This window comes from Neopelma chrysocephalum, unplaced genomic scaffold, assembly GCF_003984885.1.
Source record: "Neopelma chrysocephalum unplaced genomic scaffold, ASM398488v2 Primary Assembly neopelma1_63, whole genome shotgun sequence".
In the NCBI taxonomy this organism is placed as follows: Eukaryota; Metazoa; Chordata; class Aves; order Passeriformes; family Pipridae; genus Neopelma; species Neopelma chrysocephalum.
The window spans coordinates 5,403,676-5,508,774 of NW_020897720.1; the positions used below are offsets into that span (position 1 = coordinate 5,403,676).

At 45.6% G+C, this 105,099-nt stretch overlaps 1 protein-coding gene across 3 annotated transcripts; it reads right to left on the reverse strand.

Annotated features, from left to right (window-relative positions):
• Window positions 1–5,160: 5,160 nt before the first annotated feature.
• On the reverse strand, window positions 5,161–96,313 carry HTR4 (5-hydroxytryptamine receptor 4). Of its 3 annotated transcripts, none has more exons than XR_003534134.1 (8): window positions 96,102–96,313; window positions 69,551–69,632; window positions 54,265–54,390; window positions 53,072–53,272; window positions 44,136–44,289; window positions 42,091–42,659; window positions 9,929–10,112; window positions 7,808–7,909 (listed from the first exon to the last, which is right to left on the reverse strand). XR_003534134.1 is itself a non-coding variant. In XM_027682862.1 (8 exons), the coding sequence occupies exons 2-7, from the start codon at window positions 69,574–69,576 to the stop codon at window positions 26,215–26,217; spliced, it is 1,137 nt and encodes a 378-aa protein (XP_027538663.1). In that variant the 5' UTR covers window positions 69,577–69,632; window positions 96,102–96,313; the 3' UTR covers window positions 7,822–7,909; window positions 26,200–26,214. The 3 variants fall into 3 exon arrangements, 2 of the variants coding, with proteins under 2 accessions (XP_027538662.1, XP_027538663.1); XM_027682862.1 differs by lacking the exon at window positions 9,929–10,112 and adding an exon at window positions 26,200–26,275 and having other exon boundaries at window positions 7,822–7,909; XM_027682861.1 differs by lacking the exon at window positions 9,929–10,112 and having other exon boundaries at window positions 5,161–7,909.
• Window positions 96,314–105,099: the final 8,786 nt, after the last annotated feature.

Genomic DNA, 105,099 nt, shown 5'->3' on the forward strand with positions numbered 1-105,099 from the left:
GTGCCTGACCGCCCCCCAGCTCAGGGGACACGGGGACACGGCGGGGGGTACAGCTTCCAGGTTGTAAAGGGATTTGATCTTTTGTGTCTGAGCTTCCTGGTCTCTGCATTTTGTTTGTTTTGGGCAGTCTGTTCAATTGCCATGGCAAGGGAGGTTTTCCGTGGGCCTGCCCAGTTGTTAAACGTTTCTCAGGGAGCATCCCAGATGTCTTCTGTCTGTATGTGACAGGCTTCCCTCTTCACACTGCAGTCTGACCTGACTCCTCTCGTTTTTCTCTGGCAGGAGGACAGGATGCTGTCACTGCACATAAGGTGACTGAGAGATCCTGCTCTGCTCTTCTTTCTGCAGCACAGAAAACTCCAGCTGGGGCTTTTAGCTTTGCTGTGCTCCTGTGTGGCAGCTTTGGGCTGAACTATGAAATCCATTTAGAGCCCAGTTAACAAACAGTGATATTTGCATCTGGATATATAAGGAAGCTGTTTGCTGGAGTTCAAAGGCAGCTTTGCAAACATTTAATCTGATAGGTATGGAAAATGATAGAGGAAACTCTGATATGGCTGTATCACTTCTGTCTCCTGCTTCCTTGACATGCTTCACATTCATGTGCCTTCAGGGAAAGGATTAAATAGGAAGGATTATCTTCCCTAGCTTAGGTCTGACTCAACAACACATTTCCTGGGTAGGTTATATCTTTGTTGGATTTATGTGCCTCTAGTGCAGATGAACCAGTCAGAGAGGTGTCCTCTTAGAGTCAGTGAAGAGAAATGAGCACTTAGAGGGCCTAATTCAGCTGGGCAAAGGTAGGTATTGATTAGCTCTCCACTAATTGGGAAGTGAGTCTGAGGTGGCTTGTGCCACTGCAGGCAAGTGCTGGAACTGCTTTGCCCACGGCAAGGAGGGTTAACAGCTCCTCCTGACAGAGGATGCAGTGATCCCAGCTGGGAGATGCTCAAGTGCCTAAGAAATGTCATCTAAACAGAGAGTGCAGAAGGTAAATAGATAAGGGGAAAGTGAGCTTGGGAGGGTAGAGAGAAGCATGAAACATTGTGTTCAGAGGTGGGCACTATGCTGGTTCTTGCTTTTTTTCTCTGATTTAGGAGAAAGACAAAAATCACTGTTTGGGTCTTTTAAAGGATTTTGAAAGTGTGTTTTTCTTCAAGAAAAAACTATAAGGAGTTGATGGTAGAGACAGGAATGTTGCCTCTACCCTCACTCTGATCTCTGAGCTTTTCGGTGTGTTAGAAGCAACTACAAACTCCATACCTTGACCATGATTCCTGCTAGTTCAAGCAATTCAAATTTAATCCCTTGTCAGGGGGACGACAGGGAAATTGTATGGACACGTGTGCACTGCATGTGATAACAGGACAGCCAAAACTAGTGCCCATCAACTGGAGGGTTTCCATCAGCTCATTAACAGTCACTGGGTGCTGAGAGGAGATTAACTGTTGTTTTTTTTTCATTCAGGAAGATTTAATCTATATAAAAATTGAAAAAACTAAAAGCTTTTGTATATTTTTATTGAGTTCATATTAGTAGAAGAAAACAACAGATTTCTCGCCTTCTGTCACAGTAGTACTCAGAGAGGGCTCAGGAAATCAAATGTGGAGAAAAAGATGGGATCCTAAACTACGGAAGGATTTACAGCTGACAGTTACAGAATGAAAATGCTCTCCTTGGCTTCAGCATTTACAAAGATGGGTGAGGAAAACTCTTCAGAATGACTCAGAGTCTGCCGTGTGTGGGCTGCCTGCTCCAAGAAACCATCATTTGGCTGGAGCTGTTCTGTATTTTTCATCTGTGCTAAGAATTAAATGGACACGATTTGGACTCAATGGGTTGGTTCTGTTGCACACTATTAAGTCAGGCTGACGTCAATAAATGCCTTAAATATCTTTTGATTCTTCCTTATCTTTGCTGAGCAAAGACATTTTTGAGTGTATTCCATTCTGAAAGCCACAATCCTTTGCTGAGATGATCTTTAGGCTGAAGGTATTTGTTAGTAATACCTAAATTGGGAGGTATTTTGAATTGTGCAAAAACATTTAAGTACAATGAATACACTGTTACTGATTATTCACAGATCCCATTTAGGGACAGTGGGGGAATGTAGGGTAAAATAAAAACCATTTTGAAGTGTGCTGAAGTCAAAGGCAAGGTGAGTATAATTTAGCTCTCTCAGCTCTGACTCATGTTCAGGTTTTTTGTGGTTACCTAACACATTTCCAATATACATTCTTCCCCCAAGTGTCCTTTGTTATAACAGAGACTCATGGAGGACCAGAGTTTGCCAAAAGAGACTCTCTGCAGCAAGGGATTTGTACTACTCAACATCAAGGTGACTCTTAACAATGGTTTTCATGGCTCACATGAGTCCATTTGGATTGCACTGTTCCTGCAAACCAGACCAGCACCACAGTGCCCCCTCCAACCTGGGACTCCTCCAGGTAACGTGCCAGGCCAAGGTGGGGCTCCTGTGACTGCAAATAAATCGTAACTAGAAATTAAATAAGCTTAACAGGGCAGAACCTCTGTAAGCAAGAGCAGAGGGACAGTCAGGACCAGGGCAGTGACTGTCCCCCTGTGCTTGGCACTGGTGAGGCCACACCTCACGTACTGTGTCCAGTTCTGTGGCCCCTCACAGCAAGAGAAACACTGAGATGCTGGACCATGTCCAGAGAAGAGAAAGGAGCTGGGGAAGGGTCTGGAGCACCAGGAGTGGCTGAGGGAGCTGGGGGGGGCCCAGCCTAGAGAAAAGGAGGCTCAGGGGGGACTTTCTCACTCCCTACAACTCCCTGACAGGAGGGTGGAGCCAGGTGGGGGTCAGGCTCTGCTTCCAGGGAACAAGGGACAGGACAAGAGGAAATGGCCTCAAGCTGTGCCAGGGGAGGTTCAGGTTGGACACTGGGAGGAATTTCTTCACTGTCAGGGCTGTCCCGGGAGGTGGTGAGTCCCCATCCCTGGAGACGTTTAAGGAAAGACTGCGTGTGGCACTCAGTGCTCTGACAAGGTGGGGATCGGGCACAGGTTGGACTCGATGACCTTGGAGGTCTTTTACAACATTAATGATTCTGTGATTCCGAATAAGGGCTTCCCACACACCTCTACAACTGTCCCTCAGATCCAACACTGCCACTCCCTCAGTTCCCACTGTGAGCCCCTTCTCAGCTCTGCTCACACACTGCACTACAATGTACTGGGGTGTAATGTGGATGGAAGCTCTTGCCTTCATTTTTAAGCCACTGTGGAAAATGTTTTCACTTCTTCCTGTGTGTATACAGGCATCAGATCCTGCAATAGGAGCAGGTCACATTGTACATTTCTGCATTAAATTAAAAGGGGTTTGAGAATTTACTGAAAACATTTTGCTAATTGTTCTACTGAGATAGTTTCTACTTTTTTTCCATTGACCTCTCCAAGATTAAAAACTGAAGATATATTCAGTGTTGAAAAAACTGAAGGATAAATGTGGAAGGGACGTTTCCCCATAAGGATTCAGCTGTCTGCATGGTGTTTATGAGCATGACCTGCTGGTACTCTTGGGCTGCAGCCATATCTCCATACATCTCACTAAGCAACACAGCTGCTGCCTGCCTCAAGCACTGACATTTACAGAGCGTGTATCATCCAGTTATTGCTTCACATCCCTCCAGACAGTCTTAAACATCAGCTAATTAAATGTATGGCCTCTTCTGCACCCTTCCTGGGAGCTTCTGTTTGGTGAACGCTGCTTCCATTGGTCTTGTTTATTACAGCTCTGAATTTTACTTTGCAGCACGACTCTGTCTGTCTGAGTAAACTGAGTATTGGAAACATGGGAAGCTGGGCAGTAGGAAGAACGGCTCAGCTCATGGGGATATGCACCCTGACACTGCCCAGGGCCTACTGGCACACAGATTTAGCCTTAGGCTATGTTTTTAGTTTGCCTTTGGAAGGAGCCAGCCTGTCGCTCTGCTTCCCTCTTTCAGCACAAGTAACCTCAATGCATCTTTGAATTTCCTTGTCTGAGCCCATGCCCTGCTATCAAAAGTCATGCAAGATCCTAGAAGTGCTTCTGGAGCCTACAAAAATGCAGAAATATGGGAATTACAACTGTGTTGACAGATCTGCCTCCTGAAGATAGTTTAGCAAAGGCCCAGCCAATTTCTCATTAGCTCTCTGTTCTGCCAGCACATTACCTCTGGCGAGGAGAAGTGTCAGGAGTTGTAATCCAAGAAAACAGCTCCATCAGGCACCATCCTTAACGCTTCCAAGGCTTGCTGCGTTCCAAAACATGTAAAGTGTTCCCAGACCATAAAGTGGTGGTGTGATCACTCAGTGATGAGTACTAGCATATTTATGTGAAGAAATAAATACATGGTTATTAGAGTGAATCTGTGAAAGGTGGCAGGAAAGAGATGGAAAGGAAGGAAGAAAGAAGCTTCCTTTTTTAGTCAGATTCACTGGGAAACTCAGAGAAACGGAGCTGCACAAAATAATGTTTGACTCCCTGTTTGTAAATGCCTGTCTTGAGCGTGGTGCCCAGAGCAGTGAGAGCTCTCAGGGCAGAGGTGAGAGATCAGGTGGGCACAGCACAGGTAAGGGAGAGAGAGGGAGGGCTCAGAAACAATCAGTGGGGATAAAGAGCCAGTGCACGAGAACTTGGTGTTCTGGTAGATAACAATTCGGAATGGTTATTACAATCCAAGGACTCATCAGTATTTTCACAGAGTCATTAAGGTTAGAAAAGACCTCCAAGACCATCCAGTCCAACCTGACTGATCCCCAACTTGCCAACCAGACCACAGCACTGAGTGCCACATCCAGTCATTCCTTGAACACCTCTAGGGATGGGGACTCCACCACCTCCCTGGGCAGCCCATTCTAATGTGTGGGAGCCCTTTCAATGAAGAAATTCCTCCTGATGTCCAACCTGAACCTCCCCTGGCACAACTTTAGGCCGTTCCTCTAGTTGTGTTACTTGTTCACTGCAAGCAGAGCCTGACCCCTACCCGGCTCCACCCTCCTGTCAGGGAGTTCTAGAAAAAGCAAAGAAGAGCCGGATTCTCCCTCCCTGTTCTGGCTGTTAGAGTGTCTTGCAAGGCAAGAAAGTGTAACTTGGTCACATCATGTGTTTTGAGTGAAAACAGCCGAGAAATGAGCATGAGCTGGAGTTCACTGCAGTGCACACAGAAGATTTTTTATTTTTAGAAACAGCCAATGCATTACACATTACTCAGTACAGGCAAAGGCTCTGACACCACTAGCCAAGAGGGTCAATGGGAAGCTAAACTGAGAGGCTGAACGAGCAGCCACCTTTAGCAAAGAAAATTGAGTCTGGGTCCTTTCTGTGAGACAGCTCCTTTTCCAGAGAAATTCTACCATTATTGATGACAGACAACGTCATTTGCTGGGTTCACAGAAGTTTTGCTGAGATTATTGGCTTACTAAGCAGGAGCCGCCAGGTGGTTCATGACAGGTTTGTTGAGTCCAACAAACAGTTTGTCATAAATGACACAGGACATGGACATTTTGTGTTTGGTTTTTCATTCAAATACAGTGTTTGGAATTATTTCCCATCACAGCTGTTGACCATTTTGGCTAGTGAGCTACTACTCCCATTGAGAGAGCCCATTGATAGAATGTTGCCTGTGAGGAAATTGCCCTGTTGAGGAGTTAATTTTAAATTAAGAAGAGATATATTACTAATGCACATAAAAATATAGGAGAAAACAACACTTCAAGGACAACAGCAGAAACAAAAAACACCATTACTGTAGCATCCCCATGCTGCTGATTCCAGATCATTCCAAGAAATTTCACACCAATATTTTGATGCCTTTTAATGGGGACAGAGAAAAGCTTTTTTAGGATTTCTCTAAGAAATTTGACACTTGAGGTGAAACCAAGACAACCTGTTCTGCAGCCTCATGTACCCAAATCCCGACATAACCAAAGTGAGCAGTCCCACAGAGGGTGAGGATCATAGGACTCAAGCAGCCCTGGATGGATTTTTTTCCAAACTTTCAATAATGACCTTTCTTTTTTCACTCCCTGCTCTGTTTTGGTGTCAACAATAGAGTTGTTTTGGAAACAAAGCCCTGTAAAAACAGGTCATTGCCAAACAGGTCCTAATGATGAACCAGGAGCACTTTCCATGAAAACACCAACAGTTTGTCTCTTTCTGACTGCCAGCACTTCTCTACTTTGGTAAGTGTCTGGTCTTCTAATTAGGGCTATTTCTCCCCCGAGTCGTTTTGAAACCTAAAGGAAAATGCTGTGAGGTTTTGTCAGTGAGTTTTATGTGGAAGAAGTATTTAAAGAAGTCAGACACCATGGCAGGGAAGCCAGTTGTTCTTATCATGCACAATTTTTTTCCTACTGAGCAACATTTTTGTTTGTTCAAAGCAGGATTTGTCTGTTTATAGTAAATACCTGTCACATAGCAACAGAAATATTACTAAATAATAATACATATAATGTTAAGCTCCTGGGTCTAGAAGCTTTTAATGAAAAAAACACATGTTCCTGATAAAAAATAATAAATAATGTCACCTTTTCTATTTACATTAAAAATAGCTGTACATGATTACACAATATAACAAAGTACAAGTTTATTTTCTAGGCTCAGGGTGGCATCTCTGGGTTTGATCTTCATCTAAAAAGGATAGAGGCTCATAGTCTTGATCCTGCATATTTCCTACTGCATGAAGATCATTTTCCCAAAGTTGTGAAGTCTACAGCCTTGCTCACCCTTTCCATGCAAAGGTGGGAGCAGCTCACAAGGAACATGGCAACATCTACATGCAGGAAGCAGCTGAGGACTGAGATCTTTGCAAGCAGATGTGCATATGGTGATATTTGAAAATCTTGAAACTTCTTGCCTCAACTGGAAGGGAACCAAAACAAATACAAAAATAAAGGTGGAAAATGGAAGTAGAAGTCTCTCTTCCTAATGTAGCTAGAAAAGTTTATTAGATGGTGTAGTTTTCAAGATGGCACTTAGTGATCTATTACAGACTGACTGTCTCTTGGCCAACCTTTCCTCTGGGTCGGAATGCCTGAAGTTTGCTCAAGTGAGCACAGCACTGGCAGCTTGCCTGGGTTTGAGGGCCATATCCTGTCCACTGGCCTCCAAATGGCAGAGGATGGATATGGCTTTGGGCCCATGGGCTGGACTGGAGCAGTGCTGGCAGGGCCCCGTCAGAGGTGAGATGTCTCTGTAAGTCCCATTCCAGCTTGTCAGGCTTCCACCAATGAACGTGGCCAGGAAACACAATAAAAGCATTTACAAAGCTCTGCAGGGTTGAGTGAACCAGCAGCTCATGCTGACCCTTCACCAGTAGCTATAATCAAAGGGCAAATGTTCCCCCTTATTTTGCTGAAGAAAACATAGTGCTGTTTCTCCCCCGACCATCCAGTCACCACGGGCAGGATCTCGCACGGATAAAGCAGGGCTTTAGTCTCACATCCTGATAGGGCTTCAGCCAGACCTTGTCATCTCTAAGACTGCAGGACAGAGAGATGACTTGTACACAGAGGGCAGCTGGAAAGGAGCAGCAGAAGTCCCTTCACCGAGTGGTTTGTATTTGTTTTGTGTCCTTACGTTGACAGGAATCACTCCCTACTGGAATAAAGCTGTGGAATAGCCATGGTCCAGCCATCCCTGCAGGTACAGGAGTCCTGTACCTTCCATCCATCTCACAGCTGGACACCCATGTGAAGTCAGTGTAGGAGGCACCATGACAATGCAGATGAATGATTTTTCAACAAGTCCTGCTGAATCTTTTGGATATCTTAAAAGGTTCTTTCAGCTGGACCATTCCTCTGTTAGGACCATGACTAGAAACAGGACTCTTGGGATTCAGGGTCATTGTGGATGGGAAGCTTCTCATGTTCCTGATGATGCCCATTGCGTAAAACAGTGTACCTGGAAGTGGAGAGACACAGAAATTGGTTAGTGCCAATTAAAAGGACCTGCTTACCTGCTTACGTAAAATGAGTTCTTGAAAATCCCCAAGTACATCTTAAGACAGAGCATCTCCCAAATATGCAGATCCCACATAAAGCAAAGCAAATCCCTTCTTTGTTCCATGACAGGAAACAAAATCTTTGGTTTGAAACAGTCAAGGCGATCCCTGAAAACCAAGAACCTGCTGGGTTTCATGTGTCTAAGGTGAGCTGGATGAGAGGAATCCAGACTAAGGAACTGAAAAACACTGATCACCTGTGGATGGACTGAGCTGAAGGCACTTCAGTTAATGTCTTCAGTTCAAGCATTTAAGGAATCATTTGAGACTTGCTTGGGAAGGGAATGCTGCTTAAGATGAAACCAAGACCAACACTCCAGGGCATTTCCACTTACAAAAGACAGTCATCTCGGTCTAGGGCCAATTCTAGCATGTCTTATCAAACCAGTGCTGTTCAGGTGTCATGTCCTTTGGAGGTATCATGACCTTTATGATATTTCTCCAGGCTTTGGGCCAGATATGGAAAACCAGAATTGCGCTGTAAGAATTCCATGTTATCTCTTACTCTGTGCCTCATCTACCAGCCCATCTCCTGCTGCTCATCCCAATGTGGCTCTCTGAACAGGACTATTGATTGAATCTGCTGGTAACATGCAATTGTTTTCCCTAAATGGTGTGCAGTGCTTTGCAGGAATAAGCAGATCTGAGGTGATAGCAAAACTGTTGGCTAACTGGAGTAAAACTGATTTAGCACATCTTTCTTGAGTTTTACATCTAATCATTCTTGCTTTCAACCCCCCTGAAGGGTACAGAGCAAGCCAAGTATCTTCCCTTGGCAGTCTGTTTAAACTAAAGCTGAACTAAACCATCCTCTGAGTAGGTCTAGAAGGAAGAAGCTGCAAAAATAACTGTAAAAACATATTTTTCCCTCATTCAAATGCATATCAGGGAAATCAGGTCTCTGTTAAGACTTTTCTCCTGAATGTTTAGACATGTAGATATGTTATTTCTCTTAGTAACAAACAACCAAGACATACCTGAAACATCTGTATCACAATAAAGATAAAAAAGAAAAATGCCTAAGAAAATAGAGGAATATATCAGTTCTCTTCCTGTTAGCAGAGTGAAGTACTATCAGCCTTGGGGTTTGTTTGAATAATCACTAGAAACAGCCAGGAACTTTTTCTACATGTTCATAAACTGATACTGTGACGTCAGTTTACTTGGTGTTATTACTCAGGATGTATCTGTTTCTCAATTACTGAGCATTTTTGGGACTTAGGCTCCTAACTGAGGTGCCTGGAATGCCATTGAAATGTCTTAAGTAGATGATTTGAATATTCTACCAATTATGTATCCGTTAGTTCCAGGAGATCAGGCATGGCCTCAAAATGAAAGCCGGGGTATGAACTGTACTGCCTGTCTGTGTTTGCTCTGGTGATTATTCCTGCAGGAATTCACCCTTTAATGTACTAGATGCTGGTTTTCAACAAGGCCAGGCTTGGTTGCTTTATTGCAAGTCACTGTACGTGCAAATGTATCCACCGAACGTGCACCCTTAATACTCCAGTTTTAATAAGGATAATAAATTTATAAATCAACTTTAAATAAGGATAATAAATTTAAAAAATGTGCTCGTTCTCCCAACAAATTACAGACTTGATGCAAGAAACAAGAAAAGACATTTTGCATCTAACACTGAACAGACACTCCGATGAGATGACCATGAAGAATACAAGTCATAATGTAGTTTTAATTTGATATACCAAGTCAGACACGGGACACTGTGTGAGATGATCCACCAAGGAGATCTCTGGCATGGCAAAGTCTCTGCTACTAATGGGGATACAGAGGATGAGAGCCAGGAGACCCCCTGCTCCACCAACAGGGCAGACATAGCTCAGAGCAACTCAGGACTTGCTCAGCAGCGCAACAGAGACTGAAAGCTCACTTCATACAGGATATCCAAAGAGCCAAACCTTCCTTGTTCTTCTGCAGCAGTCAGAAAGTGGTGCAAGATCAGCAATAGCAGGTGATGCCGTTTGTTACAGAGATGCATTAAGCTAAAGAGAAGTCATTAAGGTGTCCCGGGATCTCGTGTGGCACAAAGTGTCTGTCTGAAGCCTCTGGCAGTTGTTAGCTCAACACTTCCAGCTGTTTACCCTGTGGGGAAAGAGGACTGGTAGGAGAGGAGGAAAGAGCATTCCTGCACAGGGTGGAAAAGCTGCTCTGCAGGGTGATGGCTTGCTCAGGTTCTGGCACATCATTTGTAAAAACATTACCAAACATCTCCAGGAATCTGTTAAAGGAGTCCTCTGCTGATGAGCTTTTGTGTTCCCCGGGTTGTTTTCTCATGCTGCAGTTTTCCCCTTCAAATGGAAGTTCAAAGCTACCTGCCAGTTGCAGAGCACCAACTTAGTGTTGGATAAAAGATGGGATTGTAACAGCCCTGCTTTTGTTCACACCCCCATGACTTAACTGATCTGCTCCCTGAAAATACAATTCATTTTTCAGGCATCACACTTATGGGGAGCAAGTTTCAGAGAAAAGGCACAGCTACACCTGAAACTCAGTGTTGCCTCGCTCCAGGAACACACACCTGATATGCCTCAGCTCCCACCCCATGGAGACACCAAGGGTTTATCTTACAATGCAAGGAGAAAACAGCACTTGAACCCTCCGTGTGTGGGCTGAATGTTTCAAGAGAAACAACGAGGTAGGTTTGAGTAATGAATACATCTGAGGAAGCCATAGTATGCGAGCAAGAAAAAAAAACATTAAAAGGTTTAAATGCATTAAATAAATTATCAGCAGCAAATTAGTTGCTCAGCTTTCCTGCCTCTAATGGGTTCCTTCAATGGGATTTCTACGTGCTGGCACATTAAACCACCAAGCTCAATTACAAATTGAGGCCCCTGCCCTCTGCATCTGACTCCTCCCAGAACTGGGGACAGTGTTCCAGTCATTTCCCCCAAGGCTTTACTCAGATCAGAACCACCACCCAGCAGTAAAGCCCAATAATGGAAAGGCATTGCCACCCCTAAAGAGACCTGCTGGAGACTATTCCCTACTCGCCAAATGGCACTTTGTGATGATGGCCAATTTGGAGATAATTGCTTCTGCATCTCCCACTGTTTCTGAAAGTCCAATGGACTCTTTAATTAACTGTTTGGATTAGCTCTCAGCACAGGAGGTTTTACAGCCCACGACCAGAACAGGGAGCTCCAGCATTATTCTGGGAACTCAGCAAAAGCCAAGGAGAAAACACCAAGAGGATGCAGTGGCTGCTTACTTTCATTCCCTGCAGAGCTATCTCTCACACCAACTTGGACAATTTACTAAGAAAGCAAAGCCAAAAAATTGCTGGTCTCTGGCTCCCTGAGCTGCAATGAAAACCACTCACCACTTTCCCAGACCCTGGAGTCTCCCAATGAACTTGTTATGTGGGAGAAGAGTCCGACCCCGCCCAGCTCCAACCTCCTTTGAGGGAGTTGTAGACAGTGAGATGATCTCACCATCACAAATAAAATGAGTGCCCACAACTACCCCAGCAGGGCAAAGCTTTCAGCTGCACTGAAGGAAGGTGATGGGAGGAAGCCACAGCCATCCCAAACCTGCTGTAGGTGCACAGCTGCCTTTGCTCTCTGTTTAATAATCCTTTCCCTGTACACCAGTTTACATTATTCATTGCTTCCTTTTTTGGACAGGCAGAAGGTTGTTCCTGTTGTCCTGACATTCACTGAAGACTGAGGTGAGGTTTTGCAGTTGGCCCTGGGCTGGGTTTTGTGCAGGGGAGGTACAAGAGCTGTTAACTCTGTGCTCCCCGGGACTTTTGGCACTAAACCCATTCCCCTTCTCATCAAAAAATGAAGGTCCCATTGTCATAGGTAGAGAAGAGATTTTGCAGACATGTTCAGACACTGAGAGGCCAAAGTTTCTACAGAGGTAGGGATGGGTGAGTGGATTTATGGTGCATATGTCTGTTACTGGTGCTGCCAGGGTATCTTGGGTCTCAGCTGGGTGCACAAATGGCTGCAAAGTCTGGAGAAGTTTAGACATGGACTGTGCAAGAAGCTGATAAGCACCAAGTTTCATTATGTTTGCAAATTTTTTTTTATAATTTTATATTATAAATGCAAATTAATTACTGCTAGAGTTTATAAATACCCCTGGTAATGCAAGAATAGAAGAGAAAATCCTTGTATCAAATTCTGTGCTGTTCTTAGTTGTTCACTTACATTGTTTGAAGCCTGTAATACACTTCATTACTGGCTGCAACAATGACCTTATGGATAAGCTGGACTGTGAGAGTCTCCTCCTGGCCCCATGCTCACACAGTTCAGGAAAATTACACCTAACTGAAATGAAACTGTGATCCTTGGACATCCCTGTCCTGGGATTTGGGGTTTGTTGTTGCCGATTCATTGGTGACACCTTACAGGACTGATGGAAGGAACCTGGGCATGGCAGAGTCAGGCAAGGAGCAGAATGTGGCATTCTTAAAAATCTAAACTAATAAGAAAAGAAATAATTCTGCAGGTTCGTGGCATTGAAACTTTTCCCAAGTTTGTGCCAGTTGCTATTTGCAACTCTTGTTATTTGCAGGAGCACCCAGTAAACACTTGTTGGGAATAGAAGAAGGTAAGATGTTATTTTGTAAGATATGATAAACTGTGAAGAAAGAGTCCCATTTTTAATAATGGGATTTACCATTATTATGCTCAACCACCTAATATGGTAGAACTTAGAGTTTGCACATAGGCAGAAGTTGGCTGGGGCCACGTTTTACATGGAACTGAGCTTCCAAACTGAATGAAGAATTTAAACTTTTCTTAGATTTGACATTGCATTGGTCCACAATTTATCTTTCCCTGCATCTTTCTTTCACAGCTGCAAAGCTCCTCAGTGGTTTCCCCTCTGGAATATATTCAGCACCACTATTGTGGCTCCACACTCAGTATCGTGTCCATTTCTCAAAGCTCCGTTTCTTTCTCTTAAAAGAGAAAGAACAAATAACTCTCTTTGATATCAAATTGGGATTAGGGTTAACAATCACTTGGCAGAGGAGAGCAGGTTATTTTAATGAACACATCACTCTGAAATAAGCCTTTCACCATCTGTTCAGTTCCATAATTACAAACGCAAACAACATAATTCATAAACGCACCATAAAAGAGAGGGGAAGAGAGAACAGCTTAAGATGACTGTTTGTTAGTTATCCCAGACAGTGATGCATCTGCTTACTTTATTCCTGTTTCAGCAGCAGGCAGAAAGGAGTCTTTTAATTCTGTATTTTATGGCAGTCAGTAACCCTGGTAAACTATTGCCTGTAGATGATGGAGGTGCTGCTCAGTGCAGGACAGTGTCTGGTTGGCATCATTATTTCCCCACGTCTATGATGGAACCATGCAGGACAGATCACACAGACTGAATCCCAGTGGTCCAGGAATAAAATGTGAGCATGTTTTTCAGAACTCAGGAAAGAGCCTGGAGTGGCTTCCAGGGATACAGGGACTCTGGGTAAAGATAACAGTCCTATTGTCTCCCTGAAAAGATACTTTTGACATTTTGGAAAACTGTGAAATCTTCGGAAACAGTCAGAAAATTGAGAAGAGTGTAAATATAAAATCCAGGAATCTCTGGAATTCACTCTTTTAATCTATGATATTTTTTTCATTTTGAAAGAAGAAAACAAAATTTTAAAACCTGAGATACACAAAATGTCAAAAGGAAATGTGAATAAAATACATTGTTCTATTTTCATTTTCTGTTGAAAAAAATGAATACACATAGGCCAAATCAAATGTAATTTCACAAAACATTTGCTTTTAATACAGCTGCATATTAAATTTTCATGAGAGGAGTGCAGAATTTTCCCTCTATCTCAATTACCAGGTTCATAGACTCCATAAAATTAAAAGCTTTCCAGTAACTCTGTAAAGTCTGGGCTGAATGAGTCATGATTCCAGCCACTAAACTTCTGCATTTGCCCATCAGTAGAAAATCATTATAGCAGGATAAGAAGAATAGCCCCTACCTACTCACCATCATTCCTGGGGCAAAATAGGCCAGAAATTAGGAACTCTTTTGGTTGAATGTGTATCAACATTGCTGAACAATATAAACCAATTTGATATGCCATGCTGCAAAATTAGCAACAGATCTAATCCTTTGAGGATGAAGAGCTCCTGTTGTTTGTTTGTGGGTTTCTCACTTATTCTGAGATGAGCAAGGTGCTTCCAAGATTTCTTAGCAATAAGGTTTAAACTCCTTGTGTACCTTCCTCGTGCTGCATTGAATTGACCTGCAACCCAGAGGTGACCAACAAGTCATAAAGAGAAGCAAATATCAGTGGACCTCTGCAGTCCTTGGAGAAAACATGGGTAAAATCCACAGAAATACCATCAAAATTCAATTTTCCCCATTGCAGCTGAATGGTAAAAATCGAGATCTTGGGAAAATATTTGGATTGCTAAATTATTTATATGGCTCTGACAGCAATGTTGATTTAAAGTCCTTTGTAGTCAAATCTAAATACAAATTTGTTTCTGTCTCATGACAAGTGTTTATTTTTTCCACTCTTGAGCAGCTATGCTGAATATCTTAATTATCTTTAAATCAAATAATGCTGTTCAGACCTTGTGAGCTGAAATTAAGCCCTCATCATTCTTTACTAAGTTTCAGTTCAAGGTTTTTAAAAACATCTGTCTCCAGCCTACATAATGCAGCCTCCCCTATATTTTGTAAGACTTCTACGTGCCTCCTCAGATTTAAAATTAGCAGCCAGTTCTCCAAGTAGGCAAAGCCCTTGAATGAGAGAAACATAACACTGGGATAAAAAAAAAAAAAAAAAAAAAAGACTTTCTTTGTCTCTGACAAGTCACAGGAAACACAGAAAGCATCTATCAATGTTTGTTTCTCTCCTTCCTTTTTCCATTGTTCGATCATCCCTGAAGGATGAAGCTCACCTGTTCTCCCACTCTTACAAACCAGCTCTGGCTGCCACTTGCTCTAATGACCTGCAGCTCCAGGACATGTTCCCAGATCATCCCAGTCACACATGGCCACGGCATTCCCACACAGATCCAGGGAAGTCCCTGGAGCTACACAAGGGATTACTGCAACAGTGCTTGGTGGGTATGTGACTGCACCGACACACCAGCACTGCTGCTTGAGGCTGATGTACAAAACTAATGTTCATCTTTTTTTCTGGCAAACCAAGACTGAAATCTTCTCCAGTTCCTTTGTTTTTGTATTTAAGTAGATGCAGATCTTTTTTAAGGAGCATGTTTAAATGTACAGGCAAATAATAACTTGAAATACGATTTTGAAATGAAATGTCAAAACACTTCAGCATCTCGTTTCCTTTTTGTTTTCTCCTGCTGAAAACATTTGCTGCATTTGACCCAATCAGTTTGTTTCCCTGGAATAGCAAGTGCTCATTTCCATCTTTCTTTTTTTAATTCCTTTTATTGCCAGGCTCTATTAATGAATTTCACAGATTATCCACTGTGGTCCTTTCCAACACCCTCACTTTGATTACTGAATTTGACCACTGTTTTTTCTTTTCCCAGTCTCCTTATGCTGCTTCTTGATCTGGATGATGTTTATAATTTTCCCTATTTCCCACTGCAGGATGTCCTGCTCAGCTTTAGCTAAAGGCTTTGGACTTCAGGTATTATGAACAAAAATATGACAACAACTGGTGATGAAAAACATCAGATCCACACAACAACCACACAACTGATCAGATCCACACAACTGATGGAATCAGTCCAGAGCTGCTAGCTTCTTCCATTATAGATTTCCTTGTTAATGTTGTAAAAGTTGGTGTTTCCACATGAGAAAAAGCAACTTGGGCACTGAAGGACAGAAATTAAGCTAACTTTAAAATCAGTTAAGGAGCTATTTGTTTTCAGTGAGCAAAATCCATTTGCTAATTATAAACACCAGGGTAAACAAATAAGCACATGAGAGAGGCCATTCAGTGTCACATTGTGGAAAATGAGCACTTTCCCCATTTTCTCACATTAACTCTCTATTTCCATTTCTCTCTCGTTAATGTTAAGCTTGGCACTACATTATATGCTCTAATTAGCTACAGATTTTGGCCTACAGTTCATTTTTTGCACCATAATTAATGCAACATTCATAAGAGGCTCAAATCTGATAATTAGGAGAGCACTTGGAAGAGCTCAGACACATTAGAAATACACAGCAGCACATTAAGAGCAGTTCATAACTACCCACAGATGGGATGGCTCATAATAAGCTTCTGGTTTTAAGTAAGGTGTTTCAATTACTGAAATACAAGCAGGATCAATTAATAATATTCAAATGGAAGATAATGATTTTTTTTTAAATGGAGGCCTCACCACTGGTATAATAAGACCTTTCATCTGCTAGGAAAAAACCCACAACCCATTTGTCAAGGCTGTGGAATGAAATAGTGAAAAAACCACTTGGGGCTGTTTCCTTATGCAGTATTCATATCTTAAGGCACCTAAGGGGAAAAGCTGAAAAATATATTTTCTGGTAATGTAGTAATGGCACAAAAACTAAATAATAAAACCCCCAATTAAATAACAGTTAATTTAATCACAGTGAAAGCAAATAACAAAAAAAAACCAGACCAAAATTAATGATAAAGATTCTTGTTGGTGCCTTTAACATCTCAACTAGTACCAGTTGTAGGTTAAGTTGTAGTAAGTCTTACAAACTTAAGGTAAAGTTTATTTGGCTGCCTTTCCTTAGCTCTCCATCGTGCTCCCAGGGAAGGACAGCTCAGAGAGCATGCATCATGTTGTGTTGAATGGAAGTTTCCTCTCCTCTTTCCTTCTGACTCCAGGTTTTTCAATTAATATTTCTATGATATGCATTAAGTAGCATATTCCTGACTTTAGACTGTTTCTCTCTGACAACCCACTGGGTATGAATTCATAAAACTTTACATGTAATATTATGAAAAATATTAACATGGCAAAATCTTAACTAGTCATATTTTGCAAGCATTCTATTAAGAATAAAAGTCATACCCCAGATGGGGACATGGGAAGTGGGTGCTTAATTTGAGTAAAATCTCCATATTCTCCTCCGGACAGCCCTGGTTGGATCGATGCACACCAGGTTTCCTCGGTGCACTGAGGGCAGCAGACCCTCCATGCTCCCCATCCTACTCTGCTCCCCCATACTGACCCCACTTGCAAACATTAATTCCCTTCATCACTTTCATAGACAGTTTCTTCTCATTTTTAGCTTGGTTAAACCAAGCCAAGCCAGTAAGTACATATTGCTGGCTGGCTGTGTGTTCATTCCCCCGTTCTTCAGGAAGGATGATGCTTCCTTTGCTCATCCACCTTCCCTGCCAAGAGCTATTTCACAGTCAGGATGGATCATCTTAAGGAGTGTACTGGGGAGGACAGGAGGTGCCTTTGACAGCTTCTTCATTTTGATGTGATTCAGAGGTTGCTAAGTCCCCATTTTCTGTCAGCTCTGTCCCCAAACATCCTGTCATCGTAGCCTCTTATCTGACTTCAGCCTTTCCAGTCTCAACAGGAGTTGTTCCTGGACATCTGCTTGTGAGGATCTTGTATAAGAGATGCCAATTACTGCTCCCCTCTAGGCTCAGGGACCCTGTGAACTTCTGTGTGCAACAAGGACAGGAAAACATTTTCTCATCAGAGCATCCTAATCAGCAGAACTTCATCTCTCCTGAAGATGTCCAAAAGAAAAATGTCAAGCTCAGTCTGAACATTTTAATACACCATGTCCAAAGATGCTTCTCCAAGTGTCAGCAGAGGCAAAAATCTGAGGATTTGCATAGCTGCAAACAGCTTATATTTTTGGGGGGAGGATGAGGGAAACCCAGAAATGAGGGATCATAATGAAGCAGATATTTATTCTCTGGTGGGATTCATAGAGTAAAAACAGCCCTCAGCAATTCTTTTTGAGATTGTTCCTCAGAGAAATGCCTTGTAGATTGGAACATGACACTTTAGAGCTGAATTGATCGATGTATTGATTTTGATCACAGAAGGAGGTAACTAGTGCAATCAAAATATCTGGCAATCACCTGGGAGAAATGCACACAATAATCACTGATCAAGTCATATTCCTTCCCCTGCTGACACAATTAAGTTTGCAGTTTCCTTGCAGAAATACAAGGTGAGGAAATTAAGTTTCAGGTGAAACCAGTCATTTATTCTACTTGACATAAAATGAAATGCTGCCAGAAAACAATCAAAAATATTTTATGAATATTGAGTCTTTGGGTTGACTCAGCCAAGTTTGAGTCCTTTAAGCATATGTGAAGCTCTGGAGTTTGTTGGAAGGGGACTGTGGAATACATATTTTCACTGGCATTCAAGTCACATATCATAGCTACACCTGCAAGTGACAGAGAACAACCCCAACAGTGGGCAACTAAATCTGAATGCTGGCAAGACAGATCATAAATATACTTGTCATTTGTGCTGTGGCAACAGTCACTGTATGATTTAAATATCACAATTCAGAATCAAGAGAGCAATATGCTGAGATGGGACAAATAAGCACAAAGTCACCAAATCTTGTGCCAAATTCTGTTCTATAAGATCAACTTTATCAAGGTCTCACTCCTAAGCACAGGTACAACCACTCTCACAGCACAAGCAGTTCAGAAAGCCCATGAACCCAGCATGTGCCTGGAAAGAAGAGGGGCTGTCCCAGCAAGCCTCAGGATCCACAGATAAAACTTCTCCCTACATGAGAATTGTTATTAGAATTTCTTTAGAGTTTACCTAGCACAAGAAATATCGGTATTTGATTTAAACAAAGAATATTTAAAATGTAAAACTGAAAACAGACATAAAGAAAGCAAAACCCCAGGTGTGTTTTTTTTCCTTTTATGCTGGTTTAGGTCCCTCAGCCTTCGTCAACAAGGTTGTCTCGGTCAGGTTTGCTTTACAGGGCGGGACCTGGCCCATGTCCTTGCAGCATTTTCCCTGACAACATTTGCTCACCTGGCGGAGCTCTGCCCGTCTGTAACTAATGGCATCTCAGAGCCTCTGGCTGCCCAAGGGATTCCCAGGCTGAAGGAGGATGTTTAAAGAGAAACATGCTGCTCTGACAGTCAAACACAGCCATGAAAACATGCTGGGCATATCCAGGTAAGGACTTCAACTTTTTTTTCCGAGATCAGGCGGTGCCTTTTTGTTCTGTTTGCAGTTGAGAATATCTGCATGTGCTGCCTGGGAGGTCGATTCCTTCAGGCAGAGCTGTTTTCCTGTGCCAGGCTGATCACAGAAGTAGCTTCTTTTCCCTCTCACATGATGAATCTCTCACTGGTAGCCCCAGGCCTTCAACCTGTGGACCCAATGCCCACAGCACCACAGTCCTACACTGTGCAGTAACTCAGATACACCACTGAACCCAGCACGCTGTGTCTCTTTGTGTTTGTACCTGTGTGTGTAAAACCCTTATTTGTATATACCTGCTGTTAACATGAGGCTATTTCTGCTATTTTGTGCTTATTTCTAGTCCTTCTGCAGATATGAATATCTTTCAGGGCCACAACAACTGGCAGACCCTCCCTGTCCATTGTTTTATATATTACCTTCAAATCTGAAGTGCAGAAGCAAACAAATAAGTTCAAACTTTTGAAGGTTGTGCCATCCCCTTTCCTCAGTTGCCCCTGGGCCTCTCTATTTTCTGCTTCAGAGGAGACAATATAGTCCATAAATCTCCACCTCAGCCTCTGCTTTGGTAAATAAATGCTGCTCAAATTTATGTTTGTTCCTTCTTGAGGAAAAGAAAAGCAATGATACATGTAGCAAATGGAACAGAAAATTGCTTTTCAGCCATCAAGTTTCAAATGTAACTGACTTAAGTTTTGGCTCTACTGCAACAATCACGGGTCCATCCTCTTACAAAATCAACCCAATTTGTACCTACAATCCTGTGTGTTAGTTGAGGCAACCTAAGATGCACTTTGCCCAATGATTTAGCAAATGGCTTCAAACTGAGGGTAGGTTTAGATTGGATATTAGGAAGAAATTCTTTCCTGTGAGGGTGGTGAGGCCCTGGCACAGGTTGCCCAGAGAAGCTGTGGCTGCCACATCCCTGGAAGTGTTCAATGCCAGGTTGGGTGGGGCCTGGAGCAACCTGGTCTAGTAGAAGGTGTCCTTGCCCATGGCAAGGGCATAGAACTGGCTGAGTTTTAAGGTCCCTTCCAACCCAAACCATCCTATGATTCTATGACTCAAATTAAGAACATACTAACCTAGCTGTTGTCTCAGAGAGGGCTTGTAAGGGAAATCTTGTGTATATTTTGGTGTGATATTGAGCCTCCAGCCATGCAGGTATGAACTCCTCCCTGTTTCACAGACATGCCTGTGTTTGGCCAGGAGAATGGGTGTGTTCCAGGGGCTAAACCCAACCTCTTTAAACAAACTTGCTTGGGGAGGCTGCCATTGCAGTGCTTCTGAAAAACAAAGTATGTGCTTTCATGAATCCAGCACGTCACAGCCACTTTGCCAAGCCAGTTTTGAATTGCTCAGTTTCATCTTCTCCAGCTGTAAATCATGTTGCTTAATTAATCTTAATTAAGTGTTGTGGGCATCTCTCGAGCTCAGTTATCTCTTTATTTAATTACAGTAACATACCATATAATGTTCTCTGTTTGATAGGATGTTTTGCACAATAGTTTAATCCAGAAGCTGAAAGAATTAATTAGTTCTTAGAATATGTCTCCGAACCGGTGGCCAAGTAAATGGAATATTTGTCACAAATGCCTGGACTGGTTAGTCATCAGAATCTGTTACTGATATTGCACACATAGACTCAGAAACACGTTTCCTGGTGCTGGGTTTTCAGACCTCTGTGGCCTCTTCTGAAGTAGAAATCAGACTAATGTTGAGTATCTGGCATTTGTCAGCTGAGGGGCTCAGCCACAGCCCAGCAGAGTTTACAGCTCTGCTGTGGTTCCATAAGCATTTACCCCCTCTGACCTGGCCCCTCTCTGCATCCCCAGCCATGGCCTGTGATCTGAGCCAGCCCTCCAAAGGGACTCACACTCCAGGAAAATGGGCACACCAGCAGGACCACTGCTCCTGGAAAAGCATCTCCATGTTTGTGAGGGCTCCCTGGGAAACAGGGCACTCCCTCCCCTAACACGTGCCTGTGTATCTTCACATGTCCATACTGGTTTCTTTGCCCAACAAAGCCCAGAGCTGCTGCCCTCCTGCTCTTCTCTGCCAAAAAAAGAAGCTGAGATGGCAAAAAATGGGACATTGCAGCAAAACTCTTGCAGCAAGGACAGAGGAGAGCAAAGGCAGGGGCTGCCCCGAGCCTCCTGTGGCCCCCAAGCTCCCAGGGCAGCACAGCCCTGATGCTCCTTGAGCTCTGCTCTGCTTGTCAACTTGACTTGTGGTGACTTGTGTCGTCATGATCTTCTCTCTTTGCTGCAAATGGCTGTTGTTCCTTCAGCAATACAAACAGAGGGCAGCACAGTGAGGTACACAACCCCTGAGATCGACTGTTTAAGATGAACACTTTCCACTCACCCACCCAGACAAACACACTCAGTCAAAGCCACTTCATTTTAAGTACAATACTTGCTAAAGGCAAACATATAGAGCCTGACTGGTTTGCTCTCAAAATTCCCATGAACTTTCTGCTTCTTCTTGGACCAATCAGGGAGGTTTAGATGGATCAGCAATCTCTCCACGTGCAGGACACTTGGGATTTGTGAGTTAGGAGGCTGATGAGAGCATGATGATCCTTGGAGACTCAAACATAAGTACTGTGGGGGAATTGCTCCAGAGAAGCATGCAACTTTCATTCATACTTCAGGAATTGGCTTCATCCCAATGGAGGGAAAATCCAGCTGGCCCAAAGCCCTCACAAGCATAAATGCTGGTTGTCCAGTACATATGGCAGTACCATTCAAAGAGCTATGACAATGATACTGTTTATAGCTCTGGAAATGGCGCTGCCATCTGCACCATGGTGCAGTGGCTCATCCCAGGATGTGGCTCTGCAGGGCCTGTCCCTGCCCTGCGTCTCCAAGTGTCCTGCTAAAACACGGCACAACTCCAGGGTCATTGGCTGGAATAAATGAGGATGGAGGCACGACTTCGGTTGGGAAATCCCTGCCATCCTAAGGAAGAGCACCCTTGGAGGTCCCATGGAAGTTGTCTGGAGGAGAAGCCTTCAGAGGTGCTGGCTCCACAGTTTTCTGCTTCTGGCAGTTGGGGAAGCATCAGCCCAGCACGATGTTCCCTGCAGGGGCCAAGGAAGCTGCTGCAGTGGTGCAAGTGGAATCCAGTGACATGAGCACACACACACACTCATGTGCCGGTTTCCTCTTTTACCCAGGAGAAAAAGGGAGGTCTTCCTCTCTTTCCTGATTTCCATGGCATGTTTACTTTCCTTCCCTTTGGATTCAAGCTGAGCTGTTGCACTGCCCTCCCCTCCAGGGTCAGCTTGGATACACTGCACAGCACTGAAGTTCATTTCTCTTGGAGAAAAGCACATGGCATTCGCAGGGGAGGACGTGCTGCACCTACCGAGCAAAATGCCAGACATTCACTTCCCAGTCAATCCTGGTGGGAGGCTTACAAGGAATGTCTGATCATTCCTATTGCCCTTTCCAGCTGGAAACCTGTTCTAGGCTCAGTATTTCCAGTTGTTCTTTGAGACCGTTCTTCAAAACTGCTTTGGAAAATTGTGCAGCCCCTCATTTCTGTTGCTGAAACATCTTTCCAAGACAACTATTGTATGACTACAGCCATAACTCCCACCAGAGATTATCCTCATCACACTAATGCATCGTTAACATAGGAAGAAAGACAAAAAGGAGCTTTTCCTTCTCCTTGGCAGTGACGTCCTGCAGTCTCCAAGGATGATTGTGGGAAAAGGTTTGAGTTACAAGTTGAAAATACTTTTTCTGATGCCTGGAGTGTTTGAATCAGCTGTGTTCCTATGACAGGCACTGACAGCTTTCCTCTCAGCACTTTTAAGCCTTAAAAAAACCTCAGCATGATCTCAAATAACTTTCCTGCAGCCACACTGAGTATCTCATCAATAACAACTGTGACAAAATCAACTGAGGGACAGAAACAAGGACAAAGAGAGAAGCAGAAGAACAACAGTTTTATCACCCCAATTCTGTCTCTAGATCATGTAAAAGTCTTACCAGACCAGACTAGTTTTTGTAACTTTTTAGCATAGATATAGTGGAAAATCAAGATGTTCCTCCCTGTGATTAGCAGAACAAGGAGAACAGTGTTATGTTCAAGGGTTAGTGGGTCACAGGATTTGGCAGCACCTCAGCTTGGACTGTTCCAGGCAGAGGTAATAATTTTACTGAAAAGTAGAGATAGCAGCACACAGAGATGGAGACTGCAGATCACATCTGCTTCCTCTCTTCAGCTGGGCTTTTTGGAAAAACTGCAACCAAGATGGATTACAATAAAGTGGTGGACATAGGGATATTGTAGGGATAACAATATGTGGGCATATGATGGGAAATGACACTGGAGAAATTGCCAGAGGGATGAAAGCAGACAGAAACACTCACATGAGGACATTTCACAAACACCTGACACAAAGGACTGAAGGAATAACAGGCATGTTAGACACCTCCAGCTGCAATTTAGACCTTTGTGCTCAGAGGGCTCAGTGAAGCCTCTCAGACCCCAGAAGAGCTATGAACCTGCCTCATGCAAAATCCTCAGGAGCCTCCTAACCTGGGTCTGAGTGAGTCTGAGCTGTGCAGCCCCATCCCATCAGCTCACACAGGCTGGCACTGGTGACAGCAGCTTAGTGAGCAGAAACAGATCTAGAATTCTCAGCCATGAACGAGCCCAGGGGCCTTCCAGAAGGTGACAGGACATGGTGAAAGGGTCTGAATATTGCTGAAAACCAGAGCTGCTGTTCACAGCTCCTGAGATGTAGGAACCAAGTCCATCTGGAATGGTGTGAGGTGATACTGGGAAACTGCTCTCCCTGCCCCGGACACTGCAAAGGGCCAGAAGATCTCTCCTTTGAGGAGCTCTGCTTCATGGCTACTCTTGTACATGCAAATGTATCCAAGGTACAATCCAAACAGCTCTGAAACACCCCAGAGTCTCCTAATCCTTCAAGTTTCAGTGGCGGCCAGGAAGCATCAGATGCTTGAAGTTACTGTGGGTTTTCTTCTCTCCTAGTAATGTGCTCTCCAAGAAGTGCTCAGTGTTCCCTTCCTGTTTAGCAGGGATACCCTGGCTGTGCCTGAGGTCCCTACTAGTGTTTGCCTACCTCAAATTAGCAGCTTATGCAACTCCCACTGGCTGCTTTCAAAAAGACATTTTGGTAACCCCTTGTTGCTGAGAAATGTCCTTTATGCCCCATCCCTGGAAGTATTTAAGCCCAGGTTGGATGGAGCTCTGGTCTAGTGGAAGGTGTCCCTGCCCACGGCAGGGGGATGGAATGAGATGAGCTTTAAGCTTCCAGCTCAAACCAGTCTGAGGTTTGCAAAACTGCAAAAGCAGGTTGAGTGCTGATACAGGTAGCAGATTGCAACCTGATCACAGCTCTGACTCCACGTCTGCTCCATCCTACCCAGGGAACCTGGCTATGGAACATTACAGATGGAGGAAACAGAAACTGCGTTCTCCGCTTTGAACTCTGCTGTCTTACAGCAACTGTTGAAATCTGCTGCCTCTCTTCAAAATCTGAGTGTCCTAATGAGGAATAAACAAAAGCACTGAAGGGAAAAAGGAGAGGAAACCCCCTGCCTGTCACAAATCTGTTGGGATAATTGGAGGGTTTGTGGGTATTGTGCAATCTCCCCGGGGTCTGTGGCTTTGTCAGCTGGATGCCAAGGACACAGTTTGGGGCACAGGTGAAGGGATTGGTACATTGAGATGCTGGAGCTGTTGTGAGGGTGTGAAATGGAAGGGCCAGATGCTTTCTGTGTGTCTCCCCATGGAAGATGCAAAAGGCTGGTCATATCAGCCCCTGTGACTTGTCATCCCAGTTTCAAGACAGGGAGACTGTCACTGTGAGCACCAGGATTTTCTCGGTGCTGGAATGAGCACTGCTCCTTTTCCCTGCCCTCTTTCCAGAAACATCTTGAGCAGGAAGCCAATTTCACACATATTCCGTTTTTCTTTTTAATGTTGGGGCTGCATGTCTGCAAGTGCCTGGCCCCTGGAGCATTCCCATGATGCTTGTCCCATGGTGGCAGGAACCCAGCTGGAGCTCTGCACACCACCTGAGGGAAGAGGAAGCCTCAGAGCTGTCATAAAGCTTAACTGACTAAAGACAGGTATTGGAATTTTCCACATCCCTATGCAAACCTCTCATGGCTGTATCTAAACTCTAAGAATAGCAGAGGGTGGTTGAGACAAAACAGAGGGTGGTTGGGCACTGAACAGGCTCCCCAGGGCAGTGGGCACGGCCCCAAGGCTGCCAGAGCTCAAGGAATGTTTGGACAATGCTCTCAGGGACATGGTGGGATTGCTGGGGTGTCCTGTGCAGGACTAAGAGTTGGATTGAATGATCCTTGTAGGTCCCTTCCAACTCAGAATATTCTGTGATTCTGTGAATTACTTAAAGTCCTATATGCTCTATGCATGGATCAGACTTGGTCCAGTCAAGGGCCACAGAGAGCTCTCCTATCCTGAGCACAGTCTGTGACATAAGGAGGAGGTTGTGCTGCTCTAATGTGAAATTAATCCCAGCTTGTTATTGTCATAGAATCACACACTGGTTTGGGTTGGAAGGACCTTATATCTCATTTCGTTCCACCCCCTGCCCCGGGCAGGGACACCTTCCACTATCCCAGGTTGCTCCAAGCCCCATCCAACCTGGCCTTGGACACTTCCAGGGATGGGGCAGCCACAGCTTCTCTGGGCAACCTGTGCCAGGGCCTCACCACCCTCACAGTGAAGACTTTTTTTCTGATATCTAATCTAAACCTACTCTCTCTATCTTGTTTTACTCTGTGTGGTGCCCACTGATGGGACCCTGCAGTGCTGTACCATTGTCCTTGGAGTGAGAACAACCATCCTAGAACAACCATCCCTAAAAAGCAGCATCCCTGCTGTCCACAGCATCCTGCAGCCAGGAGCCCACTTTCCATGTCCTGAGGTGAAACATCCCCATTCAGCTGGGGCTTCTGCCTCTACCCCACAAATCTTCAGCTATACATCAAATGAGGCTTCAAATTACGTTGCAGTAAATAGCGAACAGACACAGAGCTGCAGTAATAAAAGAAAGGACTTACAGAGCATGTTCATGGTTAGACAGGAGCTGGTCTGCTGCAGAAGAGCAGGAGGAGCTTGGAGACAGAGGAACAGCCACTTTTAGTGCAGAAAGGAGGAAAGACAGACACAGTGAGGTAGTTAAGGGGGGGAAGGGAAAAAACACAGAGATGGTTAATTGGAAAATGCTTTCCCCCTAGCCCAACATCAAACACTGAGCAGTTGTATTCCAATAGTGTCAGAGCTCCATCCCCAAAACTCCCACTAAAGAGGAAACCTGATTTCTAGAGGAGTGGTGGTAACTGTGTTAGAACTGTATGAGGCATCAGGTGCAGTCCTTTCATACCCTTTTGGGAATCATTCTGCTTTTCAAGAATATCCTTTTCCTGTCTCACTGATATGGTTTTAGGCAGGAATGCTCTGTTAAGCCTATTTTCCAAAACCTCTTCAGGATTGCTCTAGGAAGGGATTTGGTACCTAGATATTGCCTTCCTCCTGCTAATTTAATGAGTACCAACAAGCCCCTTTAGTCCGATTGAGAATCTTCTTTTGAGGAAGACACCTGTACCTCTTGAAGAAAAGTCCAGGGAGTAGCAACGGGGCCACCTAATTTCCAAATGTGATAACTGATATGTCACTGCTAAGAAATCTGATTTACAGAGGCAATGCAGAGCTGCTGTAGATCCCTGGCTGGTGATCTTTGAGCCTTTTGACAGCTCTAGTGTGCTGGAAATGTTGGTTTGGGTTTTTAAGAACAGAATGGGGAGCAATAGTTGAGCTCCCTGACTTTGTCAGACTGCAGTGCAGGAGTACAGCAGTTCCTATTTAATCTTTAGTAAAGTTGGAACTGTACCTGGCTGCAAGCCAACACCTGGTATGAGCTTTAAAAATATATCACTGTTGGCTGTGAACAAGGTGCTACTGGTCTCTCATCAACCCTCTGAAGTGTAACAGACAATTGCCAGTGCCTCTTAATGCACTGACCAGCCATAACCCCCTTCCTTGTCCTGATTTTTTTCCTGACCAGCCAACAAGAGCCTGATACTGTAAATGAAAAAGAAAATTTTCCGATGTGGAGGCCGTTTTTTCTCTGCTAAAAGCCACTGAATTGGCTGTGGAGACTGCAGAACTGGTGTGACATAGCATCGTGACAGTGACAACATAATTAACAGCTGAAAATTGGCCTGCTTGGGCATGAAAGCTTTGCAAGGCTAATTTAACCACATGGGCTGTCTCTGAGCTCGTGTGATCTGTATCATAGCTGGACAAAAACTTTGGCAACAACAATTGAGAATTTGGATTGGTGAAGAAATTAAGTTTCAGGCATCTAAAAATTCATCTGAGTTAGACATCTTTCCATATGTCATGAGAATATAAATTAGAACTGTCCTTTGATGTGCCTGATATTTCTGAGTGATATTCCATAGACCAGCCTCTGTCCAACCACCTCTTTGCTGCTTCCCAATACATGCATATATGGATTTTGTGGATCATGAGAATCTAATTGCCTCCAAAATTCTCAGCACTGCAGGTGCTGCAGGTCTGCACTGGAAGCCAAGGGGAGAAGCACTGCTGAAAAATCAAAGCCCTTCTGTTGAGTCTGGGGTGCTCTGACAAGTATATGTGTAAAACTCGTGTGTGTGTGTCTGTGTGTGCCCTCTGACTGCAAACAAGATGTGCCCATAAGGTAGGACAGAGGAGCAGGTAACTCCAGGAGAGCCTAGAAGCCTGTGCTGTTCAACCATTAATTATCTGACAATAAGAAGCCCAAGGTGAGCATACACAATTTTACAGCCAAACCTTCCCAGGCAAACCCATGTGAACCCATGCACAGGGGTAGGAGGCTTTTAAGGAAATTAGTTTAGCCTACAGCTTATTTTAAAGGATGTTTATGGGCTTGTTTTAAAATTTATCAAGGACAAAGATTCTTTCAAAAACAGAAAAAGAAATGGTGTGTCACTGAAGTGCATCATTTCCCTGAGTTCTTTGAGATTTATTTTATGAACTACTCTCTTGCATCCTATTTTTATAGAATCACAGAATATCCTGAGCTGGAAGGGATGCAGAAGATCACTGAGTCCAACTCCTGGCCCTGCACAGGACACCCCAACAATCCCACCACATGCCTGAGGGTGATGTCCAAACACTCCTTGAGCTCTGGCAGCCTTGGGGCAGTGCCCACTGCCCTGGGGAGCCTGTTCTATGCCCGACCACCCTCTGGGGAAGAACCTTTTCCTAATATCCAACCTAAACTTCCCCTGACACAGCTCCAGCCATTCCCTGGGGTCCTGTCACTGGTCACACAGAGCAGAGATAGGTGCCTGGTTTTCCTCCTCCCATATGAAGCTGAATGGGCTGTGGCTAATGAGGGAGCTCCAGGGATGCTGAGGTGCTGCAGAAGGTGCATCTCCTTGCTGGGCAGGTGGATGTGACACTCCTGCTGGGATGAAGCCAAGCAAATCTTCCCATACTCTGTGCTAACAGCACCATGCTGCCAATGGTTTGGAATTGAGCTCTTTGAAGATCTCTTGGTAACACTTCTGGAAGTGTCATTCCTAATTGCTTTCTTGCCTATGAAGTAGTTGCTCTGTGCAGTTCTTGTCTCAAATGTTATATCAAAGTGTTATAAAGTGCTTCCACTGTTAATAAATACTAACTACGGTGCTATAAAAACTTGTCAAAAAAGCACCACAGGGCATGAATCTCACTAAACACATGACATGTGCCTTTAATATATCAATGCAAACTGTGACTGTTTCTGTGCACTGCCAGGCAGATGACAGATCACTCAGTGATAAAATTACTCATACATACCATTAACATAAGACATGACCAGCTTCTTGATTTTTCTTTTCTTTGGTACTAGTACTTGAGTTTGCCTGTTTGGCTCCTCTCTGTTTCATGGAGCAACGCTGCAGCCTTCCAAAGTGACAAATTCATATTGTGTTTCCTTCAATTCTTTAATAAAAAAAACCAAAACCATGACACTTAAACAGCTGTCACACGACTTTTCAGAGGTGGATTCACTTCAGCAGAGGAAAAAGTGCTGCCAGGACTCAGACCTTGGAAGACTTGGAGGCTAAAGGACTTGCTATACTTCCTTTTGAGAGAGGTAAGGATTTCAGAGCATTATAATGCTCCTGTGTGGATGTCAGATTATTTGGTGTGTGATGTAATACCAAGGCAAAGCATAAAAAATGGGAGATGGTGGAGTCCCCATCCCTGGAGATGTTCAAGGAGTGACTGGACGTGGCACTCAGTGCTCTGGTCTGGGTGACAAGGTGGGGATCTGTTGCAGGTTGAACTCAGTGGTCTTGGAGGTCTTCTCCAAATTAAATGATTCTATGACAACATAAGCACTTTAGAGATAAGGCTAAATGCTCTTTAGTACCTTGTGCCTCTTCAGTTATTGAAGTGCTGTGCTTTGATGGGCCTGTGGAACAACACAAATCGACAGCCTAATTGACATCCCTTCTGCTAAGCCTGCAAGGATATCTCTGCAAAGTCTGTTCGTGACAGTGACACTCACCAAGTGTCAGACAGAATCCACACACTTCCTTCAGGGACATGACTGACTTTAAAACTACTGGTTCAGTCACTGCCGAAAAAGGTGTAATAAAGCAAAGTGGTTATTTTTACTTCCATGAGTGAAAGCAGCATCAGAGAAAAGGAAGGATGCAGGATGGATTCTTCCCAGCACAGTACTGTTGAAGCAAGGAAAAGTAATATGGTCAAGCTGTATCCTAAGGAGTGCTCTGTTGTGCAAATCTCATTTCTAAGCCTGTGCCTCTGTGTATCTGTATTTTCTGAAATCAAATTTAAAGGCAGTCCTGCAGAAGACCATGGAAGGAGTCCCTGGAGGGTTCCAAAATCTTGCTCCCTGAATTTTAAAACTGCTTTGTTGTGTGCCGGGTGATAGTAAGGCTGAAGTTGTCTGTCATGGCCAGAGAACAGACAGAATAATGCAGAAGTAAGGCCTGGAAATCACCAGCTAATGCAGGAATAGCCTCACTCAGCCAGATGTAATGGGGGATGGAGTATTTGCAAGGCAGAATGTACTACTAAAGGCATCTCTAAAGCAATAGTGCATCTTTACTGTGTCTGTATCAATTCCCAGGTCAGGTCATCTCTTTTTAAGATGCACATATTTACTGAGCAGCAGATGTTTGCAAGGATAACCTTTGCTATGCCAAATAAATAAAACCAAAAACCTCAAAATGGCCAATTTTCTGTTTTGAAATGGGCAGTTTAAAATGAAAAGATGCTTAGAGCTGACCGAGGACTGAAATCCCAGGTGGGTGAGCACTGCAGACACGGTCACAGCAGGGTTAGCAGGTACCTACATTTGCTGAAGCCCGTGACCCAGGCAGGATGGCACCAGCAGCCACACAGCAATTGGAAATAAGGATCCAAAAAGTGGCAAATTGGTAAAAGACAATCAAATCCCAGCAGATGTACTGAAAGCCCTTGACTCTTTCCTGGAAATCCCAAACAGCTGACTAAAATTTCTTGAGAAAAACTGGCTCTTCTCTGACACAGACACCCCAAAAGCCTTAGAAAAAATTTTAACTACTGCAACGGGGAAGCTTTTACACGGTGTGAGTTTACAGAGGAGAAGGTGGTGCCTATAATGCTTAAATAAACTCTCCTACAGCAATCAGAAAAGAAGAGGGTTTTTGAAAAAGGAAAAAGAACAAAGAAGTTAACCTAAAATTAAAATGCACTTAAACAATTAGCTCTGAGTTGGAGATGTCTGCTGCCACAACGAATAATAGAACATGACAATAATTGCTTAGGTTTATATAGCATTTCTGGCCTAAGGCTTGTGGAGCTCTCTGCAAATGCTGATTTGCATTGTCTGAAAACACTCTGACTGATAAAACATATTATCTCTGGAGAGGAGAGAAACAGCCGAACACATTCATCAAAGCTGTGCAAAGGTCAGCTGGAACAGAAGAGAAGTAGGTGGATAGCAAATTGCTATCCATAACATAGTTTATTCAGGTACCAAAATTAGTTTTAAACCCTATTCTGGATCTCTGGAATGAATGGAGAGAGTCCCAAAGGACTTGGAATCAGATTCTCTATGTTGACATGTATTATGAGGGATATGTGTATTTATCTAAATGCCATTGTTTCAGTTGCATTCCATTATTTATGTGGTGTGTTTCCAACAGGTCTGGGCTTTGTCACGTGACAGGGGGAGATGTCAGGCATTCCAGCTGCAGGGAGCATGGCACTATAGCCAGCAGTGCTCTGCTCTGGCCAATGGACTCCTAATTACAGCTGGAAGGCAGACAATCGACTCAGTTCTTTGTCCATCTCATCACACCACTCCCAGCACCAGCTATTGCAGCGTGTCCCGTATTCCCAACACAGGACACATTGAGAAGCTGAGCCAAATACCATTACATGAGAGAGAATTAATTTTTCAGCAGACACTTTCCACTTTAGGTGTATGAACCTGAGTAAATATCTGGCATCATATCATTGATTCAGGAAGTTGGGATTAGATTAGCCAGTCCAATAAAGGTGTTCCATATCGATAAGGACTCGAGTGAAATCAGATTAGAGCTTTTCCCAACAGATAATGTCCTGCTTTTTCATCAAGGCCTCCAAAGCAATGAAAAATACCATTCAGATCACTCTGTGCAGCACAGGAGCTGTTTGCTTTTACTGTCAGGAGACCTGGAAGGATGAAAAAGTACATGTGGAAACCAAACCCATCCTTACTGAATGAGACCCACGGGGCAGATGAATTCCCTGCTTTTGTCACACACTCCCTTTGCTGTTTCCCTGCACTACCTTTTGCAGGGACGAGGAGAGGAAACTTTGAGGAGAGCAGCAGATGCTGGAGCAGAGGGAAGCAGAAGGGCAGTAGGTGCCGAGGCATCACAGCAAGGGAGGTGTTTCTGAAGCCCTTGAGAGCACAGTGCAAGCTCTCCAGAGCTGCCTGTGGGGACCTTGTTCCTGTTCCAGGCCAGCACAGAGCTGGGGACATGCTGTTCTTTATGCAAAGCAGAGGGAAATAAGAAACAGTCGTGCATGTCAGAGACCGAAGAGGTTTAATTGGAAAAGACAACAATTAATGTAAGTTACTTAAAGTTTCCATTTGAATCAGAAAGACAGTGAAGTGAAGTGAAACCCAACAATAATTGCACAGAGAAGGAATGTTGGCCTGCAGCAGGACTAGTCATCCCATCCTTGTGGTTTCTTCTCTCTGCTTTTTCTAACAGAATCCTTCCCTCTAGCATTATCCTCTGACAGCACGGGAGGGGCTACCAGGATCACCTCTAACTTCTGTAAACCAGATTGCTCTCCATTTTTTGTGAGCAGTAATACAAAGACTGAGCAGGACACAGGATGGCGTGGGCAGGCAGCTACTGGGGCAGTTGGACTGAGCCCAGCTTCCCTGGACAGCCCATGGAGCACAGAATCCCCACTGCTTCCTGCAGGAAGGGCTTTCATGGAAACCTCCAGAATTATACCACAAACAGGGAAGTACCAAACCAGGGGTCAGCCATTCCACAGGGAGAGAGAAACCACAGCAACCAACAGCAAAAGTAAATCTCAGACCAGAAAAAAAACCCTTGCTTTGTTACCAAAGGACAAATCGTGCAATAAAAAGTAGACAAAAATGAGTTGATATTTCAGTTCTTCCGAGTTCAAGGTGCCCTTCAGTGCCTTGGCTTCCCTACCAGAAACAAACTGATGCAGAAGAGAAGTTCTGATCTTGAATCTTGTATTAGGCCAAATAACAAAAAGGGGTTTAGCTTAACTCTAATCTTTTTTTCCAATATACAGACATATTGAAAGAGATTATCTTACTAAAATTGAAGGAAACTCTGGCATTTTAAAACCCTAATCCCCTCTTTCCTTTGTAGCAGATAAGATAAATATCTTGATTTCACTCAGTACAATTACAAGAAGCTTTTCTCTTATCAGAAGTTCTTGGTTTCCTCTGATGAGGCACCTTTTGAGCAGGTTACAAGGCTTCAGCAGTGTCCTGGTTATTGGCAGACAGGTTTTGGGTGAAGAAAGGTACCAGGCTCCTGTGACACAGGGTGCAGCACAGACACACAGCCCAGCGAGGTGCCAGCAGTGCCTCACCATCCCAGGGAGCCGAAGGGATACTGAGCAGGGCAGGAGAGCCAAGGTTACCCTGTGCCCTTTCTCCACTCTTCAACCTTTTTTTCAGAAGAATTTTGAAGTGTCAAAAGAAAAAAAAAATCTTTAAACTGTTTCAGCTCCTAAATATAGCACAGATCCCTAGGAAAGAAGAAGCAGGGAAGGGGCAGGAGGAAGAACCTTACCCCAAACCTCACAGATGACACATGAGAGACAAATAATTAGTGTCTCGACTTCTACCCTGGGGATAACCCCACCTCAACAACGAGCCTCCTGCACTTACAAATACAAAGAAAGGCTTCAGCAATACCTTCAGCAAACACCCACAATAAAAAAAAAAACCCAGTCCTCCCACACACAGGCTGGAGGTGCAGCGTGTGGGAACGGTCGTGGTTCATTCTGTGAGCACAGACAGGCTCTGCCTTCCAGAGCCACAACAGGGGCAGAGCAGGGGCTGCATCTCAGGCAGCAAGAACAGCTTAGCAGCTCCCCACTGCCATGTCTTGCCATCAGCTCCCACCCCCTCACAGCTTCGCTGCCTTCAATTCATAGTGGAAATCCTGCTTGTTATTTTCCAGACTCTGCTGGAGCCTCCCTTCTTTATAAGTCCTAAGAGGAGTGGCTGAGGGAGTTGCAGAGGCTCAGCCTGGAGAAAAGGAGGCTCAGGGGGGACATTCTCAGTCTCTCCAACCCCCTGACAGAAGGAGGAAGCCAGGTGGGGGTCGAGTTCTGCTCCCAGGGAACAAGGGACAAGACAAGAGGAAATGGCCTCAATCTGCACCAGGGGAGGTTCAGGTTGGACATCAGGAGGAATTTGTTCACTGAAAATTGTTGTCAGGCATTGGAAGGGGCTGCCCAGGGAGGTGGTGGAGTCACCATCCCTGAAGGTGTTCGAGGAATGACTGGACGTGGAAGGTGGGCACAGGAAATCAGGAAAGGGAAGGGACCCTTCCTGCAGCTTCCCACCCACCCAGCTGTGGCTGCTCGGCTCTCTGCACATCCCCATGTGCGCTGCCAGGCTGGAAGTATGTCCTGACCATTGCAAATGCTTTTGACCAGGGTGGATTCAGCCTCTTTGGGACCACATCAGCTACCTGGAGGAGTTTCCTGTGCCACCAACTGCCACAGGGTGCCCTGTGCAGTCACATACTTGTAGAAGTCGGGAGACACAGCAACACACACAGCTTTCTTTGGATGAGGGAGAGGGGAAAGGAAGAAGACAGCTGTGCAGAAGGGGATCATGTATCATCTTTTAGTTTGTAGGTTGGTTGATGCTGCACAGAACAACACACAGCCAAGCCCTTTGCCACACGAGCAACTCTATTTTACAGTGTTAACTTGAGCTGTTGTGGAACATCTACATTGCTGGACCCAAGGGCTCCTCTGCTCGTGGATCCTGCACAGCAGGTTGTGTAATGTCCCCCTGCACTCCCTGACTCAGCCCATATCTCCTGTCTGAGCTATCATGTACCTACTGATATTTATAGCTCTCTGTGCCCTGCTCACAATCCCTCACAACTTCCAGTCACGGTGTTTGTGAATATTAGAAGGCTGTGACTGTGGAGGAGGCTGATGCCAAGTTGTAAAATCATGCCAGGGAAGTTGGAACATAAGTTTGATTGTAAATATTGGCAACACTTCACAAAAAAATTACAAGAAAGCTCCATCAAGAAAGGACAAACCCCTTTTTTTAGTTGTTCTTGAGTCTAATTATCTCCTATATTTTATAGAATCCTCTTTCAGGTTTGCAGCTAATGAAATTTAAGTGAAAACCAAATTATCTCTTGACTAAGGTTAACAATATTAGCATTTACAGACAGCAATCAGATCTCCTCCCATCCTGCATTTGCCAGGTGAAACCAGACAGCTGTGCTGGGCCTGTGGTCCTGAGCTGCTTCTCCTGGCACAAGGAACTGATACCTGAACTGAAAACATATCTTGAGCAGCCTCTGGTTGCACTGCCTAGAGGGCTCAGCCCTGGGGCTGTGACAAAATGAGTGAAATAACACTGAAGTTCCCATTTTTAAATGCACATAATTTGCTGTGTTTCTCAAGGTTTTGCTCAGAAACTTTCTAAAAAGAACTTAGTGGGCATGTGCTTTATCAGCACCTTCACAAAGGGGGGCCAGTTCTTGCCTATCAGTCCCATTAATAAGGCAACTGCTGGAGAAGGGACATCACAGACCCTAAACCTTGGCAGCCCAGACCTGCTCCGAGTCCCACAAGCAGAGCAAGTCCAAAATGCCTCCAAAAATGGCCTGTGCAAATCCAGTGTGAACCACCAAGGGCTGAGGCAATGAAGGGAAGAGCAGACCAAGTCCAAATGATCTGTCTTGGGGCTAATGAACTTGTAGTAAATAAGACATTAACATATATCAAAGCTCTGATCCATCTTGCAGGATCATTAAAATTCCCAGGCAGTTCCAGCCAGGCAGAAAGTTTAGCCCTAATGGAATGGCTTTGTACTAAAGATCTTTATAGCTTAGGGCAGTAGCATCCTGTCAATTAAATTCTTTTCTAAATGATACCTTAGTGATAAGAAAAAAAAAATCATACAACATCTACAGTTTGTGTAAAGGGGAAAAACCCACTGGAAGCACATTTATCTTGCAATTATAGCTAAAGTAAAGAAACAAATTAAATTGAAGATGTGCATCCTTTGTGTTTAAAAATTGAGTCACAATGAAGATTCACTTCCAATTTCAAATTTGGTCAAACCAAGCTCAAATAACATGTTTGTTATTGATGGATTTTGTTCCCTTGCTGGGCATGTTTGTGAGTTTTGTGCACCCAGGTGCCCACCTGCTGCTTCTCTATTTCTCCTTAAGAGCAAAATGAAACAAAAAAACCTTTCAGAAACTCTGGAAGAACCAATAAATATTGGATTTTACCCTTTCAACTAATTTGGAGGAGTTTCCAGGCAGCCTGGCAGAATGAATGAGGAACGTGAATAATTGGCATGCACCTTCGCCAAAAAACATCTGTGCTGGGAGAGCTTGGGGCTTGTCAAACACCATGGGATGGCTCTGCCTCAGGAGAGACAGAAGAGAGGCGGGAGAGCAGAGGACAGGCTGGTTTGGAGGCTCACCTGGGCTGGACTGGACTGCATTGGACTGGGCTGGGCTGGGCTGGGCTGGGCTGGAGGGAAAAGCCCCATCACTGGCACCACCCAAGGCTGTGGAGGAGGAAGAGGAGGACAAGTGGTTATTCTGCCTCGGGAAGCTCTGTGATCTGTGTCTTAGGGCCTAAAGAAGGACCAGAGAGAACAGGAACAGGAGGAGATATTTTACCTGAAAACCCAGATCCTTGAAATAGATTTGCTGGGTCCATCAGAAAGCAGCTCTGAGTAAAGAACCTGTGTGTTTTCTGAGTTAAGCCACAACTGGAGCCCAAGAAATCCCACCATGGCAGGTGGGAAGGGATCACTGCTCCATCCCCAGGACCACCCCTGTGCACAGCTGTTAGGGAAGGGTGGCTGAGAGCCACAAATCACAAACCATTCTATGATTCTGTAATCAGTTATCCTTTTGCTCCACAGCAGCTCTGACCTTCTCTTCCCTACAACCAGCATGGATTTATTTTTATTCCAACAGATCTGTGGAGTTACAAAATTTCTAAAAACCAGAGACCCGAGTTGCTGAGGTGCCTGTTCCAACGGAGCAGGGAAACACCAGGGCTCACTGAAGTTTGGGAGATTTACTGGCACAATGACTCATGTTCCCTATAGCGACCAATAACCCTGCACAGCAGTGCTCCAGCTGCACACCAGGATTTACTGCACACTTCTCCCAGGGTCTTTGCCCCTCCAGAGTGTTGACACGGGTGTGGGCTGACGGGGTTATTTATCTGATTTTGTATTTATGAAGACAATGAACTTCCAGCCTCAAGGTGCATGTTTCTTTTTTTCCCAGCTTTGTTAGTTTGGGCTTTTTTAAGAGAAAAATCAAGATGTGTTTTACTTTGGAGAAATAAAACAGACATTTTGAGAAGACCTCTCTGTGATGGAAAATGAGTGGTAAATAAACCTCTCACTAGAGCTTTCCCTGAAGAGACTAATACAGTGCTCTGTGCTGAGCAGTGCAGTTCTGAGAGGAAATAGGGAACACACCAAAGTGACCTCCTTGACCCAAATGTTCCAGAGTTTGTCTACTCTGATAATTGCTCAAATACATTTCACCCAAAGTCATCCTCTTTGCTGTGGCAAAATTTCAAAACTTGTTTTATCCAAGAATTCAAGCGATGCTGACCTGGGTTCCCATCCACTTGTGCAGTACGGGGTTCAATGATTCATGAAGGCACGAGTTTGTTGGTTTGTGTTGAATAAATATCTACGCATGACAAATGATACACAAACAATCTGTTTAAAGGGCAAGACAACATTTTTCAGATGACTCTGGAATTTTTCTTTCAGTCTCGTGGTGCACAGAACCCATGAACACATGGTACAGCCATCCAGAAACTGCATCTATTGCAGTTCATTACTGTACTAATTTTTGCCATACATTAATTGAGTGCTCATTGTAAATTCTCCTATTCACTCATTTTCCAGAATGATTCCTAAGTCTTTTCAGTGAACGATATTCCAAACCATAGGTTATTATAACTATGAATTGCAAATCTTTAAAATTAATTATGCAATTTGTGCTGCAGCCAGAGAAATAAACCTTTGTCTGTTGACATGTGAGTTGCAATCTCAGCCATTGAAAAATGAATTGGGCATGAATTTCAGATTGTACCCACCCCTGCAGATTTCAATTCAACATTTGCACGTGTCTTGACTGAATTCTGATGGTACAGATCAGAATTGAAATAGATGAATATCCAGGGATAAAAATAGGGGTTCTGGCAATTCCTACACTTTCAGAAAGCAAACCTGGAAAACAGGCAAATCAAAATCTTCTGTTGAGGCTGAATATTTAGTTCTTATACACTTTTCCACTGTACACACAGATACTGCTCTAACCAAGATCTGTCTCCTGATGGTTCGTGACATCCTCAAAACACATTTTGCACCATGTCTTGCCCTGTTCAAGGAATGGATGTCTCACACTAGCTGATGGAGAGTTCAAGAACAACACGGGTGACTAACAGGAAATCCTTTCCCCATCTTCTGGTTCATAATTTAGGGATAAAGTGGGGTGGTTGCCATGGCGTTAAGAAAGCTGTAATTACCCTCATATCATGGTCAAGCCACTGTGCAGTCTCTGCTCCCCAGCCCCATCACCACTGGGGCTGTGACTGGCCCCAGCTGTGCTGTAATAAGTCTCTCCCTGCCTGGGTCACCCAGAACATCACGATCTTCACAGACTACTTAAGAATAAATTAAAACAAAAGAAGGGATGAGAACTGCTTCCCTCGTAGTCAAAATCTGTGTGTGGTGAGGGTGTCTGCCTCTTCTCACTGCTGTGTTTTATTGAGCTCTGCTCCTCCTTCCCCCCCCATTCCTAATACAAATGTGAAAAATCCCAAAATGGGAATGTCAGAAAATTTTGACACTAAAGTTATCAGACGAAAAAAAGAAGAAAGGCCTTCCCTGCCTGGAAGGCACTCCCAGGTCAGACACATCCCAGAGCAAGAGCCTCAATTTTGACAGTGACAAACACACTCCTGCACTTGCAAACGCACCAGTGAGATGGGTGTGAGCAAGGACAGAATGGTGCAGAGCTGAAGGAAAGTTCAGATCCTCTCAAGATTGGAAGTGGAGTCAGAAATCCCAGACTTACATTCAACCACTCCTGGCTCCCTCTCAGGATAAATGGCTCATGTCAGCTTAATATAAATAGCAAATCTCTGTGGCTTTTGGGACAGGAACTCTGCCCACAAGGTCTGTCCTTCTTGGCACTGCACCCTCTGCCAGGGTACAAAAAGCAGCTGTAAAATCCCACTTGCACAACCTCCCAGCTGCAGAAGCTCTTGGTTGGGAAGAAACAACTTGAGGTTAGAAAAGAAGTGTGTGAGTCAGGTCCCCAGTGCAGCTCCTCAGTGGGGTCGGTAGGAAGCCAGCCCATACAGGAAGGTTTCAATATTTCAGCTGCTGGGCACAAACCCCCTTGTATTTCAAAGCTAGCAAAGAAATGTATGTTATGTCTTGAGAGAACCTGCCTTACTAAATTTCTCCACCATTCATGCTGGATCCAACCTTTTTGGCATTTAAGAGAGAAGCACTGAAGAAATAAAAAATTCTCAAGTGAGATTAACTATCCACAGACTACAATTAGTTGGTTTGGCTTTAATCCCCATACCTCCACCATCATCAGTGCAGAATCTGCACTGGGAAAAGAAGCCACACTTTTCTCATCAGTTACAAAGCTGAGGAAAACAGAACGTAATTGCTCTCTGAAGTGCTGATGTGCAGAGCTGCCTCCCTCCAGCACACGGAGGGAGGAGGGAATGCAGCAGTGGGAACTGAGTGCTTTCTGCAGGGCTGGAGTGATATGGAAAGGCAGGACATAATCTAAGTCAAGCATGAATATGTTGGAGAGAGTTGACACCCTCTTATCTGTAACAGGACTTGTAAAAGCTGCAAGTGGACAATGCCCTGTGTGGGTTTGGTTCCTACTGAGTCTTTGCAATGGGTGTCATACCTGGATTGGCAGGATTGTCTACACTTCCATGGATAAATTCTATGAGGGAATAGAGGGGTACAAGTGGGAGGGAGAAGCTGGAAAAGAGGAAAGCGTGCTGTCAGCTCCATAGTGGGATCCACTATTTCCTGCAGTGCACCAGAGCCTCCCCAGGTGGCCAGGATGGCTGAGACCATTGGCACCCCTGGGTTTAGAAGAAACTCCTCACATTTGCTTTGGCCACCACAGGGACATCAACGTGTTTAAAAAGTCTCAAAATGAGGATTTTGTCAGCTTAGGAACACTCAGCAGAGAATGAAGGAAACCAGCAGCAGCTCAGCCCTCCTGGAGGTGTTCAGAGACTGCTTGATCACTCTCTCTGGAGCCCAACTCTGCTGGCCTGAGCTTTCCTGTTCCCAGGACAAAGGCAAGAAAGTGAAGTCTCACAGAGAGGTAACAGTGCAAAAGCAATGAGACAACTTGGAGGCATGAGGAGTCACTGGCATTGCCATCTGCAACACTCAGACATCAAACGCCTGCACAGACCGAAGCAATTCAGCTTCTGGGCTGACGTGCTCCCTGCCCTCTACATCTCCAGCCCTCACAGGAGAGAGGCTGCGTGCCCTCTCTCTGCTTTGTCTACTTAGCAAAAACCATCCTCTTGCTGTGTTTGCCATCCAAAAGAGACACCACTCTCTCCTTCTCTGTGCCTAAGCCACTGTGCTGGTCCCTGCATCCACTGGGTGCAGTCCTGAGAGCACAGAGCTACCCTGGTGAACCAGGGATGGGAGCAAGAGCTCTCTTTCCCTGCAGAGATGTGTTTTCAGCCTTCACACCAGCAGCTTCCCAGCCAGGGGGACCGGCTCACTCGCTGTGGGATGGAGAGCTGTCCCCAACAAGGGCTGCTCTCTCACTCCTTACTGCAGCAGAGGAGCATCTGACAGAAATACAGGCTGAGCATGGCACAGTGCCACATATCCATCACTGACAGAGAGCTCTGGGACCATGGGATCATGGTCACCAAACAGTTTTTAATCAGCAGGAGATAAATACATTGTAATGTCCTTCATGACTTAGAAAGCTTGAGAGGTCTGTCTCAAGGTTGTGACAAGCCCTGCCACATCCCCCATCCATTATATGGCTCAGGACTCTTTCTAAAACTTCAGAGATCACTGCAGAAGCGAGCTTGGGCAAACCAGCAGATGAGACCCAGCTGGGAAGTGCTCTGTGTCTGATTTAGTCTCCGGGAGGGTTCAGCTCTGAACACTAAGACAGTTACCAAGTCCTTATCCGAGTGTGAAGACTCAAGTACCCATCTACCAAAGAACAAAATCTCCTCTAGACAGCGGTATAGAAACACCTCTGGTTCTATTCAGAGACTGCAGTTTGTTCTGATATTACAGGAGTTAACTGTACTTCCCTCCCTTCCTCCTGTGCTCTGCCTCCCACCTCTGTGCTCAGTGGGAAGGCAGCAGTGTCCCATCCCAGAGAGTCCTCCAAGCCCCTCTGTACCCACCCAGTGCACAGCCCACACACTCTGCTCTTGCAGTGAACACACTGAGGTAGTCAGAGAAGGGAGGGGTTCAAATTCACTGGAACCCCAAACTACCAACCCTCAGGACTGTGTACCATGGCCCACACAAGGCACCCTGAGCTCCTGCAGGGCTGCGTGGGCTGGGGCTGAGCTACAGTAAAAAGCATTTTCCAAGCTGCTAAGACAAAGTGGTAACACCCCTCCTTGCAGTGAGCCATGGAATGAATGGCTCACAGTCATGGTGCTTGCAGAAGTTCATCCTTTGCCTTTTATCAGTTCAGAGGACGCAGCAGTGGCTGGAGGGCCTACAAAGGCAGAACCTGAGAAGGGACTATAGGAGGGGTTGTGATCCCTTTCCTAGAGAAGATGGAGTAGGCAGCCTCCCCAAGGTGCTCCATGTAGGGTCAAGTTTTCCCCTCTGACAAAACACCACCACCAAAACGCACCCACGACTCCTGCATTCTCCCAACTCTTTCCTGAGCACACCCCTGGAGAAAGTGCACACGCCAGCACCTGTTATCTACAAACCCAGATTGTCTGAGCACCATAAGGATTTCTCTTGCCCCCTCCCTTTCTAAACATTTAATCGATCAAGATGTTTCAAAGCAAAACCAATTGAGTACAAAAACTCTGGAAAAATCCTCTTTCTAGTGACTCCAGGCATCTTGCAGCATCCAAAAAACACTCACCTTAGCACGTGCGTCGATCCATTTATCGTGGTGGTGGAACAGGGCACCGTCTGCCCCAGGATGGAAGGTCTTCGGTATCGCTCATCCCCACAGCACAGGATGATGAGGAAGGCACGTCTGAAAGACTTGTTCAGGAAGGCGTAGAGGAAAGGGTTCAACCCTGAATTGATATAGCCCAGCCACAGGAAAGCCGTCCACAGCTTCCCCGGCACCGTGTAGTTTATGAAAGGGTCCACTATGTTTGTGACAAAGAAGGGGGCCCAGCACAGGCAGAAGCACCCCATGATGATGCACAGGGTCTTGGCAGCTTTGGTCTCAGTCTTCATGCGGTGGGTGCTGTGCTGGTCCGGGGGGTGCTGCCGGCCGTCCGTGGGGGCCCCTGCGCGCTGCAGCACCTGGATCTGCCGGGCGTGCTCCCGCGCCGTGATGTAGATGCGGTAGTAGGCCAGCACCATCAGGAAGAAGGGGATGTAGAAGGCCACCACGGAGCAGGTAATGGCGTATGGCTTGTTGACCATGAATATGCAGTAGGTGGAGTTGGAAGCCTTGTTGAACTGTCTTTGCTGAATCTGGGGTGGCAGGAGGAAGGACAAGGAGAAGGAAAAAGTAAAGAATTTAGAATCATGGAATCACGGAATCAGAGAATGGTTTGGGTTGGAAGGGACCTTATAGATCATCCAGTTCCAATCCCCCTGCCTTGGGGACACCTTCCACTAGACCAGGTTGCTCCAAGCATCATCCAACCTGGCCTTGAACGCTTTCAGGGACGGGGCAGCCACAGCTGTCCCAGTTCTGTACCACCCTCCCAGCAAAGAATTTCTTCCTAACATCTAATCTAAACCCACTCTCTGTCAATTTGAAGCCATTCCCCCTTGTCCTGTCACTACATGCTCTTGTTTATTCTAACAAGAGAATAATCCTTTCTCCTCTTTAAAACTATAATATCAAAATTGTTTAATTGGGCATGTAAGGAAGTTTACCTGAAGTAAACACCAGTTGGTGTTGGAACCCTGCACTCCCTCTTAACATGCAGCTACTGGTATCTGTGAACACCAGCAAGTTAGAAGGAAGGGCAGGGCTTGCACTGGCGTTCAGAAAAGCTGGTACAGACAGCTGGGTGCCTTTTCTGGAAAGGTGGGATAAGACATCAGTGAACGAAATCAGATACCTAACATGGCTTGTAAAATAAGCAAAATGCACCTCCCTTTCCTACCAGCTGCCCATCCTAAAGGTGCTTGATGGGAAGCAATTTTGGTTTTGTCACCTCGTGACAGCAGCTTGCACCTGTTATTCTCCATGAGCCAAAAAGTATTCATAGGTCCTTGACTTGGCAGAGAAGGTGCCACATCTCTTTAAACAAGCTCTTCTAAATAAGGTGTTTTCACAGTTTACCATTTTTAATTCCTACAACTCTACATTGGAAGAAGAGCAGATTTGCAACTCAAATCCTTTCTCTGTAGAGAGGAACCTGCAAGTGAAGCCATACTGCAGTGGGGAAAATTGACTCCTGCTGGAATTACTTACACAGGTCTTCTTCTTACTTCATCTTCTTCCCCTGCTGAGGCTCACACCAACACAGGGAATATTGGCAGGACTGGCCTCAAGCACTATCCCTTCTGGGGCAGTCTGGGATTCCTGGCTCTCCATACATCCCTTGCACAGCAAGGAGGGACCCCTGGGTTGCGATGGCAGTGGCCAGAACTTCCTGAGAGCTGCAAAGGCCAGGGGGAACCAAGGACTCCTGAGGTGTTTGTCAGGAGCCAGCTGGGGCTTGGCATGTTTTCAAGGGACTACTCACTGAACTGATTTGTAGAGGTGGGTAAAATCTTCTCCCAGAGTCACCACTGTCCCTGTGTCAGTCCTTTCAGACAGAGTCATTTCAAAGCCCCTTAAGGATTCTCCTCCAAAGACACAGCAGCCCCTCTGCATTGATAACAAGGTTTCTCCTTCAGCTTCCTTTTCCCTCCTTATTCTGAATATTGCTTTTTAAAGAAGAATACACAGTACCAAAGACATCTGAATGGTGTATCTCCTTAGCTACTCACCAGATCAATGATGCCAATGCTATTCCAGCCTTGCATGATAGGGAGGAAAGAAATAAATGTTGGGATTACCCAGCACCCTCCAAGCATTACAGCGATGCGCAGCGGGGTCATCTTGTTCCTGTACACCAGAGGCTGGCAGCAGATAGCATAGTACCTGCAAGGAGAAAAAGGAGAGAGCCACTGTCATCAAAAGAGCCTTCCAAGTTTTCTAAAAATAGAATTGTAAAGCCTTTTCTCCAGCTTCTTTCTCCTGTCTTTCAAAACAGAGGAAAAAAGGAGTCTATAGCCTATTTCTGTTGATTCCCTCTTACACAAGGAATTCAGGAAATTTCCACAGCATGAGTAAAATAAGGTTTCAGAGTGACTTACAAGGAAAAAGCAGTGTTTTCTGTTTTCCAGCCAGGGAAAATGAAGCACAGGTTAATGCTGTGGTTTGTCTGAGATTGCAGGGCAAGGGAGTGAGTCCATACTCAGCCCCCCTCGCTCCCTGCACTGAGTCACTGAGTCCTCACCCTCCGTACTGCGATGGAGGAATTTCCCCTCCTTCCACTCAGCCTTGACTGAGCCAGTGTTGGGGCTTTCCTAACTGCAATGGACATTTATTTTGACAAGGCTTTAAAAGCTGTTACTGCAAAGTCTTTCAAAGCTGTGAAAATGTCAGTAAAATGAAATGTGTTTTTCCATAACCAAGCTCCCTTTCTGCCTCCCAGAAATCTACCTCTTGTCTGGCTGGGCTTTAACCTTCTGCCACAAGGACAGGGAAATATCTGCATGGGGCTTCTACTCTTTGCATCATCGGGGGATGTGCCTTGCACTCTCCTTCCTCCTCCAGATCCATTCATATTCAAAGTACAACAGGTCCCTCCTCCTAAAATAACAACTAGCTATGAACTAAAAATGTTTTCTGAAAGAGGTAAGAAACCAACTCTTCTGTTTGTTTGGTTCCTGGGCCACCCACCTGCAGGTGGATTTCTGCATCAGGAAGGTGCAGCAAACCTAAAACTGTAAATGTCTTTGCTCTAAAAATCTTATATATTAATAAGCACAGTAGATCAGCAAATATCATCCTGTTGCAGACTTTTGGTGGTCCTGACCAGACAGTCTCTCTCAGGTTCCCAATGAAATATTTTTTGATATTTAGATTTTTGATGTCCCCAGACCTGCCACAGGACTTGGGTCCAGAGACACAAGATGAGCCCACAAATTCTCAGACTTTCTAAATAACTAAATATGTCACTCAGCTCCGTGCCAGAGGAACACATCTTCTTAGCAGATGAATAATGATCGTCCCAGAGATGATCATCATCTCAACACAAGGGAGCTATATCTGGCATATGTAATTGTTTATTATCTGAAAGTCACCTACTGGAAAATATATTTTTCACATTTGGGAAGCAGAAAAATGATACAACATGGTGCCTCATAGGATACAAGCCCTGCATTGAGGAAGTAGCCACAGTTTCAATAACTGTTTCTAAAGGGAATGAACGATCTGTCAGAGATGTTTTTTTGAGTCAAGCCTCAACATAAGGTATAATGTGTATATAGAGGGAGGCTCACTGCTCAATGGCCATAAAAGTCAATTTTATGAGGTCAGTAGAATCATGAATTAGAGAAATTAAATTAACCGCACACTAACTATGGACTATGAACCTCAGGAAATGCCTGTGAGATTTTCTAAGTGTAGCAGCACATTAAAATAAGACATGTGAATGCACACATACAGTTTATGTGTGTTTATTAGAGAGGTGCCCTTTGAGATGTGCAATTTATTTAATTAAGATTTGAGTGGGAACCAAGAGTTTTGTCCTAAACAGGCACAAAAATACAAGAATTTCCATTTTTTTCTGAGACTTTTTTTTTTAAAGTCATGTGGAGTCACCTGACTTGCTTTATTTTGATAAAATCAGGTGATATGTTCCACACAAAGGGTTGAAATAATATCAAAGTGTCAAAAGAAAACATTTTTTTAAAGTCACTTTGAAACAAGAGTCGAAGTGTCACAGGGGAAAAATGTTGAAACAAGCATTCAACTATTGCAATTTGATAATTCCTACATTCTCCTCTGGTTTCGTGCGTGCATGAAAATCAGCCTGTTCCTCTGAAAAGTTTCACTTCCAAAGAAATGGTGTGTTTGACAGGAACTGTTCTTTTAGATCAGTGGGTGAAATGTTCTTCTCGTGGAACTTGGCTACGGCAGCCAGTGAGGCTCATCCCTCACATCCCTCCCATGGGGGACAGAGAGGCTGGATAATTTACAGGATTTAGTTTTGGAGCTTGACTTCACTGGCTCATGAGCTCGAAGATTTCCAAATTAAACTGGGCACAGCCCTGAGTGACCTCACTGAAGGAAGATGTGTTTGAGTTTGGCCCTGTATTGAGAAGAGGGGCTGGAGCAGAGACCTCCAGAGGTCCTTTCCAACCTACATTTTTCTGAGTCTATCAGACAGTGAGGACCGTTATGGTCAGATTACAATATCTAAATGATTTCAGAGGATAGAATAAACCTTTCCTTTGTTCCTGGGATAAGGACCCTCCCAATAAAAGCCACAATGTGTTTGTGTGACCTTGCCCTCTGTCACTGCAGCTTATTGCATTTGGATTTCCCCCTGCACCCCTGATTTCCTTTTCCCAGGAAATAAACCGACCTTTGAATTCAAACAGGTATTTTCAGCAATGTTTATTAGGACAGATGGTGCTTCCCTTGGCATTACGTGCAGCTGCTCCTCTCTCAACACAAGGGAATTACATCTGGCATATTTAATTGTTTATTATCTGAAAGTCACCTACTGGAAAGTGCTGCCCAGCGCTGGACATCAAAGGCAAGTTATTGCAAGTCACAAGATACTCCATTTATTTGCAGAAAGGGCAAAAGAAGAAATCCAATAAAAGGATAAGAACAGCCAAGACGCCAGTTACCCTTTCACAAGTTGGATAAGCAAACAGAAAAGGAAAACCACAATACATTGCTAATTAACTACAGCAGGAAAACAATTCTTCCAGGCAGTTTGAGTTATCACATTTCTGTACCTCTCTCTCTTCTGCAGCTGACAGCCTTACACTGAATTGTTCATGCTATTAAAGGCCATTAGAGTAAAAATTATGCCTGTAAAAATGACATCTTAAGCTCTCATATTTCTTCCCTCCCAGTGATTCAGCAGCAATTTTCCTCCACTTACATGTCAAAAGATTTTATTTTATTTCATTTTTGCTAGTGCTGCTATCAGAGCTTCCCTGTGTTCAGCAAGTGTCACTGTTAGGGGTAACAAGGTGCCGTGATCGGAGTGTGGGTGACAATTTTGCTGATGGGGAGGGAGGCAGAGAAGGACAACGTCCAGCAGGATTTTCCTCCAACAGCCCGGGGAGTTGGATAATAAACATCTTTGTATGCCAACAGAAGTCTCTGAAGTCACAACAGTTTTTGCAGTTGCTAGTGATTTGATGTATGTGATGGCTTGAGCATTTAAGCAGCTATTTATTCACTGGGAGAAAAGTAATTATGACTTTAGGATTATCAATAGTTTCAGTCAAAGGCTGAAATAAAGATATACTCTATATTTCTGCTTCCTTTCAAGCCAAAGCTGTTTTCCTGAGCTCATAAAGAATATCTATTATGTGTTGGTATGACAGTGTGATGGATGAATATAAAATGCAATACATACACATGATTAAATACAATCTCCAGGTTCAATTAAATATTAATTCTTACTATTATCAGTCAAGACCCATGTTTCTGCAGTTCCTTCAAAATGTTAACTTCCTTGTTACCTACAGTAGAGTGGATGATGTGAAACACATCCTCTCCTTTGCCTCTGCAATGACATTCTTTGCTGAAGGGGAAATACAAGAATCCCTTCCTGGAGCTGTGGATCTTCCAAGCAGCACCATGAAGCAAAGGTTATTATAATACTTTTCCTTTCCTCTATCAGACATTTGCCACAGGAATGAATCAAGTGCTAACATTTCACAGATGCCTTAAAAGAAGAAATCCATGGCTCCGATGGCTTTACTTATGGCTCTCATGGCCACTGCAGATATCACAGAATCATAGAATCACAGGGCAGAAACCTTGGAAGGGACCTTAAAGACCATCCTGCCATGGGCAGGGACTCCTTCCCTTAGTACAAGTTGCTCCTGGAAGCACCTTCCATCCTGGCCTTGAACATTTCCAGGGATGGGGCAGCCACAGCTTCTCTGGGCAACTTGTGCCTCACCAGCCTGAGGGGAAGTATTTTTTTCTAATATCTAAACCAAACCTCCTCTGTGTCAGTTTGAAGCCATTCCCCCTTGTCCTGTCACTCCAGGCCCTTGTAAACAGTCTCTCTCCATCTTTTTTGTAGGTTCCCTCCAGGCCACAATTAGAAACAGCACTGCAGTCCAACACACTGGTGACCTGGATCTGACTGACAGCAGCATAATTCAGCTGTGGTCCATAGCAAGGATGGTTATTTATTTATCCAAGCGCCTCCCCAATCCCATGTCAGTGGAAAAGCTGCCCTGGGCACCTCTCCAGAGAGCAGTCTTGGAGCGGTCAGATTCTGCCTCAGGATCAGTGATGCTCCAACCACAACACCGCTCTTTCTTTGCCTTCTGGACATTACAGAAATATAATTACTGAGCTGCATTAGATAATTCCTTGCCCTGGGAGAAAAATTTAAGTATCTCCCTGGTTTGCAGTGCAATTTTGTTTGAGCTACGGGCATGTAGACACTACCCTGCAAGAAGCTCTTCAGATATCACAGACAGACAAATACGCCCCCACTTTTACTAAACAGACTGGCTCTGGGGGTGGCCCACATTTAAAACCATTTGGTGTCATGTGTATATATAAAATTATATACATACCATATGCTATATCATCACTGGGACCAAAAGGAGCTTAAGAACATTTACTGAACACTCATACTGAATATTAGTTTACCCTCCTTAAATAACCTAGGAAAAAGAAGACAAAAGAATGGGAAGACTGTGGGTGCTATTGGCTCTCTCCCAAAGTTATGGTACAACAGCCATGCCCACACAGGCATCCAGACTGGGACAGAGTCTTCAGCTGAACCCTGACCAAGTGACGAACCCAAGGAGCCACGATCTCAATTTATTTGTGCCTGTGTGAAATTAAAACAGCACTACTGGTGTTGCTGATATTTCAGTGAAACCAGGTTCTGGCCTCTGTACAGCCACATTTTAACATTTTTTTGGAAAGAACAGCTCTTTCTATTTTCCTTTTTCCCACAGAGCAAATAAGCTTTGGGCTCTCACTGTGCCAAATAAAACAAAGTTATGCACCACCGGTCCAGAAAAAGAAAATGTCCTAAAATGATTATATCTAACAAAATTAAATTCTTATTAGAAAAACAACGGCCTGCTGGTGTTGAGATAATTACACTGAGAAAAATGCTAAAGAGAACAGTTAATTGGAACTGGATAAATTTAGCCAGGAATACAAACAAACGTATGTTGCCAAATGGAGACAGAGGACTCCTCCATGGTCCCTGTGTGGCTGGTGTGTGTGGAGGGTTATTGGCAGCAACAGTGGCAAAATAAATTACCAGATTTCTAGAGGGTTTGTAAAGATTAATAAAGGACAGTGCATCCCTCAGATTGTGCCATGGCCATCTGCTCTGGTATTTTTCTTAATGCTCTCAGACCTGAATTCCGCAAACCCTGGGTTAGTTTTCTGGCCAACAGGGATAACTCTGCAGTTACGTGTCACCTCTCACAGCCTCACGGACAGTCCCCATGTGCCCGGGCTCAGCCCCTTCCCGTGCTGCCTCTCTGTTCCTCCACCTGAGCATCTGGGAGCTGCACAAGATCGGATGCCTTTTTACCCAAACAGGCACAGGGATTTATAGTCTCAGAACTTTAGCTGGAATTTGTGTCAGATAATCAGATTGCCAACTGCCTAATCGTTACTTACTGACAGCTATTTAAAGCCTAATAAGTCTCCCCACTAACAACCTCCCTGTCCCCCTGGACAGCCAGCAGATGTTCTGCTGGCACAGCTGCTTCTCCCTGACCTGGAAAAAGATGTTGTGCTCCCAACCTTAAGCCCCACCATGGCCTGGGCATCCTTTGGGGAGCAAATGGCTCTTGGGAATGGTCCTATGCAGGGCTAAGAGTTGGACTCAATGAGCCTTGTGGGTCCCTTCCAACTCAGCATATTCTGTGATTCTATGAAATCAATCCCTTGTGCCTTGTCTGTGACACGGTGCAAAAGAGATGAGCATGGAGTGATGTGCTGGAGCCCTGGGAACAGGAGGAACAGGCACAGCAGGCAAAGGGAGTGACCACCCCATGCCCCTGGATGTGCTCCTCTGACCATGCTCCTTTCCCCCGGCACAGGGAGAGGGCTCCTTCTGCACAGGGACTGCCACTGCAGAGCATCGGGGCTTGGGAGTCTCTGAAACATCATCTCTCTCAAGGGATTGTGCTAATTTGATGTCTGAACAGTACATTAATGTTAATTAATGTTTGTAAATGGCACAACAAGCATCTGTCACTCTGGTGCTCCAACACTCTTTGGATACATCTGCTTTGCTTTAGCCCTTATTTAGCAGTGATTATGGGGGATGTTTGAATTCCGGTAAGACGAGCGTTGGATGTACAAACACACACAGTCAGGGCTGGTTTGTCGTGTGCAAATGTTTGGAACACACCAGGCAAACAGTGCCCAGCAGAGACACGGTCTTTGGGGGAAGCTTCCCAGGCTGGGATACAGCCAGGGGGGTAGATGAAGCAGAGAGCCCAACACTGACATTTTTGTTTCTCTGTTTGTTTCTCTGTTGCTCCCCCCTCCCACCCAAGACTTCGAGAAGTAACTGTATTGCAAATTGTACTGCAAATATTGGAGAAGAAAATTGCCTTTCCTGACAGGTTAACTGTATTGGAGACTATCAGAGCTTCTTGGTCTGCTTATATGCAGCGCAATTATTTTTATTGCACAGGCACAAAGAATGGACGTATATGCATAAAACATGCAATAAATAAATAATTCAAGGGTAAATCTTTCTATTATATTAGAATATCAAAGAGATGATGAAAGAGCATAACACAGTGGCTGCAAACTCTGGATTCAGTGAGCCCTGAGATACCCCTGCTACCTTGGAAAAACCCTTTTTCAGCTGAGACTGAAAGCGGCTCTAAGTCTCTGCAGTACTTGGCTCCCTGAGCAGTAAAATCAGTTTATCCTGTGGTGATTTCTCCAGATTTTCTCAAATGCCTTTGAGAATTAAAGCTGGAATGCTGCCTTGTTTCTTTCTTTTCCAGAAGCAGCAGTGGAAATAGATACAAGATATTATCAGATAAAAGTATTTTCAAGCAACACTTTGTGAAAATGTTAAAGGGAACGACTTCCAAACTGAGTCCTGAGGATTAGATTAATCACCCCTTTTTCTCAAAAAACCCCTCAAAACTCACAGTTGTATGCCCTGAAACAAAACAGAAGGCAGGAAATAGATGAATCACTGAAAAAATACCAACTAGAACCAGCACACTGCCATAAAGTCTGAATGAACACGGGGGCAACAGCCAGCAAAAATTAAATCAAACCCTGTGAAGGAAGCAGAGCTGCCAGTGCTCCTCCAGCTGCCAGGACCAGAGAAGCACTGGGGTTGGAGAACAGATCAGTGATGGGCTGAGTCATCCTTCCCTTCACAGAAACCTAGTCATTCATCTATCTGTTCTGCTCTTCTTGGGGCCACCCACTTCTACCTCCTCATCTATTCCGTCCTCTTAGCACTTTTTGGGTTCTTACTGAGGAAAAAAACAACCCCAAAACAACTAAAAAGTGTGGAAGAAATTGAAGTTTCTACCAGCAACCTTTAAAGCCCAGGTCTAGGGTCTGTATCCCTAATGCATTAACTCTGAGCCACACATTCTGATTACCAAGGCTGTCCCGACCCCTTTGCCACCCCAGACAAGGCTGTCTCAGGATGATGGACCAGTGGGTACAGGCAGCAGGAGCAGGAGCTCGTGACGTGGTGGGGGTCTGCAAGAGGGCAGGAGAAACGGGACAGCCTCCTTTCTGTGCACCCCACATGGGACGTTCCTCATCCCCTGCAGGTGTTGGAGATCAGGGGGTGAAATAACATTTTCCCTTCATGTCCCCTTCTCTACACAACCCCCTGTAGCTAATTAAGAGCCTGGAGAATCAAAGTCCAACGTTTTATAGAGCAAGGTCACATCCAGAGCACAGTGCCCAACATCTGCTTTCCTGGTAATTGGCTCAAAGTGGCAATTTGTCAACATTTTTGAGATAACAAGCTTCCTATTTGTGTTCCAGCCATCTAAACGTCGAGATAAGGGAAGAAGCCGTAGCTGTTTGACGTCAGCTTTTCTCTGGATACAAAACTGCCCGTGCTGGTGCCCCCTCTCCCACCACAGAGCTGTGCTGCCCATCAATGGGAGGTTAATCAACTATCTTTTGAAGTCTGGCTCCGCACAGACTCTCTGGATGAAAGATGCTCTTTAAATATCAGTTGTCACAATGATGAGAATGATTACAGTTATTTCAGCCATATTAGTAATACTAAGTAACAGTATTTTTAACGGTATTGAAATCCCCACACAGAACTCAAACAAAAGCTCTAAATATTGTTAGAATAGCTGGTCAGAATGCTTTCTACTAACTATTTATCTTGTGAAAAATTCTTGCTATTCTGTGTGGGAAGTTCTGCCCTTTGCCCTGGAAAACTGCAGACAACAGTAAAAGGGAAACCAAGCCCCTAGCTTGATCTCAGCATATATCTCATTCCTTTCCAAGTTTTTCTGCACTCACCAGGATTCAGACAGCTCTCTCCAAAATCAGCCACTGAGAGAGATTTGTTGCTCTCTGGTGCCCGGCAGGTTCATCTTTGCCCTTTGGCTACTCCAGATAACCAAAGGCACTGCAGAGAACTAAAGCACTACAACTATTCCCTGAGCTCTCCCGTTTGTACCTGTCCAGCGAGATACAGCACAGGTGCAGGATTGACGCCGTGGTGAGCAGGACATCGAGAGACGTCCGGACCAGGCAGAACATCTCTCCATAGATCCAGTTGTCCTGAACCAACTCAATGGCTCCGAAGGGCATCACCAGCACTGACACCAGCAGGTCCGCAAAGGCAAGGGAAACAATGAAATAATTGGTCTTGATTTTCCTGTAAGACAGATCACAAAATTAGAGTGGGATAACTTCAGCGCAGCAGCTGAAGATTTGATCTGCACTGAGATTTCAGACAGAGTTTGGGCCTAATTTGCTCCATCACACTAAAAGGTCATCTCTAACATGCTCCTCACTTTATACAGTCGCCCCTACGTTGTTGCTGGTCTTTACAGCTAAATATCCACCATGTTCTCTTTTTAAACACATCTTTCTGCTCACACAGAGAAGGCAAATAGATGCTCACAGGTCTCTGCATGTGGCTCAGCCTCACAGCTTGCACTGGAGTTTGGGGTGGAAGAGGGGGATTTTATTTTAACTTGTAAATTGATAAAATCCTTCCAGAAAGCACTGAGAATAATCTAGACTGAAGCTGTAATTTTAACTTGAAGAGTACTTTTTAAATCACAACAATAAAATAGAATTAAATCCATTAAAAATCCCACGCAGAACATGAACAGAGGCTGTTAAATACCTCACTCTGCTCCTGAGGCTGGTCTGACAATTCCCAGGGTTAGCAGCAACCTTGAAACAGGAAAACAGGAATTTTGTCTGTGACCCCCCGCAAAATCATGGGCAACATTTGCCAAGCTGAGGCAGTGCAGTACAACTGCAACTGGACCTTGATCTTCATAGTTTTCTGATGGGCGTGTTGGGAACTATGAGATGGAAAAAAGGGGTAGAGGCCAACCTGCTTCTCCAAGGAATTGCTGCTTAGCACTGTTTCCGCTGATTTATCTGGTTTTCTACACTGAGAATGTTAAAAATGTCAAAGATGGATACTAAAATGATCCCACCACCACGGTGCAAGTGCGAGGGGGGATGTGCGAGGCCAGTGTGAGTCTGACGCTGCCGTGGTGCAATGAACGGCCAGACACCCTTTGTCATCGCAGTTTATGCCCTCAGCTGCAGGCACAGGACGTTTTAGGTGGGGGATTTCCCCGTTCCTCCCCGTGGGAGGGCAGGTGGTGGCCGGCTGGGTGGGCTCACCTGAGCTGCCTGTCCCGGCACACGGCCACCATCACCAGCAGGTTCCCCAGGATGGCCATCAGAATGACGGCGGAGATGAAGGTGAGCAGCACGATCTTCTCCGCTATGCCGAAGCCCTCACTCGAACTGGGGAACACACAGAGATAAAAGAGAAAAGAAAAGAAGCTGCAGCAGCGCTGGGAGGGGGTGGCCCAGGCGGTGCCAGCCACAGGCACCGGTGTTGGTGAGGGTGAGAGCAGCCTCCCACACCTGTCACAGCGAGACCTTCCCACCAAGATCCTGAGCAAAAAGCATTTCTATCCATGTCCATTTCTATTCATTTCCATCCATCAGCACAAAGGCTACAGGTGGAGGATGCCTGCAGTGCCCACAGCTCCCAGAGCTGGATGAGCCACCACAGTGGAGGAGCCCATTTATGAGATATGGAGTGAGCTGTGCCTGATTTTTGGCAGTTCAATTCAGAGCCTCTGGACAAGAATGTTTTCATTCTCTTTTTACCCCAATAAATAATGATATTTTCCATGCAGAAGTATTCTGGTTTTCTTTTCTTTTGTTTTTCCATTTTTGTCCCCAAGGTCTTAGTATCATAGCATCACAAAATAGTTTGGCTTGGGAGGGACCTTAAAGACCATCTCGTTCCACCCCCTGCCATGGGCAGGGACACCTTCCATTAGACCAGGTTGCTCCAAGCCCTGTCCAACTCGGCCTTGAACACTTCCAAGGATGGGGCAGCCACATCTTCTCTGGGCAACTTGTGCCAGGGCCTCACCACCCTCACAGGGAAAAATTTATTCTATATATCTGACCTGAATTTCCTCTCTTTCAGTTTTAACCCATCGCTTCTTCTTCTGTCACTACAGTTCCTGAGTTGATAGGACAAGAACTACTGGGTTCAAACTTTCCTCAAGTAAGCATTTTACATCTTAAATTTTGAAATCTTCTACATAATATTTTCCCTTGTTCTCTCCTCCCTTCACTCTGCCACAAAAGAAGAGGCAGCCCGGCACCTTTTTTTTCTCTTTTTCACTTGGTAACTTTTCCAGAAGGGAAAGGAAATAAAATGTTTTACCAGTGCATGCCCAATTTCCCCCTGCCCTGAGATCGAAAATTTCTTTCAGTTAATGAAGAAAAGAAAAAGGAAGAATAACATTAAAACACATATTTTAAGTCTGCGTTTCTAGAAATAGTTTGCTAAATGTTTCAAAGAAATTACTGGTGGAGTTTTTTTCAGAGCCTGCAAAGCAGGAAGGTAATACTCAGCATGCAATAAAAAGTGTCCAATTCCTCATAAAATTGGTTTTATTACAAACGTTTGAGTCACTTTCCCCTTAAAACTATTTGTAATTATGTATTCAGAATGAAATGCATCCTAGACCTTCATCTGCTTGTGTAACTTTCCCCATTACATTACCCAGGTGAGAATGGGTGTTTGTTCGTCTTATCAAGTGTGGCTAGAAATAAACTGGCATTAAGAGCAGCACTTGACACTAATTCAGCAGGGAAATTTCTTCTCAGCGTACGGAGCTGATATTCGACACCCAGGATTAATGTTGAGAGATTGTTCAGGTAATTGAAAAATTGAACTGTTATTCTGTTTTACTTTAACTGCCTCTGGGGTCACTTTTTATTTACTAAATAACATTCCAGGCTTTTACACTTTATCTCACTGAATTCTCCTGATCTGGGCAAAGCTAAAAATAATTAGAGACTGCTGAAGTTCTGCCTGTGCCATGTTAAGAAGGTTCTAGAGAATGACTTTACCCTGAGCCTGCATTGCAGAACACCCACGTAATCACAATCCCCATTTCTGTCCCTAAAAGCCACTCAGAGTATGACTTTTCCTCCCACTGCCAGTTGCCCCAGTGGGGCAGACTGCAGCCTGCTGATGTTGGATTCTTCATATGGAATATGAATAATATCGTAGGAATTCCTTATTTTTTGATGTTTTACAAGGCAGTACATCACTGGGTATAGGTTCATCCAGGTAGGTGAGGATGTTTATGAGCAAAAAAAAGAAGAGGAAAGGAGAGGCCCTGGATTCACACCAGTTTCACAGAAAAACCCAGCACTATGCAGGTATGTGCAGGATCCAAACCATGTGCAATTATATGGGTATAATAAGAAAGAGAATCATAGAATATCCTGAGTTGGAAGGGACCCACAAGGATCATGGAAGGTCAGCTCCTGTCCCTGCACAGAACAGCCCCAAGAATCCCACCATGTGCCTGACAGCATTGTCCAAGCACTTTTAACTGTCAGGCTCTGTCAGGCTTTCTCACCTGTGAGAGCACAGGCATCTTTTAATTCCAGATAATCTCCTGTGTTAAAACTAAGAGCTTAATAAAGGTCACGTAGAGTGGACAGTTGGATGTATCCCACCTCTCTACAAGGTTGTCACCCAACAGAACTGGCCACTGGTCACACAGCTGCTCCTGGAATAGGATGTCACTCCTTCCCCTCTCTAGAAATCACTCTCTCTCTCTCCCATCCATCTCCACATACATCTGATCTGAAAGACCTCATTTTCCTCAGTCCTTCACTGGAGGTTTGGGGAGGGAGGAAGATGGGAGCTGCTGACACATAAGCCTGCACTGCAGCAAAATCCTTTGGAAAAGGATGAGCAGCTGGTGGGCACCACGCACAGCAGGACACACAGACCACCCCGGGCCCACTGTGTGCTCTCCTCTGCAAGGGGCTGCTGCACAGCTGGGGAGGGCCAGACACTGGACAAGCATCAGTATTTTTGGCACAGCTGAATGGCAGAGCCTTCATTAATGATGTTCATCAGCTGAAAAAGACACTGTGAAAATTGAAGGGAAATGGAAAAGAAACAATTTCAAAGTCGGGTCTCAGCCACAGCCCTTCTAGCTGGGTACCAGCTGGGATGAAAAGCCTCAGGAACAATGGGGATGGTAGGATCAAAGGCACCTTCACTGAGAGCTGTAATTGTACCTGCCCAAATAACCTTCACAATAGGCTGACACTGCTGCCTGGCTGCATTTGTGAAACAAAATGTCAAACCACGCTGAATAGCACCCACAAAAGATGTTCCTCTTCCTCCCAGGTGAGCATGGCAGCACGAACATGCTGGCACAGCAGCAAAGAGGATGATGAGGGTTTAGTTTATACAGAGCCAGGCTGAGTTAGATTTATATTTTGTCTTATCTAGCTTTGCCTGTCCTTCTGCTGTTCCTAAACAATTCTTATCACTGTGTTATTTGAGCACCTTGTATCTGTATCTGCAGTGTGTACAGACGGCAGAGACAGCTCCCTCATCCCTGAGCCACGCTGGGGGTGAGCTGGCCATCAGGTGTGGATGGGGCTTCTCACTCCAGCATGCAGTGCTCTGGAAGGGGACATCCTCTCCAGGGAAAAAGCCTATTGCCCTGTACAGAGACCTCCCTCCCTTCCAGCCTCATCAGCTGCCAAGAGCTGTGCACATGAACAGACACTGAAGAGCATTACCCCCCTTGGGTCTTCTTTGGTGCACAGATTTTGAGTCTTTACTCATCAAAACAATCTCTGGAAATGCCTAGCCCTGAGCCAAATCTCACCAGATGTTGCCCTGCTTGGAGACTGATGTGTTCTTTGACTTCAGCCAGGAACAGGGCCATGTTTTAAGCCCACATTTCCCATCCTGTGCACACACGTGATCCTGCCCTGGGGGTGGTGGCATCCTGGTGGCATCACTTGCCTTGGCTGGCCACAGCCCAGGGCTCTGAGCACAGACCAGCAGATCAGGAACACACTGGCACTCTTATCAGTGGAACGTTTGTTCTGATAATAGTTTTGGAAGCAGAGAGAGTATTTCTCTCATGCCATGTTGCATTGCTCCCCTGGGGAACATTAAATAGGCATATGCATCACTGGGGGTGCAGGAGGGATGTTCATCTGGGCTGTGTTGCTGTACATCTGCCTTTTGGATAATCTATCATCAAGTAGAAATACTTGTTAATTATTCAGTCTTAGTAATTCAAAGTTGTTAATAATGGAAGAAGTGGATATTGCTGTAAATTAAAATCAATGGTTTGCATAACATCTTTTATCAAATCTGAGTGCTCTGGCTTCCAAGCTTGTTTCCCTGTTTAATAAAGCAGAGATTGATGGGTTTGCTATTACGAGGAAATGAGATTCAGGCAAAATGATTGTTGGTTAGTAGGAATATAAAAATCACTTAAGGAAAAAGGTGAAATACTGATGGGGAATGAATGCTTAAAACCCACATATGGACATATTTAAAAGGTTCTTCTGCATAGCCATTAATGTAAAGGAAAAAAAAGGGATAATTATTTTTTCAAGCTCAATTTCCACTTTCCTGTAAACACTCCAACTTTCTTAAATGAACTCAAGTGCTTTTGCATATTTTGTGAAGCAATTAAACTGCATAGATAAGTCATGTTGGTCAGACCATGCACATTGCTCTGGTTTCCATCACACATCATATCCTGACCTCCCCACCACTGCAGAAGGAAAAAGCACTGATAACCAGCTCAGTGCTGGGAGCACCTCAGGCACTGCACAGATACTTCTGCAGGAGTGAGAGATGGGAAAGAGAGTCAGGGTTGGATAAATAATGCTCTGCTTTTGGGGGCAGAGGAGCACAGCTGATAAAAAGGTGGCTGGATGGCCCTTTTCTGAACCGGAGGGCAATGACTCTGCCTGCACAGGTAACCTGGGGCATCTCCTGGAGGGAACCAGGGACTGTAGAGAGCACTTCCTAACAAGGGATGTGCACAGTTCTCACTGAAGAAGATTAAAAGCTTAGAGCAGGGGTAGCCTAGGAAAGAGCTTTCTTCTTGATTTAACAGTGCCCTCAGTGCACAGGGAATACATGGAAGAGTTGCTTTGCTTTGTTTTCAACCAAGCCATGGCATTTCCCTCTGTAACTCAAGCTGACGTGATATTTCATGGAGGTCTTTAACTACAAATAAGCTGTCATTTGCCTCTCCTCTTTTCTACTCTGCTGATTGTTCCTAGGCATAAAATCAGAGGCTGAGTCTTAAACACTTAAAAATCAAGATAAGCTATTTCATGCGTAAACCTGACAATGTGTGTCGCAGTACAGAAACATGACAATAGGGAAGATATTATTTGATCTATGGCTTTCCAGCTGTTACCATATTCTTTTCTACTGCCACCTAAAAATATTAATCAGAAGTCAGCATTAATCCAGAAGCATATAATTTCCTCTAATGCCTTTAAATGCTACACTGCCTATGCTGCTTCGCTTCAGACCATGCAGATGGCAGGACAACTCCTAACGGATTCAAGTCAATTATGCACTTCACTTCTGTTTTAGAAACAGATTGAAATTAATTAAAGTATTGACAAGCCAGAAATAAACAGCATTCCACGTATCAAAATAACTCAGTCATATGATTAGTTTATTTGAGTGCTTGTTTTTTTTTTTAACCAAATAAATTGTGGTGGTGGGGTGGGATGGAAAGGATGATTTTTCTTCTCCTTTTATGCTGGTTTGAAACAAAACTCCTGATAACATCCCCAATCCTGCACCTCCGCTCCACGTATCTGCTGGAGGCTGAATGTTATAGTGCTTGAGAGAATTAAGTGTTTTAAGCAGCTGATAATACTGATTAAAACCAATTGTCAAGATGAAGCAAAGAAGACAGGCTATTTAAATGTTTTAAAAATTGCTGTGTGGGGGCTGCACAGTCAATCAGTACATGCTTGGAGCTCTCCTATTTGGGAGCAGGTGTGTGCTGGAGCTGCCAGAAACTGTGGGACCTCAGGGATGTGGGGACCAGAGCAGTGGCTCCATCTCTGCACGTACCTCAGGCTCTGAGACTGAATCAGGGGATATCCTGAGCTGGAAGGGACCCACAAGGATCATTCAATCCAACTCTTAGTCCTGCATAGGACACCCCAACAATCCCACCATGTGCCTGAGAGCATTGTCCTTGAGCTCTGTCAGCCTTGGGGCTGTGACCACTGCCCTGGGGAGCCTGTTCAGTGCCCAACCACCCTCTGGAAGAAGAGCCTTTTCCTGATATCCAACCTAACCCTCCCCTGGCACAGCTCCAGCCGTTCCCTGGGCTCTTGTCACTGGTCACACAGAGCAGAGATTGGAGCTGTCCCTCCACTGCCTCTCATGAGGAAGCTGCAGACCCTGGTGAGGTCTCCCCTCACTCTCCTCCAGCTGAACAAGCCAAGTGCCCTCAGCCACTCCTCCTATGGCTTCTCCTCTTGACCCTTTTCATCATCTTCCTGCCCCTCCTTTGGACGCTCTCTAACAGCTTTGGATATTTTTTTATATTGTGGTGCCAAAAACTGCCCCCAGGACTCTGAGGCCACACTAAGGCAGAGCAGAGCCCAGAGACAGGCTGACACACAGGGCATGAGGGCTCCAAGTAAAAATCCCAGAAATAAATGAGCTTTCAGCTGCTTCATGCACTCTCCTTAGCTGACAGCAGCAGCAGTTTTTGCCTTTGCTGGATGGAAACTCCATGTAGGGCTGAAAACTGATCCTGGACAATGTGATGCTTTATCATGATTTTCATACAGATGAACGTCTGAGACAGAGAGAGCGAGACAGCAGTTTGCACAGTTACGTGGGAAATGAGGTAGGAAATAAACCCAGCCCTGGTGAGCCTCTGGGTGCTGCCTAAGCCTTTGGGCCTCCCCCCTTGCAGGGAGGTGAGGCAGTTCAGCAGACAGGTCTGTCTCTACTTTTCCTACAGGGAAGGATAAAACCCTGGCTCTGCTCTTTCCCAGGCAGCAGATCAAGTGTTACATAATTTACACCCACATATGAACAGATATCGCTGCGGGGCTGATGTATGTAAGTACAATCCTCAAAACCCATTAGACTGTCACCTTAAATATAAGCTAAAATTAACTTCTGAAATTAGCATTAGATTAAGAGCATAGTATTTACATGGGCGAAGGGCCCCTGCTGCAACTACTTTGTTTTGTATCCACTAAACAACTACCAAGGAGAGCTGTTCTGCAATCACAGATCACACCCTTTCACATCCACCTGGAGTCTGCAGCACTTTGGCACTATGCTTTGTTCCTTATAAGATACTTTCAAGTCTTCAAATTTTATTCCGACTGTCCCCTTCAGGTGCGGAATATTTCCCTTTTATTTTCACATAAACATAACAATACTTTTCAGATATGCAACACAGGAAGGACATCGACCTGTTGGAGTGAGCCCAGAGGAGGCACCAAGATGATCAGAGGGATGGAGCACCTCGTGCTGAGAGAATTGGGATTGTTCAGCCTGGAGAAGAGAAGCTTTGGGGTGACCTAATTGTGGCCTTCCAGTACCTGAAAAGAACTGACAAGAAAGATGGAGAGAGACTATTTAGAAGGGCCTGGAGCAACAGGACAAGGGGGAATGGCTTCAAACAGAGGGCAGGGTTAGATGGGAGATTGGGAATAAATTCTTCTCTGTGAGGGTGGTGAGGCCCTGGCACAGGTTGCCCAAAGAAGCTGTGGCTGCCCCATCCCTGCAAGTGTTCAAGGCCAGATTGGACAGGGCTTGGAGCAACCTGGTCTAGTGGAAGGTGTCCCTGCCCATGGCAGGGGGTAGAACAAGATAAGCTTTAAGGTCCCTTCTAGCCCAAAGCATTCCTGGATTCTGTGACTGACTGCAGGGCCAGAGTATTTTGATGGAGTTTTCAAATACTCTGCAATGATGAAAAACGCAAATCTCTGACTTAGGCATAGCTGGGGATTTAGACACACTACAAAGTGCAGCAGTGATGTTGTAACAATCATTTCTCCTTTGTAAATGCAGAATAAAACCAAAGATCAAACATGCCTTTAATCAGAAATGTCTTCATCAGTTCCTAATTAGAATTGTTCCTCAGAAGTAAACCCACTGCATCTACCAAACTACATGTCAGTTTAGTGACAAACAGAGGATGATAAAAGAAGCACAAAAACAATCCTGACTTTTGGTGTATATTCCATAATTATAATGTGATTATCTTCTATTTTCTAAGTGGCTCTTGCCTATCTCATGTCATTCAGAAGGCTGCATGTTCAATGACAAACACCACATAGGAACACTCAGAGAGCTGATGTAATGAAACACCTTATTTCCCAGCAGTATTCTCATTAATTGTCATTCATCTCCCTATTCTATGGGGATGTTGAAGGCAGGGTTTAGTATATACTTTTGAACAAGAGTATTTGTAATTTGATTATTGAACAAAAGAATTTTACTTCACAGAGGCGTAAGAAACATCACTGTTACACACACGACAGTCTCAAGCTTTACGTCAGTAGTTTAGAAACAGGGAGTAACTTGATGCAGAAAATTGTGACAAAATCAAGGTTTAAACTCATGTTAAACATACTCCAAGTGCCCAGATTTTCTCATAGAAATCTCTGTGACGCCTCCTGCAAAAACCAGTTGCAAAACTGCGGTGCACCGAGACTGATCTCAAAGCTCACAAATCTTCAAGGGAGTTGCTGCTCCTGGGCTAAAAGCATTTGTTGTCTTGTCTTATTATAACTTTTCCTGTAATAAACACCCAAAAAAGTCCACCCCATGTCCACAGATTTGTTTCCCTAAAGAAAACACTTTATCAAAACACCATAATGGCAATTCTTTATCAGCATTCTTGTACTGAGTTCTCATTTTCCAATCAAGGAAAACCTTTGGTCCCATCTTTGCCAAAAGCCAGGGAAGTTGCAAGATTTTCAATTCTGAAAGCATGAAGGTCCTTCTCTGCTTTTTCAAGCAATATTTGCAGTTAGGGAAATATCGTTAAATGAGAGGCATTTAGTTTAGACCAACTGAAGAGTCCTGGCATCAGGCTGTATATTAAAATATCCAGGCTGTGCACTTTTCCCACTGCTTGTTTACACCCTGGACAATAAAAGACAAATACAGCTATTGGCTGTCTAACTTCTAATATTTCCTGGATAGTTTCCCAGTTTCAAGGCTCTAGAGGAACGAGAGAGTTTCTTGCTGTTACCCCTGCTAATGGAAGACTTGGCACAGACATTGCCAAATTAATACATTGATTTCTGGAACACATTTTATTTGAGACACCCCACACGAAACCAGTTCCCAGCTCGTTCGTTATCAGATGGTAGCAGGAGGTACTTTCACTTCTTTTTTGAAGGCAACACAGAACTGGATGTCCCAAGGAGTTTTGGGGGTTCATGGTGGGGTTCATGGGTTCAGCTCCCACAGCGTGTGCCCCTTGAATACTTGACTGAGTGGCTGCCTCGTGTCCCCAGGGAATGCTGTGTCACCTCAACCACTTCTCCAGTGCAACAGTTTCTGAACTGCCCAACACTGTGCTCTGACACAAAACACATCAGTCAGGAGGGACAGAAGTCACCTTTGAGATGTTATGTATTTCCAACGCTGCTACTTCAATAAAGACCAAAGTTTTGAAAGCTAATTCCAGAGGTGGCAGCCAGAAACTTTCCAACCTCCGAGTACGTGTTCACCAGCTCATTTTGTATGACTCTTGCTCATGTATTTAGGCTCCAGATAGGTGTCCTTTCCAAGCAAGGGCATGGAAAGTCCTTGATTCAAGAACAGAGCACTTAAATTTCTTGTTTTATTTAAACCTCCTTTCACAACTCCAGCTAAGTGCATGTTCTGAATACTCTCCACAAAAGCCTCATCACATTTCTCACTTCAAATAAACAAGAGAGGAGGTCAACCTGGGGAAGCAGCAGGACAAAGGACTGCTTTGAGGATGTTAAGTGCAGACACTCAGCCCAGACGGAACCCAGATCCCACCCAGGAGTCACTACCAGCACATTTCTCTCAGGGCAGCCTAAGAAGCTCTGGAAGTGTTTGTTCATTGTGTTTATCTTGTGGCAAACAAGTGCAAGAGCTTCCAGGAGGAATGTCTTGGTGTGGTCATCTGCAGAAGCCCTTGACAAAGATTTCTAGAAACAGTTGTTCCTGGAGAAGAGAGCAATGCAAAGGGAGAAAAGTTCTTCCCTACAGAGGAGTGAAATGGCCTAGAGGTTTCTTGGTGACATCAGCTGTGGGCACTCCACTCACAGGTTCTGTGAGCTTCAAGTCTGATCCACAACTGGGAACTGGCTCTGCCTCTCCCAGCTGTCTCAGCTGATTCTAAAAATCTGTTTAGGTTTGAAAATTGATCACTTGCAAATAAATTACACCCTGTTTTGCTGGGTGCCATAGGTCTATGATTTTCCCTGCCAGTGGTCTCATTCTGGAGCTGCACATAGTATTCCACCTGGAGCAGGTGACAGCTCACCAGAGCACTCAGCACCACAGCCCTGTTCCCCAGACCACATTCTCAGAAAAGACGTCTCAGCAGGACCTCAGGACTGTCTTTCTGCACTTCTCCAAAAGCAGCTCATGGAATTTTAACTCACTGAGAGGAGAGCAGAGGCACTAGATCTCCCCCTACATCCAATCCCCTTTGGTTTTGAGACATAAAATCATGTTTGTTCTTGAAGGAACCCCAGCTCTGTCGATGTGACTCACGGTGCCCTATGAACCCCCACACATCTGGTCCAGCATCTCCTGCACAGCTCCAGTTTTGCTGCAGTCCTGTCTCTCAAGACACCCTAATACCCCCTTCCCAGCTTCCTTACTCACCACCTCTGAGCACCGCTGGTTCAAGAGTTCCCAAACATGGAGACAAACTGAATTTTGCCTGCTTAATGCAGAGATTCAGCCCTCAGAAGTCCAGGAGGGTGTCCTGGAAAGCCCTGGCACTGCAGTTGCCAGTTTTGCCCTTTGAGGCAGTTGGCATGGGAAAAGCTGGCAATGAGGTCCAGCCCATTTTCCTGCTCTGGGTAACCTGCTGCTTTCTAGGACAGGTGCCCTGTTTTGCCAAGCGCTAGAGCCATGTCTGCTCCAGGATATCCCAGTCTTTGAGGATGGTTTTCACACCCTTCCACAGCCTTTTCCAGTTCTTTGCTAGCTGCCACTCTGTGCACAGACACTGATGCTTAAGATGTGATGAAAGACACCAACAAGTTCATTTTTATGGCTCAGCTTTTTATCCAGGACATTTTCATCTGCACAGATTCCTCACAGCACAGTAATAAAAGCAGATGAGACATCACAGAAGTGTGTGACGGCCTTACCTCCCTGGGGGGCTGAGCACACACAGACAAATAGGAGCTGCCCCTTTGCCTCTGCACCCTCCAACTTATTTATGGGAGTATCCGTGTCTCACTTGCTCCACAGCTGCCATAAGGGAGCACACTATTAATTTGCAGAAGCTGGAGCCAGGCTTAAAAATTCCATTAATTAAGTGTTGGCGGAGGTGTTTGGAAAGACGTTCCGATAAATATAGTGCTTTAAAGTGTTTCCCTAGAAACTGAGAAAAAGTTGAACAATATGAACCCCGGCTGATAACGGCTTTTGCTGTGGCAGAGCAGTGCCTGGGCTATAGCGAGCATTCGGCAAAGAGAACTTCTTTTCCAAGGATCTTCTGGCTGCTGAGGATTTTTGGCTGGTAGCCCAAAAACGTGAAAGTGAGGCTCTTTACTGTGCCTTGCTTCCCTGTGTCCCCCTGCTCTGCCCCTCTCCTTGCACCCAGAGTTGGCTGGTGGGAAATGCTCTGTAAAGTCTATGGCTCCAGATTCAGAAACACCCTGTGTGTTTTAGTGCTCCCAGCTTGTGGATTCCTTCCAAAGTGTCCCTGCTGTACCTGACTATCCCAGCATGCCCAGGCACAGAGAAGATAAACCTGGCAAACCCAGCAATTGTCTTTCAGCTGGCTCCTTATAACATATCACAGAATCATTTAGGTTGGAAAAGACCTCCAAGATCATCAGGTCCAACCTGTGACTGATCCCCACCTTGTCAACCAGACCAGAGCACTGAGTGCCATGTCCAGTTGTTCCTTGGACACCCCCAGGCATGGGGACTCCACCACCTACCTGGGCAGTCCCTTCCAATGCCTGACAGCCCTTTCCAGGAAGAAATTCTTTCTAATGTCCAACCTGAACCTCCCCTGGCACAGCTTGAGGCCATTTCCTCTTGTCCTGTCCCTTGTCCCCTGGGAGCAGAGCCCGACCCCCACCTGGCTCCCCCCTCCTGTCAGGGAGTTGTAGAGAGTGAGAAGGTCCCCCCTGAGCCTCCTTTTCTCCAGGCTGAGACCCCCAATGTCCTCAGCTGCTCCTCATAGGACTGACTCTCCGGACCTTTCCCCAGCTCCTTTCCCTCTCTGGACACACTCCAGCCCCTCGATGTCCTTCTTGCTGTGAGGAGCCCAGAGCTGTGCCCTATTTCATTCAGCTTATACGTGGTCATAACTACAGCTGATGTAAATCAGTACTGTTAAATCTTGCCTCATAAGGGATCTGTAGTGTTTTACTTTGGTCTTTTCTGGCACTGCCTGCCATTATCCTCAGGAGCAGGTGCACTCAACCACATCAGCTCAGTAAGTGAATCAGGATTTTGTATCACTTGTACACCAAGGGATGAAAGCACTCAGCTCTCACCTACGTGTTCCTCTGATCACTGCACTGTCCCTGCTGGGGGGACCAGGTGGAGGAGACAGGGCTCAAAAATCTTCTCAGTCAGCACATTTGTCTCTGCAGAAATGCAAGAGCAAATCCCTTTCTGGATGGATGCTGCAGATATTACAGGAGGATTAGAGTTGATCTTCCCTTGGAAAGAGGACTAGGAAGAGAGCTCTAGGCTGATTCTTGCCTGCTAAATGACATTTGATAGCCTGTTATTTCTCACCTAAACAGAAATGTGATTAAAGAACTTGAGATAAACAATGATTTAATGACTTAAAGTGTAGAAGCTGGAGAGGTTTTGAAAAGAGCCTGTGTATATGTAAGAATAAACACTTCTATTGGAACCTGCTGGAGGAATCTTAAAGGTGTTTGTTATCCATGAGTCCTCACTGACAGGGCACTTGGAGCATAAAAGGTTTTTCCTAAACTCCTTCCATTTTCTATGCTTTGGGTCATTAAATCTAATGCTTATTTTGTTGCAACCACTCAGCACGGCTTCCCCCTTGTCCAAACAGTCACATCTGCTTTCAGCCCAGTTTTCTGCCTGTCCTGCCTCCCAGCCCAGCTCTGGGCTCATGACTGGCTGCCAGTGTCCCAGTGAAGGGGAGACCAAGGGCACACACAGACTCCTCTCCTAGGACATCCCTGGGGCTCCAGGGACGAGTCTTTGGTTCTCTCTCTCTCCCACTATAACTATTGCTCCTGTTTCTCCCCAGCTTTGGATAGAGAGAGGATACCCAAGAACTTCTCTGCCCCTTTCTGCCATCAGCCCTCCTGCCACTGTACCACCTACAGGCAATAAATCCATCTTAGAGACCGCCACTAACAGCTCCACTTCTTGCAATCTACAGGGAAAGGAGCCTCTTGGACCAACACAGCAAGGTTCCAGATTTGGGACTCACTCAAACATGCAACTTGTTTCAGGAGGGCATATGATCGAGAACATCTGTGGTCAGAACTAGTGTTCACTGTACTTCTGTATAAGGGCTTTGAGAACAGTGGCTGGGTTAAAAAATGGGATCTTTTCTTTGCTTCAAAACAAACACAACTAATTCAACCAATTTGATTCCTTGTTCCCTCACCTTGCTTCTCATTTCTCAAAGTCAAGGTAAGATTAATGAGCCCCACACAGTACTGCTGGAGGGCTCTGCGCTTTTCAGAGGTTTCCAAGCCACAAAAATACTTCCAGCAACAAACTGAGAAAACTAAAGCTGATAAATCCAAGTTTGGAAGCAATTAACATCAATCTAAAATTCAGCTGGTTTAGGGGTTCAGCTTAAAAATAAAAAGCAATTACTGCTGTGACAAAATCAAATAATACATTGTTTCTCTGTAGTTGATATAGCAAAGGGATTCTGCCTTCACCAGCAGCTACAATAAAAAGGGTTTTATAAAAGCTATTTGCCTGCACTGAACGCGCTGGTGATTTTTTTCAAAAGCTTGTTTCTCAAGAGCATAACCTCTCCCAAACATCTAAGGAAGCAAAAACCCTTCATACAGTGTGAAGTACTCAGGACAGCTCTGACCACACTCAGCAGTACCTACTCACGTAGCAGAGGTTCCCCTTGTTGCCCAAGAGCATGAGAAGAGCTCCAGCTGCAGAACCACAGCTCTGCCCACCCAGTCCTGGCTGTAAATGCCAGGCAGCTGCTCTTCCACATCTCCTCTCCCAGCTATGGACCTGAAGAGCAACAAGAGCTGCCAGTGCTGGACCGCAGGTGTCAGAGTGGGGAGAACACACCAGCCTCGTGAATTTGCCCAAGGACCTACAAAGAGTTAAGTGAGAGAACTGGAAAACTACCTCATTCTCAAAGCCTACTTCTTAAGTAAGGTGCTTGTCCAATGGAAACACCAGCCAGCCCGTGAAAACCAGCCCAGAGCTTGTGAGCAATGTTCAGACTCATCAGTTAACTGCAACTCCCCAACATGATGCGCTGCAGTAAATGGGAAGGAAAGGCAAGAAAGGAATGGCAAAATGCACAAGAATGGCCAACAATGCCATTCAGAACTGGTGTAGATAAGAGTCACCTGTGCTCCAACAGTTTAAGGGAGTCAGATTTAGCTGCTATAAGATAAGGAGGGGCTCTCATGCTGTCGGGAGCTCTACTTTGTTCCTGGCTACAGGAATGCTCTGTAGGAATACAATGAAAGTCTTACCAAAGGTCTAAGAAGGCTTTACTAGTCTTGCACAAGGCCACTGTTTACACCCTGTGCACGGTACAATTGCAACCTACGCTGGCAAGCGCCCAAGACAAGCAGAGTTTGGCCTCTCCAGATTGCTCTAACCAATTTAAGGTTTCAAGTTTTCATTTCAAACCACTTGACAGTATCTCATTAACCTACTGCCTAAAATAAATGTGCCCAATAGTAATCACCAAGTAACATGAAATTAAAAAATTCAATAAAATATAAAGATTAAATACTTGCGGGTCATTTATTTTTCTACTCTAGAATTAGAGAAAATGAGGTCTGCCACCCCCCTTGGCTGTGATAAATACAAGTCCCAAACTGAACTGTCAAAAATTTCCAGGAATGTCTCTCTAACCTCACACTGCAGCCTTTGCAAAATTCATAACGTTTCCTACTACAAGGAAATCCTTGACTTGTCTGTGTCCCATCTGACACTTAAACACATACCAGGTGACACCACATCCTCACAGAAGCTCCAAGAATCCCCAAACCAGGCATTGCTGCATGAGCAGAGACCTTCATCCCCAAGCAAACAGAAAATACCATCCCGCAGCTTTACAAACACACCGTGGGGCCTCTGCCCCTCTGCAGCTCAGCAGCTTTACAAGATGTGGCACAAAAGGAGCTGTGTCATTTATCCTACCTCACATTAACATCCAGTTCTTCCATCACAGGCAATAGGCATAGGTAGCTGGGAGTTCAATGTCCGCAGAAGAGACCTCATCCTGCAGAGGAGAGAGTTAGAAAGGAGAGGTATAAGTTACAGGATCTCTCACAGACCCCAGCTGTCAACCAGCAGGCAGTTTTCCACCAGGCAGTTTTCCAAGCACTCTTCCCTGGAGAAGCCTGGGCGCTGCAGAGGGTTGTTGTGACCATTCAAAATCACCTGCACCCATGTAAACTGCACCTAAGACTTGCCCAGTAACTTCTAAACTTTCAAAACTACAAAAAGTAGTTTAAATAGAAGCAGCTGAAGAAGGTTTGCAAAGCCCGTCTGGGAAAACACAAGCAAGAAGGGCTGGTAAATTAGTTTCTGTTTTTACACAAAGCTAAAACATTGATTTACCACTAAATTAAAACGGGTTTCCTGTGACACTATATTGTACAACCTTATGAATAATTAATAGCAGTACTGTAATTACAAAGAACTAAGCAATTTGCAGCTCAAGTTAAAATAAATGTACTTACTTACAGTAACACTAAGTGATGTAAATATTAATGGGATTTTTAACTGTATCAAGATTCCATCATAACTCCAAAGAAATGAATGCACCATCTTAATAATGAGTTTGTGCATTTGCTGCTGTTAATCCAGTGGAAAAAACAGGCTCAGTTTCTGAGCACTTCAGGCTGTTGATTGCCCCTTGTGTTGAGTCTCTAGAGAGCCAAGGATAATGCCACCACCAGGACACGATTAATATCAACTCAGATGCAAATAATGCCATCGTGGTTACTTGGCTACAAATAGAAGACTGTAATAACACTGCCTCAGCCTTCCTAGACACCATGCCAGGTTTGCAATGCAAATGAACCCCCAACTCTCCAGACCTGGCTCAGTGTTTACCACGAGCAGTAATTCAGGATGTATAGACTATACATTGTTTTGCCAGCAAAACCCACTCAAGTCAAAAGGATATTTTTATCAGAGGGTGGAAACACACAGAACTTGGCCACTATGAGCATTTTCAGCCTTCAACTGGTGTTTCTAAGGGCACTCTGGAATCTGGTGACTTAAAGACTACTGCTGTATATTGCAAATACAAGGGTAAGAGGTTTAGAGATTCTGATCAAGTCACCTCTGTGTCCCTAACACCTAACCTCCAACTTTAATCTGGGGAAAAAAAACCACTCTCTCCTGTGCTCCTGCTCTGGAGTTCTTCCGTAGTACAAAATGCCCCACAAGCTGCTGTGACAGCTGCCTATCAAACTGGGAGGAAGAACATCCTGGAAGATGGTCTCAAGGCCACTCAGTGGCTTTAAGGTATTGAGAAAAAATTCACTTGTCAGAGACCATAAGGAGTTATCTGGTGGCCAGCAGGTAACCCTCTCTCTTAAGGGACCACAAACTCACCTGCTCTATGTGGTGGCCTTGGTCTGCTCTGTAGAGATGAAGATGTCCCACCAGATGACAGCAGTGGCCACACCATCTTCCTTGCAAGCACCAATTAACTGAGACACTGACACATTCTTAATCCAATTTATTTCCATCCCACTCAACCCCCATCAAGTTCCACTTTCTGCCACTGGTGAGTTGGTGACAACAGAAGCGTTGAGTCATTCTGGAAAACTTAACACCCCCATTTCCTGCAGTGCTGGATTGTGCTGCTTCACCACTTCTGACACCCTAAATGAAGCCACATCTAAGGTGGACTGAGCACTCTGAAAAGCCCATTTCCTTTCACCTACAGATATCACACTGTCCCTTCTGCTCTGTGACAGATGAGTTCTAACCCTTAACCAAACCAGCAGCAGGTCGGTACAGGCTCCACAGGAGGTAAAGGTCTGAGCAGGAGCTGGGCCAAGAACTCCTCCAGGAAACCCACGATGGAGAACAGTGACATATGAGCATATGTCAGAGCATTGATGCATCTCAGCCTGGAACACCAATCGTGCAATTAACACGTGAACAGAGGGGTGGCTTTACCAAGACTCATATATCAAGGAACAAAGAAGGTTGTGGGTACACGGAGTCTCATGCCTACCTTTCCCATTGTATGCAATTTGACTAGAAGCCAAAATTATTCCTTAAATACAACAGCTTAAGTGAGGCTTCTCTGAGCCATCCCTTGAGGTGATCTCCCCTTGAGCTGGGACACCTCTCAAGGCTTGAGATTCCTTACCTCAGACTAAGAGATCCTCCTTACCCAAGGCTGAGAGACCCCCTTATTCATCACAGTCAGTGAGTGACTGGCAGTTGCTGAATTAATACTAATGAAATTCATGTAGCCAATTCCATTAGACATAAACCTTTGTCCAAGTATGAGACTAAGATTGGACACAGCCACATCTAAGCTCCATCGGGTGTTTAAAGAGCAAGGGGATCCACCTTGAACCTCCCAACTCCCTTACCCTTCTGTGTCTCTGGTTGCTGTGTGAATCATTCCATCTCAATTTTAACTTGATTTTCCTTTGGATGTTTCATCCCTGTAGTAAAGAATAGAGTGAACCTTGCCATCAAATTTTGTTGAGTTGCACTTCTACAACACCATATTAAACCCACTTCTGCTAATCCCTTTGGTATGATGACTTTTTAAGTGATCTAAATTACCCATTTGTGCATGCTCTGCTGCGCCACAGAGGAGGGAGTGGGATATAAAAATAAACTAAGTTTCTGAGTGTCTCATGCTCTCTGTGAAGAACTGGACTGTGAAGAAAAGTTCTCTGACTTCGCTCTTCTCTTTATAAGTGTAAAGTACAAAAAAAAAAAAAATCCTGCCCTCCTTTGCCAGCTTTGTCTTTTTAGAGCAGAGTGTGGTGTGCAGTGATGATGACTTGGTGCAGCCTCTGACTTCAGCCTGGCAGACACACATTGTTGAATAACACAGAGCAAAAGATGTTGCAGACATTTAGAAAGCCTGTTTAGCCTTCCCCTGGAAATTGCCGTCCTCCACATCTCAGAGTGTAAGTTCTTGGAAGTACAGGGAGTCATTTAGCTCTCATCCAGTATCTGTGATTTCCTGATTGAGGCAAGAAGAATCACTCTAACATAAATAAAGACTACTGCTACTACTATCTAAATCTGTGATTTCAGGAGACTCCTCACTTTCTGTAGTGAACATCTGCCAATTTGAAGCTGGGACTGAATAAAAAAAGCTGTTGCTTGATTCCCACCACATTTCACATTTGGGGATGTGATTTTTTTCTCATTGCTCAATCTTCACCATTATCAGAGAAAAAGAGGTTGTTAGCAGAGGCTACCTGGGAAAGATTTTCCCAGGCCACATTAAACTGATGCTGTGAAGTGACAGTCACCTCAATCCAAAGCTAATTCCTTGATCATCACTGCAGAGCAGCCCAAAACCCTCCAAGTGTTGTAAGAGAATATCCTGTCCAAGACAACACTTGAGGAATAAGAAATACCAGAGTGATTAATTTTATTCGCTCCCAGATAAAATGGCTTTGTTTCCACCACCCATTTCTGGCAAAGGCACTGCCCCCTCCCACAGCACTTCTGGCATTCTCTGTCCTCTGTCACTGCCGTCTCTTTTCTCTCCATGAAGGACGAAGCTGATAAGAAGTCCCTCACTTGTCAGCAGAGACAGATTACTGGTCTGATTTTAATCAAACATCATTCCAGGAGGTTAAAATGTAGCACTTTACTTAAACAGAAAAATTAAAAGATAGACATGACACATCTCCTGAAAAAATAAAATGGAGTCCATCTTTAAATAGCAAATACAGAAGAAATATCTTTTTGCTGAAGGGTTATTTTTCAAAACAGCTCTTTAAACTCAAAGTCTCTGGCTTGACAACCCAAACCACAGGCACCGAGTTCAATGGGTTCATGATTCCAAGGGATGCAGAAGTAGTGGGTGGGTCACTGGGTCACAGCAGCAGCCAGGACCTTGTGTGCAGACAGAAGGGCTTTTCTTCCTGCCAGTCTGGCCCTCATAGCTCTGAGCTGTAACCTCTGTGCCTTTTCAGCTTTGCACCAAGGTATTCTATGCTGTCAAATGTTAGAGTTTAAATTCCATCTCTGAGAACCAAAAAAATATTAACAGACCACACAGTCTAAGGGCTGTTCCCTTTGCCAGGGCACGGGGAAGCAGCAATGCCTACCTGTTCTCCTGGACCAAATATTTACAGCAGTAAAGTTTCTGTGGGTTGCTCAAGGGTGACTTTGTTCCAAAGCAGAGACATCTGTACAAGATCCTTGACTATACTATGCTATGTTTGTGTAAGAGGTCTGAGGAGAGAAAGCAGCTATAAAACCTGAGGGGTTATTTGCTGTGACAGTGGTGTTATGAAATTTCACAGCTCGCTGCTCTCACCTTTAGCAATTACTGGTAGTTGGTAACCAAAGCGCTCCAAGTCTTCAACTGCACTATCAAATCTCAGCATAGGAAGCCAAGAGACACATCCCACATGGGATCCTGGGTCTCTTAAAAGAGATATAATACAGTAAGAGATGTCACTTAACAACTGAAGGCAAGAGAGATTGTTGAGTCCTTTGTCACCATCTGTGTTTGACGGGGATTTGTGCAGGGCTACCGTGTCGCTTTCTTGTTCACATGTCATAAAACTTCCCCATAACTCACTGTAGATTTTCCCTTCCTAAAAACACACTCTCCAGTTTCTCTTCTTCTAACAGCAGGACAGGGTATGGAAACTACTGCCCCAGAAAGGCACCAGCTGTGCTTTCTGTGCCTGCAGTCAAATAAACTGTTGTTGTTTACACAGCAGAGAAACGTAGACTATAAATGCCAGTAAATATGGAAATCCTTCAGCTTTGACATGTTGTGGTGGTACTGACAGTAACTCACAGCTCACTGGAGGAGCTATGGGATGCTCAGCACCATCCCTGACTCAGCTCTGCCTCTGCAAACAGCTGCACACACCCTGAGAGCAGGTCTACACTTGATCCAGGATCTGTGCTTTTACCAAGTCTATAATAAATCACTAGCCAGAATAGTGCCATCCTACTGCAAACAAACTTTAGGGACAAGTCCTGGTGTTCCCCTGGCAGTGGTCAGCTCATACCCCAGCAAGATTGTCGCAGGCAGGATGGGCAGTGATCGTGGCACTCAGAATTACTTCGATTGGAAAATGCCTCCAAGATCATCAAGTGACAACCTTGCCAACTAGACCAGAACACTCAATGGCAACCCTCTGGTTTCAGCAGCCTCAGGCTCCAGCTTCTTGTTTAAAAGCTTCCCTGCTCCAAAACAAGCAGAAAATGAGCCGTGGAGGATGCACATTGCCATGGACATCCATCTTATCACAGAGATACACTGCTGTGCTATTCTGGGCTTTGCTAATAAGCAAAAGCCAGCACTTGCCACCTTGGGACAGCCGAGGGAAAGAGCACTGAAAGGAACCATCTCTCTCCTGGGCAGAGAGCTGAAACATCTCAGGGAGAGCCTGGAGGCACCCCCAGCGACCACGTTTCAATACAGGAGTTCCTTGCTTTGCCAGCTGTGCAGATGAGCCTTTCTCACCTCTTTCTGTCCCTCATTTGGGTCTCTTTCCTGCTGCAAACCCACTTGGGTAGCACTGCATCACCCAGGCCCAGGAGAGGAATGTGAGTCACAGTGGATGAGCGAACCAGGAAAGATTCCTCACTGCAGAGGGGCCCTCTGTGGCTGCCACTGCACTGCGGGCTCTGGGATTCACCTGTAGGGCAATGGGAGGACTCAAGTATAACCCACCTTCTGCACTACCTTCAGCTCCTGCCCGATTTCCTACACAGGTTATTGTGTGGTGGATGTGTTCCACTCCCCATCTGCAGGTCATGCATAACTATAAGTTTATTGTATTGGAATAAAACTCCTCTGTTTTATTTTTATTGCTGCCATAATCTGGTTTTGTGGTGGTGAAATGCAAGCAGGAAATAAGCTCCTGTTTGAAGCCTGGTGCCAAGTCACACCAGTCAGTGTGTTCATAGTTCTGCAACCCCTGGACTTCAGCAGAAACAACAGTATCTCCTGGCCTGGGTATCTTGCTTTGCTGTGTAACTATGACTAAGAAATCAGTTGGGTTGTGCTGAATTACACCTTCTGTGCTTTCAGCTGTGCAAAAGGTTTAGGTGAAGCTTTAAATCTCAGGCATTAAAGATTCCTTGTTACTGTTGTCTGACCAAACTCACTATTGATGGGAAGCTTTGGGGTGCATCTGTCTGAATACCTTTACAGCAGAGAACTTGTCACAGAGGCTTAGCTGGAAATTTATAACCCATTGTGTGACAGCCTCCAGGCACAGACCTTCCCCGCTCCTGCCCAAGGGTGCAAACAGACCTGCTCCCACATGAACATTGTCAAGGCTGTCACGAGCACAAAGAAACACACAACCCCCCCAGAACTCTCTACACTGAGAGGTTAAGCCAAATAAACTCACACACGTGTGAAGCTGCTGCCAGTAGACCCATCCCTGAGCGAGGGTGCTGGTCCCACCTGGTTTAACACATTGCATCACATTCCGCTTGTCTCATCCCCTTTCCTGGCTGCCACAGGCAGACCAGAGCCAGGAGGTTTCTGCTGCCCCTGTACTGGGATGGAAATGCTGTGGATCCACAGGACATTTTAGAAAATGAAGCAGAGACAAAATTGCCAGAGCTCTGAGCTGCACATACTTGTAGCCAACCCAACTGACTCATGCCTCTGCTGCCATTTCTTCACACTCCATTAAAGGATGACAGCTCCTGAGGAGAAAACTGGCTGAGAGTGTTCATCTTAAACCTGAGCTGCCTCTGGCTCACTTAAAAAATCAGTTAGTTGAGCATCAAGCTAAAATAATCACAGTCCCCAAGAGGCCATGTGATCCTCCAGTTCCATACAAAACACATAAAGTGCACAGCCATCGTCTTTTCTGCTTAAGAAGCTGATGCCACCAGGGAAAGTCAAAAGGCTAATTAATGAATTACTTTTTAAAAAGATTGAGATGATGCAAGAGGGAATGTGCTATAAAACATTCCCTCCACACAGGCTCTGATATTACGTACAGAAGAGTTTGCTCCAAATATTTCATGACAGTAACAGAACTACTTTGAAATCATATAATCACAGAATGGTTTGAGTTGGAAGGAACCTTAAATATCATCTTGTTCCACCCCCTGCCATGGGCAGGGACACCTTCCTCTAGATGAGGTTGCTCCAAGCCCCATCCAACCTGGCCTTGGACACTTCCAGGGATGGGGCAGCCACAGCTTCCATGGGGAACCTGTGCCAGGGCCTCAGCACCCTCCCAGGGAAGAATTTAAAAGATTACTGTAGATACCTACAAATTGCAGCAATAAAGCAATGACTTGCTCTGGTGATGGTCAGAGGGGACCAATTGGAACACACAACTTTTACTGAGAGAAAGCAGTTAAATGCAGGGCAAGGGCACCCAAACTAGAGCCTGTGCCCCTGCTGCAGGCTTTGTCAGTTCATCATCCCAAGTGGAAGCAATAAGTGACCCCATCACAGAACAGGTATTTGTGAGTCAGGGCAGCTGTATGGGCAGGGGTTGAGCAGAAGCTGGGTCCAGTCCTTCCCTGTTTAAGATGCATGGATGTGGAGGAGTTGTCTTTCCCTGTCAAATTGTGCTGAGCTCAGTACCTTCCAAGATACTGCTGATGTTTTCAACTTATTTTAAAGCAAATTACCAAATTACTGAATCTTTATCAGGTCATTAAAAGTGAAGAAACCAAAATAAACTTGGAGCTGTGACCCTGAAGGTTGTGTTTTGGTGGGCTGAGCCTGTGAGCCTTACGGAGCTCCTGATGGGAAGGGGCAAAAGGGCAAATGAGCTCATAGGACAAGCTGCTTGCAAATTGTTATTTCCAAAGCAAGAATGACAGGACATGCTTAGGTGGGCTGTGAGTTCTCATCAGCCAGACTCTCCAGGTAAAACAAGCTGTCCAGACACTAACTGTGCCTGGCACCAGGCACCTGGCAGCAATGAGATGCCATGTGGCTCATTTTCAATGGTTTCACAGAGAACAGTTCTTTCTAACAGCACACATGCTTTGAACAAGTGCATTTTTCAAATTCTGATCGTTTCAGGCTGCTAGTCCCTGAATAATGTCTGTAGGCTGGTTTCTGTCAGGCTGTCTTCGATGTACCAAGTGCCATTGCCTCCCTCGTGGGGAAAGGATGGTAATGGCATCCTGCTTTGTACTGCTGGGAAGTGTAAGTTCCCTAATTCCCCTGCTTACTTCAGCTCTGCAGGGAATCACCAGCTCCCCAAATGAAGGAAGGAACTGAAGTTATGGCAGGACTTCAACACAGAAGGCTTCACCCATCATTTCTGGTGATACTGGAGGGACCCTTGGATGTGCATCCCACTGAGGATGAGATTGTTGAAGCAGTAGTTACCCTGGATCAGGCATCAACTCTACAGGTTGAGGGTTATTCCCTCATCAGATGTATCACGTAGGGGAAAGAATGAGTGTGAGTGCATTTGGCCAAGGCTTCTATGTGGACATCACAGAATGATTTAAGTTGGAAAAGACCTCCAAAATCATCAAGTCCAACCTCTAACAATATTTTGAAAGAATAAAGAGGATAATCTAGGTAATTATAAGCCTATCAATCCAAGATTGAATCCAGCACAATAATAAAATAGCTCATAAAAAATACAATTCATCAGGAATTAAAGATGGGGAATAGAATTCAGCAAATCAGTGGGAATTAGAGGAGTTTGCCATCTTGATATTTTCAGTGATAACAACAATACTGTTGTAATAAGTTGTTGTATTCCCTGATTTCAGAAAAGCATTTGATTTGGTATTACGTGAGGTTTTGATACAGGACAATACCAACTCCATACAGGACTCTTGGTTACTCACTGTAGTGAGACAAACCATTCTATGATTCTGTGATTCCCTGATTTGATGATCTGTGAGCTGATCTGATGAACAGAGAGCAGAACTGGCAGTCTCTTCAGACAGTCGGGCTGATGGAGGAGAAAGTTATGACTGATAAGATGAATTGCAATGTGAAGGCATTGCAGAAGCATACAAGAGTGTGAAGGTTGAGTACTGTATCCAGAGTGATGTGCGTGGCATTTTTCCAGTAGTTACCTGACACCTCTAGTCACTGATTTCAGTCCTTCATTCTTTAAAGAGAGCAAATCATTCAATGGAAGATTCAGCCTGTCTAAGGAAGAGAAACTTCTGATGTTCAGACAATAGAATTGTGGAAACTTGTTTCTTAAAATAGCACGAAGAAGGAAAAAAACACCCATTGAAAATATAAACCTGTGCTTGAGGAGCAGAACTTTCCCCTTTCTGTAAGAGTAGAAAAAAGAACTACTCCTTTGTACCCCTGAGACGTCAAGCTCTTTCAGATGAGATTTAATTACTCAAGAGAGCTGTTTAGAGCTTTTGTTCAAGATTTCATGCAACTCAGAGAGCAGCGAGTGCCACTTCAGAGCCCTGTGTTATGTTAATTGCTGGGATAAAGGGAGGCAAAGAAAAAGATCTGCATGCAGTCCTAACTGTGCCTGAAAGCACTTGTTTCCCAAATTAATCCCCTACTTACTCCAGACACTTGATGTTTTACTGGTGGCATTCAGTAAGAAGTAGCCAACTGCACCAGACTCCCTAATTGTAGCATGACCTGTTGCTAATGACTGTCGGATTAACCCACTGCTGTTGCATTATCGCACTAAATAAATCATATCCACTCTCCTCTGGCAGTGTTTACAGAACTGATTTCCCATTCAACCTTGACTCAAATCTGTGAGCAGTCCCCAGCTGCTCTAGCCAGATCCCTGCATCTGGACACCAGGAAGAATTTCTTTGTGGAAAGGGTTGTCAGGAATTGGAAGGGGCTGCCCAGGGAGGCGGTGGAGTCACCATCCTGGAGGTGTTCAAGAAACAAGAGGACTCAGTGCTCTGGTCTAGTTGACAAGATGGTGATTGGTTATAGGTTGGACTCAATGGTCTTGGAGGTCTTTTGTAACTTTTTGATTCTGTGATTCTTTAACAGGGAGCGATGGACAGGGGTGCTGAGCAAATGTGACAGCCACTGCCTTGCCCAAACCACCAGATGCTTTCCAGCCCCTTTCCCTGGTGACCTGCTCAGACTGAAGGATCACAGCCTCTCTGGACTGCTTCCTGCAAAGACTGGAACGTCCAGCTCATATCCAGCCCCTCTGAAGCTGATGCTGCCAGGTGGCCTTAAATCTCTGGCTCCATTTGGCCACTGCTTCTTGAGGCCCAGTCTCCCAGTCCCTCACCACCCAAGCAGGGACTACTGCCCCACTCCAATTCATTCTGAAATCTTCAATAGAGACTTCTAAAAATCATTTTGAAAGCATTTTGCAATTCTCATGTTGCTCATAAGAAGATTTGAAATTTCCACTTTTTATTCCCACATACAAAGAATCTCTGATTTTCTGGCAGTAAATATTCCAGCAAATAAATTAACTGGTGATGGTGCATTTGCTCATGGGAAGAGCAAAAATTTTAAAAACTGAATATTGTGCACTACTTAATAATAAGTTCTGAATTTACAATGGCAAGGACTAGCAATGTAAACCTGGGTTAGTCGCTAAGATAATTCAACTACACAAAGGAATCAACAGCGTGTGACTTGTATGTCCCATGGAACTTAACAAAAATAGCTGCAGCATCAGCAACCAAAAAATTGCAATGAATGGTTCACAAATAAGTATAGAAAAGAATATGAATGTTGCCAGTGAAGTTTATCAGTCATCTTTCTTAATCTAAAATGAATCTACATCTAAAATTCTCCAGTATAAACATTCAGTCATCTACCCTCCATAGTTATTGGGAGTGAGATATTCCTTATTCTTGAGCTCACCTGGACTCATGGTATGTTCTTCCTGTGCTAAATTAGTTTGGAGGTTGCAACATGTTCAGACTGCAGGGATATTTGGATGGGATGGTCTGTGACACGGGAAAGGGAGTTTGGCATCAGGGCACAAGCAGCATCAATGAAGGTCTTTATTTTGAAATTCTGTAGTTTTAAACAGATAAACCAGCTTAGGAAAGACCTCAAATTTCTCAGCTTTTGTCTCTGAAAAATATGTAATAGAACACATCCTTCACGGGTTCATTTTGGGACAGAAATCTGATGCAGGGCAAGAGCTGGCCAGAAGGGTTGTAAATCCCCTTAATCCACAAGCTACTTTGGGGCATTTTTCACTAATATTCCCTTACTTTCACCTGTTTAAGCTCCTTTATTTCATGGTCTCAGTACTTATGCCAAACCCTTGTTGCAATGAATATTCATCAGTCTAAGTGTAGCTATTTATAAAAACCCAAAAAGTGGCTTTAAAAGTTGCTATTGTGATTTCCTGTCATTTTGTATTCCCTTTACGGAATACAGGGATACACGGTGAGGGAGGAGTAGTTGCAGCCTACAGATGCAGTTTAGTATTTTGAGACTGCTTTTTAAAAGTTTGATGTAGGTGTTTGCCAAAGGATCTTTTTGTAAAATATATTTTATTTTCTTCCCTGCTAGTGAAACATCCAACTTTTACTCATACTTACACAGTCCATCATAAATTAAATGAAAAAAAAAATAATAATTGTCCTAAGAAGTTGCAAAGTACTAAATTAGCCAAAAGTAAATGTTCTTGTTGGGAAACAAGTTCCAGATGTGTCTCAGACCACTTCCACCCAAAACTGCAGCACTTAAGGGTCCACAAAGCAGCCTGGATATGAGAAAAGAACTGTCACTGCTCTTGAAACAAAAACTGATGACTGCTTGAGAGACATTTCTTTCACGCTCCCTGGAAATGTTTCCCAGGGCTGGGAGGCAAATCAGTGGGGGCTGCTGGTCCCCAAAGTGATCTGGCAGCCTCCCAAGCCAAGGAAACCTTCACAGTCACTCAAAACTAATGATTTGTCATTTTGCTCTTTTTTTTATTCCTACTTGTCATTCTTGGAAAAACTCTTCAGGATGAGATTTGTCTTTTTCTCCAGATGGAGCCAACGAAAGTTTAATTATGCTTCTCTGAAATCTCCCATCACCTCTGTCCTTGAGCAGCACATGAGCTATTTGCTACACCCAATACTTTCAGATCCTTCCTAATACATAAAACTTCCAGATTTTTGGAAGATGCTCATGAAGAACAGCCCCTGTAATTACAGTGAACTGAATCAGATGTTTCCGTTTATTCTATCAGCAAAATTGTTCTTCACTGATTTTCGGGATGAGGAAAAGACAGGGATGTTGCTGTCAGCTGCCTTAGGGACATCTCCCTGGTGCAGTCTTTGGCCCTTTGCCCTCTCAGAAATGCCCTGCCCACCAGCTGCCTCCTGCCCAGGGTGCAGAAAATTGCCCTCCTGGCACATTGCTGCACAATGGTGCTGCCTTGGTACATCCCCGCCATTCTCCTCTACCTCTGGAAGCTCCTACAGACACAATACACTTTAAAGCAACTGTGATAAAGGACAAATAATCATAAAAAAAAAAAGAAAAAAAGACTGTGGAGCATATGGTTTACAGCAGAGGCTGGGAAGGGACAGGCAAGGTCACACTGTCTGCACTTCGCTGTTAAAGTTAAATGTGGATTTATAACTGATGGGATCTTCTGTAATAAACCTGCCTGCACACCTGACTTCCAAGATCTTTTCTAACATCCATACTGATGCATGAAAGCATTTTTGCAGGATTTGTTACTGCAATGGCTCATCAAGGTCACTACATGACTTGCAGAGCAGTCTGTTATGGGTAGGGCTTTTCACTGTGATCGAGAGCCACATGGACTGTGAATTTACAAAATCACAGTCTGGGCATGTGTCTCACTGGGATTTTGGACCTTAGCCCACATCCATCCTATCCTTGACCTTGGAGATCCCAGATGTGTTGGCATAATTTGAACTAACTTCCCCAAACTAGTTCCACTTCTGCAGCACCTCTGGAGGTTCATGTGGCTCTTGCTCACAGGCAAAAGCCATACAGGTAACAAGCTTTGGGTAATTACTCCCCCAGTCTTTACATGGGGACCATGAGACATAGAACATAGGACCCTTAAAGCATTCATACACAGTAAGTTATCCAGCTGTTTTACAGCTGTGACCTAAATGATGTCAAAGACATGAATGGTCTGAGCTTCAGAATTCTGTGCTGTCTCTTTTTTGGTCCATTTACCTCTTTTTTCACACTGTTCTCTCAGCTGCTCCAATTATAGGGACACAAACTTCATTTGGTGGAGAGTTAGGAATACAAAATCATAGAATGGTTTGAGTTGGAAGGGATCTTAAGGATCATCTCCTTTCGACCCCCCTGCCATGGGCAGGGACACCTTCCTCTAGAACATGTTGCTCCAAGCCCCGTCCAACCTGGCTTTGAACACTTCCAGGCTTGGGGCAGCCACAGCTTCCCTGGGGAACCTGTGCCAGGGCCTCACAACCCTCAGAGTAAATGAGAATATACCAGGGAATAACTCCCTCCTCAGGAAGTCCTGCTTGGACCTGTTACACAGGTCAGAAAAAATACAAAGCTCTAGCCAAGACAACCCTGTTAAACAGCCACCAGTGAGCAGAGAACAGCTATTCAAAATTCCTGCCTGTTTGCATTTCTGTAACAAAGGAAATATTCTTTTGGAAGGGTTTTAGTCAGCTGTAAGTGATAACAGCAACCCCTGACTAGGACAGTACAGCTCAGAGCACTCTGCTGAACTGGCCAAACAGGGAGGACAAGGGCAGCCAGGAGTGTGTGTGTTTCAGAGAAGGAGGCTGAAACAGAGTTGGGGGGATAAACCAGAGCTGCTTAACTCCAAATTTCATATTCTGTTTAGAAAAAAAAACTCTTTCCTGCCTCAGGAATAAGGACCTAACCTTCTTCATGTCTAAAGGCAAATATAAAATGAGCAAGGAAGAGGGGAAGGAAGTGAAGAGGACTCCAGTTATGGGCTGAAGCACTGGTGGGCTGTACCCCAGGCAGTGCATCATGCTTTCATCACTTTTTTTTTTTTTAAATTTCTGTATAATTCTGATTCAAGCTGACAGATGACATTTTGAGCTGATGCTCTCCTCTGTTCAGCAGAGACAGCCAGAGGTGCCTGAATTACAAGCATGGCCCCAGTTTTCCCCCAGGAGCCCTTGGGAAGCCCTCAGTGCCACCTGCAGCCCAGCTCTGGTGCAACCCTGTGCAGTGGTGCAGCCCTCCTCCTCCTTTTCTTTCCCCTCCTTTTCCTCCTGCTCCTGCTCCAAGCTGGGCTCCAGCTGGTGGAGGAGGACAAGGGCAGGATGAAAGTCTGGGAGAGCCCTCTGGGCCTTTCATTTATCCAGAGCTGGCTTAAAGCTTTTCAGCAACACAGACATCTTCCTTCCCACCTCCTTTGTTTTCCAAAACCAGGGGAAGGTGCTCCCTCAGGTGTAACTCCGAGGCTGCACAGACCTGTGAACTGTTTGTTCAACTGTGCAGAGCATCAAAAGGAAATGTCAGTGGGATCTCTGAGATCCCCTCACTGCAAGGCCAGATTTTGATGTCTGTGCTCACAGCAGAGAGTACTTTATTCCTGAAGCAGTTGTTCAAGGCTCTGTTGAAAGAGGGAGGTACAGGTCAGACACCAACTCATTTCACCCTCTCCAATATCCTCTCAGCCAGTCCCTCTGCTTCTTCACCATATTCCATCCCCATTGCTAAAAACCTTCCTTATTAAAAGCAACAGACATTTAATTTTCTCTTTGCTTGGCAGGAAATGACATCAGGTCCTGCTATGAATGATCCAGAAGTGAAGTTTCAGGTCACTTAGTACAAGTCCTTGTCTAATGCAGGAAGGGACACTCAGCTCCAAGTGCTGGTCCAGAATAGCTCAGCTTTTGTCACACTAGTTACCTCGGAAATGTGTTCACTCGAGGAATTCACGGGCAGCAATCAGATGTTTTCCCCACTGCTTTTCATCACAGCTCATCAGAAATTGGGATAGAGCTGGGAAAGGGCAAGGGAGAGAGTCAGAGATGTGACGAGAGAACTAATCCATCCCTGCAAGAGGAACTGATGTTGCATTTTTTTTCCTGCTTATTTTACAGTAAATAAAGAATTAAGGAAGATTGCTGAAAATGTGTCCATTCAGGCAGCAGCTGAATTTCTTCTTAATTACTCTGGGACGGTGAGGGAGGAGGGAAAGTGTGGAGGCATCACAATGAGCAGTAAGTGTTGTGATTGGTGACTGCCCAAAACCTTACGTCTGCACATATGTTGTTAAGGATAGAAATTAGAGGGGTGTTCTAAAAGTCCCCCATTTAGTGAACATAAAGTAAAAAATTAGAGGGAAATAGAAAAAGGAAAGTAATTTGTCATGGCATTTCTCTGGGATGAAGGGATAGTGCCCAGGTTCTGCTCCCCAGCCTTTCCCTGCACCAATCCCATGTGCTCTGCCCAGCTGCCTGCTCCCACAGGAGCCAGTGTCTCCACCTGCCTTGGGATTGGAGCAAACTAAGCACAGGATGAGGAATGGCTTTGCCAAAACCCACTATGGAAAGGAACAGCACAAATCACAGAATCCCAGAATCCCAGGTTTGAGTGGGAAGGGACCTTAAAGCTTATCTTGTCCCACCCCCTGCCATGGGCAGGGACACCTTCCACTAGATCAGGTTGCTCCAAGCCCCGTCCAACCTGGCCTTGGACACTTCCAGGGATGGGGCAGCCACAGCTTCTCTGGGCAACCTGTGCCAGGGCCTCACCACCCTCACAGGGAAGAATTTTTTCCTAACATCTAATCTAACCCTGCCCTCTGTCAGTTTGAAGCCATTCCCCCTTGCCCTGTCGCTCCAGGCCCTTGTAATTAGTCTCTCTTCATCTTTCTTATCGGCTCCCTTCAGATTAACTCTTGTCATGTGCTAAGGTTGTCCTTGTTGCTCTACCTGACAGGTAGGTCTGGGTTCACAGGAAGGGGGAAGATGCCAGGAAACCAAGAAACATCTGGATGTGCATCCTGGATGCACTTGGGAAGAGGGCAGGAGTACCTGTGCTTACAACATACCTTTCAAAAACAGCAGTGGCAACAAGCAAGAAGTGGCTGATTACAAGGAAGCAGGAAATGCTGGACTGAGACAATCTCCTCCCCTGTTATCTGTACCTTTGGTTTATTATATTTAACCGTGCTTTTGATCTGAAGGAAGAACATCCTAACAGAAAACAGCATCAAACTCTTTTGTCAGCACCAACTTTGTAAATCCAATAAAACCTCTGAACACCATCAAGGCAGCAAATCCAGGTAGTAAACAAGTTTCTTTGTGATCTTCGCTTTTTCACAGAAAAATCAGATTACACTGAAATCAGACTTTTCCCATGGGAAGTTTCCATTTGTCACTTAAAAAAATCAACCCTCTACCAAGAAAATCTGCTAGATCTGTCATTTAGTTGTTTCAGCTCCCAATTTTTTTTTCAGACTGTAAAACGGATTCTTAGGCCATGAAGAGAAAAATCAGATGGAGAAAAAGGGCTGGCAGAGACCCTGAGGAGCTTTTTCATCAGACCCAACTATATTTTAACCTGCTGTAGATGACATTTGGAGATGGAGATTCCATATTCTCTTTATGCAGTCTCCCAGGGGAAGTACATGCAGGGATTTTTCTAGGGTCTATCCTAAATCTTTCTTGCTGCATTTTATTGCTGTGATTTCTTTTCCTAACCCCTGCAGACTCCAAAATCTATTTATTACTCTCCTTTCTGCAGTTGCTGCTGCATCTGAAGAGCAGCACCACGAATCAGCCCTGGCCACACTGTCACTGACACAGAGCCCAGCTTGCCCAGTTCTGCTCCTCCCTCCTGCTGATTCCTGAGAGCATTCCCTGATCTCTCCCATGGCTTTCCCAAAGTGCAATTACCAAACCTGAAAAGAGCACAGAGAGGAAGGACTCCATCCCCTGCCTTCCACATCACACTTCCCTGTATAAGCACAGCTGCTGTATTTGCTCCTTTTCAGCATTAGTTGGTGGGGTTTGTTGATTCACTGTTTCCTGTGTATAACATCCATGTCCTTTCCCCTGCAATACCTTCCTTCCCAATCACAGAACCACAAAATGGTTTGGGTTGGAAGGGACCTTAAAGTTCAGCCAGTTCCACCCCCCTGCCATGGGCAGGGACACCTTCCACTAGACCAGGTTGCTCAGAGCCCCGTCCAACCTGGCTTTGAACACTTCCAAGGATGGGGCAGCCACAGCTTCTCTGGAATTTCTTCCTAATATCTAATCCAAACCTACTCTTGGTCAGTTTGAACCCATTTGCCCTTGTCATGTCACTCCAGGCCCTTGTAATTAGTCTCTCTCCATCTTTCCTGTTTTGCACTTGATCCATCTTCCTAACAACTCAGGAGATGTGGGCACTCGGGTGGGATAAGGTTGCCTCCCACCTGGAGGAAGCAGACCCTCTGCACCCAGTTCCTGGTGTTGGACATCAGTGTCTCTGCAAATGGGGTGTGAAAACTTGCCACCAAGAGCCTTCCTGCAAATTTTCATGGTTGATGACTGAATTCCAGCAGAGTGGATCCCACGGTAGAGGCCATTGCACAGCCAACACACCAGTGGAAGTGACAGATTCTGCAGACACTGTTGACTTTCCAGAGGAAAGCCCTGCCTCATGTTAGAGAATGCTCAGCAGACTCCCTGAGGCAATGTGATCTTAAAATCTGTTTAGGAAAACTGTCTGTATTTATAATCAAGCCTGGATGTATGACTGGGATGTCTTGCCATGAGCTGCCTTGTGCAGTGCCAGCTGTGCCACAGCATTCCAGCCTGGCACTGTTTGGTCTGGGGTTTGAGCTCCAGTGAAGGATGGTAATCAGTGCCACTGTGTTTGCCATTTCTCTTTGCAGACATCTTTGGGGTGCTTTTCCTGCTCTTGTTGCTTTTAGCTGGGCTTTGTTAAGTCTTCATCACCTAAAAATGTGTTCGTGTGCCAAGATTAGAGTTTTCAGTCTCTCCTGGGTTCCCATTTTTGGATCCTTGATCTGGGCTCTCGTTGTTAATTTTCTGTGTGTTTGTTTTTAAATAAACAAAAGCTGTAATAATAAATGTCTGGGGGTCCAAAGAGTAGTGAAGGATCAGATGTTTGCTAAAGAAGAGGGATGTGGTAGTGGAAAAGACTGGGAAACAGCAGGAATGCTTGGCTCCTGCTAACCCTTCATCTGCCCCAAGCCTTTCCCTCACCCTTCTGTGCTGTCTGGCTCACACGCTTTTCTTCTCTAAGAATTTCCCTTGCGCTTCCACCTTCACAGATATTTTTGCTCACATTGCCCTGACTTCACAACAGACTGTCACCCCCAGGTCTGACACGGGGTGGTGTCTCATAAAGAACCCAGCTTTCTCCTCTCTTTCAGCAGTTACTTCCTCCAGTGGTAATGGTTATTCAATGGATCAGGGAAATCCTGAACTTAATGGGCAGAAGAGAGGAAATCCCCCTCTTCCTCCAATTCCCAGCTTTCCTGGTTGTGTTTTAATCATCACAGCGCAAGTTTCGCTTGCTGTATTTTATTAAATGTAAACAGAAGTGCAGAAGGGCCGGTTGTTTTCTTCCGTGAGCTGTAATAGAAGGGATCCGATCGATAAAATAACGCAGCCAAGCAGAGCACGTGGAAAATCGGGCACTCATAAAAGGCATCTTTGCAATTAGTTTTTATCAGCTCCTGTGATTTTCCGCTGACCAACAAGGCTCCTAAACTTACAGCAACAACGAGATGCTTACCCTGCACTTCCCTGACACATCCCTATGGTACAAGATAGGCTGGATTATTTAGCCTGGTTCCTGTTGAAAGATTTTGGAAGCTGCAGATGCTGAATTCCCTGAGTCTCTGAGAGCGGGTCCATGTGCTGCATGACCAAGAACATGGATAACTCCAGAATGGAAAGTGGATGAGGGCAAAGAGGAGGAGGGAAAGGGAACTTCATCATCCACCAGCAGCAACTGGCTCTTATGTGCTTGCCACAGGTCACGTTTTACTTTTGAATTCTCACCCACTCTCCTCAGCACGAGGGCAGAGGGGCGACATCCAGACCCACAGCACTGCACATCACAAGCAAATCCAGCCCTAAACACTCTCTTGTACAGTCCCACGGAGTGTTGACTGTATTTTCCCTTCTCAAAAAATCCCAAGCCACTTTTCTTTTCCTAGAAATCTCCTAAAATTAAGAAGGGCACTACAATCCCCAAATATTCAGTCCCTGCCCTGTTCAGCCTCTGACTTCATCCCTCTTCTGCCCCTCCAGGCATGAGGGTTGTGCACATCAGAGTCCTTGCAGGACAAGCAGCTCCCACCACTCCCAGAGAGCTACTTTGCTCTTCCTGCCACATTTCAAGCAAGAAACTGAAGCACCAAAGTTCTATTTCTTCTCACTGGCAGTAGCAGGACACCAGTTATTTACCTAAGTTCAAGCAGGACAGACCTGAGATATCTTCCTGTGGCATGAAGGTCATGTCTCCAGCAACCACCATCCCCCATTGAGGGGGTCAAACCACTGCCTGGAATAATTTCCTTTTATTTTGTCCTTCCAGACCTTCCAAATCCGCACAGTCAAGTGAGGATTTAAACAGGATTTGTGGGTATTTTTTGTCTTCTTTCATTATTAAAGAAAACAACTGGCTTATTTCTATTTTATTATTCCCCATCTGATATTTCTGGAATTGATCATGAAGCTATGGTTTTTCTTTTTCTGTGTCTTTCTTCTGTAGCTAGGAGAGCAGACGAGACAATCAGAGAAGCCCTTTTATGGCTTTAAAAATACACAGATTAAATAAGTGATAATGTTACTGTCAGCTTCGGGGTGGGCTAGATTTTCAACTGTGGAATCTGTTTTTCCACATAAGTCTCCTTTCACTGGCATAAATCAATGCCACAGTAACACAGGGCACATGACCTGTGCCATGGACACGGTTAAAGCACAGACAAGCAGCTGGGGCTCTGCAGAACAGGGGGTTATACCTGGTCCTATCACAGACTCTGATTTAGATAAATCCCCTTTTCTCTCAGCACCCTTTCTAAAAGGATGAAATAAATGACATTGCTGCCCTCAGTAAAGTGTACTGAATAAAAATGCACTAGGTTAAGATCAAGGTATTCTAATAATGACAATTTTGTCCCCTGAATACATGGCCAGTACTTTTTCTCACCTGGAAGCCTGGTGATAGCAATGGCAGATGGTACTTCTCGCCAGGGAGATTTGGAGAATAACCTTTATGCTGGAGTTGAGTTTAACTCTGTCTTTTGCTGTTATGACTTTACCATTTGAACCCAGCAAAGCAGTTACTTTGAACATAACATTCTGTTGATCCCTAATGTTCTTGGAAGATGCTTTCCCTTCATCCTTAACCCTCCTGCTCATTACTATTTCACTGATTCCTTTAGCTTCCCTTATCAGACACCTACATGTTCCAACTCCTAATTTATATTCATTGCTACAACCTTCCCTTATTTTTCTGGGGACAGTGTTTTGGGTTTCTGCTTTATTTCTTTTTTCCTTTCTCTGCTAAATGATAAAAATTTTGCTTGGCAGGTTTTCCTGTTAGGGACAAACATGTTTTTGTAACAAGCCCATGGAGGGCCCATGAAAAGGAAGAATGTTCCACTGCTTTGGCTCATCTAAAATCAGCTGCAGCCTTCCAGGTCTCTCAGACAGACCTCTGAGAAGAGCTTTAGTGGTGGCAGCTTTGACTTCACTGATGTTAAAGCAGTCGTGGCCACCATAAAAGAGACAGATCACCACAAACATTGTCCTCAAAATTTTCTGGTCCATATGAAACCAGCCTGGATCTCACCTTGCCAATCACTTCACTTCCAGGTGCCAGCCATAGACACTCTTGTTCAGCTGAGGTGCCACACAAGAGCCAGGACACCTCAACACCTTCTCCAATGAGGAAGGATTCACACATGGAAGAGTTCATTTCCTGGATTCAAATGTTCAGCCACATCCTTCAAGTCCTGTCAGGGAGACCTCTGAGAAAGGCTTTAGTGGTGGCACATGTGACCTTCTTCATGTTAAAGCAGCCATGGCACACCACAAAATAGATGGATTCATCAGTCCAAATTAACCCTTCTGTGCTTGAAGATGGTATTGTGAGTTTTCCTGGATGCTCTGAGAGTGGCTGCTCAGATGGTGAATGGGAAAATGACAAATATTACTCATTTGGAGGACTTTCAAGCATAGGTGGAAAGTCCCTCAGGCAGGACTATCCACAGCACAGGTATCTCCAGAGCCCAACAGCAGCCAGAGTAGATGCTCCACAGACAAAGAGAAGAGAGACATGGTTTAGGGTTTTGTTTCACAAGACAAAGGGACCTGCGCCTGGGTTCCCACTGGGAAAGATGCTGTGCAGATGAATGGGGGGAGCTGCTGGCCCAGGCAAGAGATGACTGTGCCTCACCCCCCTTTAATGTACGGCATCCAATCTGTCTCCATGGGAACTATAATAAGGGCAGAACTTGTCTGTGCCATCTCAAACCAAAGGCGGGGAGGGGGGGTGGAAGTCAAAGCAAATAACAACCCTCACAGCAACGTGATTCTGAGCAGACGGATGAGTGGGTGCCCTGCCCTCACCCCATGCTGGCCCTGGGCTGGGACAGAGCCCTGACCCTGCTGCTGTGCTGTCCCCAGCAGCAGCCCCGTGCCTGTGCTATAAGTTGAGTCATTGCTGCTGAACGGAGCCACCAACACGGCTTCGGCTCTACAGCGCGTGGTGGAACTCGGCTCTCACCCAGCCAGGATCAGAAGGCAGGAACCAAGTTCGGGAAGAAGGCAGTGGCAGCGTGGGGTGCAGTGGGAATGGGGGTGAGAGGGACCATGAAGGCCTGATTATCAGAGGCGTTGAGTCTATGCAAACTCACTGACTTTAAACAATACTGTGGGGGTGAGAACCTTTACAGATGGAAAGGATGAGGGCAAGGTGGAGTAGGTGGGGATGAGATACACTGAAGGCAGGGCTCTGAAATGCTGCCTCAGCTCTGTGAAATACAGATCCAGGCATCTTGGGAGCAAAGGGGAGAATCCAGAGGAAAATGATCTCCCTGCTCAACTTTGTGCAACAGGTCCAAACTCAACCCCTGCTGCATTAGACAATACCAAGTCATGGCTCTGTAAAACCCATCTGTGAATAAGCAAACCCTCCTGTCTGCACCAGGACATGGGAATGACACCTCAGCATCCCCTGTGCATGGGGAGAGGGAAGAAAGCAGCTTTTCACCCTTATCTCCCCATCCCAGTCCAGTGACAGGACTCAGCTGAGCTTTCGCTGCACCATGACACCACTGTGCCCTGTGCTCAGGGATGACTCTCACCCTGGAGAGCAACTACCACCATACCACCCACCTCCACCAGCACATGAATCCACTGGGCAAATGCACCTCCAGCTATTTTCTCTAATTGTTTCCCTAATCACATAAAATTGCCAAAGTTCCATTTGCCTTCCTACAGAGTCATTTGTTTTCCCCTGTGCACTGCTGGCTGTGTCTCTCCCTGTAACCCCTGTGTCTGCAGCCACTCAAACGCATCAGGGTTGAGGGGGGCCCGAATTAGATTATTTGTTCTAATAAATGGAATTACACAACAAGACGAGATTAAAGTCAGCTGCTTCGAAAATACTGGGTTTGGTTTCGTGTTAGCTGAGAGGACAAGCATCTGGCTCATCCCTCTCCCATCTCCTGACCTCGTCATCAAGGCTCCAGTGGGAGGTAACCCACACTCTGCCCCAGCTGAGGCATAGGTTAGATCATGCTGACAACCACCAGCTCCTCCAGAATAAAGGCAGCCCACAAAAAAATGCAGCAGGGAATCCCAGGAAACAGAAGTGCAAGGAGGCTAAATGCAAAAGCCATGAAGCCCTGTGCCCCTCTTGCCCATAAACTGCACCACAACAAGGTTCTTCACAACTAAATGCCACCTGCCCTGACAAATACCTGCGGCCACACGTGCCCACGCACACAGCTGGCCCTAAGCTACATGTGCATTTTACCTTTCCTATGGCTTTATTCCTACCTACACACAGGAGGCAGGAGCAGAAAATGTGCTGGCATTCAGTCCTCTGGAGACCTGAAGGAACTGCCCTGCTTTCCCACCCTAGAGCTCATTCATTCATGGCAAGAAACGATGCAACGCTTTTTTTTTTCCTAGATCAGCACGGGAATGAGATGTTACAACAGCTGAGGGCAAGTGCAGACCACAAGTTCAGGCCTGAAGGTAGAAGTTGCCATCACTGGCTGAGGGTGAAAATTTTAGGGGTCAGCGCAGGGCAAGTAGAAAAGGTCCCCCTGCTCCTTGGCATCCTTCCAGTCAGTGTAAAACAAACTCAGCTTCCTAGAGCAAGCAACCAGGCCTACAAAGAAACATCAATACCATTTAATTTGGTGTATGGGTCTTTTTAGATTTGGAAATTGGTTTTGAGAGGCTATGTGAGGAATGAAGCACAGGAATGGCAACATCAGAACAGAAGATGGTCTCTAACTTGACACTCGCTACTGTCTTTTTCAGCAAATGGGCTGGGGAAACCCTAAGTGGATAATTAATGAGTAGTTTTCCCATGAGGGAAGATTTTCTTTAACCTTCAGGAGCTTAGTGATCATCATGCCCTGACACAGGAGCTCTATCGACGTGGCACACCGTCATCCCCGATGTTCAGCCACAGAGTTCTCACCAACGTGCACTGTAGTCATAGAATCAAAGAATCACAGAATCATTTAGGTTGGGAGAGACCTCCAAGATAATCAAGTCCAACCTTGTCAACCAGACCAGAGCACTGAGTGCCACGTCCAGTCGTTCCTTGAACACCTCCAGGGATGGTGACTCCACCACCTCCCTGGGCAGCCCCTTCCAATGCTTGACAACCTTATCTGTGCAGGAATTCCTCCTGATGTCCAACTTGAACCTCCCCTGACACAACTTGAGCCCTTGTGCTAAATCCCCAGGCAGCTGAAACCAGCATGGCTCCTCAGTGAAATGACTCAGATTACTTCTACTCGTGCCTCTGTGAACCAACCCAAGCACAGGGCAACCCTAAACCCTGCTCTGCTTCTCTGTTCCTGCACACCAGCCAGTGTTGGAAGGATGGCACTTTCCTGCTTTTCCCTCAAATGACAGCTGTGGTTTCAAACACAAACCCACAGGGAATATTTCCATATTGTGTAGTGTGACAGTTGGATGTGCAAGGCAATACGTTGCCTCCTCGCACCTTCTTGGCACACATTCCACACCCTTCGTTTGCTGCTTCTACAGTGTGGGAGACAGCAGGAAGCACAGTCAGTCCCCACAAAGGACACTGTGGTCCTCACCCTGCCCTCCACATCCCTCTAGGCACTGTGTCTTGCTGTTTCCAGGAGCAGAGGAGTGTGGAAAGCAGGACAGACCTGAGGTGTCCTTATAGGAGAGGTGAGGAATTCCCAGTTCCTCCTCTTCAGCCCTGCTCATAACACAGCCTCTGCCTGCTCTGTCCCATGTCAAGCTGTATCTCCCCTGCATTCACCTGGCAACCCCTTCCACCAGGTCTAGACAGCTGTCACCCAAAGGGCTTAGAATTATGCTGGCAGGCACTTGTTCTTTGTTCTGCCTGTCTCCAGAATTCCTGGAGATAGGAAATACCTGGAAAAGGGGAGCAAACGGGGAAAACTCAAGACATGCCAGCTGGCTCCAGAGGACTGGGAGGAGGAGGTGGGGGAGAACCACTGATGGTACTCGCAGGAACACAGTTGGTGCAGAGGAGCTGCATGTACGATTTGGAGACTTCCTAGAAGGCTTTAATGAGCCAAGAAGCACAGTCAGAGCACTTGCTCCTCTCACTTTTAAATCAGTGTTTACAAAGTCCCGGGGAAACTAAAGTATTTATGTCTATCCCCAGTCAGAGCCTGTTTAAGGAAATAAGTTAAACATACCTCGGTGTATAAGTACTTAGTATTTAAGCAAGCACACAGGTTGACTCATATGTTTGTTTTTCAACGGCATTATTGGACAGTGCCGACAGTGCCAAGGTCAGGCTGGGAGAGGAAAAAAGCAGCAGTGAAGATCTCTTCAGAGGAGAGGAATGCTGTTGCTGCTCCTTGCCCATCGCAGCAGTCCCCCTTCCTGGAGGGAACGACACAGGGTCACGGGGTCCCCGTTGCCTGGGAGCAGGGGTGGAGGAACCTATGGCTCCTGCACTACTGCTCTTCCCCCTAAGAGTGGTACTGCACAGACTGCTGTACAGCCCAAGATATCTCCCCAGAGACTGACCTCAGCCAGGCTATCCATTGTGTGCTGCTACAACGACAAAATCCAAGTAATCTCTTAAAAAACTCCACCTTGCCATTGCCGAGTGAAAACAGTCAACTGCAGTAACAGGGATCAGAGAAAACGGTTCTCCTTCAAGAAACACATGGAAATACTCCCATTAAAAGAAAAGTATTTTACTTTTAAGAAGAAATGAAGTCGTAATGACATCACACACATCAAAGCACAGTCCCGGCCAACTACCACCACTGTCTAGGAGCTTAAACCTGGCAAATCAGGACTTGACTCCTTCCTTGCCTCCCTGAAGCAGCAGAAACTGCAGCTGTGTAATGGTTTAATTACTCACCCTCCCATCAAGTTTCCATGTGAAGTTTGTTTTGGAGCAAGGAAAGATGCCTCAGGGGTTTGAGGAAGTGACACTAGTTTCTCACTCACAGACACATCTCTGTCTCTCCTGCCATCGGATCCACAAACCTGCTCCACTCCCAGCATCTGAATCAAAGCACATAGACATGAGCTGGACTCCTGCAAACTTCCCTCAGCTTTGGAGTAAGTCTGAGCAAGATTCAGCAGCAACAAAATGCTTGACCTCAGCAAGCTTGGAACGGATACAGAGCTTGGAGAGCTCAGATATGACCGGAAGGCTTTGCACTATGGACTCTGGGACACAAGTGTCAGAGCACAGAGCTGCCTGAATCCCCATAGCTCCAGTCCTGGAAAACACCTTCCTTCATCATAGAATTGCTAAGGTTGGAAAAGACCTCTAAGATCATCAAGTCCAAGCATTCCCCCAGCACTGCCAAGGCCACCACTAACCATGTCCCCAAGTGCCACATCTACACTGTTTTTTGAACACTTCCAGGGACAGCCATTCATCCTCACTTAAGCAAAGTTTCCTCCTCCTGCAGAGCCCGACGAGCCTCTCCGCCCGGTGACTTTCCCCATGCCACCGGGCTGTTGCTCCCTCCCAGCCGCAATCACGTTTCTCTCCTTCCTGCGGGTCAGTACTGATCATTCCAGCACTCCGCCGAGTCGCGCAGCCCAGCGGCACCGGAGCCGACGGTCGCAGATGCTGCTCTCTCACACCCGCACAGAAACGCTCCACCTGTACCTGTCTGTACATCACACCCGCACCACTTCCCTCCGGCTGCCTCCAAGGGCACCCACAGGCTCCGGCGCCGCCGCACGCCCGCACCCGTGGGATGCCGGGCACTACACCCGCACCCGCGGGATGCCGGGCGCTACACCCGCACCCGCGCCCCCCGCGCAGCCCCGGGGCGATGCCCATGGGCGCACACGGACGGCGAACCCGCACCGGAGCGGAGCCCGGTCGAGTTTGTCACCGATCTCAGCGGAGCCCCCGCTTTGCCCTCCCCCTCCTCCTTACCATGGCCGGGCCAGAGCCCCGCGGCGCCCGACGCGGTTCCCCCGGCGCGGCTCCTCATCGCGGCGGAGGGGCAGGACGCGGGGTCCGCGCTCTCCGCCCGCGGGGCTGCGCCGGGTCCTGCCCGGCTGCGGGGCTGTGATGGTTCCTGCCCGGGTGCGGAGCCGAGGTGAATCCTGCCCGGGTGCGGGGCTCAGGTGAGTCCTGCCCAGGTGCGGGGCTGCGGCGGTTCCGTGCCCAGGTGCGGAGCTGCGCTCCCGCCCCGGTGCTCCGCGGCCGCGGGCAGCGCCCGCCCCCGACCCGCCCCGCGCGGAGAGAGGGGGATGCCCGGCCCCCTGCCCGCCCTGCCTGGGGAAAGTCGGGTCCGTCCCCCCGGCAGCCGAATCCCTTCGCTTCTCCCCCGGCCCGTGTCCCCCAGGTTTCACGTGAGCGCTGTGGGTAGGGCACATCTTCCTTCACTCCGGCAGATACTGACGGTTTGCTCTCCCGCTTTCAAAGCAACTTCAGGGATCTGTGGTTTTGCTCGTGTGCACAAGGGAAGTGCAGCAAGCCCATCTTATTATCAACTTGTTTGATAGGATCAATTTTTAAAGACCTGAGGGATTTTTGGCAAAGTTCTTTCAATGTATTTCTCAAAAAAAACCCCAAAACATTGGCAATATTTCCAAAATACTGCAAGTGCTTTTTCACTTGCAGTGTCAGCCCAGCCCCTTTGACACTATTAGAGCTTTGGCAGCTGAAATCTGGCCCTGAGACCCCTAACAAACCTCAGTCTTGGCAGAGGAGGACACCACAACCAGCTCATTATCTAGATTTTGTAAATACCCATTGCAATATTAGACTGAGCATAAAGGCGGGACCTGAGCAGCTCCATCTCCGGGTGTGCTCACCTTTCACTTCTAGAGCTGCATTTTGGGGATCTGGGGTTGCAAGCTACAGTGCCTTTGTGCCATTTCTCCTTTGGAAAGTGCTTGTGAACGTCCCACGTAAACATGAGGCTTGGTACTCAAAGCTGCAGGGAGGGTTTCTGACCAGCCCTGCTTTTGGAAATGCAGGGATATTTTTCCAACCCCCAGCACTCGGAGTCAGCTTCAGCTCCAGCTCCAGCGTCTTGCTGGATTCCCTCGATCACCAGTACCTCCAGGTCTGTGTGAGACTTGGGTCCTCCCTCCCTCTCTGTCACTGTTTGGGCTCCATGCCGTACCCAAAAGCCACTGCAGGGATGGGTAACTCACAAACTGAAACCCAACTCACAGGGCAAAGCTCTTCAGCTTGGCCTCTCCGTCCTGATGTAGCTTCTGGTTGCAAATGTGGGCTGATTTGACTCCAAGAGGCTGAGTCTGTTGAGTGAGTTCCATGGCATGGATTCAGGCAGATTTCTGCACTCATACAACACCTCTGGGGCTTTGGGGGTCACTCTGAGGGATGTCACTGCGAGATCTTCAGGCTGGGATTTGTCAGAGCAGAACTGCACTGGAACAGGGTGATCCAGAGTACACACAAGAGAAGTAATTTGGTTTGTAGCTATTCATTCCATCCCCTTTAACCACAACCAAGGTCCTTGCACCTGGAAAAGGGGCATCTCCAATGGTGTGTAGATGGAGGAGAAATGAGAGCACCCACAGAACTGCAATATATGTTGCTGACAAAATACATCAAGTTTATCAAGTTTCAAAAAAAGAAAAGTATATTAAACACATCCTATTATCAACTTGTTTGATAGGACCCATTTTTCGAAGATCTGAGGGCTTTGGGCAAAGATTTTTCAGCGGATTTATCCAAAAATTGGTGGTATTTTCAGCCATTGCAGACAAACACACCCTCCCAGGCTGCCAGGCCTCGTGTTTGCTCATATGTTTGTCCATCACTATAGTAACTGAAAGACAGAGAAAGAATAACATTAAGAAAAGTAAAACATATCAAATCCATGAAGAAACACCTTGCCATAGTTTGGAATTTCTCAGACTTGCACAACAGAGGACAAAGGGGATGAAGCTGGTCTGGGTGGAGCTGAGATGGGTCATTTTAAAATTGGCTGTTAAAGGATTCCTGAAACAATTGTGTTTTGCCTTAATTTTCTCCTCTATATTACTGTGAGCTTTCTGGATATTATTGGTATCTACTAATAGTAGACACTAGTAGTATCTACTCATAAGTATATCCTATAGCTTTAATGCTGAATTTATATATGGGTGGCTTGATGTCTCTTCAGGGAGCAAGCAGTTGTAGCTCTTTCTGACAAAATTTGAGTCCTCAGAGGAGCCACTCACTTACCTTCCCAGGTGTTCTCAGTTGGGATCTCCAGCAGCAGCTACTAATGAGCCTGATGGCACAAAAGAGGAAACACCAGAGTGTGGAGCCCTAAGCCAAGCACATCCTGCAGTTTGCATGAGCGGGTGAACTGAAGTCAAATGGGTTTATGTGCTTTCCTGTCAGGTGTTTAAATGCTTCACTGGATTGAGGACCAGCAACACTGTGGGTCAGGATTAAAGCTGCTCACCTGCATCCATCAAGTTTGAGAGTGACGGAAAAGAGAACTGAGCATCCCCTTCCTGCTGGGACTGCAGTGACCTCCTGCCCCAGCTTTGCTGTGCTCATGGCAGTCTTGGAGAAATACATTCTGCAATCTGGATGCCAGGAGGCAGAATCCAAACTTGCAGTTGGAGGAGGGTCTTGACATCTTAGGCACTCACCTCCCCAGCCCCAGGGGTAAACCACACTGTGCTGGCAGGGCTCTGGCCATGTCCGGCGGGAGGACAGGGCAGCAATCCCAGCCTGTGCCCACCCATTGCACCAGCACCAGGTCCCACCCAGTTCCTCCCCTCCTGACCCTTTGAGGTGTCTGTATTGCAAATATTGTACACCACGAGTACAAGATGTAAACAGAGCCATCTCTCCATCCAGGCAAAACCTAGAGCCAGCAGAGTGTTGTTGCTGCCTGCAGCGTGGTCTGGGTGGATCGAGAGCCAAGGGAGAAGCTGGAACAAAAGGGAGCCTCTTGCATAAAGATCCCCAAGACTGGGCAGTGCCTGAGCACAGTGAGGTTGCCTGGCACTGCACCTCTGCAGTCCTGGCCTCAGGATTCAGGCACTCTCTTTGCTTTAACAGGTGCAAACCGTGAAGTAGGGAAGGGATTTTGGAGCGTGAAGGAGGCAGAGTTCCAGGCCCTTCCACTGCTGGGTGTTCTGAACCTGAGAACAGGTCATGCTAAACCCCAGTCATCACTTTTGGTCATATTCTATCCCCACTCCCTTTAATGCAGATTCCACTCCAGGATTATCAAAGGTTTATTCAACCTGAATGGGACACCTAAAAAAATGTAATTAAATTTTTAGAAAGGAAAATTAGAAAGGATTAGAGAGGGAGATAAAGCAGTGGGTTTTTCTTCTCTTTTTTCCCCCCCCTCTTCCTTTTTTTCCATCTGTAGCAATGATAAATCCTAAGATCTAGTTGAGAAAAAAGGTGGCTGAGTGATTCATCAGGACTGAATCACAGTCACTCTGCAGTGGAATTTGCTGCTTTCACTTCTGCGGGTGTAACTCCGTTGCTGCTTTAGATCACTGGCTGCACTTTCAGGCACTGAGAGGGAGATAAAACCAACTCAGCAGAGAAGGTTTTGGTGTGCACGGTGTGTTCCCTTTGAACACGGCATGGTCTTCTTTGCCCAGCTGCGTGGGATGGATTTTATTAAGAAGAGAGCTTGAATAAATTAAGTTTCTTAGGGTTATACCCGCCGTTAGATCATGCAGCACTCCCACTCCGTGAGGAAAGAACTTCCTTCATTCTGTTGCATTTTAAATGCAAGCTTACCCGCTCTCACTGGGAGATTGCCCCTGAAACAGGCACTCTGCCTGGGCCACGGCACCTATTGGTACCCAGAGCTAAGCTGGATGCAGCACTGAACACCTGGGATTTCCCAGTGGTTTGGATCCCAGTCCATTTTGCAAGGGAAACCATTGTGAAGAGGTGAGGCAGGAGGAAAATTCTGGTCTGCATCTGATTTCCAGCATCAGCCGAGTTGATGCTCATCCTTACATAGAGATATGTCTCTCTCTTGTCACCAGCTCCTTTCTTCACATTATTCATTATTCAGCCAAGGGAGCGTCCTGGATGCCACAGCATTGCCATGAATCCAGGTTCCCAGACTCCTGGTAAAAGTGCTCAGCTGAGCAAAGGTGAGAAGCAGGTCAAATCTGAAGCAATCAAAAAGAGGGTCACACTGATAATACTGAAACAGACAGGCCTCCAAATAATCAAACTCTGACACCTATGGTATGAAATATCACTATTTGCAGAGCCCTTTGATCTATTCAACAAATGTTATTTATAACACTACCTGGATACACTATCTAAAATCCAGTTTAAGGCAGGTCTGACTTTTAGCCTTAAAGGAGAATATTTGCATTCATTTTTAACAGTGTAACTCCCACTGTTCGTAATACTGACATATTTCAGGCTTCATCTGAGGGTCACAAAATTATTTTGCAGGCATTGAAACACTCTCTCAGAGTGAACCTTTGAGATATTTATTATCTTGGGACCAAAGATGAAACCAGAGAAAGGGGTAACCATATCAGCACAGCTGGAGAGGTAGAGCTGGAGGCAAATTACACATTTACAGTCCATGAGCTGGAAACTACTAAACAATCCATCAGAAATTTAAGGATGAGACTCCTCCTGGGAGAGGCCATTTCAATCCTCTCTCCGTAGGCCACAGAAATGTGACAGAACAGCATAATTTTCTTTTAACTGTTTTTTAAAAGTCCTATTTCTAATGAAAATTTTCCACTTGGTTCTTTTCTCCTGCAAAGAAATTTTAGAAGAAAAAGACCTGCCTAGCAGGTAGAAACCCATCTCCTGCCTCCTGCCATGTCCCCGTGCTGAGAAGGGCCAGCGGGGGTTTGTCCTTTTACACTGCAGGAGACATTTGCTGCTGTTGCCAGGAGGCTGGGACCACACCACTGAAACCAGAGAGAAGATTCCAGTAAAAACCGGCAAAAGGGAGGAAAGCCTCAGTGCAGGGGAGCTGCGTGGAGGCAGCTGAGGGCTGGGGACCTCGGTGTCACCTCTCCCGCTGGCAGCAAGGAGCACATCAGACACAGGACAGGCTGGCTTTGGAACCCTTCTCCTTATCACTGTTCCTTGCCAGGAGGGAGGGCAACACAGGCCCCTTCCCTTCCTTACCCCGACAGAGCACATGGATGAATTGCTGGGATATGGTGCCCTTGCTGGGCTTCCTCATTTATATGCATATGAGCCTGTATGTAATTCCATGAGTTCTGCATCTCCGCGTGAATAAGGATAAATATATGCAACTCTGAATAAGAAAGCTGAGTGAATCATTCATCATGGATTATTGATAGGATTAATTTTACCTCTTTTTCTGCTCTCAGGATGCCCACAAGCCCCCCTGAATTTATTTTCCCCTCTTTTATGAAATATTTCTGAACACAAAGTAAATTAAAGCCAAGTAATTTTTCTCTTCTTTGCTTGGCTGAATGAGGTGTTTGCAATCAGGTTAACCCTTGCAAACTCTCCCAGAAAATGAGTGTCTTCTCTTCTGGCATCTGAGCTCAGGAGCTTCAAAATCCTTTCTCCTGAACGTTCACACATATAAAGTGTAATCATGGGGATCTCAGAGGAAAATGAGCTCAAGATAGAGGCACAAGCAGAAATTAAGGGGTTTCACCAGTTTGCTCAAATGAATGACTGTCAGCCCTGCCAGACAGGACTTGGACAGGGCTCAGACAGGGCTGTGCTTGGCTGGGGGAGTGTTGGGAGAAGGACTACAGGTGTACGAGCTCAGCTCAGCAGGTTCAATGCACACATGTGTTAGGAGGCTGTTTGAGCTGCTTTTTCTGCCGACAAGGAGAAATCAGCTTCTCCATGGACTAAGCAGGCAAAGTCCCGAGCCTCTACACTGCCTGTGTGGGCCTTCCAGGCAGATCCCAAGGATGAAGAAGCCCAAATCTGCCCAGATGGTGCTGAAGGATCTCTAAAGGGTGGACAGGTTGGCCTCTGCTGGCAGCCAGCAGGTCACAAAATGGGTCAGGTTAGAGAAGGGACCACAGAGGCTCATCTGGTCCCACCTCCCTGCTCCAGCAGGGTCATCCCAGAGCACATGGCACAGGACTGTGTCCAGATGGTTCTGGAATATCCCCTGTGAGGGAGACTCCACACCCTCACTGGACAATCTGTTGCAGTGCTCGGTCACTGCACAGTAAAGAAGCTCTTCCTAATGTTCAGGTGGAACTTCCTGGGCATCAGTTCCTGCCCGTTGCCTCTTGTCCCATTGCTGGGCACCCCCGAGCAGAGCCTGGTCCATCCTCTGACCCCTCCCTGCAGACACTGACAGACATTATTCAGGTCCCCTCTCAGTGTCTCCTCTCGAGGCTGAACAGCCCCAGCTCCCTCCTTTCCTCATCAGGGAGATGCTCCATCCCTTCATCATCTCTGCAGCCTCTGCTGGACCCGCTCCAGGAGCTCCATGTCTCTCTTGTACTAGGGAGCCCAGAACTGCACACAGGTCTACCTGTTCCTAGCAGAGGAAGGACAACATCCTCCTGCACAGAGAGCCCCATGTTCCCATGAACCGAAAAGCTGACAGTGTGAAATCCAGTGAGCATCCCAGGCAAAGTGCTGCAGGCCCTGGGAATCAAACACTCAAACCCATTGGATTCCCACTGATTTTGCACATCTCCAGACAGGACATCCCCACTCCTGTCTGCGGGCACTTGTATGTCCCATCATTCGGTGTGACAAGCACATCCCGTCCTGTCCGAGTGTGGCTTTTCCTCGGTCACCTGGCACCACTCTGGATGATTTTACACAAACAGACCAACCATTGTTCCTTGTAGATGGCTGCAAACCATGCTGGAGACCAAAGCTGCTGTTTCCATGGCAGCACATAGACGATTCCACTTATAAGCAGCACGACTACTAAAATAAAAACAAAAATAAACGTGGAGAGTGACTTCTTCTGTCCTGCTCCTTGGCCTTTGGGGAGCCTTCACCCTTTGCTCCATGCTGAAAACCACAGGCTGACACCGTGGCTTTCCCCTGGAGCTGCTGGAGTTGTGTGAGCAGTGGCAGTGGTGTTTGGGGCACTGCACAGCCTCAGCCACACGGCCAGGTCAGCTCAGGTCAGCGTGAGACAGGAGCCCGCTGGAGCCAAGGCCATTTAGCAAGTGGAGGCTGTTCCCAGTGGAGAGGGTGGGACCCTGGGATGCTCTTGGCTACTCAAGAAGGAAAACTGAAGCTCTTCTTGGAGATGCAAAACTGATTTCCTAAGTTCCTAAGTTCTTAAGCACTACCTGCTTAGTGGAACAACTTTATTTCTGACCATTAATTCCCCATCAAAAAATCTTAAAGTACAAAAGGAAAAAGAAGGAGATTCTGTATTCAGAGCTCTTCACAGACATGGGAACAGACTGGAGCCTGCAGGTGGTTTGTAAACTCTTTCTGGCCATCTCATACTCAATCAGCACACAGGTACAACTGCCCAAGGGCAGTAAGTGCCTGAGCCCCCTGGGCTTCCTGTCCTCCAGCACCCCGTGTTTGGGCTGGCACTTCCCAAAATGGTGCTTTCAAACATTCCTTTTATGTTTCCAGGATGACACCCAATGATCTGCAGCAGCTCAGCAGAACAAAAGTTGAGCTGTGATACCCCCATGTTTGGGCTGGGCTTTGACAAGACAGACACGTGGCTTGTCCTTCTCCATGGCTGGGACTGAAAGGCACAGCTGGGATTTGCAGAACTAGCCTGGGGTCTAATAAATGCAGAAGACAACTAAATATTTTTCCGCCCAAGAAATGAACACCAGAAATTCTCCACTCAAATTTAATTCAGTTGTTGCCCCCCGTTTAACCTTCAGCCACTTTCACATCTCCTTTCTACAGTTTCCACACTGGTTTTGGCAAAATGCATTGCAATGTGTGCAAAGCCTTGAAGGAAAATTCATTCTGCAGCTTCCCAAACTCAGCAGATATTTATAGCTAAATAAGGGGCACAAGGGCAGGCTGAGCACAGGGGTGGGAGGGCTCAGCGAGAGGAAATCACCTTTTATCAGCAGGGCTTCCTCTTCGAGGCCACACACAGCTATTTGCACAAACAAGGCTTCTAAGGGAAAATAAAGAGGAAAAATTAGAAGAAAAGAAAGAATTGGCTGCCTGTGGTCTGGCCACAGGAACCTGAGGCATCCCAACAGGAGTCAGCCCAGTTATTCTAGTGCTTGGGGAATAAAAGTGGTCTGTCTAATCCCATATCTTATCTCTATAATGGGTACTAGTCAATATCTAAGGAAAAGATTAAGAGGGAGTTGGGCATTTAGGGTCAGGCAAGCAGAGGCATCCCTGGGACACCCTCCGAGCCTCCAGTGATGTGCAGTTAAACAAATCCCTCAGCCAGAGAGGACTCTACTGCCTCAATTCATTGTTCTTCCATTAATTGCTCCTGCTGCATTACAAACACATTTTTGGCATCTGGAGCAAGGGGTTCCTGCATTAATTCTCCTGTGTGATGTGCCCTTTTGCATACCTGGAGCCTGTTTCAGCTGCTGCTTTCTGCTCCTTGTTGGAAAGAAGTGGAAATGGTCCTTCCCTGCTTGCACACGCATAGAGGCACAAAATGCTCCTCTTTTCATCTGCACTCAATGTGGGGAGCTTGACAGCTCTAAGAGCCTATAAACAGGTGTAAGTCTTAGTTGGAGAGACAGGAGCTGCTTGTGCAGGTAGTTAAAAAGCAGCATTAGCAGTAGGGCTGCCTACACGCTCCAAGGAAGCATCACCAACCCCTCCAGTCTAACATCTTTTCAAACATTAATTTCTCCCAATCTGCACGTGAAGGTGTGAGCTGTGTGCCTCCGTCCTCTGCAATGCACTGAGAGGAGCAGGTCTCTCTTCCTTTAGTTGTTACCTGTTTGGCATCCTCTGCTGCAACTGCTGCTGCAGGCACCTTCCCACCCACTGCAAGGACATTCCCACCCCTGCAGGTACCTTCCCA

Bases quoted from the DNA above. Each gene is read 5' to 3' on its own strand.
- HTR4 (XM_027682861.1), bottom strand. From the start codon at position 69,576: ATGGAAGAACTGGATGTTAATGTGAG. The intron at 44,290-53,071 runs GTACAAACGGGA...TTCTCCTTGCAG, and splicing joins TGCTGTATCTCGCTGGACAG to GTACTATGCTATCTGCTGCC. The intron at 42,660-44,135 runs GTGAGTAGCTAA...CTGCCACCCCAG, and splicing joins GCATTGGCATCATTGATCTG to ATTCAGCAAAGACAGTTCAA.